We start from the raw sequence: 120,321 nt of genomic DNA on the forward strand, positions 1-120,321 counted from the left end.
ATTTATTTAAGTGCAGACTGTGGGTTCTGATCATTTGCAGCTAAAAAGTTAGGTGTGGTTAACAAGAGACCAGCACCATGGGAATGAGATCTTGCTTTACTAGGACAATTTGGTGTGGTTAGCTGGGGCTGAGAACTCAGGGTGATTCGTAAGAGACTGACATCACCAAGAGGAGGGAGTACTTCCTAAGGAGGAACACACAGAAGCTGTGCTCCAAAGGGGTCGGGGCTGCATCTCAAGTTGTCACCTGGATTTGGCAATGTGTAAGAGTCTCCTATGTGGTACTCATTTTATCAGAAAGGAGGCTGCAGAATTGAGGGGACTATGGAAGCTTGGCACTGTGAGAGACCATGGGAACACCACGGGTGAAGGTGCAGATTCCTTTGCAGTGGCGACTCCAAGCAGGGTATTGGAGATGCCAGGATTGCGGGACATCCACCATTGACAGAGACAGGTATGGAGTGGAAATGGTCTGAGTCTGTGGGACAAACTGTTTGAGCTGTGGGTGGCAGAGCTGAAGAAGTAAGTAGAACTAACAAAGTCCTTTAGAGTCCAGAAGATCACGAGTCAGTCCCAGACACTGGAGACTAGAGACTGAAGGGTTTTGTTTGTTTGTTTTGCTTTGCTTTTAGTTTTTCTTTTCACCGTTGGACTCTGGATTTGCTTGGATCTAATTATGATTTTGGCCTGCTCCTTTCATCTTAGAATTAGAATGAATGGAATTTACTTTGGATTTTATGGAAGCCCATACTAGGTTATGAGACTGGGTATTTTCATAACATTGATCCTTTAAAGTGTTTAAATTTAATTTAAAAATTAATGTATATGCATGGTTTTTCTACAGGTATGCTTATGAATCACTTACGTACCTAGTAGCTATGGAGACAAGAAGAGGGTATCAAACCTCCTAGAGTTGGAGTTAGAGATAGTTGTGAGCTGCCATATGAGTACTGGGAATTGAACTTGGGGTTCCTGGAAAAGCAGCCAATGCCCTTCTCCACTAAGCCATCTGTACCCCATGTTTGAATTTTTGAAAGACTATGAACTTTAAAAGGTTATACTTTGGAATAGATTTTGCAGGTGCACTAGGGGCAGGTAGGGGTGAGACCAGGAGGGATCAGGTTGGGGAAGGAGGGATAAAGGGAGCGAGTACAGGAGAAATAACTGAAATTGCATCTGGGGGTTGTGTGGAAACCTAGTGTGGTGGACATTTCCTGAAACCTATAACGGAGACCCTAGGGAGGACTCCTGGAAGTGAAGGGTAAAGCCTGAACTAGCTGTCTTCCATAACTAGGCTAGGCTTCCTATGGTGGGACTGGGTCACCAACCCAGCCACAGAACTGTCAAGACCCGTCCTGCCTGCAAGATGTGCTGGGGCAATGGTGGCTCATAGTTTATGGGAGTGACCAACCAATGACTGGTCTAACTTGGGGCCCAACATAGCCTGGATGGCCAGGAACCAGGAACTGGATGGCCCAGAGACCTGGGGAATAACCAAACACAGCTGGCCAAAAACAAGTCAATCAATCAATCAATCAATCAATCAATCAAATCAATCAATCATAAAGTCAGTGGAATGATTCTTAATGATATTCTGCTATACTCAAAGATCAGTGCCTAGCCCAATCGCCATCAGATAGGCTTCCTTTGGCTGCTGATAGGAGCAGATGCGAATGAAGACCCACAGCCAAACATTAGGTGGAGCTCAGAGAACCCTGCAAATGAGGGGAGGAAGGATTGTAGGGGTTACAGGGGTTGAGGGCACCAGGAAAACAAAGACAAAGAACCAACTAAGCAGGCCTCATAGGGACTCACAGGCCGAAGTGGTGACCACAGAGCCTGAATGGGTCTGCTCTCGGTTTTCTACATATATGTTCTGTTGTTTAGCTTAGGGTTTTTGTGGGACTCCTGACAGTGGGGGTTGGGGTGTCTTGACTCTGTTGCCTGCTCTTGGAACCCTTTTCCTCCTACTGGGTTGCCTAGTCCGGCAGTGACATATGGGGTTTGTGCCTAGTCTTATTGAATCTTGTCATGCCATGTTCAGTCGCTGTCCCTGGGAGGCCTGCTCTTTTCTGCAGGGAAATGGATAAGCAGTGGATCTAAAGGAGAAGGGGAGTGGGGGTGGGGAGAACTGGCAGGACTGGGGGAGGGGAGACTGAGGTCAGGATGTATTGTATGAGAGAAGAATACATCCAAAGACAAAAGTTAACTTTATTTTATACTGTGATATTAATACAAGATAAGGGGTACACAAAAAGAGAATGGTTCTGTTTAATAGAGCTGTATTTGTATGCTGAGTTGACCAGGGATCAATTTTTCAACTTGAGACAAACTAGGGAGATCTGAGAAGAGGGAACATCAATTGACACAATGCTTCCATCAGGTATACTAATAAGCCACCCTCTGGGGGCATTTTCTCCCTTGATGATTAACGTGCAAACCACCCTCAGACAGGTGGTCCTGGGTTGTATTAAAGAGTAAGCCTCAGCGAGTCGCTAAGAGCAAGCCAGTGAGCAGCCCTTCTCTGTGATCCACTCTAGTTCCTGCCTGGAGCTCCTGCCTTGAATTTTCTTTCCATGACGGACTGTAAGTAGGCAGCTGAGATAATGGCGTTACCTTTCCAAATTGTTTTTTTTTTTTGTCAGTGTTTTTTGTTTTGTTTTGCATCAATAGGAAGAAAACTAGAATAAGGAGTGATTTGAAAAATTCCCTTGCCTTAATAACCCAGCAATTACATGCAGGAGACAAAACAAATATCAACGAACACGGAGGTCTGACAGAGGACAAAAGTGTGTACCATTCTCTTCTATTATTCTGAGGGAGATTTGCCAATTAAAGGAACAAGAGAGGAACAGGGGACAAGACACAGTCTTCGTGACTGTGTTACATGTATGAGAGCTTACCAAGAAAGAAGGGAACCCTGAGCAGCAGAAACTGAGTCCTAAGTGAGCGTCACTGTAAGCAAGGAAACGGAGTTTGTACCTCAGTGAAGAATGAATCACGGGAAGTACTTCGGAAACCTTGGGGTGTTAGTGAAGGATAAAGGTTTTTGGGTTTGCTGTGAATTAAACCCAAGGGTCTGCCTCGCTCAAGCCTTTGTTCAGGACTCTGCCTCTGAGCAGTGTCTCTGGGCTTTAAATGTGTTAGGTTGGCTTACACAGGCCCGACTGTGAACTGATTCTTACCGATCACAACTCTCTCTCCTCTCCTGGTACGAGAGGGTACCCTGCGAGGGAAAAAAAAATGCCTTGCTTTTAGACAGAGAAATGGAAGGCAGAAATCTCTTCTGTATCTGTTGACTCTTAAGAATTCGTAGGAAGCATAGTCGTGTGGCATAGCCTGGTCTGTTTAAGGTAAATAAGCTCCAGTTGCCCACTGACCCCAGAAGGAGAGTCGTATAGAGCATGCGTGGATCCCCACACCCACAGGCTGGAACCACATGTCCAGAGTCCAGCCTGGATCTGTTGAACCACATAAACCCGTGCCCCCGCCCCCCCGTCCCCGCCCCAGGTGCCTGGCTTTGAGCCTAGACATCTTGCTGTTGTTTCTTCTTCAGAATTGCTGTAGCAATGGCTGATTCATCTGTGAGGTGCAGGAAGTGTGTGTCTTGATTTGCACTGGTACTGTGGGAACCAGAGATATATATTCAGAGTCTCAGATTTCGACACTCCAGGAATGCAATTGCGGTCACCTTTACACAGAAGGCTGATTTACCATGGTTTCTCCACATCAGAGGAAAACGCCATCCCAGCAGAGGGTCCTGAAGTGCTGACTGAAACTCGGCCAGATGACCCTTCTGAGTTTGGTTCAGCTCCCTTGAAAGGCTGGTTGTGGGTGAAAGTGCAGTAGAGTTACCATGACTGACCAGAAGAGGAGTTGAGTTTCGTCATGTGGGACAACACATCTGTCACACACTGGTAGAAAGTTATACACTGAGCCAGATGCAGTACTGTAGTAAAGGCTTTGAAAAAGGGCACAAGGACAAAAATGTTCTCTGTCTCCTTTGTGCTCAGGAGTGAATCACAAAGTCTGCTCAGGCCCCAGGAAGTCATTTGACCTTGAGAAGCTTCTAGATCCTCTGAAAGCAACAACACACTCACCCTGTCTCCTTCAGCCCTTAGGGCCTATGGCTGGGTCTGGGCTCCAGATCCCCGGTGCCCACCACCTCCACCATTGGAGGCTTGTGCTTGGGATCAAAGAGCTGGACCAGGAAGTGACCTAGATGCTGGCCCCTGGGTTGTGTGATGGGAAGGATGGGGTGGTCCTCAGATCTGTCAGGCCACTTGAGAGTATCTGAACCCTAGTCATCAACAGAGGTCAAAATATTTTCTCACAGGACACTGGAGTCTCCATGCTGGTCCAAGTCTGTGTGTTGTGGGGTATAACGGAGCCTCCTAATGCCCCAGAGTGTCACCAGGATCCTTGCTTACAGGTGTAACAAAGCAATTTGAGGGAAGGTGGACTTAATTTCATCTTACAGTACGAGAGGACACGGTTCACCAAGGAAGGGGAGGCTGCAGGAGCTTGGGACCGCTGGCCAGATGGCATCTGCAGAGAGAGAGAGACACGGATGTAGGAGTTCAACTCACTTTCTCCTATTTCACTTGATCCAGAATCCCAGCCCATGGGATGGGGTGGCTTGCCTTTAGGGTGGATCTTCTCACCTCAAGGAAGCTAATCTAAAACTCTTTCAGAGATATGCAGAGGGTTTTCTTCTAGGTGAAGAAGATCGTGCCGGCTTGACAGTGTCAACCACACTCAGTGATACCGAAAGCAACAGCTTGGTGGGAGGGAGCATCCAAGCAAGACTGGCATCTCTGACTCTGGGAGGAGTCATGAAGCATTTGGAATGGGTTTCAGAAGTGATACTAGTACTGCCAGGCTTGAAGATAGCTTGAGTCCAAAGAGCTAGATAGAACCCAAGTGGCCTGGATGGGCCCCTGGGTTGTGGGACGGGTAGGATGGGGCAGTGTCCACTGCAGGATGACTCAGCCCTCTTCTGGTGCTGAAATTCTTATAAGGCTTCCCAGAATCTCTTTAGACATCCCCTAAGTTCTACCATGTGCAATTTTTCTTACACCGGTGACTCTTTATATTCATTTGCAAAGACGGCAATCTCAAACCATCACGGGCTGGGTGGCTTGAGCAACAGAGATTTATAGTTCCGTGGAGCTGGGAACTCATCAAGGTGGGGCACACTCCTCCACTTCCTTGATCTGTTTCCCTTGAGGGTGGGAGTCGTGCACCTTGAGTTCTCCTGTGGAGCCATGCAGAGGGTAGCCTCGGGCACGGGCTTCACGTGCCCCCCCCCCCCCCCCACTTTACAAGCACGATGACTCATCATGCACAGATAGGCTTGCGTGTGTCCCATGACAGGGGTGGAGAGCTCTCTCTCTCTCTCTCTCTCTCTCTTCTTTCTTTCTTTCTTTCTTTCTCTCTCTCTCTTTCTCTCTTTCTTTCTCTCTCTCTCTTTCTCTCTCTCTCTTTCTCTCCTCTCTCTTCCTTCCTTTCTCTCTCTGTGTATGTATGTTAGAGAGAGGGAGAGACAGGGAGGGACAGAAAGAGAGAGGGAGGGAGGGAGGGGAGAGAGAGACAGAGAGAGAGAGAGAGATTGATTGTGTTTGATTTCAGAAAAGGGCTGTTAAGCAGAACCAACTGGAGCCTTGAGGGGTGGCCGCACCCAGACCTCAGCATGCACCGACTGGCACCTTTCTCATCTAAGCTCTTCCACAAGACGTTCTGCCTGGCTGAGTGGCTCGGTCACCAGAGGTGATGTGGAATGTGAGCCCAGCTCTGGAAAAATCAATCCGATGCATCTTTGTGGAGTGAAGAGAAAGCATAAAATATGAGTTGTCTTGGCCGAGTCAGCTGGTTTCTTTATGCTGTTTCCTGGGAGAGGAGCTACGTGTGGGGCCTCTATGCCCCAGACCCGCCCCCGAAGCACAACCCTACTTTCTCTGTGACTCTTGGAATCTGTTTGCCACTCTGAGAGATGTCAGGAGGACCGCTTTCAGCTTCCTGAGCTGTGAAGGGGACAGCTAACCCTGGGTAATCACAAGTTCCTAGCTTCTATCTGCAGTTTCCAGAAGGCAAGTCCGGGCCTGTGGAGAGCCTGTCTGCTGGGCTCATGCATGACTGAGTTTCTGGGCCATTCTGACCAACTGGAATACCGTTGCCCTCCTGATCAATGTCCTCCCACTGCGCCCCCACACCCACCTTCTAATCTTTCTGCAGTACTGTGTGCATAGTCCCACCTCTAGGCCCATGGCCTGGTGGTAATTCGATCCCAGGGGACATCTCTTTCCATCTACCTTGTCAAAGTCCTGCCCACCTGCCAAGGCTCAACCCCACCTCTGTAGCAATTTTGCATTTAATGGCCACCCTCATCACTTTATACCGTGAAGCATCTGTTGTGCTGTCGTGGTAGTGGAGTTGAAACTTATTTATATGACGCTCAGATGTATATTGAAATCTCATTTCTCTTATCTACAATCAAGTTTTCCTTCTGAGTGTGCACTCCCTGGATGTCAATAATGGCGGGCAGTTGCATAGGTTGGAACACTATTTTGTTCAATGTAATAAACTAACAGGTTCCTTTGGAAAATCACTCTCAGAATGTGTCCCTATACCTCCATCTCCCATTCCTCTGGAGGCTGGTGTAATGCTGGAGCCTGGTGGCAATGTAATAAAGGGATACTGTCCAGCCACTACAGCAACCTGTCATGGCAGCCCTGACTGTCAGGCAATGCAATAGCTTGCTCGGGCCCGTTCTCATCAGATTCCTCTCATTGATGGTCCTGCTTCCAGCTTCATTGGTGCTTAGAGATTCCTATGGATACAGCTGCTTCTACAGTGCAGATAGCTAACACCTGTATCCCAACACCCCCCTCTCCTTACCCCATGTGCATCTCTCTCCAGGGCACATGCAGATGCCTGGATACGTTCAAACTGTGCAGAAGAACATAGGACATCTCAGAGAAGATACGTATGGTAGTTTGGATGAAAACATGTTCTCCACAGGCTCATATATTTTAAAGACTTAGTCCCCAGCTGGTGATGTTGTTTGGGAGAGTTGTGGAACCTTTCGAAGGCAGTGGCTTACTGGAGGAAGTATGTCACTCATGGTGGGTTTCGAGAGTTTAAGTATGTCACGCAGGGTGGGTTTCGAGAGTTAATAGCCTTGACCTACTTCCAATTTGTTCTCTGTGTATGACTGGAGAGGTGATCTCTCAGCTTCCTGCTCCTGCTACCTGGCACTATGCCCACCCTGCTGTTGTGTCCAAATAGCAATAGCCACAGTGTGGTTCACAGACTCGGGTAATTGAATGCTTGGTCTCCAGTTGGTGGCGCTGTTTGGTGTTGTGGTATAGCATTGCTGAAGGAGGTTATGTCGCTGGGCCAAGCCTTGGGAATTCAAAGCCTCATCTCATTTCCAGCTCACTCTCTCTGGTTCAAGTTTATATTGAAGATGTCTTCTCCCAGCCTCCGTACCTATCACTTACTGTCTTAACTTTCTTCCGTGATGCAGATTCTTATCCCCTGAAACTGTAAGCCAAAATTAACTCTTTCTTCCCTGAGTTGCTCTTGATCATGGTGTTCTTTCACAGAAACAGAAAAGTAACCAATGAAGACAAGACTGGGAAACTGCTCCTACGTCCATGAGCAACGGGACATGGGATATCCTTGCAAGTGTGTGTGACCCACTGGATAGTGCAGCTGTGAGCTGTCAGCAGTCACAGGGAATGGTGCCAGCACATAGGGAATGGGTGTGCTTGCTCTCGACAGAGGTCTGAGGCAGAGCCTAGTGCCTTGTAGAGCTTTTTGTATTTCTTGCCCCAACAGCACGACAGACCTGTACTCAGAGCACTTTCTTGTGGGCTACACACACACACACACACACACACACAGAGAGAGAGACAGAGAGAGAGAGAGAGACAGAGACAGAGAGAGAGACAGAGAGAGAGACAGAGACAGAGACAAACACACAAAATCTCACTTAAGCCTTGTGAGATGCCCAAGAAGTAGATTTTAAAAAAAATTTAAATCCTCATTTCATAGCGCAAGAGTATGAAGCCCAAGGAGGGCTAATCCCAGCATTACTGAGTAAGTTGCAGGACCAGGATTATTAGACCCCGAAGTCTGGCTCGTTTACAAATGGCTGAGATAATTTTTGCTCAAATGAGAACAGTACACATGGGAGAGAGGGGGCAAACTGAAAGGTTAATCTAGAATTCAAGGAAACACTCATTTCAGCCCTGACAGAGTGTGAGGCTGGGCAAACATCACAGATGCAGGCTTCGAATTCTTGGAAGGGAGCTTCCTGCCACCTTCTCTTCCACAGTTGTCAATGGTTAGCAGGACAATCGCTTTCCTGTAGGGTGTTGGTTTGTGTGTTGGGGGTGGGGAGGCTCCTAAGGAGAACACTCTGACCTTAGCACTTTGAATAACGACCACAGTGACAATGAACAAGAAAAGAAGCCACTTCCTGGTAGTCAACTGTAGAAAAATAATTTTATTTACTACTGTAAATAAAGTAGTGCAAAGATAGTTTGAACCCACAGTATTGCGTTACTGATTTATTTACTACTGTAGCAGCATACAGTGCACAGACACTCTGTTCTTTTTTTGTCCTCTTACACACACTCTCTCTCACACACACACACCTATACAGACACAGGCAGGCATAAGGGGTGGTGATGAACCTATGAACTAACAGCTTGTTTTTTGTCTGCGTATTCCATTGCTGCCAGTCTATTCTAATGGTGACTCATGGGGAAGCAGACTACACTTAAACGGTAAAGATTTCCTAGATGTTATTGCATGTGTTATGATGGAAACATAAACGATACCCAATAATGTCATCAAATGATTTGGAAGCACTATGACCTCTAGAAAAATCCACAGGGGGAAAAAATGTAAACCAATGTACAATGTTATCGCCTTCCCTGTGTGTGGAGTGTTTGTCTCAAGGCTCCTTCTAGCTGCTGGATTTGGGACTCAGAGAGCAACCAGCTGGGCTTTTGCGGAGCAGGATGCGGTGGCAAACAGAGGTACTGAAGCATCGTCAGTCAGCCTTGGAGATAAGTTCCTATTCTCTGGTAAAAGGGGATGAAGACAGACTAAAACTTTTAAAAATGACTCTATATGGACGCTCCACATATGGACTGCGGTTCCCAGAACAGTCACCAGGAAGGAAAGTCCAAAGCCTCAGCTCGCCTCCCCCGATTCCCCTGTTTTCCGGGTAACCCTTGAATCTGTTGGATAACTACAGTCTGCTCTGCCTATGTTCTTGTTTAAACATAAACAAAAAGACACCAAGTGCAAAGTTGGCATCCAGTTCACAAGACTTTTAAGGTATTTATCAGTGTAACGCCTGGCACCAGCCTTCCCAAACCAGCTGCTAAAAGGACCGTCTCTCAGCTGGAGAGACCAGGGGCGCACAGTTCACCCACGAGGCTCAGGGCCGTTAGCCATCATGGGTGGGTCGTGGTCGGAGGCATCTGCAGCCGGAGGCACAGCTGGACTTGGGGTGGATGAGGTGGGGTCTGCCGAGACCCAGGCTGGTGCTGGAGAGGAGCCACTGGCTGCGGAGACATAAAAACAGAGTTGAACATTTGAAAGAAGCCCCTGTGGAACACCAAGCCCCACCCAGTAAGCAGGAGGAGGTGCTCCTTGGCTGGTGGCCCAAAGTCTAGGTAAATAGACAACCTTGGACCATTATCTAGGTTCTTTGGACTTTTGTGTTCCCTTCTATAAAATACCAGGTTGGAATAGCTCTGTAAAGATCCCTGATGGTTCTCATGTCCTACAGTTCTAAGCCACTGCGTGTCTTCCAGGATTTCCAGGCAAATGGTTGCTGTGATCACTTTGATAAGTTTTGTGAGCTATGATCCTATTCCCTCCCCCTGACCCATGATGTCAATATAATACAACCATGAGTAGTGTCAAACAGTCAGAGGAGGGCTAGTTTTATTTACATTCTTATCCCATTTGGATTGTGTGTCAAATTCAGCCCAAGTTATTTTATTTAAATAATTGTACAAAACAACTGAAAAAAAATACAATTGCTGTATTTCCACAAAATTGTTAGGTTTTCAATATATCTTTAAAAGAGAGGATAATGGCCCTGATTTTAGAGGATCGTTTATCAAGTTTTTGTCAGCAGCAATTTTCTTTTCTTTTTCACTTGTATTTTATATGTATGAGTGCTTTGCCAGTGTGCACTTTTTTTTTTTTCTTTTTTTGTTCTGCTTGAGTGCCTGGTGCCTACAGGGACCAGTAGAGGGCACTGAATTCCCTGAAACTAGCTACACATGGTTATGAGCAGCCCTGGGGGGTTTTGGGAACTTAACCCAGGTCTTCTGCAAGAGCAGCTAGTGCTCTTAAAAACTAAGGCATCTCTCCACCTCCCACTCCCCCCATGTCAGTAATTTTCAAAGGGTAGTGGTGTTTCCTTCCCAAGGACAGAGCCACTGTCTGGAGACATTTCCACTTGTCACACCTGCCCAGTGGGGATGGGATGATGACATCTACCGAGTGGAAACCAAGGATCATGTTAAGCCTCCAGCAGGACTCATGACAGCCCCACAGCAGTGAGTGACCAGCTCTGAAGGCCACCCATGCTGGAGGTGGCAAAACCTGCTTAATGAATTTAAACTTAGAAGTGCTGCAAGTGACGGTGGGCTCTGGCCTTTAACAGCAGTGTCACTTGGGTGAGGTATCACATGCTCCCACCTCCAAGAGATGGAGAAAATGGGAGGCTCTGTGGCACGGAAGCAGTCCACGGCTTAAGTGAGAGAATGCACTGAGAGCAGTGCTTGGCAGGTGAGGTATGCGGGAAGTGTTACTGGGGAAACGTCCTAAGATTTGTTCATCTCAGGTACATGGCACTGGGGACTGATAAAAGAGCTAAAGCATTTGTTTGCTGGATGCCTGCAGCCCCCTGTTTGAGGCTCCAGGATAACAACAACATGAGCTTCAAAGCCAGGAAAGACTAAGAATTGGCCAGTACTGATGTTTTCTCAGCTGGGTAATCTTGAGCCAGCTTTCAGCTATAAGATGGGGGTAGCAGCATCCAGAGCTGTGTGATGAGTAGTGAACTCAGTGGCCAAAGTCTGTGGAGGTGCAGCTAGTTTACCTGTAAGCGGTGATCTTAATTAAACGCAGTAGTGTTTTAGCCCTACTGACTTTGTAAAGAGTGTGGGGGGGAGGGGGTGTCATTTTTATCTTATGTATCATTTTTTTTGCACTTAATTATTTAGAATGTCTATGTATAAGTGTGTGCATGCACCAGATACACATGTGGAGGTCAGAGGTCAGGCTGGAGGAGCCAGTTCTCTTTCTTCCAACACACGGGTCCAGGGGATCGAATGCACGTTTTCAGGAGTGGCAGCAAGCATCTTTAGCTGCTGAGCCATCTTGATGGCTCGTTGGAGCCACCTTTAAAGGCCAATCTGAAATGTGTGTACCATAGAAAGATGCCATCTTGTGCTGCCAGTCCAACACTTCAACAGCTCTGTCTGTATATGGCCTCCCCCCCCAGGGGGTCACTGTGAGAAATTGGGGCACCAGCTTTCTAGCAGGACTACTCTTTAGAGCTCCTTTCAGCACCTGCCGGAAATGTGGAACCAAAGAGGAGAGGAGAGGCCAGGTGTGCTGGGTTGGTGGAACATTACTAGGGCTATTAAAAGCTCAGAGGCAGGTGACCAAGTGAGGAGGTTCAAAGACCACTGGGCCACAGTCGGGAGGCCCAGCCTGGGTGTGTCTTCTTCACCTGCTGTTATCTACCCCGGGGCTAGATACTGACTTGTGGATAATTCCTTGCACACATCTTAGAATCCCTGGTTCCTCTGTTTTCTCTCCTGGGAATAGAAGGGCTTGGGGCAGCTGGTGTCTGGACCCCCTTTTGCCATGAGATTTGCCTTTCCGGTGACCTCTGTGGAAGTTAATACAACACCAAGGCACGGACTTTCAAGCTTAGGGAATGCCTAAGTCACCATGGTAACAAGATAAATCAGCAACTGGTTTTCTGATTAAAACAAAAAGTGCCAATGTGTAAATGTAGAAAGAATGCCTAATTAGCACTGCCACCACTTAATGCCTCTGGACAGGGACAACAAGGAGTTACCGCTGTTTCCACAGCAAGTTTGTTACTATCTGTGTGAGGGTTCTCTTCCTTCTGCGGGGGCTGCAATCACTGCATGAGCGCCACCCCCCCCACACCGCATGTCCTAATTTTAAAGTGGCCCCTTTGTCTCTGCTCACCTGGAATGCATGCTAATTTTATTATTGGGCTAGAATCAAGGTAACCAGGAATATTGTCGTGCTGCTTAAAAAATTACGGAGTAATTCCAGAGCCAAAGAGAAGTGATTTGTGGGTTACTGGCTGGCTGGGGGATCATTTTCTGTACATTAGTGAGCATAATCAGGAACTGGCACACACAGGACCTGGGGGCCAATGGCAGTCGCTGCTTGTTTTTGTATGGCTCACTTTTAAATGGAAGAATAAATAAATAAAAACAAGAATAAGATTTTGTGATGTGTGTGAAAGCATTTGAAATTCAAATGTGTCCACAGTACAATTTTATTAGAAGCCCAGCCAAGATGGGCGTTTCAGATTTCCAGGGGCAGAGTAGAAAAGTCAAAGCAATTGTTAACTAATTCCTTAGAACAGTGTGTTGCTGGGGTGTAGCTCGGACGGTAGAGCACTTGCCTAACATGCCCGAAGCCCTTGATTCCATCTTTAGCACTAAGCTGGACTAGAGATGTTGGGCTATAAACCCCAGCCTTTGGGAAGGAGAGACAGGAAGATCAGAGGTCAGGCAGGCTCTACTACAGGGGTAGCTTGAGGCGAGCGGGGGACTATATGAGACTTTGCCGACCCCTCTTACATTTGGCTGCCGGCTGCCAGTTGATAAGATGCAGCCTGTAACAAAAACATACGAGAGCGTATACTGAAATGGCAGGCCACTGGTAAGAATGAGGGACACAGAGGTGGCCCTGGACACCTCACACCATGTGTGAGTTAGTCCTCAGCAGTCCAGGACAGGTACGAGAGGGCATCAAAAGCTGGGGAACAGGAGTGGTGGGAAAGACTCCTTGTGCAAAATCTCTGACTTCAAGACTATATCGGCTTGCTCCATGAGCACTCTGCTTTTAGCAGAAAGCTCATTAGCTAGAAACATAGGGGATAGGAACAGAGCAGAGAAAGGTTGAATTAGTCTCACTTAGACAAGTTTACATTCTGTTTAAAAACAAACAAACAAACAAACAAACAAAAAAAAAAAACCTAGGCTAACCCCAGCTTGAAAGGATGAGTCCATGTGGGGCATACCTGGGCGGTGTGAGGACAGACAGACTGGCCTGGGCTAGACTACGGAGTCATCTGTCATCCCTGGGAGCTGGAAGCTCTACAGACCACGTTTTATGTGGTGTATTCTTTAGACATCAAGTTTAGAGTCATGTTGCAGATGGAAGGTGGTTTTTTTTGTTTGTTTGTTTGTTTTGTTTTTTTTTGTTTTTTTTGTTTTGTTTTGTTTTTTGGTCTGAAATGAACGAGACCAGGCAGGATTCAGAGTTCAGACTTAGGGCTTAGGTTAGACTATGCATAATGAAGTATCTTATGGCCTCAAGTCAAAATGTGAAATTCATTACTTCATATATACTCCTTATGTGCATAGATTGAAAGGTAATTTCATGTGATATTTTTAGTGCCCCTGCATTTTGACGGCAACCTGTTACGTGAAGTCAGGTGTGGAATTTTTGTCCTGTGGCTTTGTGCCAGCACTCCAGTTTCTGGGTTTAAGAACTCAGGATTTAGGGGCTTTCTGATTCTGTGTTTTCAAATTTCAATTTTTCAAAAGGAGGACTCTTTCTTTGAAATGACACTTCTGTTTTCTCTTCCTACTGTTTTTTTTTTTCCTCCTCTTCAGGCAGGCAGCCAGGCTCCAGGCTTCTTTTGTTTGAAGGATGTTTGCAGCACACACAGGTGAACATTGGCTCTGGACTTACTTTACTTTGGGATATTTGGGGTTTCAAAATGGCTGCTGCTCCATTAAGGTAATTAGGCTTGGTGTTTTTGGTGTGCAGGGGGAGGCAGTGCTTTTTGAAACACTCTCAAGCAGTGAAATAAAGCTTTTTCTGGAGTCTGGGGCAGGGGCGGGGCGGCTGAACCTGAAACTGGAAAGCATCAAGGAAAATGCTAATGGTTCTGTGGACGAGTGAAGAACCCCGGGGCAGAGTCCCAGAAGCTGTGTAGGCCTGGAGCAATGGGATTTCTGCTCTCAGACCTGTGGCAATCAAGTAACTCCAGGGACATTCTTACTGTGAGAAGCATGAGTCTCCTAAAAGCTGTAGCTGCCACGGGGAAGCAATAAACCAGTTTCCTGAATGGCCGTAAGTAACGTACAGTACTTGTCCCCTGTCTTCTTACTTGTGATGGATTGGGAACACATGTGTTTAAATGCTTCTAAAGTGAAAAAGTCCCACAGCATAGCAAAAGCATGCTAGGTTTTGCTTAACTCTTAACAGAGGCAAATCAGTCTCCTTAAGTATGATCGCCTCCTTGTGGCAGAATTCTCTAATTGCAGGCAAAATGCCCCACAGGACAGGATGGACTCTGACAGCTACCAGCTTATATACACCAAGTCATCTCATTTGGTTCTCTCAGCTGCAGAAAGAAGTAGGCAAAATATTCTTCCATTTTATAGAACAAACAGAGGCCCAAGACAGCTTTTCCTTTGTTCCGCATTGTTCTACAAGTAGCAGCAGGGTCAGAATCTTAGCAGCTTCCTTCCCCACAGCTGGTGGGGCTAACACCAGTCCTGTACCACTGAACACAAGACCATTTCATGTGGCAAAGGCTGTGGCAATTGACTCAACATCAGAGCATCATACAAACTTGGGAGAAAAATGAGGCTGGCTGGAGCTGAACACACAAGAGATACGAACAACTTGCTGATAAACCATTAAAATGTAAAATCAAAAAACATTAAAAACAAACAAACTTCAAACTCCTGAAATGAATAGGAGTCCAAATTTCTAGTGACATTCCTCACCATATGCTGTTTTGGGGAGGCTCCCAGCTTTCAAGCCCGTGCCTTCTTTACTGACTATTAACCAGCACCCAGAGGGAATTAACATGGTTGGTTGTTTCACTCCCTCATCTGCCATAAGTACCAGCCATCCACACCTCCAATTCCTGTGGTGTAATGAGGGAACTGCGGACTCCATCAGCTCCCCAAGGAAATGCCAGCAGCTAAAGTTTTGGCCCCTAGGAAGCCCACTCTTCTATGCCCTGTCACCTGCCCATCACCTCTTCAGTCACCTGCTCTCCTGCGTGGACCAATCTTACTTCAAAACGGCTGGCATGTTTCCACTCTGAACCAGGACCTTTAGACATCAGTGAAAGGAATGAAGAAGATGCTTCAGCTCTCTGCATGAATTCACACAGGGCTGGTGGGGCCGCCGTGGGCAGGCACAGTTTGGAAGCCTGTGAGCCCCTCCTTTTTACTCTTTCTAGTCTTGGTCCAAGCATGTTTTACAGAACGGTAGTGTGGCACGACCCAGAGGCTTGCTGCAAATGTCTAATCTAGGCTCACGCCATCAGAATCCTCATGGGGTCTGATTCTTGCATGCCCAGTAAAGCTAAGACGCAGTAGGCTAGAACTTAGACATAGAAACATTATTTTGTAATAAGTTATGTTATTTTAATTATCCATTATAGTGCTTTTAAGGCAAATATGTGTGTGGGCAGGTTGATTATAAATTTTATTTCAAGATTCTAAAACCAATTAGGAAAGATTCCTACTGTAAAAGGGGTAATTAGCTTGAGATAGTCTATAACATCTTAAAGTATTGAGGTTTTGAAAGCACGTTTTCAGTTTGCATCCTACATCCCTCTTGGCCTCACTTCCTTAGTCAAACAGGGCATTTCACCTCTCTGGCCTCAGTTTCCTCGTCTGTAACATGCTACACAGAGAATTAAGTTCTTCTTAAAGATCTCATCCCAACTAAATCTTCTGTGGCTGTCAAGAGGAAAGGGGGGATACACTGGAAAAGGCAAATGAAAAAGTTTGGACAGTGAGGGAAAGCGAGTGACCCAATGGCCCAAACAGACGGGACAGGGAAATATATGTGATATATGAAGGAGCAGGAGGGACAAGGAGACGAGAATACAGAGGGCTGACAATGAAGCCCTGAAGCCGGTGTCTGATACAGAGGCTCCCACCCGCCCATGAATTTTCATGGCCACCAGCTGGTGTACAACCATCAAGGCAATTTCCAGCAACCTTAACAGAACTGCATTCATAATAGTCACAACAGCTTTTCCACAGAGGAAAAAAATGACAAAGATAATTTGAAATGGAAAACACTGACAAGATGCAAAATAAATGTGTTCTACCTGGCAACAAATTCAGCCTCGAGACAGAGTGTGCCCTAGGGAGATATACGCAGGTGCAGAGGACAAGGCCTCCAGCTCGGCAGGGCTGTGGACCACAGCCCACACCCCCCCCTCCGGGAAAATGAGAGGAAGACTCTGCATTCGCCTGAGAGAGAGAGGCCATCCCGCTCCTCTCACTTTTGATTATCTGTTACACAAATAACAGCTATGGGCACACTCCATTGCCCGCCTGCCCCACCCCTAATTACCCATTTGTAAGTGTTTCTGTTGGTCTTTGTGATCTATTTCCTTTTCTTGTTGCCATTGGTGGAAAATCTGTCACATCCCTCCAAGAGACCTTTGTGGGTTTGAGCCCCTGCTAAGTGTGAGATACTAATGTGAAGGTAGAATTGGGACCCTCCTTTAACCCTAGAAAGACAAATAAAATAGCTAACATTCATTGAGAGGGCTTTGTGTGTCACGTAGGTAAAACAGCTCCCATTTAACCACAGTCACCATTGGGATAAGCATCTTATGTGCATTTTTTTTAATTGTCCCCCTCATTTTACATCCTTTAGAAATTATGTTAGACTGTCTTTTTGATTCACCAGAAACTGGGAGATCAGAAAGGTTGAGTAACTTGTACTAAGTCACACAGCTACTGAGTAGCTAAGTCTGGAGTCTAAGGCCAATCAGAAGTGATGAGAGTACTCACTCCATTTCTGCTAGCTTGAAAACAGAACCTTGTGTAGCAAGCACCAAAGTGGACTCTCCAAGTCCTGGCTAGCTAGACACACTTCTGCATTATGAATATTAGTGTATTCTTTCATACTTTTGACTGCATGACTGGGAATACTTTATACAGTAGCCGGGTTTAAAATGAGGTTTTCAAGCATATATGGGGGGGGGGGGGGAGGAAAGGGAACACTTTAGTTTGTTTTCTTTTAAGCTCAAAAGATAAACCAATTAAACACCACCTTTTTTTTTTTTAAAAGTTTGAGATTTGTAATCGTCTGAGGCTCCCTGATAGTTGGGGACTGTGAGACACTGTAAGGACTCCTTTGTACCACGCACGGACATGCTTAAGAAATGAAGCATGACCAAGATTATGAGAGGGCGTGGCTCTTGATGGGAGAGAAAAAGAAGCCCCTTTCTCCTTCCCCCCTGCTGTGGCTTTAAAGGAAGCTTTACCTGAGATATACTGGAGATAAAGCACCATCCAGGCGATCACCACGGAAAGCAGGAAGGTTCCCAGGAAGTAGATCTGCAGACATTGGGAGCGAGTGTAAGATGACAGTGGGAGAGCAGAACCTTGGGCCAGGCAGGGGCTGGTGGGGGCAGGATACTCACCAGGGCAGAGTGCAGAACGGCACCCCAGAGAAGCCGAAGATGAAGGTAAAGCCAGGCCAAGGAGCAGGGGCTAAGGGACTCCTCATTACTGAGACTCCAGCACCTGCAAACAAAGCCCAGGGTAACTGCGGTGTCCCTGGCTTTGGTGGCACCAGTCATGATCCGTCCCTCATACTCACATGTATTTGCTTTTGCATACTCAAACTCCCTCAAGATGGTGACAGAGCATGAAGCTAAGTAATTCTAAGCACTTTAGGCCCAATTTGGTGGTTGGAGATCCTAGCAGAAACTTCTGGAAAGGTTATACTTCATTCCTAAGAAAGACCCTGAACACAGGATGTACTGAAACACTATTTCTGAGCGTCTATCCAAAGTCCATGTGTAGGAGGGCCCCCTTATTTTCTAGAAAAGCTAATTAGGTGAGTGGGTTGGGGTTTTGTTTTTGTTTTTGTTTTTAATTTGGTCCACTCTTATGGAATGTCTTGGTCAGCACTTGAACTTCAGATCTAGAACATTCTATGACAAACCTGAAACTCAATGGAACGAGAAGAGCACCTGGGCTTAGCTGAAGGTTCTCTAACAGATACAATTCTGGCAATATTTTCTACCATTGGACATCATAAAATCAGGGTGATGCTAGCTTGAATTAAGGTCAAAGTGTCACCCACTTGTCCCCCCCCCCGAAATTGCATCGATTCAGAGTGGCTCAGAGCTCACCTTTCGTAGAGCTCCTGGAGTATGGAGGTGTTACTGGAATGGAGTGAAGGGTCGATTTCCAAGAACTCCAGGATGTGGTGTGGGATGACAGCACCTTCCTCTATCAGTGCGGCGAGGTTGAAAAATCCCTAAAAAACAAAACAAAACAAAACAAAACAAAACAAAACAAAACAAAACAAAACAAATGAGAAAAGCCAAGCTCAGTAACTGCTGGGATATAAAACCCAGTACATGCCCTTCACTACAATGTAAACTTTTACAACTTCTAATTTTTTTCTCACAGCCCCTAGAGCCAGATGGTTTTGTCATGTTCATTGATAGATTGTTCCCCTAAATATATGCATCTGAAAAACTTATTTTCAGGAGAGTGGGGAGATTTTCAAAGAACATTATAGCCCATCTGCTCAAACACCAGGAAAGCGAGCCACCTTTCCCTTTTCTAGATCCCACACAGAACTTGGGAAAGTGAGTCCTTGCATCATCAACGAAGCCATAATGCTGATGAAGACCACGGCTTAAGGACCCTGCCTTTGATAACCATCAGCCAACTGGACACCTGATAAGATTAAACAATATATGAGCACATATTTGAGATGTTCTAAGTATGTACAGAAACCCTCCCATGATTCCTTGTCAGACAAATCTCAGATATGGGAAAATTTTCTACCTCGTTCTTCTATATTTTGTTCCCAACTCTCAGAGCGGGACCTATCCTTTGGACTATGTAGTGCTAATAAAAGAATATCATTCAAGAGCCAGATGGTAAAGATGTGTCTAGAGCATGGGTACTGTTAAACTATCAGAAAGACATAACCCCTTCAACATGAGGGTATGTGGCCAGACCAGGATGCCTCCCAAAAGTAAAATGGCCTTTCCTACTAGAGATCCACAAAGAAAAGCTGGTGTTGTCCTTCAAAGAAAGCCTGGTGACGTTTTAATGGCCTCCCTTTGACATTGTATTTCAATGGCCGCTGGTAATAATTTATAGGCCATACACATGCACTATGTTACACACACTGGGACACACCAGCCCATGCAGTCACAGTGAACGCAATAACAGCTAACTTGTGAGTACCTGCTGTGTGGGAGGCCTGCTGTGTGCTGATTTATAAATATTCACTTAATCTCGTAACGTGAGTCAGCATTGGTCCTCTCACACTTCTTATTTTACAGATTGAGAGACCGAGGCACAGAGAAGTTAAGGGATAGACTTGAGGTCACTCAGCTGGAAAAAAAATGGCAGATCTAAAATTCAAGTGAGAGAGCCCAGGGTCCAGAGACACCACTTAAGTCTTCAGCACACTGCCAAGCAGCCTCTAGAGAGAGTATGGTGTGTCTTTAAGACGCATGCACGCCATTCATCAGAACGCACACCATTCTCCTTGCTTTGAAAGGGACTCTTGAAACTTGAAGTGTTAGAAGAAAAGAAAGAGAGTGGTTATAAGGAAGGACTGTAAGGGCTCTGATCAATGGGAACATAAGATCAAAATAAGTAGCAAATAAGTAGGCTAGACGAGCGAGCGTTTGTGTGCAGCGCAGTGGCTTAAGGTTCATTATCAAGTAGGCAACTTTATAAAGAACTAATTATGACTCAAGTTTTCAAAAGTATCAAAGGGCCAATAGATAAAGAACCAGACAAAGGACAAGAATAAAGAATTCACATAAAGACGAGATGAAGAGTTGTTCACCATCAACAAGTACAGATGAAACGGCCCTCCTTACCAGTAATTATGTAAAAAGCAATTTGAAAAACGAGAGTCAAGCATCAGCCTGCAGTTACTTAGTTAACAGAATTAAACTACCCATGTCACAAGGTTTCTGTCATCGTCCTCTGCTTATCTACTGCTTCCTGAGATAATGACTGGAAAATAAAAACTGGAAATATCCTACTGTGTAGTCAGAAAACCATTGAGACTCCACGACTCAATAACAGGGTCTCTCAGCACATAACTGAAGTATTTAAATGAGGGGGAGAGGTGCAGACCCAAAAGTGCTCATTACAGCCAGAGAGGAGGCACTCCCTAGCTCCACCGGGAGATGCTCAATCCCCAGAAAGCAAGAATAGTGGGTTCCCATCCCGCCCTATCTTTTATCCTCACCACTGACCTCTGTCTGTAACACAGTAGGACTGGAAATATACATGTTGAATCAAAAAATAAGTTGCCAAATGGTAGATTAAGCATTGATCAATGCATGCCAATGAAAGAGACTGGGTGATAAAGCCGTACACAGTGCATCAATCTAGCAATAAGATTACTCTCGAGGTAGCATGCTCTCTAGAGATGATGTAACAGACACGTCTGATGAGCAGGGACTGGAGGGGGACATGAAGTCCTTGTGAAGAGGTGAAAGGTCACAGTTCAGAAAGACGACTCAGTAGGTAAAGGTGCTTGCTACCAATCCTGATGACCTGAGTTTGATCCCAGGACCGACATGGGGAAAGAAGGGAACCATTCCCTTAAAGTTGTCCTCTGACCTCTGCACGCATGCGATGACATGCTTGCCCATCTCCCTATACATATAAACATACATACATACATATATACATACATGTTAAAAAGTAAAAAGCCCTGGCATAGAACTGCAGATATGTTTATTATTTTTAGGGTGTTTTTTTTCCTTGCCTTTTAAGATTAAATTTTACCGCTCTTGAAACATAGTTTTTCTTAAAACAAACAAACAAAAACAAAACTGAAAGTCAAGTTAGCAGGCCTAATTTTAAATGATGGCTGATAGCCAAGGGAGATTGTTTCTTTAGCAAATCTGGGAGAAGTAATATTTGATAGATCATGTTCATTAAGCATACTTGGCATGGGATCAGAGCTTTATAACAAACACCTCATTCAGTACTCACTTCCCGTGGGGGAAGGGTTATGATGACTGCAGTTGGCAGATGCGAGAATGGAGAGCTGAGGGTCTAGTCATGTGAAAGTAACAGAGTGGGAGAGAGGTGAGACTTTTAATCCGGGCTCCCAACTCTACTGATATAATGCCTCTTTGAAAAAAAAAAAAAAAAAAAAAGGCTGCTGTAGAAATAAGCTTCCAACTTTGCTCTGTGACCACAAAACAGCCACCCATACAAGCAGGCGGCAATCATCCCATCCTTCCTTGTAGAAAGGGGCCTGAGATCTTCCCATAATTCCAATTAGGAAGCCAAAGGGGAGGAGAAAAAGAAGTATCATTAAGACACAGTTAGCAATTGTGGTAGACAAGATCTCCTAAAATTCTTGGGCAAATTGAAGATAAGCAAGATGCTTGAATAGTTTTCAGCTCTCTCTCTCTCTCTCTCTCTCTCTCTCTCTCTCTCTGAGATCTCTGAGATAATGATGAATCAGAAATACAAAAATAGTAACTTTACAGTAATCGCCTGTTGTGGGTTCGACGTGAAATGTCCCCCATAGGGTCATGTGCTTGAACACATAGTCCCCAGCTGGTAGAGCTGTTTGGGAAGGTTGTAGAACCTTTAGGGGTTGAAGCCTTACTGGAGGATGTGGGCCAGGGGAACTGGTCCTCATACTCTACAGCCTAGTCTCCCTTCCTGCTCACTCTCTGCCTTTGGAGTATGACAAGCCAGACCCCTATTTCCCCCAACATGCCTGCCTTCCTTCCTTCCTTCCTTCCTTCCTTCCTTCCTTCCTTCCTTCCTTCCTTCCTTCCTTCCTTCCTTCCTTCTTGTCACGCAGAACTGAAAGCCAAAACCCTTCCTCCCTTAAATTGCTTCTGGTTGCGGTACTTTATCACACCAGATACCTAAGATAAGCTTGCCACTAACAAGGCATTCTGACTGCATGCATTCCTGATAGGTTGCTTGTGGATATACAACTTCTGTAGTACCTTCCACCAAGACAAGACCTTCCTATGTAGCCTAGGTTGGTCTGACACTCACAATCCTCCTGCCTCTGCCTCCTGGGTGCACTTACTATGCTTCCATGGTATTCTTACCTCACATATGTAACTTCAATATATTCATAAGAAAACAAAAACAGACTCAAAAGAGAAGGCTGTTCTATAAACTACCTAATCAGGTTTCTTCAGAAATTCAAGGACACTGTGGAAAACAGGTGAAATGCAAATGAAGGCTGGAGTTAGGTAATGTCACTGCCCTCTACTAATATCACCACTCAACAGGCGCTGTGCCTGTAAGAGATAAACATTAGAGAAGCTGGATACATGGTGCTGGGAAGTCTCTGGGTTCTTTGTATAAGATTTCTTTAAGTCTGAAATTTACAAAAGATGGGGTTCCAAAAAGGTCCCAGGGGATCAAGTCCCAGCACTGGAGTCTTGGCTCAGTGTATGTGCAAGTCGCTTCCTCCAGTGGTTATACTTCTAGGGTCTTGTGTTTCTATCCCATGAGTTAGTATTATGGAACATGGTAGAAATACTGTAGGCTTCCGGCAGAGACAGGGCCTTGGCTATTTTGCGTATGATCAGTTATTTGGCCTTGAGCAATTTATTACTTTGACATATGTCTGGGTGAAAAATAGTGTGAAAATTCCAGCCCTGAGGGATTGGTGTGAGACTGGCATAGGGGAACACAGCCAATGCGCTGTCAAAATTCGCCTCATAGAACTGTGGGAGGGGTGTGTGGCAAGGAGGATGGATGACATCCAGTCATGCTCCAGAAGCCACAGAACAAGCTGCTAGGTCCTGGGCCTTGAGAGACAGTCACTTGTGGGTCGCGTGAACGCGTGTAAGAGTCACTGATGCTTACCTGGGAGTCTCCATCCAGGGCTGCTTGGGCGTACATCTGCACAGACAGCTCCAGATCTTGGGACTGGTTTTGATGGCCATAGTAGTAAAGGTCTCCCATTTTCAGATACGCTGCAGAACACAACCATGTATCTATTTGTCAAATGGTTTTATTCCAGGGGTGTCTAATCTGTTTTTCATAGGCTGGGAGAGCATGTATGCTTATTTGGGGTGACATTGTGATATGACATTATCATCTAAGATTTCAGAATCTAGAACCATGCAGTCAAGTTACAAAAAAATTGCAAAAAAAAAAAAACAAAAACCATAATGATAGACTGGTGTGATGGTACACACCTTTGATTCCAGCACTTGGGAGGCAGAAGCAAGAAGATCTATGCGAGTCTGAGGCCAGCCTGGTCTACATAGTGAATTCCAAAATGGCCAAAATTACATAATGAGACACTGTCTCAAATAAACAAACCTACCAGCCCAAAAAGGTCATATAATTAAAAAAAATTGATTCTGACTTTGACTGTACTTTATACTATCTTGGGCCACATGTGGACACCCCTGTTTTAGACCAACATGTTAAATCACTGGCATTTCCTATTATAATGTATCTATACAGGCTTGTAAAACACTGTTTTAGCTTTAACTGTCAACCTCTAATTGTAAAATTGATACAACCTAAAGTTATCCGAAAGGGAAAATCTCAGCTAAGAAATTGCCTAGGCCATATTGGCCTGTGAGCATGTCTGTGAAGAACTGTATTGCTCAATAGTTGGTATGGGTGCTGATGTTGGAAGAGCATAGAGAGAATAGGAAATAGGAGATGATTCTGGGATCAGCATTTAGGAAGCAAATGCCATCCTTGGGGTGCAAGAGGATGGGATCAGAAGATGGCTGTGATACTGCCAGGGCTTCTTAGTCCTCTGTGAGCTGAGACCAGAGATGACAGAGTTGCATGGTAGAAGCTAAAACACTTAAGGGCTACTGCCAAAAGCTAAGGACAAAGAGAAAGAAGGAGGTGAGCCTGGGATTCTCCCCTCCCCCCATGATGCAATCTTCCAATAGTGCCTCTAATTGGTAGACATTCACTAGAATGCCTTGGGCAATGGAGTCTGGGCACAGTAGTTCCTGGAAGCTGCCCTCTACCCAGGGTCCAGGAGCCCCTCTGTGGGTACAAAGATGAAGGACCAGCTCAGGGAATTGCATCGTAACAGCAGATGTCTTGGTTTGGAAGAAGTTGTTGGTTTGCAGGAAGTGCACAGCAGGAGTTTGACAGCAGTTTAGCCATGACCTTAATAGCAGACATTTTTCACTTTCTTCCCTAATTGTTTAGAAATATCACACTCCATATCAAACTGTTAGATGGTCCCTGTTACTAAGACCCCCCCCCCAACACTCCAGTTTAGCACCTGTTTTTCTATACATACCAAATGAAGGAGCATCGATTTGAAAAACAGAGAAATTATAGTATCGCCAAACACAATTAACGCCCAAGTATCTCCCAGCCAGGTCCTAGGAGGGAAAGGGGAGAGAAAGTTAATTCACTAATATTTCGGCCCAGTGACTAATTTTGCCCCTGTAAAACTCAATTCATTATCTCTAACCTCGTAGCTTCTACTGAGAGAAGAATAGAATACATTACTTACTGGCCTCTCCTCGCAGATGTGTGCTAAATTTGTCTGTGACACTTCAATTCCAGTTTCTGCTGCTAAAACATAATACAGCAAAGCTTCGTGCCTAAAAATAGATGCTTAATAATAAATTTCATATAGTGGCTCTTATTAATACTCAAAGAGCTTTATATTCAAACATAAGAGGGCACAAAATAAGCAGTTTTTTAAAACCACAAAATCATGAGGTTCCCCCCCCCCTTTAAATAAATACTGTTGTTAAAAATACTGCCTGCACGGATTTATTTTCTCTTAAAAGCTGAAGGGACAGATAAGGCCGGGAGCTGCTTGATACAACAGCTACCTCTACTGGTTGAAAGGCATGAGGCCATGCCGGCTGGGGACTCTACAGGTCCTAGGTTCCTGAAGCCTTCCTTCGTCGGTTAGGATGAGTGGTATTTAGAAAAATCCCAGAGCTTTACAGCCCTCTATTTCATGAAAGGCTTTCTAGGGCTTAGGGTTCTGAACAAGCTTAATTAAGCTGGGCTTTTGTTGTGCATTACAAGTTTGACAAAAGCAGGGTGGTTTACAAGTGCTGGATAGTAGTCAAAGTACACAAGAAAATAAGCACTGAACACAGCGAATCACTGTCTAGGATTTCTGCATGGAGTTGTGACAAGGCCTGGGGCGGTAGATCCTACACCCTACATCAGTGGTCCTAAATCGAGTGAGAGAGGGAGGCCATGAACTCAATGGCTCTGGAGGATGAGGTAGTCATGGCAACCTAAAGAGCATCAGTAATATGTGTACCACACAGTCCTATACATCTCGCCTGTGGGGTTTATTCTAGAGGGAAAAAAGCAGAGCTATGTACAAGAAGTCCACAGTCAAGGAGTCCATGGGAGGGCTGCTCATGTGAACCACGAGAAAGAAAACAGGAAAGCGACATCTGACAACTAGTGAGTGGTACAGGTACCCCATGTGTAGCTGTTTCCAGATGTCACCATTCAGAATAATGTCACAAGACAGGGACTGGTATATGCCCATAATCCCAGCACATGCAAGGCTGGGGTGTGGGGGGATTCAGAGTTCAAGGTCATTCCTGGATAACTAGTGTATTGAAAACTAGTCTGGGCTATATAAGACCTTGCCTTACAAAACAAACAGAAATGGGGTCTGAGCTTGAAGCTCAATTGGTAGAGTGCTTGATTACCATACACAAAGGACTGGGTTGCAAAAAAACAAAAAAAAAATAACGATAACAAATAAGCATGTGTATGCACACATGCAAATGCACACATAGAAGACAAAACCCTTCTGACCAATGCTAACTTATCTTTCTTCTTACCTATCTCATTTGGTGAGAGTGCATGTAATTTTTATTTTTTCTTTTTAATTACCTGTTTCCTTAATTTATGTATATGACCCAGTTTATAAGTAAAAATGAATCATAAGTGGTTGTTTCCAAAGTTTATTCTCCACTCGGAGCAGTTGGTATTGGTAATGCTTTCAGGAAGTGCATGGGGGGAGGGGGAGAGTTTGGATGAGACAACGCCAGGTGAGCACACTAAAGTCATCTGTGTGACACAGCTATGAGAGCAGATTTGGGTCACCACGTCCTGAGACAAAGAGGTGTTTGGAGGTCAAACTAGGGTGGTTAGAACTTCAATCAGACACACGTGAGCCATGGTCCCTGCAGCTAAACAAGGAGCTAATTCTCAGCCTATAAGAGATCCAAAACAGCAGACCCATTAGCCGTGCTAAGGAGAGGCAAGGTCAGCTAAGCAGTGTCCCCTACAAAGACAAGTAACAAGCTGGCAACTGGACCGTAAATACCACACTATGTTTTGGTATCAGATTCCTCAGAACAGAGCTGACCCTAGAAAGTATGTCAGTGGGGTCAGACAAAGTGTAGCAGAAAGCTACATCCTTCTGTAACAAGGTTCTATTCTTACATACTGTCTGTCTGTCTTCTTTTTAAAATAGGGCTTCATGTATCTGTACCCCAGGCTGGCCTGAACTTGTTCTGTTGCTGAGAGTGACCTTGTCTACTTTTTTCACTTCCTGAGTACTGAAATTACAGGAGTGTACCACCACCACTGGTGCTGGGTCTCAAACCCAGGGCTTTGTGTATGCTAGGCCAATACTCTACCAACTAAGTTACAACCTTAGACCTACAGTCTCATCATCTCAAATTGTATCAGAGATATTTGGCTTGTACTCATGACTTGGTTTTCACCCCAAAGGCACAAAAGCCTGATGAGGTACCACACGTCTTTAGTCCCAGCACGCAGAGGAGGCAGAGGCTGGAGGATCTCTGAATTTGAAGTCTTTCTGGCCTACATGGGGACCTCCAGTACTGCAGAAGGAAGAGGAGGAGGAGGAGGGGGCAGAAGGAGGAGGAAGAAGAGGAGATGAAAGAAGAGAAGGAGGAAGACGAGAAGGAGGAAGAAGAGGAGAAAAGAGGAGGAGGGAGAGGAAGAGAAGAGGAGAAAGAGGAAGAGGAGAAGGAAGAAGAAGAGGAGGAGAAGGAGAAAGAAGAGGAGGAAGAGAAGGAGGAGGACGAGAAGGAAAAGGAGAAGGAGGAGAAGAAGGCAGCAGAAGGGAAGGACACAATATTGATTTTCAACCCAAGGTCAAGATCTGGGCCATGAAGTGATGGAATGTGGCTCACATTAAAAAATAATGCTATGAGCTTCTCTTATACAAGAGAAACTTCAGCTGGCTGTGAGGACTGAGGAGTGAGAGGTGAGCATGAGATTGGCATTCCTCATAAGAACAGTCACTAGGAGAAAGCTTATGACAGTGCCTCATCTCTCAGGCTACCTTGGTGATAGGGGAGAAGGGAGACTTCTGTTGTCCAATTATTATATAAACCAAGAGGAAAGTTTACAGGATTCGGAAGCATTTCCATCAAGGAAGAACTTTAATCCATCAAAATGAGATGTCTAAAAGCATCTATGTCAATATCAGTGCTCAACAGAAATCCACCTCATCTTCCATCTGGCAGAACCAATCACCTGATGCCTGTGTGACTGATGTCATCACATTTCCTACTGAATATTGGGCCTTAGCGGGGATGAGACAGTCCAGGCTAACCTTCTTCACTTACTAAAACATTTGAAGGGCAGAGGAGACAACTCAGTGAGAAAAGGGTTAGCTGTGTGCACATTAGGACCTGAGTTCAGGTCAGGAAAAACCCAGGCATGACAGCATGTGTTGGTAACCCTAGAGCTGGTGAGGACTGGGGTGGGAGAGCTCAGATACAGGTGGATTACAGGGGTTTGCTGGGCAGCCAGCCCAGTTGAAATGATGAGCTCCAAGTTCAGCAGGACTCTGTCAAGAAATAAGAGGGGGTACGATAGAGCAATAGAGAAAGCAACCTCACCTCCACCTCTGGTCTCCACCTAATACACACGCACGTGCATGCACATGCAATGGCGTGCACACACATACACACATGCACTCACGCATGCACACACGCACCCCTCTCAGACACAGACCTTCCTACATGTAACCTCCCAGCACTTAGTTGAAAGATCTCAACCAAAATCAAGTATTATTTACAGATATCTCTACTCTTGCACTCTGGGACAAACATTTGCTCATCCTCGGCAGACTTCAAAGCTTTCCTGTTCTTCCATTGAAGTCCCTCAAGGCTGAGAAGAGCAACTAGAATCCCCATACATTGAAGCACAACTCTTCCAGGGCAGTTGCTATGATGGAAGAGAGCCAATGGGCACAAACAAGAAGGGATTCGCAGACAATGGATTGAAGCACAGTTTTTATCTCCTCGCCTCAGACTGGCATAAAATGTTCTTTGCGTTTTCCCGATGATGCGTCTTCATAACGGCTTATTTGGACACCTGCTGTGAATGGCAAGCTTGAGCATCTCTGAGTGGCTTCTCAAACAATTACACCATTTCCTCTGTGCTCTTTTGTGTAAATGCCTGATGTCGCTCAGACAAGATGAGGGGAAATAATAATAATAATAATAATAATAATAATAAAATAAATAAATAAAAAGAAAACCAAAAAACCAATGCTTAGAGTCTCCGGTGACTCTGCATTCCACAAAGGTGAGTCTCTCTTGTACTCAGTGTGGTGTGCTTCTTTGTCTAGCAACAAGGCAGCTGTATGCTGGCTGACCTCTAGGGTCAAGTTTTTGGGGTACATTGAGGACAAAGGGCAGTCAAATTTGAAGATAAACACACATACACAAATAAAGCGGGCAGAAATGGAACATGACAGCTGGCCCATCCTTGCTAACTCCTTCTAGTGTCCGAGGACCGCCTTGGGCATAACAACGTTGTCTTCCGAGTTATGCCAATGCAGCAAAGCCCCTTTCTCCATCACTGTCTTCCCTTAGACAATCCCACATAAATCTTAGAACAACAGAAAAAGCCACAAGCGCATCAAACTGACACAGGCAATTTGGAAATAACGTCCAGAGGCAGGGGACATTGATGGATGCCTTAGTTCTATTACAGCAAAATAGAAGGTACCTCACAGTGGGGGGGTTGGGGGGGAGCACTGTCTATTTCCTGTTTACCAGTGGGGAGGGCCAGGAAGCTGGGGAGCAGGAAACCTTAGAAGCACTTTGCTCCAAATATATTTTGACAAAGAACTTCCCCACTGTGATGGAGATAGATGATATTTTCTCCTGTCAGACTGAGGTCTCAAATCCAGACTGATTGCATCAGCCCTACTTAGTATCAGTATTAAGACTGGCAAGGATGAGGAAGAGCAGAGACATGGAGATGACAGCAGGACAGCAAAGGGAAACCATTTTGGGAGATAGCTAGCATTGCTGTGTGAGACCAAACAGGTAACAGATACCTCTGCAGAGATGCAGGGACCCCACTGGCAAGTTTAATTGTCAGCAGGTCCTCCAGCCTGGTCATCAAGCCACACGGGGCTTGAAGACAACAAAAAGGAAAGGCAAGCACGCATTAACACGAGAACCTTGGTGTGTGACAGCTGTGGATGTGCTACGGTGTTATCTAGAGGTGGGAATCAAACTGTAGAGACATGCTAGCTTGAAAAGGCAGTTGAAGAATATATAATGATCTTAATAATATAAAGGTCAGAAAGAAGCCCAACTAAACCCACTGCGTGCAAGCATCCATGGATAGAAGAGTCTAAAAGCAAACAAGAGGTGGGTGCATAAGAAGATCCAGCTGCGGGGTACTTCCGGGTCCTGGGGTGATGCTGGTGCTATTCAGTTTGGGAGGGGCCTGCATCACAGGACCAGAGCAGTGCTTCCTGTCTCAGCCTCCTCGCCTTTTCCCCCTTCCTATCCTTTCTTCCCTCCTTCCCAATGTAACCCCCACTGGCCTGGCACGCACAGAGATCTGCCTGCCTCTTCCCATAGTCTGCTGGGATTACTATCACACTCAGCCATCTTTCCCTTCTCTCTCCTGCCTTTCTTTCCTTCCTGGATGAAAAGTTTTACTAAGTTGCCCTTCCTTGAGTTGACTACACAGTGTGGGCTGACCTCGAACCTGGGAACCTTCTGCCTCAGCCTCCTCAATGCTGAGATACAAGGCATGCACCCTACCCTCAGTTCACGCCCATTTCCATAAGGATAGACAGAGTAGACCTTGCTGATCTTCACGGTTAGCTTCAGGACTCATGCCCATGGAACATACTGTTTTGTATGGATCTCTATCAAGTAAACAAGGCAGAACCAGTCAAGGGCTTCAAGCCACATCTTCAGTTCAAAAGCTTGGCTCCCTTAACTTGGATTCTGAACGAGCCCCCTCTCCGTTCTTGTCATCAATTAAATATAAAGCAGATACTTTGTCACTCATATAGTCCTATCAAGCAGAGCGAGCGCCTCAGGCTTGACTACGTCTTAATCAGGAGTGGCTCTTGCTACAAATGGAACGACTTACATTTTCCAATCTTGCTCCTCATTTTTTTTCCCCTTTACTTCTGCTTCTGCAATTTTCTTTGCTAGAAACTCTACTCCGTGCCTGGCTGAGAGGACCTTCTATCCATCCTTCAAGGCTGTGTTCCCCCTAATTCTGTTGTCAAGACTCCCCTAAACCTCCCAAGCCAGGTAGCATATTTTCCTTATCCAAATTTTCAGAGACTTTGCCACCAGCATCGTCCTTCATTCTCCTTAGTTAATTCACTTAGCAGTTTCTGAACACTTCCTAGGTGCTCCCACATGCAGGGCACTAGGACACGGCTGTGACAACTGGCAAGCTAGGAGCAGGCATGCCCCATGAAAAGCAGGGAGGAGCTGGGCAGGATTCTTGGGTAGAAGAAATGGCAAGGGCAGAGGCTTGGAGTCAGACTGAACACCGGCCATTCGAGAAAACAACACTTGGAAGAGGAAGGACGGTGAACAGTCCCCAAGATAACGTTTGTTGTCCTTGTGGCTGGTGGTAAGGTGCCCTATATTTCTGTACTACACTAAACCTTTTTATTTTTTTAAATAATGCTTTTTATTCTTTGAAGGTTTTTTCATACAGTTGGGTTTTATTTAATTTAAAACAATTTAATATTTTTAATTGTATTTATGTGTGTGTCTGTGTAGTGATGTGCACATGAGCATAAGTGACTGCAGAGGCCAGAGCTATGTATGATATTCCCCTGGAGCTGGTTGTGAGATGCCTGATGTGGGTGCCGGGCGGCAAAACTTGGGTCCTCTGGAAGAGTAGTGCGTGCTCTTAAGCACTTAGCCAACCCTCCAGCCCACTAGAGTGAAACTTAACAGAATCAGAAACGCACATAGGGCAGGAGTCTCCTTCTCTTCCCCTGCCACCATAGCGTGCGTAGGGGACCCCACACTATGGCTGAGAGAGAAAACAAACCATGCACATCCCCGTTTATCCAACCCTTCATGGCAATATTTAAAATGTGTGAGCTGAGGTGTTTTGTGGAGTTTAATTCAAAAGCAGGCAAGAAAACAAAGCCATCAACAAGCCCTCTGTATGGAAACACGGGCCTCAGTCATCTGAGGCTGGGTCTGCAGGCCTGACTGTGTTTACCGACATGTCCCTCTTCCAGGAAAACACCACAAAGGAGCACTTTGATAACTGGGTGTCTAGTTCACCCTAAGAGGCTTGTGAGAAGAAGAGCTGGGGTTGAGAAAGAAGTTAAAGTTAGATTTCAGAGAGATTTTGTTTGTTTGTTTTGTAGCTAGGGTTTTGCTATGTAGCCTTGGCTAGCCTGGAACTCCCTATGTAGATCCAGCTGGCCCTTGAACTTGCTGTGATGTTCCTGCCTCCGTTCTCCAGAGTGCTGGGACTAAAGGCCTGCACCACCACTCCCAGCCCCGGGGTTGAGATTCTTATGAGCTAAATTCCACTTGGGAAACAAGATTAAAATATACAAAACAGATGTGGCGAGGCATGTTCACAGTTGGGGACAGTCCTTTCACTTAAAGAAACTTCTTCCTGATCATGAGAGGGGAAGCTATAGATAATGAGCTGTTCCGGGATGACAAAACAAACATTTGTATTTGGTGCTTTTTCAAGAGCCTCATTTCCCAGCATGCTTTGATTTAAGATCCTTGCTCACTGATCTGTTGGTTCAGCTATGGACCAGAAGGGAAAACAGCATCCTTTTGGGCCTATGCTTTTATTTTTAATTAAGGTTCGTATCAGAGTGTGATCTATTCTAGGTCTGGTCTAATGTCTTTGAGGCAGTGGACCGAGGGGATTTCTGATGATTTGCATATCCATTTTCGTTATTATGGAAATACCCAGATCATTTAGGCAATAAGCCAGTCAAGAAAATGTGGCCCGAGGGAGCAAAGATGGAGTGCTAGGCTCCACAGAAGAAAGCAAAGTGGGGAATGAGGCAGGTGGTGCTTGGATGCTGCCCACCGATGTATAAGATCTCCAAACAGTCACGGGGTTGCAAAAGTTTTCGGAGTATCTTATCTCTTCAGGACAGGATGGGCTATTCATGAAAAGCTCAGAAAGGGGGCATCTGCTTGGGAGTGGCATCCAACAATCCTGGGTTCCTAGGTACAGCCAACGATTTGTGAAGGAGAAGGCAGAACCTTGACCTTACACACAGGTCTCCTTTTTCCCTCAACAAGTGGATATGCTACTAGGTTCCGGGTCACTTGGTAGGGGAAAGAGAGGCCTTACGAGGGACTGCCTGTGTAGTGTCTAACTCTACAGCCAAGAAGAACAGGTTTGAAGGAAAGAGAAATTGGAGTATGCGCGTCTCTCAACTTGATGAATGTGGACACTCCCCCCCTAGAGAACTAATTTTTGTGTATAATTAAACATGGAAATGCAATGTTTTCCAATCAACAGCCAATCAGTCTGTGTGACTCGGAATATCATTACTGGGAGGCTGTGATTTCCCTGTAAATTGCTTTTAGGTTTGCATTTTAAGGTTCTTTCTTCTAAGACTATGCTGGCAGGTTGAACGTGAAGGGCCGAGGAGGTTTACTCTGGCGAGGGTCCCCAGCTTACCACAGGCCCTCCAGGTAGGCGTTGAGACCTTTGCGGATGACGTGTCCCAGGTATCCGTTTTTTTCGGCCACATGCTTTGCCCATCTGAAAAAGAAAAGGAAGAAAGGGAAACCATGCGGCTTGCAGCAGCAGATCAGGTAATCACCTTCCCTCGTACGATCTTCATCAATCCCACTTGGGGAATATTTTCTTGTTTGAATTTTTATAAAGCAACAAAGCAGAACCGAATATTAAGGAGGTAAAGAGAATGCATTTTGAGAGCTCTCGTTCAATGTCCTCGTTTATAAATGCTGAGTAGCAGCCTGCTATGGAACCAAAGCCATGTAGCACACATAATAATAACATTCTATTGATATAGAGAGACATCTCCGCCAAGGGTTCTATAACTGCTCCTATTAAAATAAGCTTACTGGACCTATCGGTACAGCCCAGAGGTACAACAGTGACTTACTGTGTGTCAGGCCCTGGGTTCAATCCCTGGTACTACAAAAATAAAAAATAAAAATAAATATATTTATTGAAATATATGGTGCCCTGGTCAAGGTTCCTGTGTTTTTAATCTGCTCCCTAATGTATCCTAGAGGAGTTATTAACAATTAATTACTATGTTGTAATCTGTAGACTTAAACCATTGGAAAAAAATTACAAAATTTTTCCTGGTGTGGTGGTACACACCTTTAATACCAGCACATGGAAGGCAGAAGCAGGAGACTTTTTGTAAGTTTGATGCCAGCTTGGTTTACATAGTGAGCTCCAGGACAATTAGAACTACACAGAGAAGCCCAGCTCAAACCAAACCAAGTCAAACCAAAACCATAAAAATGAGTAGTGTTGAGTTACTAGAAGGGGGAAAATAGAATAAATTATAAAACAAATTAATTAATATAAAATGATAAGAAAAGAGAAAACAAAAGATGGGAAATGAACCACATAAGGTAAACAGGAAATAATAAAATAGCATATTTTAAAGGTTTATTTGGTATGTATGAGTAAGCTCAATATATATATGTATATATGTGTATATATATATATATATATATATATAGATAGATAGATATGCCATTTCTCCAGCTCTAAAGTGGTAGATTTTAAAGCCAAGTATACTTACAATTGCATTAAATATAAATGGGCTAAATATGCCAATTAAAAAGTAAAAAAAAAATTAAAAATTAATAAACCCCTAAAACTGTCAGATGGAATAACTTATATAAAATTCAACTATATGCTGCTTGTAAGAATTATATATTAAAGAAAAAAATGACACAGTAAAGGACAGAGAAAGAATTAAACTAAATGGAGACTAAGGTCATGCCCAGTAACAGAGATAAAAAGAGCATTGTAAAATGATACCAGAGTTTGGGCTGGAGCGATGGCTCAGTGGTTAAGAGCACTGACCTCTTCCAGAGGTCCTGAGTCCAAGTCCCAGCAACCACATGGTAGCTCGTAACCATCTATAATGGGATCTAATGCCCTCTTCTGGTGTGTGTGAGGACAGCTACAGTGTACTCATATACATAAAATAAATAATTCCAAAAAATAATTATATGAGAGCTCACTCAAAAAGCAAAATAAGTCTACGTGATCCAATTACACACATTCAAGATATACAGTACAAAGTTGTCATAACTATAAGGAAACAAGTTAAGTCTACATACAGAGAGAGTTCTAACAATACATTTCTTTCAGCAAATGGCTTAACAAGCAGAACAGGAAAAGCCAGAAGGAATACAGAAGGTCTGAAACAATGTAATCAACAAATTGGATGTATGCTGTATGCAGACTTTGAACTCGACAGGGTTTAAAGACAGTAGAAAGCATCTAACAAAACTGTTCATATGCAGCTCACCACACATGCTTCACAAGGACTGAGGTCGCTAGAATATGCTCTCTGATCATCAAAGACAAAGGACTACTAAGGAAACCTACGCAGAGTGAATGTTCACCCCAAACACCCTACATAACAATGTGAAAAGACTTCAAATTAGCCTAAGGTTTATCACTAAGGCAAGGTCAGGATGGATTTGATCCCAGCCGTCTTTAGGAAAACATCCTTTTAGAAGAGCAAGGCTACAGGTGAGATGTAGCCAAAGGCGTGTTTTCTCTTTCCTATGAAGGGTGAAATATCTTTTAACTCTGTAGGTCACAGCTGGGCTTTCTTTGTTTGCTTTGTTACCTGATATAAATGCAAAGAGCTTGCCTAGCTCTCCAGAACAGGCACCAGCCTTTATCCCATCCACGAACCACAGCTGGCCAGACTCTGAAAAGCATCTTGGGTAAGCTAGACTTTTAAAATGGCCCTCCTTGGTGGCTGGAGAGAAGGGTCAGTAGTTAAGAGCACTTGCTGATCTTGCAAAGGACCCTGGGTCTGTGCCCACACAGGACTCACAGTTGTTTATAACTCAGTTCCAGGGGATCTGATGCCCTCTTCTGACTACTGTGGGCACTGCATTCACACAGTGCACAGATAGATACAGATAAATCACAAACATACACATAAAATATGAATAAGTGAATACTCTTTGAAAATGTGCCCCTCACCTGTCTCCAGGTTACGGCAAGGATTTGTTCCAAGAAAACCCTGGGAAGAAGAGGACTGGGAAAGAGCAGGCCCGGCCCGGGGAGCCAAAGCAAAAAGAGATGGAAGGGAGGAGATGCCCCAGTATGCGACAAAGTCAGTCTCAGGGTAACAACAGTGTTCCCCAAAAAGGCCCTAGGAAGGATAATGCTGACAGATTAATTGATAGGACTCACTGTGTGTCTGGGCTGAGAGGGGATTTAAGTGACACAAGAATTTGATCACGGCTATGGAAAGTGATGAGACTGCAGTGACGAGCAGCAGTGATGAGCACCCACTGCTCTTCCAGGGGACCTGGCTTTGACTCCCAACCTCTGCATCATGGCTTATAACTTTCCATAACTCCTGTTCCAGGGTACTGACCCCGCTTTTCTGGCCTCCTTGGGCACTAGGCATACTATGTGGTATACAGACATGTGCAGGCAAAGCACACATACACATAAAATGAGGTTAAAAATATTTATGGAAAATGATACATACATATATCTATAGAGAACAACAATAATACCTCCTCAATAGGTACTTAGACAAGAAAGAAAAAGCTAGGATAGTGTGGCTTGTGGCTTTGTAACACTAATTCAATAGTATTTTAACCAGGACCAAAAATTCATGGGGAAGATGGCGGCAGACAGAAAGCCTTACTGGATCCTGGAAGGTAGCAAAGAAAGAAAAGTGTATCTCCATTCTCCCAGGAAGCATCCCTAGACAAGGCCTGTGGTGAGAACACAGCAATAAGGGCGCTGCCTAGACGTGGAGGCCAGGAAGGAATAAGTAACTGTCAGACAGTGACTTATTCTATGGACCAGGAACTGAGTGGGGTAAGGGGTAGAGTCAAGGGTTGCTTGTTTTGCCTTGCTGAATTTTTATAATTAAAAATTTAAAATTCTTCCCCTGTCAATTATCTGCTCTTCTTTTACACTCCAATCGCATGTTTTAGTTTTATGGATGCTTCACCTACATGTATGTCCGGGCAACACAGGTGTGAGTGGTGGCTGAGGATGTCAAAAGAGGGCCTAGAGATGGTTATGAGCTGCTGTGTGGGTGTTGGGACTCGAACTCAGGTCCTCTGCAAGGGCAGCAAGGGCTCTTAACCTCTGAGCCCTCTCTCCAGTCCTAGCTGGTTTGCTTATTTTAAATCTATATTTATGTATAACTGATAAGGGTAAAAACTAAATTTTAAAAGGTGCAAAGAGACATAAAGAAATCAGCAGAAAGGGGAGGGAAGTAGGAAGAGGAATGAAGTGAGAGGGGGGAAAGAGGGAAGAAGGGAAGGAAGGAGGGAGGGAGGAGGAAGGGAGAGGGAGGGAGGGAGGGGAAGAGGAAATGAAAGAGATCCCTTTTATTAGACAAGGTGAACAGAGGACATAGGTTCTCGCTGGAAGGCAACATCTGACAGAGTCTTACACAACAGCTTTCTCTGGATCTCTAGGGAAGGTCTCCAGGTTGCCGGTGATATAGTAAAGGGAACACCACAATGTCCCTTCGATGTGTCCACCTTGTGCAGCTTTATGGAAGTATTCACCAGCCAGTGTCTGTAAAGATAGATAAAGAAGAGACACTCTCATGAGTGCAGAGTTCTCCTGGCCACCCTGGCTTCAGCAGACAAGGTCTGGAGGTACCTCAAGGACAACTCTATCACAGTTTTGTGTCTTCTGATGCCTTAAAGCAAACCACGCCAAGAAATAGCTCCAAAAAGACAGCCCATCCCAGAGGCCCAGGATATAAGACGTCTCCAAGCGTGCTATGGCCTCACAGGGTCCTCACAAAAGCACTGTACACTCAATGGAGGGGCGTGACAGGAGTCACACTGGGTGACAACTCAAGTGTTTGCTTTCGTAACCTTGCTTAATACCTTTCTTTACGCTCATGCACAAAAACCACGCTTCTAGTGGCAAGGTGAAAATTAGAACATGACAGGGAATAAATCCATGCTCACAGATGTGTAGGAGGGGTACTAGACATTGGCAATGCATAAAAATATCAGCTTTAGTGCAGCCGGGGAGAGGTGGAGGGAAGAAAGTCAACAAACATTTGGCATGTGTGTGTGTATGTGTGTGCATCTGTGTATGTTCTTGCGTGTGCATCTGTGTGTGTATGTGTGTGCATTCATGTGTGTGTGTGTGTGTGTGAGTGTGTATGTGTGTGAGAGTGTAATGTGTGTGAGGGTGTATATGTGTGTGTGAGAGTATGTATGTATATACAAGAGTGTATGTGTTTGTGAGAGTATGTATGTATGTGTGAGAGTGTGTATGTATGTATGTGAGTGTGTATGTGTATGTGAGTGTGTGTACTGACTCCCACTGATCACCATTATTATTCAGAGGGTGGTGAACTATTGTTTTTTTTAAAAGCATGGAAGGCAGGAAGGGCCTGGGATCGAATCCCAGCTTGCTTTCTGACAATCTGTGGCCTTATTCTCTCCAAACCTCTTTTGTTGTTTGTTTTCAACTGTAACATGTGGCTTCTGAAGACAAACGTGGTGGTATATACTTGTTATCCTAGCCCTTGAGGGGCGGAGGAAGGAGGATCAAGAAGTTTGGTCAAATAAGTTTGAAGTCAGCCTGGTCTAATGAAGAGCTATTTAAAAAACCAAAAACCAAAAGTGGCGTCTGACAGTTCCTAGTGGGAAGTGCAGCAAGAATTCCATGAGGAGTTCTGCAGGGTAGACTGGTGTCTCACAAAGAACACCTCCCAATGTACCCTGATGCTCTTGGCAAATCTAGGGTAGCTATAATATTGTCCATGCCAACATTGGTTACTCCACTCTTAATCTCAATAAATGTTTTCACTGACTCCTTCCCATTCTCATAGCCACAGACCAACTGTGGTGGCTTCAGTATATTTGGCATATGGAGTGGTACTAGTAGGTGGTGTGGCCTTGTTGGAGTGGGTGTGGCCTTGTTGGAGTGTGTGTGGCCTTGTTGGAGTGGGTGTGGCCTTGTCAGAGTAAGTGTAGCCTTGTTGGAGGAAGTGTATCATTGTGAGTCTGGGTTTTAAGACCTTCCTCCTTGCTACCTGGAAACCAGTCTTCTCCTAGCAGCCTTCAGATGAAGATGTAGAACTCTCAGCTCCTCTTGCACCATGCCTACCTAGACTGTGCCATGCTCCAACCTTGATGATATAGGACTAAACTTCTGAACCTGTAAGCCAGCCCTAATTAAATGTTGTCCTTATAAGAGTTTCCTTGGCCATGGTGTCTGTTCACAGCAGTAAAACCCTAACTAAGACACCAGCCCATCAGCAAAAATCCTATTTCCTCCACCAACCTTTGAAATATCTTTGGTAGTCAATCATGTACAGCCCTGGCATCTCACTGTTCCACGCCATGCCTACTCCAGGCGGGGCACTCAGCATACCATCCACAAGTATTCTCAACCAGCCATTGGCCGGATGAAGAGCTTTCTCAGGCTCACTCACCAGATTCCTTCCAGGAACTCCCGGGAAAATGCCATCCAAATACAGGACCCCAAGATTGTAAGACGCATCTGGGTTCCCCATTTCTTCTGCCTTTAACCAGTACTTGGCTGCTTTGGCATAATTTTTCCTGAATTTGTGGTAATACCATCCCAGGCCATTGACAGCCTGATGCAATCCCTAAATTTTAGAAAAAGAGGGAAAGTTATTATTATTATTATGGCTTCTGGAGGCGTTGCTGTGGCAGCATTCTTCCCCAGTCTTCCCCTTTCTCTTTTTCGAGGGGCAGATGGCACTAAGGAAAGCTAGCTGCCAGACAGCATGAGCCTGCCTAAGAGACTTCCCAGGTGGATTCTGCCCGGCTGCTGCTGGGTTTTCTGCCTTCCAGCTCATCAGTGACGCTGGTCCCCAAATCATCGCTCAATGCCTATGGGCTCTTACGTAATACCCCTGCAGATGCCTCTCCGCACCCAGCAGGATCCAGCATGCCCTTCACATTCATGAGAACTGGGTTGCAGCAGGATGTTTGTGTCTGACTCCTGAGCTGGCTTGGGATGGTTTCTAGGTGACCCCGCCTGTCCATCTGTTGATTTTTCTGCCCTAAACACCAAGCTTTGGTGCTCCGAGATGAGTTGGCATCCCCAGCTCTGATGGGACTCGGGGTCTAATAGGGGCTGGAGCAGCAGGGAGGGAAGAGAGGGATGGATTCAAAACTGAGCTGGTAATGTGGGCTCTAAGGAAGGGGCTGCTTAAGTCAGCCTGTGTTCTAGCATCCTTGTTCCTACTGAGTGCATGTGATGGTAGACTGTGAAAGCTTGGTTATCTTACAGGACAAGAATAATCCTGAGAGACGCTCCTGCTTTGCCATAACATGTCTGGTATACACCGAGCTCTTAGTGAGTCCTTGCTGAATGAAAGAGCGAGAGCCACACAGCATTCCAGGGCACAGAGGCTCTGAAAAAATCTGCTTTGTAATCTGAAATAAGGCAGGCTGAAGGGGAATTCACCACTGGGTAAGGGCGGAGGACTAAGAGATGCACATTTCACATCTGCCCCAACAAGCCTCACACAACCCCACCTGAGGATGTCCTGAACACAGTAAATGCAGTGACCATCATTGAACTGCGTATCTATGTCTGTGCACCCCTTGGGTACGCACATAAGAAGCGGGATCACGTGCACTGCTAGTACCTAGATAGAAAAGCCTTCTCTGAATCTCTTACTCCCTGCTGCAACTTTCCGGTCTAAAGGGCAGGATGCTCTGAGCTTCCCCAAGGGAAAAAAAAGTTGGGAGAAAAGTTAGCATGATGGAGTTTCAGAAGCCTTGAGAACAAAGGACTAGCCAGGGACCAAGAAGAGCAAGAGAGTCCCCTGACAAGTGAAGAATCAGTGACTTCTATGAATCTATTCATTTGTGTGTCTACACACAGGTGCAAGCATGCATGCATTTGGACATGAAGTCTGCACACATGTGTGTGCATGTGTGCACCTGCTTGTGTCTTATTCAAGTGCTATTGTGGCCTCCATTCTGCAGGGTTCTATTGAAACCAGCTGACTGAAGTATAAATAGTAACAAAGGCATACTAATCACAGAGCTCTGACCTTGGTGAGAGCAGCCCCTCGAAGCACAAGAAGCAAACGGGAACCGGTCAGAAGAGGGTTAACTTTCCAGGAAATTAGGCTTTGGTTTTCCTAATTCAATAGCCGTTCTCCTCATTCAATTCCAAGGAGCCCCACTGCTTGTTATCAGGGCAGCTCCTGATTATAATTTTAGCCTTCAAACAAAATCAGCCCGGATTCTATTGGTGGCAAGGTACATTGAGCCTTTGAACGGTGCTGTCCTCGTTGTGGCAAGATTATGTGTGTGTTATAACTTAAAAATGACTAGTTGCTGCGCCGGGGGACCCCTCCCCACCCCTCTCCCACCTCAGCTTTGTGGAAGAAAGCTGGCCATTTGCTTGCAAGGCTTTCTGAGAGCGTGGGCGTGAGAGGAGCTGTTTCCTCCTGACAATATGCACGGGTTACCTTGGAAGCAGCTTTCTTCATGAGCTCTAAGGCGAGCCGTCTGTTCTTTTTAACTCCTTGACCCTAAACATTGATAAACAGCAATGATTATGAGAAAAATAAACCCCGAATCCTCACAGGCATCACAGAGACTCCAGCATTCAATAGAAAATACTTACATATAAACCCTGAACCTTTAAAAGGCAAAACAAAACAGAACACCCCCCCACCCCCATACTCTTAATCAGTTCTAGACTCAGCAGTATTTCAAGACACCATTGTTATCATCATCATCATCACCGCCACCACCATCATCACCATCATCTCGCCCACATTTGTGGAACAGCCACGAGCCCCAACTTCTCGCTTCATCAGCCATCGATCACCTCCATTGATTGTGGTGAGAGCTGTGTCCCTGTCACTCATACATGCTGGGGAGGGGGTTGAATCTGTGAGGCAGGTTGGATGGATTTGGTCATCCTGGGTGCTTTCCTCTGGGGTTATCTAATTTGACACCCAGATAAAACATGTTATCTGTGTTGAAACAGTCAAGAGTCATTGGCTCAGGTCCCTGAGGGATGACGCGCAGTGACTTCTGACTCAGTTTGAGAGTGTACTGAAAAAGAGGAAGGACCCTGGGAAATCAGTTGCCTGCACCTGAGGCAAGAGGCAGAAGCTAAGAAGTTTCCTTCTAGCAAATGTGAGACTTCCAGAAGAGGTGACTTGTTCCCTGTATAGAGAAATAGGCTTTGGTGTTCTTGTTGCAAAAAGCACCTAGCTCAGGCGTATAGAGGACTATGTGAGGGAAATGGTGTATCCGTGAGTGGGGACTGAAAGGGTCCCTGAGGTCTGAAGATCTCCGTTGCTCCAGATTTATTCATAATCACGGGTCCCCTCTACTTTCCCAATGTCCCAGCCAACCTCCCTCAGCTTAGATAAGATGAATGGGGTCACGTGATGTGACCATGGGGAGGGCTTTCTTTGCATGAATTGGGCATCTGCTCTGTTTGGTTGGCTCTATAACAACTGGAGGTGGTGATCAACACACAGTGTGATCATGGGCCAGCACCCACATCACCACACCTAAACCTACAGGGGAGCCCCTGACATCCCCATCCACCTCAGACTTCCCAGAATTGTATGGTATGTGAGAATGGGAGGCAGGATTCGAACCCAGGAAAGCAGACTGAGCCTCAGACCACCATACTTCACTTTCTACTATGTATTTTGGTTCTATTCTGAGAAACTAAAATGACCCCTAACTTCCTGCATGGTATGAGAAAGACACAGTGTTTGCTTAGCTCTATAGTTTTCAGGATCTCCAATAGAAGTAGAAATCAAACCAAAGGTTGAATTCTACCCAAGTTTCTACTGGACCCCAACTTACTTATTTAATAAAACCAAACCAAAAGGTAGGATGAAAATATTTTTCACAAGTATGTTTGTGCTGGATAGTTTATGTCAACTTGGCACAAGCTAGAGTTATCTAAGAGGAAGGAACCTCAACTAAGAAAATGTCGATGGCCTGATGGTGGTAGCACTCAGGAGGTCAAGGCAGGTGGATCGCTATGAGTTTGAGGCCAGCCTGGTCTACAGAGCCAATTCTGGGGCAGTCAGGGCTACACAGGGAAACCCTGTCCCGACCCATTCCCCACAAAACAAAACAAAACAACAACAAAAAAGAAAATGCCTCCATAAAATCCAACTATGGGGTATTTTCTTAATTAGTGATCAATAGGGAAGGGCCCAGCCCATTGTGGGCAGTGCCATCCCTGGGCTGGTGGTCCTGGGTTCTATAAGAAAGCAGGCTGAGCAAGTCATGAGGAGCAAGCCAGTAGGCAGCACCCCTCCATGGCTTTTGCATCAGCTCCTGCTTACAGGTTCCTTTCCTGGTTGAGTTCCTGTCCTGACTTCCTTTGATGATGACTAGCAATGTGGAAGTGTAAGTCAAATAAACCCTTCCCTCCCCAACTTGCTTTTAGTCATGGTGTTTCACCACAGCAATAGAAATTTAACTAAGACAATGCCATGACGCCTTTTGATTAGTGAGGAAGAGGAAGGAGAACGCAGAAGGACACTCAGAAGAATTAGGTCAGGAATATGATAACTTTGGACCCATGCATCAGAAACAGTAGAATAATGGAACCTAGGTTCATCTTTCTCAGCTCTTTGTTTTGAAGGAGTTAACCAGGCCCAGGGTAGTTGATTTATACAAAGGCTCACGGAACTGCAGCATATCCCTGAACCCAGATATTCCCATTTCCAGGGTAGAAATATTTCCAGTATCCTTGCTAGCTAATTTAGCATTCTTGTCATCTTAATCACATAACTTCTTGCCCAAAGACTGCACCATATGCTAATCTGAGCAGTACGGAAAGTTCTTAAATGAGACCAATGCCATACACTGGCAGCGTGTGTGCTTGCTGATCAGCCTTTGAATGCAATGACAGAGGACAAACCACGTCAAAGTCAAGGCTTCACCATCAGGAAATGCCAGATGAGATACACATGGCCACCTTGGAGCCATACCTTCACTCTGGCACCATCTTTGCACGTGGGACGCTGGGCACATCTCACCTTTTCACCCAGAATGCCCATGTCCATGGGAGGCCCTTCTATGTGCACTATATTTAAAGAGAGTTCCTTGCCAGAGGTGACACTCTTCCCTGAGATGGTGATAAAGGCTTCCTGCATACTACCCAGAGATAGCTTAGCTACAATTCAACGACACTGGGAAAACACAAAAAGCTTTACAATGTGGGAAACGAGAGCCACAGTCACAGATGCGCACATGTAGAATGTGTCCCACTCTACACTGCCAGATCCTGGTGGGCAGAAACAGTGCCCAGCTCACACTTCTCCTCTGGACTTTGCATGGTGTCCAGTCCCATCCCTGGTGGGCGGGTGTCTCTCCTCAACCCCATTTCTGTCCCCTATCTTCTCCACTGTATGAGCCCTCTGAGGCCAGGGATGTGACTCATGCCTCCATATGTCCCTCCACTGAGCACCAAGCACACAGGCTGGCACGTGGCCAGCACAGAATGGATGTGTATTAGATAAACACGCTGGCATATGGAGAAGATTCAAATAATTTCTGTTGATTTGGTGCCTGGAAAGAGAAGGTCTAGGCCTCAATTTGGAAACCATAACAACCGATGGGCTCTCGGGCTCCAATTAGGATGTAGAGAGAGGATTGAGCTGTAGCAAGATCATGGTTGTCAGTGAGTGACCACAGCTGTGGATCTGGAGCTGGTCCTGGCCAGGAACACAGGTGATTTGCGGTTGTTTGATGACATTCATTTGGAGCATGGTCATAAGTAAAGACCAAGCATTTCCTTACCGAAGCCAGAGCATCTCCCCTTTCCAAGCGCAGGTCTGCAGCTATACCACCCTGAGTGTACCTGCTCTAGTCTGATCTCAGAAGCTAAGTAGGGTAAGGTCTGCTTCATACTTGGATGGGGGTCTTTTCTGAGATTAGTGATTTTATGCATCTGCATTTGGATATGCAGACCACAGATTTTAACGCCAGCCCACCCTGGATCCCTATTCCATTTCCAATATGCACCGGCTGGGTGCTTCTGTTGCTTTATATGCATAAAAGACACTAACATGACATATAGCATCTCCAGGCGATGAGAATTCAATGTTCTAGTTTATGTTACACAGGGTCCTCCATTCATCAGTGGGAACAATGGTTCTCTTGTGAAAGGCACACTCATGTTACAGTTCTCAAAGCCCGCTGGCCGTCTTGTTTCATTCAGTCTGTGATCATGAACACCACCCCAGAATACATAAGGTTCTTCAGAGCTATCCACATGGGTGTAAAGGTGGGACTCTAATAACCATCCTATGTCTCCTAGACTCTCCCCTGACCTTCCTCCAAAGCTTTTTTCAACCTGGTTCTTTATTCTCCATCTTTGGGAATGTTGAGATCTGGCCCAAACACGCTCTGTTGAACCAGTGACAAACGTGCGGCACCGTGGGGCTGGTGGCCACGTACCAAACCATGAAATATGGGTGTCACCTTCAGAATGTCACAGAAGTAGAGAGAAGCCACATGTCAACTGTAAGATTGTCAATTAAAAATGTGCCCAGGGAAGTGCCTCTGACTCGTCCCTTCCAGCGGGTCCCTCTCCATCACAGGTGACAGCCGCTTGTTCTAAGACTTTCTGTTTGCCTGCACGCCCACAGGAAATGTCTCAGGATGTCTATTATGAGAATCGAACAATTTTAGTTCAAATTAAGTGATTCTTACCTTGAATAGCACAATGGCGTAGTCATATATCAGCGCCGGATCCTCCGTCTCCAGGGCCCCCTTCGCGTACCACTCGATAGCGGCCTCAGGGTTCTTGGCCACCCCTTGCTGTCCCCAGAAGAGCATCTGAGCCAATCGTTGCTTAAAGACAATAGCAACTCAGAACAGTGAGTTTCCTGGGTAATGTTTTGCACTTGAGGGAATGGGAGAAGGGGCTGAGTGACCAGCCACAAATGGGATATCTGTATCAACCCTGCACAGGCTCAGGGAATGTCTTAGAAGTGGGGGCAGAAAGAACACCAGGGCCAGAGGATGCAGTGGGGAGAGGTGTAGGATGCTGCCTTCCAGGCATAGCATGACTGTTACACTCCTATGTGTGTATGGGGGCCAGGGGGCGGGAGGGGGAGTGTGCACACACACACACACACACACACACACACACTAACATAGATCTGAAACAACTTCTGGGAGTTAGTTCTCTCTTCTACCAGTGGGTCCCAGAGATCAAGTTCAGATAAGCTGGCCATCAAGCTTGGTGGCAAGTAACCTTATCCAACTGAGCCATATCACCAGACCCCTGTCTGCTTTTAAAAAGGGGTTATTTACCATTTTATGGGTATATGTGTATACCCAAGAAAGTTTGGGGTGCACCACATACATGCAGGAGCCCCTGGTGACCAGAAGAGGGCACCAGGTCCTCTGGAGTTGGAGTTACAGGCAGTTGTGAGCCTCCCGTGTGGGTGCTAGGAACTGAGCCTGGGTTCTCTACGAGAGCAGGAAATGCTCTGAAGGGCTGAGCTGTTGCTCCAGTCCTCTCACTACACCTGCCACTCTGGAATCCACAGCAGGTGTGATTACCTGCATGCGACATCTATTAAGAGATCTGCCATGGAAGGGGGAGAGGTTAAGAGCCAATGAGGGTTAGGAAGATGCTGTCTCCAGCGGTGAGCTTGCTCCTGTAAACAACCCTAGCAGAACTTGCTGGGTTTTCTCCTTCTCCCTCCTCCCCTCCCTTTCTCTCTCCCTCTCCTTTCTTCTCTCAGGGAAGTAGAAGGGAACTTGCTGGGAAGAGAAGAGGGAATAGTGGGAGGAGTAACTGAAATTGGAATACATTATGCATGTGTATGAAAATATCATAATGAAACCCATATCACATAACAATTAATATATGCTAGTTATCGCATATAACACGGCTTAGGTTGAGAATAAAGAATTAAAGTACATGCAGAAGCCCCAGCCACCTGGCTCTAAAGAGGCAAGGACTCCAGGAGACGTGAGCGCAAGCAGAAGATACAGCAGCATCGCTTTAAGCCGCAGAGGATGGGGAGGCTTTGTTACTTTGTAACCTCATCTGAAATGACTGACAAATGCTCCAAGACGGGCTTGCCCGCACCTGTGCTGCTGCGTTGCCACGGGTGGCTTCGTGCTTCAGCCACATAAAGACATCGCCATCTTCTTTGGTTTGGACTTTGAGTATTTCATCATCTTTGAGCCTAATAGTTTCAACATATGCCTAAAAAAGAAAGAGAAGGGAAAGGGGAGGGGAGGGAAAGAGGAGGTAAACACCCAAATGCCAAGAGCATCCACGGACATAATATCTTCAAGCCAGCAATTGTTCAAACAAAACCCAGATGAATAACTTAAATCTTAGGCGTGACTACACCGTCACGGGAATGAATTATCTTTAAACAGATGGACCATGTCCTGCATATCAGCATTGACGTTTGCTCCTATCAAAGTATTTGTTTGGGGAAGTCGGGATTTTTTTTTCCCACTCCCACTTCATTATTCAAGCTTGTTCAAAAGTCTGCCTGGTGTCGTGATTCTCAGAACCAGCTCTCCTTCCGACAGCGCCGAAAAAGAGTAAATTGATATTTTCTATGACCTTAATCTTTACTGAAGCATCATTATCTGACATAGACAAACACGTTTATTTCACAGGCTCAGCCTCAGTTCTGTTATAGACCTCAATTTAGAAATGTACCTTGAGAAAAAAAAATCAAGCATGCTAAATTCTTAAGAATTTGAGATGGGGATGTTCTGTGTGCTCTAAATGATGAACCCAGAGGGAGAGTTCACGGGGGAATTGGAATTTGCACACAGCCCATCAGATAGGTGACTTCTTTGGAGGAAATAAGATCCATCTCATTGTATACATTCTGGCTCCTTCTCCCTCCTCCCCTCCCTGGCTGTGTGTTAGACACCGGCTCCCATTGTTTTGTAGACTGCTCTTATGTACACCACAGAGGGACCCTGGAGCAAGCGATCCATGCTCTGCCACGCCACGGGCAGGTGTGAGATATTGAGAGAGAATTTTTACTTAGAGAATGAGGAATCAGACCTGATTTCCCTTCTGACTGCCTTTGTTCATTGAGAAAATTATTCAATAGCAGATTCTGGTCTGGTCTGTAGCTCTGTTCCTTAGACCGCCTCTCAGCTGCCTCCAGTGCTGGGACTGTGTGGGGCCCAGGGTCCCTGTCGGGATCATTAAAGGACTGGGGGATCATTAAAGGACTGGGACTGAGGAGCCCTGCAAGGCTCGGGGCCCAGTTCAACACGGGAGCAATAATGATGGCCTCGTCCCTTTACTGAAATCAACTATGGTGGCAGGGTGTTCAACACATCTTCATTTAATCCCCTCAATAAAGTTGTGACTCACTTCCCCTTCCCCTTCCCCTCCCCCACACACCCAGTTTACAGACAAAGTCATGAGGAGGCTCCTGAAGTGAAAACATGAACTCTGCTCACATCGTTCTGCCCCGAAAGCCAGGCTAGTGAGGACTCCACAGAGCTCTTCAGTCTCATCTGGGAGACAGTGAGTCTGACCGAGTGATGGTCTCCATATGGCTATGACAGGGTAGGTGAGATCTCAGCTGGCACTCTAAGAACACTTTGGTTTTCTGTGAGGAGCCTGGGTGCACAGAAGCTTGGCCTGCCTTGGTATAAAGAATTCTCTGTTTTGCTTGTTTCTTATTTCCTTCCTATCCCAAGACTTGGAGGCAGTTCTCCCTGAGCGCTTCGTGCTCTTGGATCTCTGAGACTTTAGCTGGCACTAATGACCTACCAGTGACCCTCACGAGTAGTTTGCCAGGCACTACCCTGCTCCTTACCCCAGTGGACACCCACGCTGGGTAAGCTGATAAGACCATCGTGAGCCTCGCTAACATTGTGCACACTCGATGAAGCCCACTGAAGTTAACTAAATTGCCCAGATCATAGCTTTACGCTTAGGAGTCAAATCCAGGCTGGCTCACACATATGCCTGGTCCTTAGTCTCCCTCGAAGGAGCAGTGGCCCTGAAAAGAAGTGTATGGAGGACTGTTTCAATGTTCCCTGCCCTCCCATGCACAGTGGACTCTCTGTGGGCACAGTCAGCTAGGTCTTGGCTAAGTCCACATCTCTGGAGAGGAACCTGAGCAGCCATGCATAGCTGTAAGAAAAGAACAAATTTGCTTCTGGCTCCGTGGCCCTTACACCTCTGTATGTGCTGCAATTGAGCTTCGAAGCAAGAGAAAACTATCAGGACCATGTCCTTTCTTGTTTGACACAGGGGACTTCAGTTCTGACTCACCACTAACTAAATTCGAGCTCTGGGCCAGTTACTTTATTTAGATGGTACTGCTTTTCTGCAACCAGAAAAAGTGGCTTAGTATAGTACCTCCCACCTCCAGAACACTCAAGATGTGACCCATTATTCTGTGCCGTACAAAGAGAAAGATCTAGGCTGAAATCATGTGCTGGGTGGCTGTAGCTGACTAGCTCCTCTGAGCTACCTCTTCAAGAAGATGGAAATAATATACTGACCTTACAGGTTTACAGACCTATAAGTAATCTACGCATATCCATAAACTATATACAGTTTATGCGTATCTATAATCCCACCACTGGTGAGATTATAGATCTAAAGTTCAAGGTCATCCTACATAGTGAGTTTCATGCTAGCCTGGGCTACATGAAAAGGAAAAAAGAAGGAATACAATTTGGAGAGGATGTATAAAGACCAGAGTTTTCTGAGAGCTCATATCCTGTGCTGAGCTCCGTTCAGCACATGGCTGGACTGTTCTGTGCTATAACAACTGTGTGAGAGACAGACAGTCATGGTGCCCACGTAGGAGAGAGAGAAATGGAGGCAAGAGCTGCCCAAGGCATCACCCCTAACTGTGGACAGACTGGGAGTGAGCCAGTCAAATCTGACCAGCCACACTGTGTGCTGCACCCAGGCAGGGAAAGGGTTGCCTCTCCAGATTCTGGGGCACCTAAAGTGGCAGCTTGAACCACATCAGGTGTCTTCTGCGAAAGGAGATGGCCTGCCAAAACACCTACAGTCAGAATGACCTTAAGAGGGGCAGCTCAACGTTGGTCATGCATTCAAATAGCATGCTGAGGCCAGGGGAGGGGTGGGATCCAGAGAAGCAGACACGCACAGTGGGGGTGGGGGTGGGGGTGGGGGTGGGGGTGGGGGTGGGGCAGGTATGCAGAGCCAGGGATGCCATATAGGACTGTTCTGAGAAATGCCAAGGTTTCTGGAACACTCTGTAGCTGCTTTCTTCATAAATTAGTGTCAGCAGAATGAGCAGCCCTAAAGTTCATGTCTTATATCACCGGGTTAAAGCCTGGTGTCAAGTCCCAGGAGGACCAGTGTCTGGAAACTGCCAGCCTCAGATCTCTGGACCAAGCATCAGAGAAAGGCGCCACATTGTCCAGGGGAAGCTTCGCCTCCTTCCCTCTGCCCAGTCTGCAGGCTGCCAAGGATGCTCTTCCTGGTAAAAGGCTCTTGTCTCTAGTTTCAGGAAAGGCCAGAGAGGGGAGGGCCAAGAACGGGGGTGGGGGTGGGAGTGGGGGTGGGGGTGGGAGAGGACGAGGGGGAGGGGAGGGAGAAGAGAGAATGAGGCACGGATAGAAAGAGCAGAAGAGATGGAAGGAAAAAGGAAAGGAAGGTGGTGATGGGGAGTGGGGAAGAGAGAGGAAGAGAGAACAGAACAAGAGGGGACAGGACAGAAAGGGAAAGACAGACCTCAGGATGGGACAGCTGGACAGCCTCAGCAGCTCCACATTCTCTGGAAATGCAGCCTTCTGTGGTCCGCTGCCCAGCCAGCCCCAGAGAGCCAAGGAGTAGCTGGCAAGAGGCAGGGCCAGTGTCCTAGCCAACGCTTACACCTGCTAACCAGTGCCAGTTCTAGCCAGTTGTACTGCTGGCTCCATGTGTGAAAGGGGGTGGTTCTTAGGGGATATCTGACATTTTTGTTTTAAGGTGAGGGTGGGAAGGAAACGTATTGACTGCACCGGTAGAGAGAAGGGAAGCAAGATTCCATAGATGCCCGTAGCTGTGGGCTGCCAAGGTCCTCGCTCTGGATGTTGTCTTTTGAAGGACTCTAAACCCTAACCATACTCTACAGGCATGGCTGAGCCATGACAGAGATGTGACTGGGTGCCATGTGGGAGCTCCAGCAAGGCCACAGAGGATGCTGCGGCTGAGCATATGGTACAGTAAAAACAGTTCCAAAGGAAGTTGTAGGGGAGGAGAGAGAAAGCCAGGCAAGGAGACTGGACATGGCCAGGACTGTGAGAAGTGTGCTGTGGCCAAGGCTGGGTAGCCAAGAGTTAGGATGGGTAGTGGGAGAAAGTGCCAGTAAGAAATGGTTTACATGCTTGTCTCATACATTCCATCCCGACCACACTTCCCCTCCGTCTCCCCCTAACCCCTCCCCTCCCCTCATATCTTCTCCCTTCCTCTCAGAAAAGAGCAGGGTTCCTGGGGGCATCAACCAATTATGGCATAACAAGCATAACAATAATTCCGGGCACATACCATCACACGAAGGCTGGACCAGGAAAAGGGCCCCACAAACAGGTAAAAGAGTTGAAAGCAGCCCCCACCCCCACTGTTCACTTGCCATTGAAGGAATGAGGACCTAAGGGTCTGTCACACGGTAGAGGAACAATGGCTGTCAATATTTAAAAAGAAGTAGTAGAGAGGATTTAAAACAATATCAATGCACAGCAATGATAGGTTTTTGATGATGCTATGCCAATTTCCCCGCTGTCACCATTACATTGTATGTGTTGAACTATTGCACCATGCCCAATAAATACATCCAATTATGTGTCTACCTAAATAAAGAACTGACTCACAAAAAAAAAAAAAAAGAAGAAGAAAGAAAAAAGAAAAAGAAAGAAAAGAAAAGCCTTATATGTTTTGCGGTAGATTGGGTACTATGGGGCCATTTCTAAACCCTAACTACATATTGTAAGCATAAGAGGAGTTTCTAATTATAGATGCATGCACACACACATTCCACATACACATACATGCATACAGTCACGTATGTGTACATGAACACTCATACATTCATGGACACATACCATATACACGTGTATTGTTCACAAATGAACACACACTTGAATATACAAATAAACACACACACACCTCCGTATCCCGTAGAGATTAGTTCCAGGACCCCTACAAGCAATGAATCCGTGGTTCCTGTTTCTTATCTAATGTGATATGGTAATTGTAAACTCTGAGCCTCAGGCGTTCCTTAAATGTACTTGACCACTGTCCCACAGCCCCAACTCCTCTTCCACGTTCTAAATCACTACTAGATTACTTACAATTCTTAATATACTGTAAATAACATATAGATGGCTACTACGCTGTGTTTCTTAGGAAGTAGTGAAAAGAGAAGAAATCAATACCTACTGAGGGCAGACACCTTGTCCTTCTGGAATGCTTTCAATCTCTGCTTGGTTGCAGCTGAGAGTGTGGTCTCTCAGAAAAAAATAAACAGCCACACACACATTACCTTCTGTTTATGTGCAATCATATTCAGGGATACTGGGGGGAACAGGGCATCAACATTTGAATTAGGAGGAACACAATCCTGCCCCTAAGATGGGTCACAGCAGCTCAGGAGAGAGCTGATGAAGGACATGAGGCGGTAGTAGGGGTAGAGATGGGGAAGAGAGAAAGTGGGGTGGCTATTAGATGGGGGTCAAGGCCACCCCCATTTCTTAGTGCAACCATTGATGTCCTTTGTGGAGGTGTTAGCAGTAGAGAAAGGAGATGCACGTGGCAAGGTTCCTTTGTGACTCTAAATGAAGAGTAAAAAAGAGTTAGGTGGAGATGAAGGAGTACTGTCAGTATGCAGAGACAGCTGTGGCCAGGGGTGTGACTGAGGCACCCCATGCCTCCCAGAAGCCTCAGAAAGAAAGGGGGGCAGGGGAAGAGGGAAAGGGAGGGAGAGGGAGAGAGGGAGGGAGAGAGAGGGAAGGGAGGGAAGGAGGAAGAGAGAGAGAGAGAGAGAGAGAGAGAGAGAGAGAGAGAGAGAGAGGATCTAAGAACTGGACTGAAGGAAAAGAACTCATTTGGAGTTCTTTTAAGCCACAGAATAAAAAGAGCCCTTCCAGTTTTACCCGAAGGAAAGTCTCGCTCAGTCACAAGCAGGGAGCAGAGTGAGAATCCTGATAAAGATGAAGCGATGTGCACCACGGAAGCCAAGCCGTAACAAGCACGAAGAAAGGCGTTATTGACAGACCCTTCCCTTGCTAATGAGAGGTCTGGCTTTCGAGAGCTAGCTCCTCGTTTGCTACATTATGCTGGTGAATTAATAGATACCTCAACAAAAGGACATTTAAATGAACGCTTGACACCTGCTTCAATCTTCAAGAAGCCATTAATTATGAATTCTTAAGAAAATGAGCGATGACACAACCCTAAGTGTATAATTCCTACCCACAGTGCCTAATCACACGGCCTTTCAGCTGCGAGACACATCTTTTCTGTTCATCTCCTCCGGTTCTGACCAATTAAACATTTTCGTTCATAATCATAACATTTCACATGCCAAATCTTCCAAAGAAAGGGAGCTTGTCAGCAACGCACTGCTTCCTGCTGCTAATTGATGCCGAATTCGAGTTCTTGAACGTGTGATCTATACGTGCGGGATGTGATGAACATGTTTGGGCTTTGTGAAAAGGTAAAGGCAGCCTTTGCCTTACAACCCAATTGTGTAAAAATGTTTCTTGTAGGGCAATATTTCTTGACAACGAAGATATTAATTAATTGCTGTGAGGCTGAGGTCAAAGTTTGCAAATCACGTATATACACAGAGAGAATAGTCGGCTTAAGTGGGTGTAGGCTTATTTGAAAAAAAGAAAAAGCCAACCTGATGTCATCTAAAGGAGTTAGAATAGCTCTATAGAGACAGATTTTTTTTTATGTCTTCTGTCCTTTTTCCTCCTCTTCCCCCTCCTCCCCCTCCTCCTCTTCCCCCTCCTCCTTCACACTTCTTCATCTCCTCCTCCTTCCCTGATCCTTCTTGGGACAGGGTCTCACAAATCCCAAGCTGGTATTGAATTTGCTATGTATCCAAGAGTGACCTTCAATTCCTGATCCTCCTGTGTCCTCCCTCCTCTGGGGTGCTGATTATACCTGGTTTCATGCGGTGCTGCGGATTGGTCTGTGTTCACACTAGAAAAGCGATCTACCAGCTAAGCTCCATCCTTAGGCCCACTTGTCTCACTCCGTCACATTTAACATTCACTGAAAGGCTCATCTCTCTGAGTGGTTTATTTCACAACAGTAGAGTGGCCACTGTAGTTGTTGTTGTTGTTGTTTTTCTTTTTCCAAGTATCAAACAGCATTTTTACACTGTAGGCTTCTGACTCAATCCCAGGGCAGTTTGGTTCCCAGTTTGTCACTAAGCTTGAGAGTCAATGATTCTGACCTAGCCAGCTCCGTCCCTCAGGCACAGGCAAATGCTGTCATGGTGCTTCATACTGGCTGTGGCTACACGGACCCAGATGCACGTTTATTTCCACATTTCCAGCAGGTGCAAAAAAAAAAAAAAAAAAAAGAAAGAAAGAAAAAAGAAAAAAACAGCAACAACCAAAAAAAAAAAACAAAAAAAAACAAAAAAAAAAACAAAAACAAAAAAAAAAAACAAAAAACAAAAAAAAAACCTCACCATACAGTGAAAGCTTGAAATACTCACCAGCTGGCCCTTTATGGAGATGGGGGGAAACCCTCTTAACCCTCACAGCAAACCAGTTGCATTATCAACGTGAACCATCTCACACACCTCTGTGTCCCTGAAGCCACCCAGCCCACTATCCCCTCTCCTGGACCTAGGTCTGTGCTGTCCGAGTAGGTTTTCCTGCTATTCCTCTGTAGACACCTTCACCGGCAGCCTTTTATTCTCAGTCCGGAAACAAGCCATCAGTGAGTCTAATCTAACGAATTCTGCTTTTTTTTTTTTTTTTTTTTTTTGGCAGATGTGAGCCACTGATGGCTTTGTCTGGTGAGTCAGCACGATTGGGAAGCCTGTAAGTAGGGGCTGCTGCTAGGCTCCCTCATCTATACCCTTAATGTGCTGTGGTGATGTCTTTAAGCCTCAGCCCCTTGGAAACAGTGAGTAGCAGAGTCCATATGAAGGAGCCCTTGCTCAGACACCCAGCACTGGGAACAGAGATGGACATAAGGCTGGCCTCTGTGTGTGGTAGACCATGCTTGTTCATCATGTACAGACAGAGGTGCTGAGAGGTGGGTCAATGCCTCCTCTCAATTTGATTCGTTCCCGCCTGACATCTCCAGACCTCAGCATCTCCTTCCTTCCTTCCTTCCTTCCTTCCTTCCTTCCTTCCTTCCTTCCTTTTTTTCTTTTTCTGGTTTTTCAAGACAGGGTTTCTCTGTGTAGCCCTGGCTGTCCTGAAACTCACTCTGTAGACCAGATTGGTCTTGAACTCAGAAATCTCCCTCCCAAATGCTGGGATTAAAGGCGTGCGCCACCACTGTCCTGCTTGTCCTATGGACAAAATGTTTATGTTTCTGATATGTTTTCCTTTTTTCAAGATCAAAATCTGCCTCAGGAGCCACCTCTCCTTCACGTGCCAGTTTGCTCACTCATGGGCAGCTCACAGACGTAGACTCACGGCCTGCTGTCCCCCTGCTAACCTGCACAGATGCAGGAAATGGGAACGGAAGATAAGGCACTAAAGTTTTCCTCTCCATCAGACCATGTACATCCTCAAAGAGCCAACACATAAACCAGATGCAGGTGCAGACACTATAACCTTGCTCAGAAGGCCCTGATAACCAAGCTGTAAGCACACTCAAATATCTCCATCGTACCTGGTCTCCCTGCAGTGTGTGCTGATCAAGGGGTGTCTTTGTAGCAATGTTGCTGTAGTAGGCATAGGACAGTTCCCAGTCCAGTGGGTAGCTGTCAACACCCTGGTAGTGTTTGTACCCAAGATTCATTGATGACAGTCTCTCACTGCCCTGGCCTCCAACCAGACTGTATAGCATGCCCTGTAAGGAAGAAATTGATAAAGTGTTCACAAGACTGTATAGATAAGGTTATAAAATCCCCTAAAGCCAAAAGGTCGTTGGCCCTGCTCCATCTCTCTAATCCCAGCCATCCTAAACACACACACACACACACACACACACACACACACACACAAAGACAAGCAATCATATGCAGAGATCAGAAATTAAAAGTGTTTGGAGAACATGGTGTTTTCTTGTGATAGTGTTATCTATCAATGTGACTATGCTGGCAGGGGCCCAGCGTCATTTCTCAGGGAGTCTGGTAGGCTGTTTCCAGTGAAATCTTGGAGATGGGTGTCTGAATAAAGCAGGTGGTCCTCCCCAGCCACAGATGGTCCTCCCCAGGCTGGGGGAGCAGCATCCCATTGAGAGCCTGAAAAGACCCAAAGGCAGAGGAAGGAGGGACTCATCCCTTTTGGCTTCCTGCCTGCCTGCCTGCCTGTGCTGGGACTCTCATCTTTTCCTGTCTAAGAGGTAGAATTTCCACTACCAGCTCCCCTGGTCAGCGGGCCCTTCTGGCTTTGACTAGAAACCCACCGGCAGCGGCGGGGGCTCGCCTGGCCTCCTGCTTGCAGATGGCAGAGCAGAGAACTTCTCAGACTTCATAATTGCATGAGCTGATTCCTCAGAATAAATCTCTCCCTAGATATATAAAATCCCATTGGTTCTGTTTTTCTGGAGAACCCTGACTAATACACTTGGGAAAATGTGACTCTGAATGTTAGGCACGTTGCATAATCAATTTGGATTCAAGACCCAAAGTAAAACTGTCTACTGCGGCATCTATTTTGATGGTAGAAGGATAGATGTGGCGACAAGGAGATCCATCGACTTTTATTAGCTAAAAAGTAAACTGAGGTGAGGACCTCGACCTGGGGACCACTGCGTTTATCAATATTATCCTGACTTTGAAGGACAGGATCCCAGCCGGCTCTGCTCAAACTGTCCCTTGGATGGTTGACCAAAACATGAAAGCCATGTGCAGAAATGGAGATGTGTATTTTTTTTTCCTCCCTGAAAACAGGTTATTGTGTAGTTCCACAGCCCAAGGACATTTTTCCCTAGGTGTAGAGATTTTTAGGGGACTCCAAGGAGCTGCAACACATCCAGTGCTAGCAGGGGCATCTCTCAGCACACATAACCCAGGTGACAGGTGCTCCTGGACTCATGAAATACTCCACCTGCAGCTGATCCCGAGGTCCATTTAATCCAGTTTCATAGAAGACGGTGAGGTAGTAGGATGCTTTATGGTATCCACAGCAGCTGGAATCCATCAGAAAGGGGATGGCAGAGCTAATTTGGTGAAGGCCATCAACGCCAGAGAGTCTCTTTACAGCCTTCTCAAATATCCTTGCACCGATTTCTAATACGGAGTCATTTTGGTTCCATGGCACTGTAAATAACACAATTCGAAGCACACAGAATTAATTACCATGGGGCTGATGTGGCTGGAGAAGAAGGAAGGATAGCCAATTAAATACCTTTGTTATTGACAAGGTGGGTCCTGCAGTACCCTGAAATATACCACCCTCTGGGGAAGTAAATTAAACCCTTTGGGGAAAGCTGTGGTGTCAGTCTGTAAAAAGCCTTTCCTCTGGCACTAAATGACAGCCTAGTATCCCGGGGAAAAGGATGTGCCTCACATAGCTGAGAAGATGCCTCAAGAGAGTAATTCACTCAGTGTAATTCACCGCCCAATCAGGGCTGCTGAAACTTCCAGAGAGACTCTTCTTTCTCAGTCTGGGAAGAAGAATGTGTTTTATCCCAGAAATAGTTCCTTGGTACCGCTCCCAAAAATCTGAGCAGGAGCGTTTTATTTTGAGACGCTTTCCTCACCATCTTTCAATTCCAGTTTTGCTTGTGGGTCTCTGGATCTAATGAAAAGAATGAGTCAACTTCTGTGGAAGGCTTACAAGCCGCCAAACACAGGGTCAAGCTTCCTACGCAAATGAGGCCATTGGATCTGCAAGAGCTTAGATGGCTGCTACTATTGTTAGCCTCCTCCTTCCCCACCAGGGATTACGGCCCAAAGAAGCAAAATAAGTTGTGTACAGTTGAAAAGACTGGCAAAGAACCCGGCCAACCTTTGAACCCTGCTAGGCAGATCACACTTAGCCCCTTGGGGACAGGCAAGCTGCTCTGGCCACCAGGCCCCCCAGCATGGATGAGGACTTGTCAGGTCTGCCTTAAGATGCTTGGTGCTTTCTTTTACAAAACCTCCCATAAATCTATATGCTGGTCAACGTCCAAGTCCAGAGACTGAGTGTGCCGGCGCCATGACGTGACTGTTAGAATCTTCTAAAATTTGTCTTTGCCACCCATCTCTTTTATTTATGAATGCAGACAATAAATGCTTCTAGGACAGGCAAGGCACTGTTGTAGGCGCCATGCTACAGAAGACCATACAGGATGGAAAGGTGTTATTCACGGGAAACACGGCACTGGAGTTACATGTAAACAGCATCAGCTTGAATGTTAAGTTAAATGTCAACTTGGACTAAAGTTTTACCTGCCTAGAAACTGGTACTTCCAACATTTTTTATTTTCTTTAGCCTATGAAAAACAAAGTAACTTTTAAAAAAATGTTCTGGGGGCCAATGGATAAATCACATTTATTAGAACACCAGTAATGAATAGCTGAGATTTTGTGTGTGTGTGTGTGTGTGTGTGTGTGTGTGTGTGTGTGTGTGTGGAGAATGAGAGGTATGGATTAAGTTTATTGAAGAGTAATTCTCTTGCAGTGATTCATTTTGAAAACAGGGGTCCGGAGGGCTGGGAAGATGGCTTAGTTGGTAAAGTACTTGTCAAAAAACAGGTACGAATACCTGAGTTTGATCCCTAGCAATCACATAAAAAGCCAGGGGTAGAGAGGCATTGGCTTGTAACTCCAGTATTGGATAGGCAGAGCTAAGAAACGTCCAAGACTTGCTGGCCAGCCAGCCAAGTGGAATTGGTGACCCTCGGGCCAATGAGAGAACAAGGGACATGGCATCTGAGCAGCAATTCTAGAGGTGCCCACTAGTCTCCACACACAGGCATACACATGGCATATCGAGGTGCATAAGTGTGTGTGTAAGCACATACACAGAGAGAGAGAGAGAGAGAGAGAGAGAGAGAGAGAGAGAGAGAGAGAGAGAGAGAGAGAGCACAAAGATCTAGGGCCGGAATCATGAACAGAACAGATACACTCGTTTACAAGCTTCTGGACCCCGGGAGCCTCCGAAAGGCAGGTATGATCCAGACCGGAAGATCCCTGAAAGGCAGACAGATTCTCTGTTCCAGCTGCATCAGCTTAGGCTCTACAGATAGATCCCAAAAGCCCAGAACCACGGCAGCTGAAAAAGCCATCTTATTGCCTGAACAGCAGTGTGCCTTTCCCATATTCTCTATGTTTGCATATTTGCTTGCTTGCTTTACTCTCAAAAGACATAACTGTTTGTTATGTAAGAAACATAACTATTTGTTTTTGTAAGACAAATCAAACAATGCAAATGGTATTAAATAAAACAGGAGTCTCTGCTCCCCCACTCTGTCTTTAGTGAGGATGAAAGCTGGTAAAAAGCTTGGTACCTAGGTGTGGAGACTTCCTTCGTATGCACAATAATGCATGAGGGCATCTATTTACATATACACATTTCCTTTTCCCCAGTGGCATAAGATGCCACTGTAGATTCTGACTTCATTTTTATATGTTTTATGCTTTTATTAAAATTTACTTCTGCATTTGTGTGTGTCTATGTGGAAGGCACATACGTGCTGCACGCACGTGGCAGTCAGAGGACCACTTGCAGGAGTCAGTCCGTTCCTTCCCCTACCTGGATCCTAGAGATCAAACTCAGGTCTTTAGGCTCTGTGATAAGCCACTTTACCCACTAGTCCACCTCACTGGCCCAACTTTCTCTTGTAAATTAATTCTGTATTATTAACATCTCTCTATGGCTGTCACAAGTCAGTAAATGCCAAAGAAGAGTAGGGTGATAGTTCAGTTGGTAATGTGTTCTGTGCAAGCATGAGGTCCTGAATTCAGATCCCCAAAACACACACAAAAGAGCTACACATTGTGATGAATGCCTGCAACTCAGCCTGAGGGCGAGTGAGACAGATGGAATCCTGAAGCTCATTGGCCAGCTAGCATAAGCTACTCCAGACACTTTGGGTTCACTGAGAGTCCTGTCTAAACAAAATAATAATAAAGGTGGGACATGATCGAGGAAAGACACCAACGATGAGCTCAGACCTTCACACACGCTTGCAGCCACGTGTACTCATCCTCCCAATATGAATGAATGAATGAATGAATGGATGAACGAACGAATGAATGAATGAATGAATGGTAGTTATTGGGACACCACTTCCAGGGTTCACACCAGTTCCCTACATTCTTGGTCATCCAAGTGGCATGTAAACACATGGCAGAGTATGTTCCAATCTTCCTGTGCATACTCTATCATACATCTTCCTGTGCATACCCACCTTCCTGCATACTCTTATCAGGTGTGTCCTACCTGCAGCTTGTGGCCACATGTGGCCAAGAGCAGTGTGAGCTCTACCTAACTCAACATCTAAACTTACTTGAAACATTATGAGATATTTGTTTGTGATTATTATTATTATTTTCAACTCAATTGTCTGCTTCTAGAGCATGAATGTTGTGGATGACAATGTCCTGTGACATTGTTAATCAGCTGGTCACGCCCTTGAGCCTAAATCATCTCTAGATTCCTTGTGTCCAGTATATTGGAAATGCTAAGGAAATGGGTGTTACCCTGGATTGTAACGATTGATAACAACACAAATATGTCTGTAATATGTTCATGTTCATTATTGATTATTGTAGGGTTTCTTTTTTTTTCAGTGTTGAGTGTTGACCTGAGACCCTTATACAAACCAAGCATTGGAGACCACAGCTCCACCCCTAGCCTGCTACTCTAAATACCCTTGATCCATGGTCTGTAGTGCACTGAGAGTCCACAGGAACAGAGTCCAACCACACCGCATTTACGGCTGAACCAAGTTCTCTATTTTTAGACTCTTGGGTTGGGTTATTTTGTGTGAATTTGCTACAGCCAACAATGCAGCAATGGGCAGCCCTGGGCACTTCTCTCTGTTTTCCCGATGGATTATGCCTGCATAATAACACCCTTTTCCAGCAGGACTCTGACACTCTTATTTGGTTGGGTTTTCCCTTTGTCTGCTGAGGGAAGCACGCTACTCTACTGGACCATTCCCCTGATAAGAACGTTCTCCATGGATTCAGTGAACTCGATAGTACAGAGATCCTACTGCTACTTAGTTATGTTTTTAGCTTTGAATGTTCTCCCTTTGGATGCCCCTGTGTGCACATTCCTGGCAAAATGGCATCAGAATTATTGGTAACAATTCATCCTGGCCCTCGCCTCCCTGCCAAATACCCAGCTAAGATGATGGGTTTTGCCTGAGCCACAGGGATGCCAGCTTTGACGGCTCAGAGGAGGGGATGGCTGCAAAAGAAATGAAACTCTAAATGAAACACCTGCCCCTCTGACCCTTGGCACAGAACCCCAGAAATCATTATCAGGAGCACCCAGGTAGCTGAGACTGCTGGAAAAGTTGGAACAAACCCTGAATCCTCTAGTCTCGATTCTGGGCCCAAAAAGCTCTGCAGACAGAAAGGGCTTGCTTATTTCTTTCTTATATTAAAATTCTTAACTCCCTCCCAGAAAAATATCACCAATTGGTATTTTCTCTGCCCAAGATTCTAAACAATTTTCTGCACTGGTGAATTTAATAAAAATAATAATGCTAAGGTAAAATTACTCATTTCACACAATGGTTAAAGTTTGGATCGTAACTATTGTCTAAAATCGAAGCCATGGTGTCTTTGGTGGTATTAAAGCCAGTTTAATGAAACTGTTAATTTCATCCATCTGGTTTAGCATATGCATTTTTTTTTCTAGCCGGTCTGTAACTGAAAACATGTCTTGTTTGAGGAGATTAATGGTATAATGAATAAACAAACAAGCAGAATGGGAAATTCCCACTTCTCCATTTCCTTTTTCTTTCCATGCCAGGCGCTAAGGAATAAAAGCTATAGCCGCCATCGCTTAAGCATGGCATGGCTTATTTTACTCTTTCTTCATACCAGACGTTGTGTGCTGATTGTTAGAAGAGGCAAATGGGAGCCTCTGAGAAGATAACCTCCCACTTAAGGCTCATGATGAGCTGGGGCCAGTTTCTGATTGAGAATTCAAGAAGGAGAGAGGCAGCCTTGTTCCTTGTGAGAGAGATGGAGACATCAATAGGAAAGCCATTTTGAGCGCCGGGCTTCTGAGTGGCAACATGCATTCAGAGTAGAAGTTTGAAAGAAGAGAGCAGAATAAAGAGGAACTATCGTGCCACTGTCATGAGGAGCCCTCTTCATCAACTTTACTGACTTAAAAAAAAAAAAAAACCCCACTCAGGGAGTTTCTCATTTGCATTCTGATCTGAGGTCCTGATGGGCTCCGGAGCTTCAAGTGCTAGCGAGCAGGCTGATGGAGTGCTCAAGGACAGCACTGTCCTTTCAGCACCCGGAACACTGGTTCCATCCACGCTGCACCTCTTTCTCCTTCCTTCTAATACAATGGAAACGCTCTGGAAATAGGTGTTACTCTGTGTTGCTTAGGAGCAAATAACAAGAAAAAAAATGTCTGAGCATGTTCATGACAGATGCGATTTCTTCCCTTGTTAATTTTATTTTTGGGTAGTGCTTAAGACTGATCCAAGGGCCCCACATCTACCCCAGAACTCCATTCATCCTCATTTTCTAAATATTTACCTATGATTCAAAAACTCAAGCCTACCTACCTTCCTTCCTTCCTTCCTTCCTTCCTTCCTTCCTTCCTTCCTTCTCCTCCTTCTCTTCCTCTCTTCTCCCTGTCTTCCTCTCCTCCATGAGTCTTTTCAGGATTGTTATTTTTTTTTGGGGGGGGGTGGAAAAACTATAGCCCATTTCTTTGTTTTCTTCTTCATAACCTCTGTATAAATGTATTTTAAAACCTAACAATACACCCTCCCAATTCCCAATAATAAAGGTGATGTCTCTCCCACAGCCAAGCACAGCTCCTAAGAGAAGGGATGCCCTGCCATTCCTGGGTCCCATAACCGAATTTCCATTGTGTCCATCCTCTGTATTTTAGGGTCTTCAAGCAGACAGTGGAATGGTTGGCAAAATCTAAATCAAAGTAGCGTTCTGGTGCAGCCGGCTCCCCCTCGGCAGATTGTATGGAGACACTTCTCTAAATTATGCTCCAAAGCCTGGGGCAAGAGGCCCTGTAGAAACCAGGCAGATGGTGTCAGCCCTGGGAGAGAAGCCCAGGCTTGGACCTGGCCTCATCCCAGGACACCATTTATTGGCTTCCTCTAGACTTCCTCTAGGCACTGGCACCAGCAATATGAGCTTAGCGGTACCCCTGCAGAATGGAGGGAGAGGAGACCACCAGTAGTTCTGGTCTGGGGTAGATATCCCCAGGGGTACACGGCCATCACACCAGCCTCACACATCTCTGACTTTATAACACCTGGTTCTAACCATGGAGCCCTGCCTAATTGGATGTGAGCCTTTGAGGTCTTCTTTACTGTCCCCAGCCCTCAAGCCTATAGCCCAACCCCCAGTACCGTTCCACCTGACACCTTACTGGTCCTGGTACCAAAGCACTCTTCAAAGGGCTTTTGACTTCAAACTACTCCATTTTGACAAGGACGGTGTGACAGGAGAATGCAAGAATGAAATGGACAGAACGACTCTTAAATAATGAAAACCATGTAGGCTAAATTCTACTGTTGCAGCATCAGGAAAAAAAAAAAGCCCAAATGTTAACAGGGCTATCTCCATGCTCCAACAGCTGCCATGTTCCTAGAGAGTTCAATGCTCAGGAGACAGCGTTAAGGCTGGCCTATCCAAATGCCCTGCTGAAATCTCGATCAGAGGATCTTGTATCGGATGCCACCCCAGCACCCTGCACAGTAGAAACTTAGGGACAGAGCAGGGAGAGATTCCCCAGATCGAGCAAGGGAATCAGGATGCAGAGCTCATCTCTGGCATGCTGGAGGAGGGGGATCTTGAGAGTATCTATATGCATTGCAGCTGGGTACCCCAGGAGTGCTGCCATCTTTAATTCAAAGGCTTGCAGACTCTGTGAGGTGAAGAGCAAGCCCTGTTATACATTGAGACTGAAGACACCATTGGGAACAGCTGAGCTTTACAGCATGTTAGCACATCAGCTGTCAACGTTTAGCAAGTCTCCCCCACAGCGCCCCCGGGCACTTGGCCTAGAGCTGTGTGTGGGCTAGTCCCACTCTCGGTGTGGTTGCCCCAGGGCCTAGCACAGCGCCAGGAGGAACTCAGTCTATGGGTTCCAAACCGGCTGTGCATTGTACCTCAAGGACTATTTTACATCTGGGCGCCTGTACACCTCACCGATAGATTATAACCCAAAAGCCCATTGAAGACTGCTTTGGTACCCTGACCAGGATGAAAGCCACATTTCCAAAATTCTTTGGTATGTATAGAATGGAAAAGATTCCAGTCTACTTTCACTAACTTTAGAGAGGGTCCACAGCTCCTGGAACCTGAACAGTATTTTACAATGACAAGATGGTAGCTCCCAAGAGGCAATAGGTTCATGACGAAAAAGGAAGGAGAGAAATACAGAAGGTGGAAGAGGGAACCCAGTGGACTCTGTCAGGCTGGACTGGAACGGTAGCTTTGCCAAAGCAGACCTCAATGTTGGGTCTTCATTGACGCAAGGCCTCTGCCAAAGATTCGAGGTTGGTAAGAACACCGATCCCTGGGCACTGGGAGGCTCTAGGATTCTCAAGACGTTTTGAGGTGAGGATCTTCAAGACAGGAGGGAAAGCTGCTTGTGGTATTGGACACCTGGAATCCCCAGCACTTGGGAAGCTGAGGCAGGAGCGTTCTATGAGTTTTGGGATAACATGGACTACTAAGCCCTGTATCAAAATCAGACAGCAACTGGGAAGATAGCTTAGTTGGCAAAGTGCTTTTCGCAAAACCATGAGGACTTGCATTCGATTCTCAGAACCCAAATTAAAAAGCTAGGCATAGTAGTGCATGCTTCTAATCCTAGAGCTGGGGAATTCCTAATCCTTGGGACTCACTGCCCAGTCAAACAAGCCTACTTGGTGAGCCTCCAGGCTAGAGGGAGGGAGGTTCAGAAGACAAGGTGGATGGCACCTGAGAGTGACCTCTGGCCTCACACACGTGTGTGCACATGTGCACGCATACATCACACATACACATGTGTACACTCTCCATACACATGTGCACACTCTCCATGAACAAGCATAACCACAAGCACACACAATTAATGAAGGCCGAGGGACTGCCCCCATGATTCTAAACCAATAGTCCTCAACCTTCCCAGTGCTGCAACCTTTTAATACAGTCCCTCATGTTGTGGCGACACCCCCCCCCAACCATAAAATCATTTCATTGCTACTTTATAACTGTAATTTTGATCCTGTTATGAATCACACTGTAAATATCTGAAATGCAGGCTACCTCCTATATGACCCCTGTTATATGAAAGGGTTACTCACATGACCCACAGGTTGAGAACTGCTGCTCTAAGCTATGCAGTGGACAGAGACAAGGTAGCTCACCATTGTAATACAGGAAGGCAATAACTGGGCAGTTGTACGTTCAAGGGGGCATGAGAGGATGAGCTAAGAACCTACAGAGATTGACCAAAGGCTTGAGGAGGTGGACTGAGTTGGGACTTGTTCTTTGAATAATATGGGCAGGATCATGTGGAGGAAGAATTGGTCACTAAGCAGCTAGCAATGCTCTCAGAAGCTTTGCTGGCACTGTGGAGAACCCAAAGCACAAACCGAGCACTTGGATGTTCTGTGCTACCCAGCACAAAGCTGTCCCCCGAGGAGATCATAAAGGCATACAGAAGATCCAACAGTCCTAAGTCAAAGCAGTCCATCCGCACAGGCCTGTCAACTCGCACCCGCATGGCTGTTTTCTGCCCATGAAGTCCTTTCCTAGACAAGCATCCCATTCTGGATTCTGATAAAAACCTGACTCTCCACAGTATGTAAAATGCTGCATAAAGCTTATCACCCCGCATGGTTGTAATGGTGGCTAGCGTCAAAATAAGTAGGAAATAAGTGCTGGTTAGGATTGGAGAAATTGAGTACCTTGTGTGCACTCTTAGTAGGGACAGAAAATGGCACGGCCATTGTGAAAACTATAGAGGTTCCTCAAAAGGCTAAGCAGAACTTCCACATGATCCAGGAATCCTACTGCTGGATGCACAGCTCAAAACATTGAGAGCAAACACGGCTAAAGAAAGGCGCTTGCATCCCCACGTTCAAAGCAGCATCCCTCCCAATAGACAAGGAGTCGGAGGGACCCAAGTGTCCATCAGTGCATGAATGGATATGTCAAACATCATTAAGAAGGGAAGGGGATTTTGATGCAGGCTATGCCATGGGTGAGGACATGGGTGTTAAGTGCAATAAAGCAACAACCAAAAGCTGGATGGTTCTACATCTAGGGGCCATTTGAAACAGTGACACTCGCAGTCAGAGAGAGTAGAATGGTGGTTTTCCGGCTCTAGAGCACACAGACGGGAATTTTTTAGAACAAGTGTATAATTTCAGTTTTTCAAGATATGAAGAGTGTTGGTGATCTGATGCATGTGCTCCTAGCAATACTGAGTTGTACGATAAAGAAATAGTCAAAATGGCAGTTCTTATATTAAGCATATTGACACAGCAGCCCTCAGAGAGTTAAGGTATAAACAGCAGCCGACCCCTCTAGGTGGGGACATACAGACTGCTCTATGCTCATCTCATTTGCCGATACAACAGAAGCTTCTCCATCCCTGCAAAGTTTCCTCTTTCCTCTGGACTGCTGGCTTCCACAGGGAAGCAGATGTGTCGTCTGAGATCTCAGTGTGTGTAGGGGGTTGGGGGGGAATCACTCGCAAGTCTGAGATGTGTATGTGCATCCGCCAGGCAGCAGAAGGTTGGCCATATACATGAGGAGATGCTTCCAAGGAAAAGGGAATCAGAAATGCCATTGTCCTGTCTCATCTTCTCTGTCTTAAAAGAGAAAATAGAGAGCTGGAGAGATTGCTCAATGGTTAGGAACTCTGATTGCTCTTCCAGAGGACCTGGGTTTGGTTTCCAGCACCTAGTGGTGGCTCACAGATGTCCACAACTTCAGTTCCAGGGGATCCAATGCCCTCTTCTGATCTCCCTGGGTACCAGGCACGCACGTGATATCCATATTGTAGGCAACACACACACATACACATAATAATAATAATAATAATAATAATAATAATAATAATAATAAACAGGGATACTAATTCCATAAACTAATTTCTCTGAAGACATAAAGGAACCTGTTGTTTATCTTTCCTTTTGGCCCGGCTAACTCTTGTTAAAACACAGCCTTGCTGGGGATGTGACTCAGTGCTGGCATGTTTGCTTAGCACACACAGGCCCTGGGATCAAACGCCAGCGTAAGAAAATAAGAACATCTTGGCTAATCAAAACCTGGGCAGGCAAGATGGCTCAGGGGTAAGGTGATCGGAGTTGGCTCCCTGGAGCCCATGTAAAGGTGGAAGGGAATGTCTCATCTCACGAAGTTGTTTTCTGACCTCCACATGTGCACATGTGTCATGGACAGCCACAAACACACATCATTCACGTGCAGAGAGAAAAACAAATGAACAGCCTTCTCTTATTTTTTGTTCTGTTCTGGCTCACGGAGGGCACTCAGCCAGTACCTGTTTCATGAATAAAGGGATGAACGATTGGAAGTGAGTTAAGAATACACTAGGCAAAAGCCTTATCTTTGGTGCCTATTCCAGTCCTACAGAAAGAGATTCAAGTTTGGAGCATCTGCCACTCGAGTCCATTTCCATAACTTTTCTCAGATATGGGAAATGCCATCATTTGCATGTATTCATGTGTTCTGTATTACTGTAAGTGAAATTCTTGAGGGGGGGTATTTTTTCCTTTTTTGAAAAGAGGTTTGGTTCAAGGCAGGGCTCTGGAAGCTCAACGGGGTGTTGCTAGCATGAGCTTGGTCCTGGGGTGGGGGTGGGATCTCTCCCCTCTTGTGCAAGTGAGAGATTCCACCTGGCTAAACCAGAGTGGAGGGCGATAGTCCCTGTCTGGCCTTACTCTTACAATAACTCGACCTCTTTAAAGGTCAGAGGTCCCATGAGAACAGCCATGATCCCTTCTGAGAGTCGTGCCTGTAGTGTCAGAGACACGCGTGTGCCGCATACATATGTATGTACATGTGTGGAAACCAAAGGTGCTTTGATTTCTCTCGGCCTTAAGTCTGAGACTGTGACCTTTTCCAAACCTGGACCTCACCAATTCAGGAAGACGACATGGCCAGCCAGCTTCCTGGATCCTCCTGGATCCTCTGCCTCTCCAGCACCTGCATTATAGCCATGCATCATCTCATCTGGGTGGTAGGAATTTAAATTCAGGTCCTCCTGCTTGTTCAGCCACTTTTCCAGACCCTGACTCCCATCTCTTGAACCTTCCCTTTCCTCCTATAACGCCACACTAGCGACCAAGCTTCTAACACATGAACTCTTGGTGGACAAGCCACATCCAAACCACAGTGAAGAGAGGTCTAATCTAGTCCACTGGTCAATGCGGCAAGACATGCCAGGACAACAGCACAGAGAGAACACAGACACACTTTCTACAAATGGGTCTTCAGGAACATTCTGGGGCTAGCCAGACATGCAGACTAGCAGAAGGATGGCCTTGCCAGAAGTGGTATTCCAGAAACCAGACACACAGGCATAGCAGCCTTATGGCTATTCTTTGGATAAGGGACCAGAGAAAAGATCCAATAGATATGTAAACTGATTTTCTACCTTCAATTTTCAAAATCAAGCTTTCTGCATTTTTCTCATTTGTTAGGAAGCTGGGTATGAGATATGACACCAGTCTCTCTCTCTCTCTTGGGTTAGCCAGATGATGCTATTATAGACCCACGCAAGAACACCATACCAGCAGAGAAGAATTTGATGATATGTGTACCGGGCTGCTGCAGGTGGCTTCTGGGCCCTTCCAACGAAACCTAGAAAAGCAGATGCCTCTGGGAGAATAGAGCACCAGCTCCAGTAATATACCTTCCTTTCCGCTCCTGAGTCCCCCTGCTCTGAGACAGTTGGGGATAAGCAGGGGTTGTGTGCCCTAAGGAGGCCAAGGCCATGGTTAGGGAGAGGTGCAGAGCTTGGGGGGCATTACTTCCTGGTGATCTCATTTAGCCTGAATTCTGCATTTGACTGGCAAGTCTGGCATAGTAAGTCTGAATGTTGAACATCTGGCTTTGGGGGTGGTGGGACTCAGTTCTGATTTCTACCAGTTCCACAGCCTGGCCTTGGCCCGTGGGACGTGCTAGATCTAGCTTGTCCTGCAAGCTCGTGATTTGAGTTTTTCATTTGATTCTATTTCCAGGCCTCCGTGGAGAATAAAATAGTCCTAGATTCAAACAAAACAAAACCTTGAGCTGTAAAAATAACATGAAAACATTTGTATTGAGAGTATTTTCTTTAAAAAGAACGTATTGGGAAAATGACTGGATTCTCCCCCACAACAGTGAAACTATATTTAACTATGACCAGAAATCACAGACACGAGTTTTGGTAGATGTGGTGGGAAGCTCCGTTTAAACTCCTCAACTTTCTGTATGCACCTTCTCCTTAGATCGTTTTAGGAGTGGGGCAACCCCACCATCTCATAGGGGCTCAGGGAAAACCTGAGCTGTCTCTTCTCAGTCATCGTAGCAGTTGGGGTGAATGGGTTTCCTGGGGACACAGGGATTGGTCAATGTCTAGTGGTGTCTTGGAGGAGAGGAGGGGGCACGGTTAGTATTAATGGATAGAGAGGAACATACAGCAGATGTTTACAGGAGGACCCCAAAACAAAGACCCTTGCAGCCCAAAGGAGTACAGCATTGAAGAGGAGAGATGTTTCTCCAAAGGGCTGCTTTCTGAATGATTTTTCTTCAGTGCTCACTCTAGGCAGGTGCTCCACCACTTAACTACATCCCCACTCCCACCCACAGTGTTTCATATACATGTCAGCTCACTGAACCAGGAAGAAAGGATTGCCCTAGGAGTCTCCCACTACCACACCTCCTCGTCCTCCTCCTCTTCCTCCTCTTCCTCCTCCACTACCATTACCTTCACCCCCACCATCACCATCTCCACTATCACCATCACCACCAACAACACCCCTTCCACTATCACCGTCACCACTATCAACGCCATCACCACCATCACCACCACTATCACCATCACCACCATCACCATCAACACCATTACTACCACCCAACTCCGTTGTGTAGACGAGGAAACCAGGGCTCAGCAAGAACAAGCATGTGCTTAAGATCACACAGTAACTGAGTGTTAAATGAAGTGGAAGCAAATTCACCCAGCCCCAGAGACCAGTGTCACAGAGCATACTCTTCAGATCACCTAGCAGTCATGGGTGCTGCAGGGCCACCTTTGTCATACCCCTTGGCTCTGTCTCCATCACTCTGTCCTACTCAGACCTCCTCCCTTTCTTCCAGGACTTTGTAATCCCCTCCCTGCTCCACACTCTTCTAACATCACCTCCCTGTTCCCAACTGCTGTCATTGTAACATCAGAGACTCCTCTGGTTACACTCTGCCTACAGCCTGAAATCCTCTAACTAAAAGGGAAAGCCACACAGATTACAGCTGGCGACTAAGCTTTGGCTGAGCCCCTAGGTCACCACTGGTTTCCTATCCCTTAGCATATCCTGCTGTCCCTCCTCCCTGCCTCTGCCCTGACTCCAGCGCCCACTCCTGCCTCTCTTATCTGGCAAATACCTCAAGAAGCAGTTACAATGTCTCCTCCTCCCGGAAGCCCTTCTGGGACACCTGAGTCTAGAAGCAGCCACTCCTCTCTCTGTGCCTTCACTTCCATGGCTTTTATTAAAACAACTTACAATTTATCTTTGCTTTTAAGCCCATCACTCAAGAGTGGGGAATCTCCTGCCATCTCACTCAGATAAGTGACTGAGTCTTTCCTTAGTCAATATCAAAGAACAAAAGATCAAATATCTTCCAGGATGGGCAGGGTCAGCGTATAAAGAAAGCCCATGCCTTGGGACAGGGCCAGTCGCCGAAGGTCATTTTCCCAAGCCAGGAACACAATGAGCTTTTTGATCCCTTGACACACGTACCTGTTCCGTGTGCTTCCCCTTGTGACCAGCTCCTGTTTCTAACAGGCATGGCTTCCAAAATCTCCTGGAGGCCCTACAGTGTGTACTTAACTAAGCAAATACAAATTGCATTGGGCCTAAGAGGAAGCCATCAGCATCCAGGAAGGACCTTCAAATCTGAGATGACACTGAAATGTCAAGTCAGGAGGCTCAAGTTCAACTGCCTAAGGGTTAGATGACATCTAACCATCTATGACAGTACATGGTAGGAGGCGAAAACCAGAGAAGAGGGACCTTGGGCAGACAGAAAATGCCTGGCCCTGGCCTTCCCTCTGAGATCGCTTACTATAGGAACAGGTCCAGGGCAGCTGCGTCTTTGATTTTTTTTTCCAAGTAAAGCTAGAAATTTGCATTTTTCTGAAAGTTTTTAGATACCGATAATGAAATTCTTTTCAAATACACAGAAAGGCATTTTGCAAACTAACTCCATTTGGAGGCCAACTCTGGCGGCGGCCTGTCCGTTATGCAGCCCTGGCTTTAGATAAAGCATCGCTTGAGTGATCCCTAAATTTAAGTTTTTGGAAATGTGCACAGATATATTCAGCGCTGTGGACACACAAGGGCAGAATTTAAATCTGAAATTAAACTAGAACACTAGGGTTAAAAATAACATTAAGGCATAAATCACCAAGGGAGAGTGAGTAGACATAAAAACAGGGTGCCTTTCTAGCTAGCTCCAAACCCCAGGCAGAGGCTCAGTTACCGGTCAGCAGGTCCATTTGCAGCAGGCTCTGGAACAAGCTGGGGTGCCTGTCTCTCAGTTCCTTCTCCCAGGGCAAGCCTCTGCACACCTCGGCTCTCCCATACTTGCGCTTGAGGTCCAGGTAGGAGTTATGGAAGTCACCTACACGGAAGCAGAAGACATCACTCCCTCAGGAGCGGCAATGACCTTATCCTTCTAAAAGCTCTCCTTCCTCAGGGGAACTTGGGATGGGAGGGCAGGCTTAATATGCCTGGATTTGGCTTGGGTCTTTCGGGAATTTGAAAACGGCCATTACACCTCTGCCTTGGGGGCAGCATTTGGAAGCAAGTCCAAGAGAAACGCGCCAAGGATGCTGATGGCTGTTGCCTAATTCTACAGAATGAGCAGCTGCCCTCTGACTTGCCCCCAGGAGGCTAATAATCTAGGCCATTTTTTTTTCTGGCTTGTGTTTTGAAGAACAAGGCCCTAGAGCCCCCCAGGAGGTGAGGAGGTTGGAGACTTTAGGATACTCTCCCTGATGCCACCAAACAGGTCGGCATAGAGGGCTGGCCTTTAGGGTCTCACTCCCAGTGCTGTGGGAATGATCCAAATGAGTTTCCTCTTTGGGACATTACTATTCCTGTGCGTCTGCCCCCTCTCCTGGCAGCATCTTTGTCTTTGTACATCTTTGTATGATTCAGTGAGCGTTAAGCGCAGCTGGAGATTAAGAGAGCGTATCCTTTTACATTTTCTGTACCTGCATGTATATGGCGAGGGGACACACGTGTGTGGGCATGCATCTACATGTGCACATGCACAGAGAGGCCAGGGGACAACCTTTGGTATATGTCCTTCCCAGAAACATCCTTTAGCCTTTGAGGTGTGGTTCCTCATCGTCTTGGAGCTAGCCCAGCTAGCTGTCAGTGAGGCTAGCCTGGCTGACCAGCAAGCCTTAGTCTCCATCTCCTCAGAACTGGGATTTCGGGTGAGTGACATCATATCCAGCCTTTTTATACGGGTTCTCGGCATGGAACTCAGGCCCTCATGCTTGCAAATACTTTACCAACTGAGCCATCTCAGTGCAAGATCATCTGCTTTTAAATTCGATTTTTGCTTAGGATGGGGGATCCTGTCTGTTCTACACGGCTCAAGTGGAGATCAAAGGGCAACTTTGAGAAGTCAGTTCTCCTTTTCCATCACACGGATCCCAGGGATTGAACTGAGGCTGTCAGGCTTGGTAGTAGATGCCTTTCCATACCTAGCTACCTCTCCAGCCTGATATGAGATTGACCAGCCACCACTCCCACCACTATGTGACCCTGTCAGACTGGGGCATGACTTAGGTCCATCTATGGGCCCCTCCTTCCCTAGCCTGGAACTGGAAGCTCCCCTAAGGGGGGGAGGAGGCATGAGCTGCACAAGGCAAGATTGAGATACTGAACTAGCTCTTGATGATGACAAATACCCCACAGGAATTTATCTTCCAGAAGGAACATATGTGACTAACTGCCGTGTCACCACATCAAACATGGATATCTAAAGCACAGAAAAATTTACAAGTTTAGGAGACTCTCCCTGATGCCACCAAACAGGTTAGCATATAAGGCTGGCTTTTCTAGGAGAAAAGCTGGGACCCTAGGAGACCAGACGGGACTCAGCTCCGTCCACACCCTGGGTGAGAAAGGAGAGTCTGGGCCACGTGAGCCCTGCGAACGCAGTCTATTTGAGATTTGTTCCTTTGCCAAATTTCCTGGTGCCTCCCTGAGCTGATCTGAGGGTTTGAGAATAAAACAGGGCCCCAGCCAGCAAAGTCACTGTTCAGATATTAATGGTCCAAGACAAAAGCACACTAATGTGTACAATAATTTCTAGTGATTAATTTATATTTTCCAATGCATTTTCTTTTCTTTTAGGCATGCCATCTAGGTAGAAAGAACACCAGGCAAGGTTCCTTTGTATTCTTAAATAAGATCGAGCAGGTATGGCGGGAGCTGACACCAGTTTTCGTTCATGGCGGTTGCTGGTGCTTTGTGGGGTTGGGTGGGGTAAGGATCAAGGCAGAACGCACATGCTGGTCCCCATCTGTCTTTGGAAGCCTTGAGTTACACCTGACCCTGCTGGTATCTGGGCTAAGAGGTTCGTGGGATGTTTCTATTTTAGTTCCCTCGCCCCAAGCAAAGCTAAACATGTCAATGCAAATGCAAAGCTTAAATATGCCCTCCAGAGCTCCGTACTTACATGTCTCTCGCCTCTCACCCCCAACCTGGACTGTTGCAGCATACGAGGATATTATATCCTGGACCTCAGTACACCGCTCATAGTATAGCTTGATTTGTTCAGCCAGTTCCTTCTCAAGGAAGGGATTAAGAACCTGCAGGAGGGTAAGAAATTGCATGAACTTCAATCATCATCAAATGTCCTCTGGCTAGTAGGACTAGGTGTGTTCAGCTGTCTGAGTTCCCTCTATGACATCACTGGCTACCATCCCACCTGGATATGCAAACCAGTGCCCTTTGGATCAATTCGAGGCATGCCAGTCCAGCGTCCTGTGTGCTACCTTCTCATCTGCAAAGCTTCTTCCATGTCAGTGGAGACCTGTCCCCTCCACGTGTAGTCCCTAGAAAACTGCACTCATCTCCATTTCCAAATGTTAATTCTACCCAAGGTGTGCCCGCCACCTGAGGCCGTCCTTCTGTTTCCTTCTGCTTTGCAGCAGCCTCAGTCTGCAGGAGCCAGTGAAGGGCCACTGCTCCAAAGCATAACTCCTGCAGGCTCAACGGTGGCCAGATGCACCCATGCACCTCGGTGAGCCCAAGCTTGTGGAAATTAACTCGTGTCATGTGACCTAGTAAGTGAACTGGGCCAAAGTCCCAAAGAGCAAGCCTCTTGGAACTGGGGGAATTAATCTTAACTCTGTTTTCAAATGCATGTCTGGACCCAAGAGAGGTTCACGAGATGGGCTCACTGGGTCATAACCAGCAGTGGTTTCTTTTGTTTTTTATACCGAAGGATCCAAAACTTCAGAGCACATTAGAGGAGGCGGAGGAGGTATTCTTAGTAAAATTATTTTTATTTTCATATATGAATACATGTATGTATGTGTGTGTGCTGTTCATTCTATTAATCAGAGTATCTTCAAAACATCATTTAAAGCTGGGTCTGTTGACATCCATCTGTAATTACAACTAGTCAGTAGCCTAAGGCAAGAAGATCAAAATTTCAAAGCATGTCTGAACTCCAGAGTGAGTTCAAGGCTAGCCTGGACAACTTTGTGAAAAACCTGTCCGCCCCCCACCCCCCAATTTTTTTAAAAAATGTTTTTAAGAAAGGAAAGAGTCTAAAGCTGAAAGAAAGCTCAAAGGTATTTGAGCCCCAGTACCAAAAAATATTTTTGTTTTGTTTTTGTGAGACAGGGTTTCCTATGTCCCAGGCTGATCCAACTTGACCTTGAGCTCTTGATCGTTTTTGCCCCGAACTGCCGACCACTGGCATTACCGGTGTGCACCACCATTACATGCCAGAGCGGTGGAATGTTTGAAGCTCAGCCTAACCCATCTTTCTTGCTTCTCCTCTCTGCTCCGGTCTGGCATGCAGTAGGCACTCTGAAGCATTTACTGCTCAAGTGGATCTGTGATTTTTCTTTTCCCAGTTATCTCAAAGGGAGGGAGGGAATCGGGCTTCCTACTTGTACTTGTGTCTTTGCCTGAACTCCACGGGGTCAAGGGAATGAGAGGACAACTCTCTCTCAGGCATCTGGTGGGGTCCTCCATCTCCTTAGCAGGGATGAGAAGGCACTGTTCTGAGGCTGTGTGGTAGGAAGCCGAGAGTCCTTTACTGGAATGGCTGCAGTAGTCCTCCGTGGGCATGTTAGGATGTGTGTCCTGGGTACAGTAAATTGCCTTGGGGTCCAAAGCCCTCCTGAATATGGCTCCCTGTGGCTTGCCCATCCCAGCATGAGCTGAGGCAGGGCTTCTGTGAGGATGAGTGAAAGATTGGCTGGCATGGGGCTTTAATTTGCTGGAGTATTGCTTCTTCTGATACTTTAAATAATAGCGTAGAAAAGAAGCTTTACCAAATAACTAAGATTCTCTCCTTTCATTAGCTTAATCACTGGATAGGCAACAGCCTGATAAAAATCTACTCTATAATTAAGCTAGTAGTTATTAAAACAGAGGAAGTAAATGGTTCCCATTTTATGAGTACTAAATGAACCGCACGGTAACAGAAATCTATTATTGGGCTGGCTCAGGGGAAGCCTCAATATTAATTATGTTTGGTGGCTGAGCCCACGCATGGTTCAGTCCGCTTGGGTAAATCTTTTGTTTACACTGTGTTTCCTGCTCCCAGTGGCCCACTGTCACACACACACTCCTGGCAAACTTCTTGATCCCCAAGGCTCACCTGTGCCGGGTGTAGGCTGCGGAGGCGATAGTATTTCACCGGTCCAAAAAACCCTTCGATGCCGGCCACGTACCTGCTCCCTCCAATAATGAAGTAGCCAGCTGTGTCGTTATAATAGAAGTCTTCATGGAAGCTAGAGAGGAGCACAAAAGATTGAGGCAGCCCTGGGGACTGGGACCTGGTTATCTTCAAAGAGACTCTGTCATGGACATCCCCAGACCCCTTGACCTAACTCAAGTTGCCATAGGTTTCTCAGTCTGGTTTGCAGCACTTAAGCCCGCTGCAGGGTCAGGTGGCCCTGGAAGAGATAAATCCTTGCTCCCAACCATCTAAGCCCTGAAGGCTATTGTCCTTTGTAAAATGACAGTTCCCCACTTAGTGAACTGTTAGGATTTGATGTACTCTGGTCCCAGGTAAACACCTAATATCTACTACTGTTTGTGATAGTGTTTAGAATCAGTGGGGTGGAAATACTGGGAAATATTTGTTCTAAAAGGCAAGCAGAAAGCAGACTAAGGAGAAACTTAAATTTTAAGCTGTTTGATAAGGATGAGAAGTTAAATTCATTGAGAAGGAGGTATCTATGGCAAGGCCAAAGGTCATGGAAGAAGCAGGTGATGTGCCTGCCACAAGTCCAGATTGCTGGGAGGGGCTGGAAGCAGCGGAAGGAGACAGGGATGAAACAGGTGCTGTATATAAAGGGCACAAAGGTGCTTCTTGCAGTGTTATTTGTATTCAAGATCGGAAAACCCCAGGTGTCTACTCATGAGGGATGGCCAGCCTCAGGCAAAACTTTATTTACTACGTAAATTATAAAGGGGGCAAACCTGGAGGAAAAAAATGTGCTACTAACTTTAAAAACAAAGATGTGGGGGCTAGGGAGATGGCTCACTTGGTACATACACAAAGCCCTGGGGTTTGCACCCTAGTACCACATAAACTAGGTATATTCTATAATTCCAGCACTCAAGAGGAAGAGGAAGTAAGTGAGAAACTTAAGGTCACCCTCAGCTACTGTGAGTTCAAGGCCAGTGTAAGCCACATGAAACTTTGTCTGTGTGTGTGTGTGTGTGTGTGTGTGAGAGAGAGAGAGAGAGAGGGGGGGGGTGGGGAGGAGGGAGAGAGAAAGAGAGAAGAGTTTCTATCTGTGTAGAGACAGTAAGCAGATATTTTTGTATTTGCACAAACTGTGAAATATATTCAATAAACTAATGAAACGATTTTCCCATAGGGCACGAGGTAGAGGCTGGAGTAAATCGGGAGAGCTGGAGGCAAGGCTTGGCTACATCTTTGTTTTTACTCTTTTCTCTTCCTTAGTGTTGATTTGGAAAACCACGTACACTCATTACCTATTTTGAAACCAAACTAGGACTAGGTGACCGTGTGACCAGAGCATATGTGAGCAGCAGGGTAGGTAAGACTTGAGACAAGTCAAGTGAGAAGCCAGGCAAAGAGGAGAGAGCCATGGGCAGAGAGGGCAGATGGAAATTCAAGAAGAGAGAACAAAATGACAGGCAGGCTGCCAGAAGCCAGGGAGCCGAGGAAGTCAGGAGCCGGGGGGGGGGGGGGGGGGGGGGGGGGGGGGCAGCAAGCTCCTGACAGGTGGCTCAGGGAAGCCAAGGCAGCCCGGGGTTATTCCAGGACAGAGATGAACTGACTGCCTCTGAGCAAGACCCTGTTCCCTAGCAGGTATGGAGGCTGGAGAGCATGGGAATTGGGCTTGTGTGTGTGTGTGTGTGTGTGTGTGCGCGCGCGCGCGCGCGCACGTACCACTGCCACAAGAAATGAATTCACTTAAGCACATGCAACACTTATGGAAGAGAAGGTCTTCCTTTTCTTTTTTATCTTTTCAGAGTCTCAGCCTCAATGGACTAGGGTAGATGACGTGTTCTCTCTCTCTCTCTCTCTCTCTCTCTCTCTCTCTCTCTCTCTCTCTCATTTTCCCTCCCTACCCCTCCCTCTCTCCTTCCTTTTTATCAAGAGAGACCACAAAGTTAGTAACTGTAGTTGCAGAACAGACCCTGTTTTTCAGGACCTTGGAAAGACTGGAATGTTCTAACTCTCCTGAGAGTGCTTGGTGCTGAGTGGACGAGCAGCTTTATTCTGAATCAGTCTGCTTGAGGTCCCAGCTCTCTGCAACTCTATTGGTGCTCACGATAGGCTAGGAGTGCTCCGTAGTAGAGGCTGTCTGGAACCCTCGTCCCTTCCCCCGCCCCTTTTAACATGAAAATAACAGTGTCTATTTATAGTGTTGTTGTGAGGGGTTGACTGGACTACTGGTTGAATGGCCAAACGCTTCAAAATGTTGCAGATTTCAGAGGGCTTGGGATATTCCAGTCTGTGCACAACTGGTTGAACATCCAGAATGAGGGAACTTCGAAATCCCCAATCCTCTGAAATCAGAAATGTCTTGAATATCTAAAACGCTCTAAAATCTGATGTGTCACTCAGACATTGCATTTAGGTTTTAGATTTGTGGATCCTCAACAGTTAATACATAAAGCACTTAGGACAGTGTGGGGCACAGGGTAGATGCCTGCTGGCTACAGGTGTGAATACTCATCTCACTGCAGGACATCAGCTCCCACCATCTGAGGCACACACTTGCTAAGTTGTATTCATTTCTAGATAAAATGCTGCCAGCTCTATGTTCATTGCAATCCCGGCATGGACCTGAATATGTAATCTATTAAAATAGAACTGGGTAAAAGACAGCTCCTTCCATTACAGGCAAGTTAAGCTGGGTCTGTAAGTCCAGCTACTCAGGAAGATGAGTTAGAAGGACCAAAAGTTCAAGACTGTCCTAGACAACATTGTGAGACTCTGTCTCAAAATAAAACAACAAAGGCACAGTGGTAGAGTGTGGGCCTGGCATACAAGACCCTATATATGCAATTTCTAGTAACACACACACTCACACACACACACACACACACACACAAAACCAAAAACCCATACTTGTATGCAAATTCATAACTACTTTGAGTAGATTCAATAAAGGAAAGTTATTTTAGAGGTGGAATTATAATAAATAATTATGAAAGACTGAACAAGTCTATAAGAGCTTGAGGCTCAAATTGTTTTACAAGTAAGTTGGAAGGAAGAAAACAAATTGTGGGTGTTTGCTGCAAAAAAAGATGATAGCAAACTCCAATTTTCAGAGCAGAGGAAGGCCCTGTTTAGAAAGTTTGATGCAAAATTATACAGCAGCTCCCAATCACAGTCTTTATTCACTCAGGGGCTGCAGCCCCAAAACCCCTGCCGACGACAGAAACCTTTTACTGCTCCAAACCCCACCTCTGCTGGCTTCCTGCCCCTGTATCTTCACACCTATGATAAGCTTTAATTAATAAACTCCACACGGTAAAGGACAAAGAAGAGCAATTTGGGCTGCATACTATGATGAGCATATGCAAATGCAGTCTCCCCTCGAAGTCTCTTTCAGCGCTGTGCTCATCCGTTCTGTGTGAGTGAGATGATACTTCGGAGAAGCATCTAACAGCTCCTCCGGGAGTCTCAGTTTCCAGCATCACTACTCTTGTGCTTTGGGAAATGCTTAAGTGGAGAGAGGATACTATGAACACTGGTGTCTTGACAGGATAACTGAAGACCCGGTTATGTAACAGGCAGGTAACGCCCACTGCATGGATGCACAGCCAAGGACAATGCACAGCACAAAAGCCTTCATCCTGCTACTCAGAACAGCATGCACTTTAAAATGTAAACAGTGTTTACTTGTGCAGTTTTCTATTGAATAGTTTTGGGCCTCTGCTGACTGTGTATAAGAAAAAGCATGGAAAGTGAACTCCTAGATAATGGGAACTACTGTGTTTTTTTAGTTAGCATAAGATGCTTAAGATAAAGGCCCTTGTTTTTCCTGGTTCCTTTTCTTCCCCCACCCAATCACAAATTACTTGGTCTCTATGTCACTGCCCAGTAACTTTTGAACTGACATCATTATCAACCATCACCAACACATCTATCTTGGTCTCCATCTGAATCTCGACAGTATGTTTCCACATTTTTCTCCTCTGAAATTCTCAGCGTTTGTACAACATTGTAAGAGAACCCTGTACTGTGCCCAGTTTGATGGTCATCAATTTTCCTGACATGAAGTCTGAGCTAGACTCTGCCAGAGCTCGGACTAGTCTCTTTGGAAAACCTCAGACACTCTGGAAAACTGTCTTTCCTCTTATCTGGACATAAAGGGCCCTGGTTTATTACCAAGAGCACCGGAGCTCAGAAGATTGACCGACATTGTTAGATAGGCCCTTCTCAGAATTAGGAGATAGCCAGACTTGCAGTTTTTTTCTAGAAGAGACTTGAGGACTCTTCACCTCTGGTCATTGTTTTTGTCTGGGGTCAATTCCTCAGGACCTATTCTAAGCTCTGAGTCTCTCAAGCCACTTTATCCATTTCTTTCTAGCATTTCTGATAGCCGGTATCTTTAAATTTATTTGTGAATCTTTTTTCTACTGAACAATTCTTCTTTATTGGATTTTCCTCCCAGTTTCCTGGAAGTAGAGACCACATTCCCTCTTTTTAATCTTCTCCCACCTCTAGAATCAAACCCTGTATTGGGAATGTGAAATATGCCCAATAAGTATGAGATGGACAGACAGATAGATGCATGGACAGATGGATGTAACCAGAAGGTATTCCTGTCACCAAAAGTCACTTATAGGCACTTACTTTGCCAGCACAAGTTGCTAAACACTTAATTTCTGTTCCTGTCATACTGCCCTAACCTTCATAGAATAAAGTCAATACTACATTTACATTTCAAGAGCAGACAAGAGGGCTAGCAGGGTGTCCTTAGAATATTCACAACCCAACCAGGAAGCCTGCAACGTAATGTTGTTTGCTTCCATGACTTGCATCGCTGTAAAAGTAGGGCTCTGGTTTAGATTCCAGACTGGCAATGAAGAATACTCAGGCCTGGGGCTAGTAGAACAAGGTATCACTGTTGGATGCTCTACCTGGGATACTGAATTGGTTCAAACCTCCCAATCAGTCCTGGTCCATGTTCATATTGGTCCTGTCTTTATAGAAGTCTGGTACCCTGCTCATAGATTTATTTTGCGTTCATTTAAAAAAAATTGAATCAAAATGTCTTTTTTTTTTTTATCACTCTTGAGTTGAGTTGCCTCCCTACCCCACCATCACCAGTGAAGGCTCCCAATCCACAGGGCCAGCTTTATCCAAAAGAGGCATTGCAAAGAGGCAGCCACACAGGGACATCACACCAGGACCGAGAGGAATGTCCTGGCCACCTCTCCTAGCACCTGGAGGGTGGCCTTGCTAACACCACAGAGGCTGGGGAACGGAGAAGATGAAGTTCTGTTGCCCCAGCCCCTCTTGGTTTTGGTACTGGGTTCTGGCTAGTATTGAGCTGCTGTCACTCCGATGATGTAGTGGCATATGAGGGATGCCCTCCCTCACTCCCTCACGCTGTGACCTGTCTCCATTCATTTGTGTTGGCCTCCGGGATTTGGGGTTTTGTAGGAAAGGAAGCCATCATGTGAGAAATGAAAAGGTACTTTTGAAATCCATTCACTTGTTAAAATGCCCTGGGGCTGGAGTAGGTGGGGCCTGAGAGTAGGGGAGTACTACTTTTAACTTACATCTTGAGATAACCCTTAATATCTAGGGCTCACTGCACAGAACAGATTTCCAAAGGAGCCTCAGATCCTGCCGGACTTCTCTATCCCTTGATTTAGTCACAGTAGCCACTTCCATAAAGAAAACCTGCCTGTGTTGGATGCTTCCGATTTTGGCACACTTTAAGACTTCCGAGTCACCCCTAGCCTCATTCTCTACGCTTCCATACAGCTACAGACCCACTCTTGACCTCGTGGCAGCTAAGCAATGATACATCTTTAGCCTTTCTAGAAAACCCTATTCCTTTAACACACACACACACACACACACACACACACACACACACACACAGCAAAAACAAAAACAAACAAAAACCAAGAGTTGCTCTAAACTCCTGGAGCCCACTAGAAATCTGTGAGACTTACGGTTAAAGAAGCCTATGGCTTCTCTACCCACCTTGCTCCCTCTCTGTTCTGGTTCCCTCAATAGCCAGTTCCTGAGGGAATCTGATATCCAGCTCTGATGGGGTTTCCCAAATACCTAATGAAGACTGTCTGCTTGACGCTATAAAACCCACTATTATGTGCAGATCTCGGAGCAAATTAGAAATCAACAAAGCACAAGGCAAGGTCTCCAGCTCTCAGCTTCTGCAAATGCTAGGTAGGCTGCTACAGAGGGATGGAAAGCTGCACTGGTATCAATAGCTGCGCACATTTCAAATCTAGATTATGAACATAAATATGAAGACTGTCTCCTTTTATGCTCTACACGACACCAAAGTTTCCAGCCGTTCTCAATGAGCAACATTAATGCTTAGATTTATTTTCTTTGGAATCCTTCGTAGAAGATAATTCTCAAAGAAAATAAATTATGAAGTGCCACGAAGGAAGAATTTATGGTGAGATTTGGAAAAGGGATTGACTATTTTCCCTTGCTTAGTAATATATATATATATATATATATGGATTGATTGCAGGAAGAATGGATGCCTGTTAAAAACTCAAAGCCTAGCTTGGACCCAGAGATTCTTCAGTGGGTTCTGGCACTGGTCACCAAGCCTGACAACTTCAGTTTGTCCCCCGGAGCCTATATGGTGGAAGGGGAGAACCAACTCCTGCAGTTTGACCTCTGACATCCACATGTCTGTAGTGGCTGACCTCTATGCATACACCATAGCATCTGTAGACATGCATGTGCGGTGCACACACACATGAGGAGGTAGGTGGGAAATAAGATGTAAAACCAAGAACAAAATAAGAACAACAACCAAGTCTGACTTGGAAAAGCTGAATGAGGTATGCAGAATACTCTTAGGGTTGAAAGCGACCACAGGGAGACTCCTTAGCCCTACAACAGACTACTTGTGGATGAAAATAACACTTACCTAATGGTCTGATTATGGTAGCTTTTCAAGTCCCATCCAATGCTGGCAGTGACCACTATCTACATCGGAGAGAAATATACAGGTCAGATAAGGCCGCACACCCCACGCTATAAATATATATGATCCTTGGTATAAATTACTCGTGAAATGTGCTTGTCCTTCTCCTGATTAATTTCTACAAAAATAAAATTAACAGTTTACTAGCCCTGTGTATATTTTAAGACTTAATAAATTTAGCTCTCCCCAAATGACTGGATGCTGTGTCTAAAAATATCTACAATGCAATTTCTGCCAGTGGGTTTTTTATGCTTCCAGACTTTAAGCCAGAGGTTGACTGGATGGGTCTGTCTGTGCTTCCAAACTTCTTGTGAAGAAGACAAGGAAGTACACCTGACAGGACAAGCAGGCTTAGAAGTTTTATTGATTTTACCAGAGCCATGGTAGGGGAGAGAAGCCTGATGCTCTATGGTCTTCACTGCCCGTTGATCCTGCCGCCGCCCTTCCCATAAGCAGCAAGAGTCCTCCCCCTCATTTCTGTGAGGACAATGTCTTGCTCATGATGTTCTGTGTTGTCTCAAGTAGGTTCCTCTTAGAGCTAAGACTACTGTGTGAGTCCTTGGGACTAATGGAGACACTTTTTTCAGACACTTCCATGGGAAGTGTTTAGCAAAGGTGTCCTGACCTTTCTAGAGTCTCAAAGACTTAGAGATCACCCTATGCTTAAGGAAGACAAACAAAACCACTAGAAACCAACCCAACCAGTCACAGGGCATGTGAGGAAAGAAAAGAACCCAACCAGTTGTCTCTCTTGGCAATCACTCTAAGTGACTGCTTGATCAGATCAGGGAGTGTGGCAATCCCACCAGAGGTTTAAATCTACAAAGGAGACCAGAGGAGGCAGCGAGAAAGACGAGTCTAGAAGTATCTGAAACCCACTGGCAAAAGAGCTCTCTCTCTCTCTCTCTCTCTCTCTCTCTCACACACACACACACACACACACAGAGAGAACCCTGCTTTTCCCCACCTTGTTGCCCTTCTGTGTTGCCTTTCTGTGGCTTCATCACATCACACATTGCACCATGCAGCTCTTCTCTCTACCTAAGGAACTGTATCCTTTGGTTGTTCAACACTATGATTCTCTACTGCCTTGCAAGCTAAAATCCAAATTGACGTTTCTGCACATTCTAGCTCCAAAGTCATAACTTTTTTTTCTTTTAGTTTTCTATGCTCCTCAAGTTCATACATTGGAAATTTAATTCCTAAACATGTATGCTTATGGTATGTGGAGGTGAAAACTCTAGGATTCATATTATATGAAGCCATGAGGATGAGTCTCTTTGATGGGGTTAACAGCTACCTAAGAAGAAAAGACCCAAAAGATGGCCTAATGGGTAAAGGGAGATGGACCAAGACTGAAGACCTGAGTTGCATTCCACACGGTGGAAGGAGAGACTTGACTCCCATAGGTTGTCTTCTGACCTCCATATCATTACTGTGGCATGAAAATTCCTGCACTTACATATATATATATATATATATATATATATATATATATATCACATATACACACTAAACTAAGTATATGTGTATAGATATAATAAAAATTAAGAAAAAAAGAAAGAGAGTGACCTCAGCCAGAATATTCTCTCCGGCTACCATATATGCTGTAATACAGCAAGAGGGCTCCCACAAGATGCCAGTAAGAGCTTTCAAAACTGTGAGGAACTAACTTTTTGTCTCTGGATAGTCTCTAGCAACAGACCCAGTCAACTTGGCTCATCTGTGAACTTCCCAATCATAGCAGAAATCCCTGTTCCTTTCTTCTCCATTTAAATTCTGCCCAAACATAAAAGCCTTGTACAACACCGCTTCCCTGAGCATCCCAGCATGGAACGCTGTCTTCCTTCTAGAAATCAATATGAATCATTTGGCAATTAAGCTTGCCTTATGACTTCTCTTCACGTGCTTAATGTGACTTCCATAAATAGTCTATAAGTAACTGGAGCCTGTGCCTTCCATACAGCAGGTGCAGCGTCAGATCTGTGTAGCTGCTCTGATGATTTGATGCCTGTCTTGGTGGCGCAGCATGTGCCTCACATACCACGGGCATGGGTAACATGGACCTCAGCTATGTTACTGAAGATTTTCTAAGGAAAAAGTAACATACAAAAATCCCCAGCTAGCATCTCACACAGTCCTCTCAGGGAGGTGGCAAGAGCTGACCTGATTAATTTTTTTTTCCCTTGCTTCAGAACATGGGGACATCAAGCACAAGGGAGGACCACGCGTTATCTAATGCACGAGACAAACAAAACGCCGCCTCCAGTTTTGTTCCAGGAAAATCACAAATCAATAAGAAAAGCTGATGAGAAAATAAAGTAACCAGAAAAAGCTAGCATGCAGGCATCGCATCAATGGAGAAATGGAATCGTCTTCAGTTACAACAACAGATTTCCCACAATCCATAAAAACCTCTGTTAGTGGGGTTTGAGAGAGTTATGAGCAATGTTTTATGTACAGAATAGATAAAGACCCTCCCTCCCCACACAATCATCACTTATACGCGTTGGTTATTACGAGTGTGTTTAGTGCCAAGCGTAAGCAATTGTTTCAACTGCCAAAAGCAGTCAAATCATTTCTAAGCGGAACTAGCCAATAAATTCCCTTAAAAAAAAAGTTGTAGATCTAATAAGGCCATGTAAACATGGCCGATGTGATTTTGACACTTAAGTGTAAGAAGCCTATGTCCTTAGGGGAGAAGGACTGAATAACTCAGATAATTGTGGCTACAGAGCTGGCTATATTATTTACTCATTCACCGCAGAGCGGAAAGAAGCACTTTAAAAGTTAATTAAATGGGATGAGAGTCTTATGATTTAAACTTCCATCTATAAAGTTCGATTTAGCAAGTGTGTAATTGTAAAGGGTGCATCCTTCGCCAAATCCCCTCCCAGGTTTTGTGGCTCTTTGCCTTTGCAACAATGTTTTTTTGTAGCTCAAAAGAGATGTCCCCAGGACTCCAGGCAGAGTAGAAGCAGATACCTGGCCTCCATTGAACGAGATATCCAGTCGGCACCACTCCTTCAATGGGATGGTGAACTTGGTTTTTACAGCCAGGTCTTCTCCTTTGACGAGATGCATTTGAATGTGCAAACTGCCTGCAATGAAAAAAGAGAGGTTCATGGAGTCTGGAGTTGGGGAGGAACACTTGACGCGTACGAAGCGGCAATCCTTTCTCAATAACCTTCCTAAGAAGTTATGAGACTAAACCACATTCCCCCTTTTCCTTTAAACAGAAGCCAAGCCAAGCCAAGCCAGGTGCAGTTTGGTGAACATTTGTAATCCAAGCACCAGAGGCTGAGGCAGGAGGATCGAGAGTTCCAGTCCCAGGCCAGTTTGCCTTACACAGTGAGTTCCCCTCTTCCTGCACAGGGAGACTTTGATAAGGAAAGAAAGAAAGAAAGAAAGAAAGAAAGAAAGAGAGAGAGAAAGAGAGAGAGAGAGAGAGAGAGAGAGAAAGAAAGAAAGAGAGAGAGAGGAGGGAGGGAAGGAGGGAGGGAAGGAGGGAGGGAGGGAGGGAGGAAGGAAGGAAGGAAGGAAGGAAGGAAGGAAGGAAGGAAGGAAGGAAGGAAGGGAAAAGCAAAACAAAACAAAATTAGCAACATCCAAAAATGTGTTTTTACATACATTTCTTTGTAAATATGGTATTTATTCTGAGGCCTTAAGGGGAGAAAAAATTACTTAATTTGAAGCTCACTGTTGATCCCCTATGGTCTTGTCTGCATAAACAACACCCAGTTTCTAGTTCAATTTCTATTTCCAAATGAAAACAAAGATACCTTTGTCTAACAACCTGAATCCCAAATTCATCCGTATCTCTCCAATTTATTTTTTTTCCAACTTTGTACAGTTGTCATAATTCCAGAATCATTTTTAGTAAGATTACTTGACTGAGTCTACCCAAAACAATCAACTCTGTGTGTGTGTGTGTGTGTGTTAATGGAAGAAACGAGCCTCTCTTTCCCCACTCCTGTTTTATTGGATTACACATCTAAGTGGCATAATTACAATACACATACAATCCTCAATGCTGCTTGCAAAATAAAGCGTAGTTTAACCTCCTAGCGCCACGGCACTGACAATATCTTCCTTATCCCGCACAGATGCTTCTGCCAGGGGAAAGAGAATAAGGAAACTACAAGATCATTCCCAGGCTCTGTTGATACTCACCGTCTTCCGTAAGAAACACAGAAGGCGTGCCGTACATCTCATTAGAATCAACAAAGTACAGAATTCCACAGAGGCTGGCCTCGCAATAATGGAGTAAATAAAGCCACAGTGAAATGGTGACCCTAAAGGAGGGAGGCAGAAGGAAAATTCTGCAGATTGATATCATCCGAGAACAGGTAATTACAGTTAACAATGACCAAGTAAATTGCTTTCTTTCTAACGAAGGGGTGGATTTGCCTTAGTGTTCATCAGGGGAGATCAGCTTGCAAAGCCTGAGATTTTGAGACAAAAGAGGTAGTTATAGTAACTGCAGAGATAGGAGTTAAGCTCTTTTGTACAAAACCCGCTGACGCTCTACCTTTCCCGAAATGTTCTGGGGGGACTCGCTGAGATGCTCACATGCCAGCAATCTGAATCCCTCATTGAGGCTGATAAAGCGAGACAGTGAATAAAAATATGGATTTTAATAAGAGGTGATGTGATAAGGAGCTATTCTAATATCTGTGATTAGAAGAGGGGGAGAAAAACCATAATTAGGGCTTTTTGAGCAATTTTGTTTCTTTCAAGGATGAAAGCCCCAACTGTAATGCTCTGCAAATGGCCCCTCACGTGACACGTGGACACAAATGTGCTGTCCTCTCTCTCATGTCCAGGTGCTTCAGTAGTCCAATTCTAGCCAACCTATAGGATACAGTTCATTTAATTATTCCATTTCTGCATGGGGCTATTTCAGTTGGGGGAAGGAAAAAAAAAAAGACACTATGGCAGAGTAGATGGCTCAGATGGTGCTTGCCTTACAGACATGACGACCTGATAACTCAGCAACCCAAGAGTAGTGGTACTTGCTTGTAATCCCAGCTCTGGGGGAGTTGGGGGTGTGAGGGGAAGACAGGAGACTCCCAGGAGGCACACTGGCTAGCCTAGTTGGCAGGATCCAGCCAAGTGAGAAACCCTGCCTCAAAAACAAGTTGGACAATTCAACCTGGACAGCTGACGGTTGACTCCTGGCCTCCAAATGCATGCACACATGCATCTACCTGCACACAAACAAAATGCACATACATGCACATACAAAAGGGAAAAACTGTACATCTGTGACTTAAGGAACGAGGATAAAATATCCAAGTCAGCTAGGACAGTTTTAGCCAAGATACAGTGCTAGAGACCAGTAGTTCAGAGACAAGGAGCAAGGAATCAGAGGGTTTGGTGTATGACATGTGACTCGACATTAAACAAACACATCCTGCTTTTTCCATTCACCCCAGTAGCTAATTTGAAGCCTGGGTTAAGGTGGCAGTGGCCCTCAGTTCTTTGGAGGATTCAGCCAAAGAACTCTTTCAGAATATTCTGGGCTTCGTAAGCTGGCCTTGAAGTCAGTGTCACATTATGCAAACAGATGGTGTCACAGACTTCCCTCCTGACCCACCCAGCTGAGCAAGCTCATGAAGATAAGTTATTACAAGGAAGCTTAGCGAGAACATACGCTCGGCGAGTGACTCAAGATCTTTCTACCGCCAGCAGCACAGGAAGAATTAAATCACTCAGCTAAATCCATCCGATCCGAGGTGAGCTAGGCGCCATTTCCAGCATCTTCAGCTCAGCAGAAGGAAAAATAGATGTGGATTCTGCTGAAGTCAGTGGAGGAGAGCAGAGGCCCCGAGGGTTCTAGCAAACTTGTCCAGTGTTCCAGGACCGAACAGGCCAAGGCCATGAGTACAATCTATGCTGGTTGTGGATGAGTGTGCCTGAAGCCTCAGCAGACCTAAGCTTCAACACCTTGCTGCGTGCTCTCTGGGACCAGCCCAAAAAAGACGAAGGAAAGTAGAAGATTCCTAAGTGCAGAAATAATTTCCACCTAACATTAACATTTCCTGGTTAATGGAACTGGAGGGTTCTCTTTAAGCATTTGTGCACAGAACCCCAGAAGGAATTCTGCCACTAGCCTGCCAGGTGGTCAGATACAAACAGGCCCGCCCCACCAGCCCCCGACCTGCCCACCCTTACATGGGGTAGTCCACGCGCTGGCTTCGAGTGGCCTCTAGCTCTCTGTTCTGGAAATTTTGGAGCTTCTTCACGATGCCTGTGTTTTCTCCGCTGGAAGCATAGGGGAAGCTGAGGAGGGCAACTGCATCTGCAAACATCATAGAAGTCATCTTTGGTTCTCTCCAGAGAGGCACCCCTTCCCAACTCACACCCTCAGTTCCCCCCAAATGGTTAAAGCAACAGCCTAAAATGATGAACGAGCGAGCGAGCGAGCATTCGCAGAACACAGAATCTGAGCCGGGAACCACCACGCTAGGCATAGCAGCAAGACTGTCCTTATTGGTTCTCATCACAATCTTAGAAAGAAAGGTTTTGTTATCAGTCCCATTCTGTGGAGGGGAAGTCCAAGGTTACATTCACAAAGTTCAGAAGCTATAAGGACAGATTTTTTTTTTTTTTTTTTGGTTTAAATTCTGGCATCGATCTATCCATCCACCCATTTTCAAGATGGGCCCCAGGCCTTGCACAAGGTAGGCAAGCCCATTCTGCCGCCCGTTACCATCTCCAGCTGGTGTGTTCTTAACCACATTGCATACAGCCCTTTAACTCGAGGGAAAACATTTTCGACTTGTGTTACAAAGACGTTCTCACTTTGACAGAACTCCTGATGGCACAGTCATTGCTATACATATCACATATACATTATTACCTTGTTGAATCCTCATTATTATGGCCAGGGTATAGACTGGGGAAACAGAGGCAGGGTTTGCCAACATGGTAACTAACATTTGGTGTGTGCCAGGCAGTGTGATAAGCACATTTCAAAGGTCATATCAGTCATCTTTATGACAAATCATCAAGTGGGACATCAGCACTTTCACTTCCACATTTTTTTTTTCACTAACACGGGACTCTAGAGCACTGGCATGTCCTTGACAGATCGTATAGGGAAAATGCAGGCTCTCCAGTTCTTTATCTAACAACTGCTGCTTTAATGAAGGCTAAGTATACATTTCTATTCTCCATATTCACTTGGCCTAGGAATAGCCATGCCTTTCTCTTTCCTAAAATTCTCTTAGATTTAAACATCCATAATTCAATGATAGAAACAGCCTACTCTTCCTGGGTCTCTTGGAGAGAAGACCCAGGTTTCTATAAGAGTCATCAAACACACAGTATCAGTACATATCACAGGCATTCTCAGCCTGGGACACTAATCAGCTCAGCTCATTTCCCAAAGAGAAACAAGAAACTGTCCTAAGTGTAGAAGCACCTTGAGGTTGATATGATCTGAAAATCTCAAAAGCAGTTTTTAGAATCTCCAGCCCTTGTATATATATATTTAATAGGATTAAGCAAGCCAGTTGCTTCAAAGCATCTAAATCATGAAATGAATTTCAGCTCCATTTGGGAACAGAGAGCTTGCTGGTCTGTTTTGAGTGTGGAGGTGGAGGTTGTCAATGGAAATACTGCAAGGAGGTCCTTGGGATATGGATAGTTTATCAAAAATAACTGATTTGAGCTCAACCTTGGCCGGGCTTCTATGTGTTGAGAGAAGCAGAAAAGGCCAGACAGCCACCTTTGTGCCAGGAAGCTGGAACCATATAAGGAAGCAAAACGCCAGGAAAACGAAGCTTCGAGAAAGGTTTGCTCACCCTAGGATCCAAGTGCCCCACAGCCAAGGACTCAACCAAAATGGCTAAAATAACTTTGCAAATGTACAGGGTTTGGGTGCCCGACAAAAATCAAAGGCCCAGATATGTTCTTATCAACTCTAGCTTTAATAGTTCTGATGTGTTTTTCCCTCTGTATCATCTTATGCACCCTTTATAATTAAAGCTAATTAGCAAGACTGACAGTTTAGAATCCATCTGAGACAGGAGAGCGCATAGGCTAGTCCATTAGCTGACAGTGGCTGCTGAGAATGTCAGACAAATGTTCCTTGACTTATGATGGGATTATATCCCAAACAATTTCAATGGCAAAAATTAAATACAAAGAAAGGAACTTAATACCCTAATCTACTGATCATTATTGCTTAGCCTAACTACCTTAAATGTGCTTAAATGTGCACAATAGCCTAAAGTTGAACAAAATAATCTTACACAAAGTTTATTTTACAGTGAAGTGTTGGCTCATATGATTCGCTAACCCTGTACTAAAGGTGGGAAACACAACGGTTGTATAGGTATGAGTTTGCACTGCCAAAAGTTTAAAAATCCCAGGGTTGCAAGGATGGTTCAGTGGTTAAGAATCCTTTCGAGTCCATCAGGAGGACCTGGAATCACATTGAAGTAACCATGCAACATGTCAGCCATGGTCTTGTGCATGCCTATAAATCCCGGTATTGATCATCATTGAAGCTTTTGGCTACCAGCCTGACCCCCAAATTCAAACTCTGGGTTCAGGGAGAGACCTGATCTCAAAGGAATAGGGCAGAAAGCAATAAAGGAGGTTACCCTGTGCTCTTCTTTGGCCTCCATGTACACACACATGTGTACATACACCAGAGAAAGAGAGAGAGAGAAAGAGAGAGACAGAGAGAGACAGACAGAGAGAGAGAGGTTGAAAAATCTAAATTGACCCCTCATAATTCAAGGATCGTTTGTTGTTGATGAATGAAGTCTATTACAGGACTAGACTAAAAAGGAACAGATTCATCTACCATGAAAACATTTACAGGTCAGTTAGGTCCCAAGACACATTTAGTGACATATCCAATGGTCTCTTCATGGCTCATGAAAGTAGGGACCTTCCTTCCTTCCTTCCTTCCTTTCTTCCTTCCTTCCTTCCTTCCTTCCTTCCTTCCTTCCTTCCTTCCTTCCTTCCTTCCTCCCTCCCTCCCTCCCTCCCTCCCTCCCTCCCTTCCTTCCTCCCTCCCTTCCTTCCTTCCTTCCTTCCTCCCTTCCTTCTTTTCCATTCTCAGAGCCAGGAACAGTGACCACTGCTTGATAGGAGTTCCATACATATTGGTAAATAAATGAACACATATAACTATATCCAAGCTATAATTCAATTCTGTTTCTCTTTTTTCCCAACACTTTTTTATAATTCTAGAATGTGCACCATGCCACCTAAGACAAATAATCCTTTCAAATCCTCCCTTCAATTCTATTTCTTTGATTCTTCTTGTATGAGATGAGATTGAAGAATAAGGAAACAACATTTACACACATACATACATACCTACCTACATACATACACACACACACACACACCACTGCTATAAAGGCAATGCATGTTTAAAACTCTTCTGAACTATTTTTTGTTTTGTTTCTTCAAATTTTAGAGGAGCAAGAGGTGCTGGCTCTTCAATGGTGCAAACCCTTTCATTTGCAGAGAAGAAAAATGTCAATGTAATGATAAAAACTGTGTAGCTAATGAGAGGCCCAGCTCTGACTCAAACGGGAACTCCCCACAGCACACCAGTGGGGATGTTACTAACCAGACTACATCTCGCAAGCATTCTGAGAGAACAGTGGCTGGCACACAGCTGCCATGCCTACTGGCTGCTGGAACACTAAAACATATCGATACTGGTTAGTTCATTAATGCTACCTTGAGTTCCCAAGGCCCTACCACCTTCTCTGCCTCACTTCAGTGTAAAGCATGGTTCCGCCTAGCTAGGATGAGTGGAGGGGTCATCCAGCATCACCCAGCTTCAGCACAAAGGCTAGCATCCCACTGTGAGGTAGACGGGACCCCTGCCTCGTCCTGGTTGTTATATTTGTGTGTGTGTGTGTGTGTGTGTGTGTGTGTGTGTGTGTGTGTGTAGATCGTTTTCAGCAGTCTTCCTTTATTCCTTTCTAGTGCTTAGTTTTGCTTTGGAGATGGTTTCTCTGTGTAGCCCTGGCTGTCTTAGAACTCACTCTGTAGACCAGACTGGCCTTAAACTCACAGAGATCTGACTGCCTCTGCCTGGTATTAATGGTGTGCAGCATCATGCCTGGCTCTGCTCTCTCTATCTGGCTCTGGATCGCTCTCTGTCTCTCTCTCTCTCTCTCTCCCTCCCTCCCTCCCTCCCTCCCTCCCTTCCTTCCTTTTGAGCTCACCAATTCAACTAGACTGACTATGCACCGTATTCGAGTGCACACATACACACATACACACTCACTTCCCTGGTGCTGTTACAGGTGCAGTATCACATACTACCCAGCATTTTACATGGGTTCTGGGGAGTAAACCTAGGTCATCATGCCTTACTGACATCCTTTTTCTCAGTCCCTGTCGAATACTTTAGTCTTATCTTTGGGTGGGCAGGGGCTAGAGGAATGTTGCTGTCCATTGTCTAGTCCAGCCAAAGGCCTGGGATCCTAACTCTGTGAAAGAGCGTGTATCCATGCGATAAGTTCTCGGGATGAGCTTTGGCCACATCAGAAAGACACCACTGAGAATGATCCCCCTCATGCACATGGAGAAATTAGGCATCTTCCTGAAAGGAATCTCTGTGGCTAGCAGAACCTAGGGAGAAGGAAAGTACAATTTTCCAGTCCCGAGAAGAAATGCTTTCCAGAGGTCCCTAAAAGGCAGGGGATATTGGGTGCACTGTTCTTTAAAGCCAGGCCTGAAAATAAAATCAGTATGTTCTAGTTGGGATGATTTAAGTCATAAATGCCTTCAAAGAGTGTCTGGGTGATGAAGTGCTCCTTTGGAAGTATGTGGAATACCCATCACTCTCAGGAGTCCAAGCGTATAGGCTCCGGTCCTTGGAACTCATCCTTCCAAACATAGTCACATACACACAAAGATTCCCTTAAGGATGTTCAGAGAAGGACCATTGTTAGAAGCAAAAGAAAGAGAAGCCCTTCATGGGGGCTAGGGGTGTTCATTGTGTAAACTGCTCCCTATATAAGCATGAGTTCAGATCCCCAACCCTTATGCAAAAAAAAAAAAAAAAAAAAAAAAAAAGCTAGACCTAGCATCCTTTACCATAATCCCAGTGCTGGCAGATGAAGACAGAAGGAAGCCAGGATATTGCTAGGCCAGTGTATCTAGCAAACCAACAAGCTCACGAGAGTAATGGAAACCTACCTCTGACCTCTGGCCTCCACATTTGCACACACTGGTATGTGCATACCCACATACATGAGCACAAACACACATAAGATCCCACACACACTTGACCTGCCTCTCATCCAAGAAGACAGGTTAAATAAGTGATGGACCATCAGGCAATGGACTGCTAAGGATCTGTCAGAAAGAATGAGGCCAAGCAGCATGGCCCGATGGAGAAAGCTCTCTGCTGTATCGCTAATTAGTAGGAGGCTGAGTTGCTCCTGAGCTATCATTTGATTGTGGAGACAGGGAGCTAAACTTAAGGCTTCTATGTGCAGAGGATTATTCTGGAAGGAGAAACAAGAAACACTTGTACCGAGTTTGCTTCTGGGAAAAGGACCAGAAGACTGGGGTGGGCGGAACTTCTCCTTCCCGCTAAACCTTTTTTACACGATTTGAATTTTTTTACCAGGTACATGTATTACCTTTGCAGCTAAGGAAGACAAGAACAAAGGCTCTGGATATTTCTATGCAGGCAGAGAGAAGCAGCCAGCTGCATTCCACTGGCCTCTCTACCCCGGGCCTCTGAGGCTGTTCAGCTCAACCCAATCGCTTCAAAGAGACAAAGTCCAGTGGGTGAAGGAAACATGATTCACATCGATAAAAAGTCAACTTTAAAAAAAGGATTCCTTCTAATTTAGAACCTGGGTTAGGGCTGTATTAGCATATCTCAGAGAGGCGGCATAGCAAAGCCAAAAGAATGGAGGTCTGGACTCCAGTTAAATAATCTCCCTGAGCCTCCAGTTTTCCCCTTCATTAAGAAGAGGAAGAGAATAATGCTGTCTTTCCCTTGAGATTGTTACAAGGATTAAATGAGACAATGTGCCTGGAAAAAGTGTTTTGTTCATTGTAAAGGGCAACGCAGATGCGAGCCACTAATTAGTGTTATTACTGGAAACCTCAGACTACTGTGATTAACTGGGGAAAGGGGGACTGAGTCTCTGGGTTTTTTTTTTAAGTCCAAATATATAGCTTATAATTAGAAATGGATTCTCACGTCATTGGCCTGAACAATCCTGATGCATGTCCAGTTTGTTTGAGAGTCATTTTTATTTTTTTCCACAAGGATGATACGTTAAGCCTGGACCCAAGTTCTGACTTAAATTTCAGTTATTTTATTGTAATAGAATGTTGTTATAAGAAACCATACTTTCAAGTGGCAAGATGGCTCAAGGTGCTTGCAGCCAAGAGATTGAACCTTGGCACCCACATGGTGAAGAAGGGAGTCAATCCCCCTTCAGGTTTTCCTCTGACCTCTATATACACACACACAACTTGGCATGTGCATGTGTCCTCCCCAACCCCAAATTAATAAATAACTGTAATTTTAAATATCGTCCATGATGCTCCAAGAGTTTCTCATCAGACACCTGTCGTGAACGGAGGCACAAGGGCAGAACGGTCACTACTGTTAATGTGGTGCTTGGAAATCTTCACAGTGTGGTCCTGAATAACCTCACCCACGCCTGGCATTCTGCCTTCAAATGCAAGTAAGTGCTTCAGACACATAGCAAGCACACTACTGGTCTGCATCTTCATCTCATAGTGGATGCTGGCAGTCAGTTGACATGACCCTTCATGTGTACAGGCTGGGTCTCAGAGCCCTCTTAACTTCCTCCTGCAGGAAGGCAACACACAGCCTGCCTGCCAAATTGCACATAGAGGGATGTGGCTGTGTCATGCAACCCCTTCCCCCATTCAGCGCTATAACTCCCTCTGTCCTTTCTGCCTTTCTGATATCTTGATCTCCATTCTTCTGACTATGAGAGCTTTGCTTAGCCATCAGGTCTCTGTCCAAATGTCACCTCCTCTGTGACAAACCCCACTGAAGCACCTGATAAGCACATAGCAGCTTAAGTCTAAGGTGAATGGCATGAAATAAATAAATAATTAATAGCTAGCTTTACAGCCCTAGGCACCTGTCTAACCCAATGGTTAAATATGATGTTTGGGAGGCAAATGATCCAGCCTTAAATACCAGCTCTGTGGTTAGTAGTTGTGTGACCTGAAACAGATCATTCTACTTCCCCAAGTCTACTTCCCCATCAGCAAGTTTAGAAGGCAGAGTGTTGGGTAGAGAAGCTAGGCTCTTCCCACGATGTCTGGCACATGACTAGGACTTGGAAATAGAGAGTGGCTGTGACTGTGCCATAGCTGTGTTTGTCTCCTACACAACCACCTTAAAGAGAGGGACTAGCTTTCTACCCGTAAGTTCCCAGATTTGGGGAAGAAACTGGTCGGTAGAGGCTCAGTCAATCTTTGAACACAATACACATCCCAAGAGAGACTGTGTACACCAGCTAGAGGTCCAATAGGCAATTTCTGATTGTGGAAATAAACCGCTCATGAACACACATACATTTGTGGATGGGACAAGGGGAGGTAGCAATTTGGACTAACAGTCAAAGTTTAGGGAGGATTTCAGCAGGGACACATGGAAGGAGGGAAGGCCACATGCTGATGGAGCTGGTGACACTTGTTGGGACAGTGTAGGACAATAAGCATCCTAGGTCAGAGGAACTAAATCAGGAAGACCCAAAAGTGGGAGTGTCAGACTCAACCCACTAAGGCAGAGCTGAGCCATGTGTGTTTGCAAGAGAAGTAACTGGGACCCTGCAGCCTCAGTCAGTGTGATAGGCCATTTGGGAAGCTACGGCTCAAGGAGCTTGCATTATAATGTTCTACAGGAAACCAGAAAATATAGGTATTTAATTACAGTGTTCAAAATACAGAGGTGGATGCTCTCAGCCAACTACTGGACTGAGCACAGGGTCCCCAGTGGAGGAACTAGAGAAAGGACTGAAGGAGATGAAGGAGCTTTAGCCCCATAGGAAGAATAACATCAACCAACCAGTACCTCCAGAGCTCCCAGGGACTAAACCACCAACCAAAGAGTACACATGGAGGGACCCCGTGGCTCCAGACACATAAGTATTAGAGGATGACCTTGTTGGACATTAATGGGAGGAGAGGTCCTTAGTCCTGTGAAGGCTCGATGCCCCAGTGTAGGGGAATGCCAGGACAGGTAAGTGGGAGTAGGTGGGTTGGGGGGAGGGGAGAGATGGGATAGGGATGTTTCAGAGGGGAAACCAGGAAAGGGGATAACAATGTAATGTAATGAAATGTAAATAAAGAAAATATCTAATTTTTTTTAAAAAGGAAAGAACTTTCTGAACAACAACAATAACAAAAAATAATTACAGTGTCCAGTAGTTATTGCCTACAGAGGAGACCAAAAAGATAATGCCAGGCAAGGTCACTATCTCAGACCAGATGGTCACAGAAGCAGGCATTTGAGTGCTGGGATGAAGGAGGTAAAGATGCAACCTGAACAGAGATTAGGAGATGAGCATTCTAGGTGGCAACAGTTACCCACATGTCCTCAAATGTCCCCAAGTGGGACTGAATGTGGCCTGTTTAGGTAGAAGCAAGCAGACTCATGTGGCCAGGAGGTGGAGCCAGCAAGAGCTGCATGACAGCATGGTTTGACTCCCAAGTAGCAGAATAGGGAGGTTCAAAGGGGGACAGAGGTGACCAGGCTGCACTGCACAGCCTTCCAGGAGAGAGAGGAGGCAAGGCTGACGCTGGAGAGCCACGAGGCTGAGGTCAAAGTCCAGGAGGGTGGTGACTTAGACAAGGATGCCAGCAGTCCACGTGGCAAGGAGAGATTGAACAGATGGCATAGACAGTTTCAGCTGTAGCCAACAGCACTGGCAGACTCTTTCCTGAGGGTGTGACAAGGAAGAGGTTCTGAGGATGGCCCGGGTTGAATGTTAACTCCAGCCCCACCCCACCCCGTGTTTTCAGTGAGTTCAGGAATGAGTCAGACACACATTGGACTTAAGGGATAAGGCCCATCCCCTCCCCCAAGGAAACAGACAACAATCAGGTGGAGGAGCCACAGGCGTTGCTTGCCCAGCCGCCTATGGCTCCGTGGCGAGAACACAACAGGGACAGGTATGCAGAAGGGCATGTGTAAGAGTCTTGGTTCAAGGTATCTGAAAGATGTTGATTTTGGATCTGGGTCGGGCTTGTTCAGCAGGGATGGATGCAGACTTGCCAGTTGTCCTCCAAAAGTCAAACCAGTGGTCCAGCCTGGGCCTTTCTTGAGATATTCAGTCCTATCCTGGAACACAAGCTAAGCTGGTGGTAGAGAGGACTTCAACCATTCTCCTGGAAAATCTAGGCACAGGGAGAGTTTGTGCCTTTTCATAAACAACAAAAAAGATGAAGCTGGATCGGGGCACAGAGGCAGGACCATATAGGATATGAGATGCTTGGCTCAGAGAGCATTTTCCAAGCCCTATCTCAATGGGGATGCATTTTACAGAGGGGTCCAGACCTGCAGGTGCCCCTGAAGCTCATCTGGGCTCTCCTGATCTCTCAGCTAGCTGTTGCCAGGAAGCAAAGGAAGTAAAAAGGGCTCTGTTAAGAACCAGGCTTCCCTCTAGCCCCGTTAGCCCACAGCCCCATCCAGAACAAAAGTCAGAGCACGTCTTACAGCCTGCCACACTCGGCTCAGGTGACTTCTCTTTTAAGGAGAGAGGGAAAATGGGCTCATTTTGATAAACAAATCATAGTTGCAGGTGCAGGGCTGGTTTGAGAGTGCCAAAGACTCCCACCTCCATTTTCAGTGATTTTTTAACTCCTAAGAAAGGTTTTCCTGTGTGCAATGATTTGATTAGGTTGGTTCTCACGCCAAAAGTAATGTTCTCAAGAAGGCGGGTAGAAAATTCCCACTGTGCCATTCCTGGCCCTTGCAAACAGGGCAAGGAACAGCAGAAGGAAGAGAAGGCACCCCACCCCCATTTGCAAGGCACCCTGAGAACGTCATTTTAAGACACCCCGTTTGCAATTTGGTCATTTTTCAATGAGAAAGACATACATTTTCGGAACATGAAATGGAATCATGAAGCCTGGTGAAGTCAGAGGCAAAGCAAAACTGTGGCTGTTTGAGCCCTGCCCTGCTCCCTTCTGTTTGACAAATTGGGGGTTCCCTGTGGAAGGCGCTCAGATAGGAGTTAGCATGGGCTCTGCCTGGAGGAGGGTGGCTCACCCATTTATGCATAGTTCCTGTATTCCAGACATCTAATTACCCAGCTCTTCCCACAATCCGTGTGTGTGTGTGTGTATGTGTGTGTGCATGCACTCACACACACACACACCAAGCAAATGCAGATACTATGAAACCTGATTCTAGTCTACAGATAACAGTATTCAGTGGTGTTGGTTCCCTAGTTTTAATACTGTGGTGTGATTACAGAATGCAGTACCAGTGGGAAAAGCTGGACTATGGCACAAAGGACTTCCTCTACCATTTCTCTCATTTCTAGTGGCTCTACAATTAGAGTCAAATAAAGAGCTTTCAAGATGCTGTTTAATGTATGCAGCAAGAACTATGGACCTATATGGCCACACACACACACAGCCACTTTGGAACTTACTAAGAAGTCACCACAACCACTGTTTCCCCAGAAATCATATCCCAAAGGTGAGAAAAAGCATGTCACTAGAGACAGAGCATGGATGGGGTCATGTCCTTAAATCACCTCCCATACCAGCTCTGAAAAAGACCAAGTCTGAGGAACCGACTGGAAAGGCCCATTGTCATGGGCTGTGGAATTCCTGCACCTGCCAAGCCAGCCTGGGAGTTGGGCCAGAGTCTAAACAAGATCAAAGTCCTATCCACAGTCCCACCCCCTAGACCAGAGATTGAAATTTTGGGGTGCATCAGAATCCATGTCAGATGCTGAGCCCACTCCATCTCCAGTCCTAGGTAGCTGAGGAACATTGTGTTGATAGCACAAACACTAGATACTGCGGTTGCAAGTGCTCATGGGTGGAAATCATACTAGACCTGGGTGGGGTCTGGGGACAGACCCTGCTCACTCCCCATGCCAAGTGAAGAGAACTGACAGGTGCTCAGGCCCCCAGAGCCAGTGCCTCTCCTCCCACGGGAGAACTTGGAACCCACTTCATAAGTCTCCAGCTCTGATGTGTAGAGAGGCTGTGGAATGACCCAGGAGCCTCTGTATGGATCCTGTGTAGGCTATCACCACACAGCATTTAGGATAATATGCAGAATTTAGGCTCCCCCATCAGTGTGGCAGCTTGGTGCTGAGGGCTGGTGATGGACAAAGCAACTGCAGCTCGTTCAGTACCCATCACTCTGTTCTGAGAGAAGGCTCCGTTAGCCTATATTATAGATTAAGGAAACAGAGGCTAGGCAAGCTCTGGCTACACACACAGAAGTAATGGCGCAGGTCCGCCCCGGCCACAAGTTACTACCCTGAGGCACAACGTCCCTTTCTGGCACAAAGATGGCTCTGGCGTCTCTCTCATCTAGAAGAAAGATGAAACGTTCTTCTTCTAAATAACAGAAGCCGTGGGGCTTGCTGGGGAGCCAGTTCCCCTTTCAGTGTCTTTATTGTTTCTAAGCAGCTCTCAAGCTCTCCAAGGTTCCCACCACGGCCCCCTTGATTCCTTTCTGTCTTTTATCTTTCTCACTATTCTCCCTTAATCTTCCTCTTTTCTTTCATTTTTTTTTATTTCGCTCCTTTTTGTTTCCAAGTCTAAAGTGACAGACACAATAGACCTCTCCGTTCACCTCGTCTTACTGATGCTAACTTAGAATTTGCTCCTGGGCCCGGCACAATAGCTCAGTGGGTAAAGGTGCTTGCTGCAAAGTCTAATGACCTGAGTTCTAGCCCTCAGACTGACACGAATGAAAGAGAGAAATGACTCAGGCAAATTGTGCTCTGATGTCCATGGGACACACACACACACATACACACACACACACACACACACACACACACAATTTATAAAAGGAATTTGCCCCTGCTGTTGTGCGATGACACCGGCAATCTCAAAACACAAGAATGTGCTGTGCCACGAGGCACGTGACCTACCACTTTCCAGAGGACACTGTGGGATCCTATTGGCCCAGAGGCTCCAGAGATAGTCCATGTTCCACTCCAGGCACACCTGATGATCTTTGAAAGGCCGTTCAAAAGGCGGGACCGTCTGCAGCAGGGTGTAATTCTTCGCTACTGCGTGCAGCAAATTCTCCTCCCCTCGGACGTTCAAGCCCCCGCCGCTGTGCCAGTGAGTAATCCAGGCTCGGAGAATCACCGTGGACACCGAGATGGGGTGTCTGATCAAATAGTCATCCCTGTACACCATGATGCTCGGGAACTTCACGTGCACTGTCTGCGTCCTGCTGGTGTGAAGATGCTTCTCATTCCTCCACCTCTTCTTGTACACGGGGATGCTGCTTCTGAACTCGGAGGAGACAACCGCCTCCAAATGGACAACACAAGGCTGAGAGCATAAATACTCCACGGAGACTTCAGAGACATTGCGCACGCTCCCTTCAAAGGCAGTAAAATAAATAAAGTCTGCATACGTTGTGCTCTGTTCTGTCCTGGGCAGCACTGATGTCGTCAGGGAAGTCTGCCTGCCCAACGATGGCACAAAATTCTGGAAAGGAGTGAAAGGGTAATACAGAATGCTTTTAAAAACATCATCTTATTAACACATGCGTACATTGCTATTTTCTTGGCATTAAAAACCACAGATCTATGTAAAAGCAATAAATGCCGACTGTAAGAGATGTCAAAAGCACGACCATTAGACTGGGAAAAAAACGACACACATACACACAAATGAAGACTGGGCCATGCTGAACTCTCTCTCTAGGCTCAGGAACATCTGCTGATCAAAATGTGGCTTTCAAAGCTGTGTGCCAATCATTCCCGAGCTGGCTTCCGAAGGATGAGGCTGGTCCCTGGCAAAAAGTAATAGGGAAAGGAACCTGTCTTAAAATGAAAGCGGCAAGCCAGCTTCAGACATGTACAAACTACTTCAAATGGTGTCCAGACGCTGCCAATCAAAGGGCTGGAGAGAAGTTGAAAGAGCATCACTGGGGAACAGAAAAAGAAGGCCAGCCTGGCATATTTATCTCCTGTAAGTGTGGAGCCAGGGCAAGCCTGCAAGCTTGCAAGCTCGATGGCCCAGCAGGCGGTCTCTGCTGCTCCACACAGGCAAGCTTGGACCACAGCTGCCGGGTCCTGTTCTTTCACCATGCGTTGTGTGACTGGTGCCAAGGAAGACGTTAGCAGTGTGTCCAGTCGGTTGATTCTTCAACTCCTCTCACTGTGTGCACTCCTGAGGAGCTTGGTTACAGAATCTCAGCGCTGCTGTTAGCCCGAAGGAATGAACTATGACGAGCTGGGCCCTTCTTGACATGACTTTGTGATTCAGGTGTCCAGAGCAAACAAGGTCACTGTGACCACTTCACACCCATTTTAATGGCTATGGTCAAAAGAAAAGAAACAGAAGGGAGGGGGGAAGACCTAGAAGGCAAGCATGGCTGGGCGTGCAGAGAAATTCGCATCCCTGTGCATTGAAGGTAGCAGGATAAAATGATACATCCTTTACGGTAAAGACTAGAGCCACTTCTGGTTTTTTGTTTTTTGTTTTTTTTAATTAAAAATGTAAGAACCATGTGGTCTGACCCCATGAGTCTTCTTCCAGACATACCCCAAAAGGTTGAAAGCAAGAACTTGAGGAAAAAGTTATATGCTGATACTCATAGCCCCACTAAAAGCAGCTCTCGCGTTCATCAACGATGAAAAAAACCGTGGTCTATATACACTACCATGCAATGGGATTTTGCTATCTAGTAAAGTGGATGGACCTTAAAGATATGCTAAATGAAATAAGTCAAGCACAAAACAGGAAGTACTGTATGAGGCACTTACAGGAAATGGTAGAGGAGTCAGAGTGGTGGAGACAAAATAGAGGAGGGATTGCCAAGGTGTGGGGTGGGGGTGGGAGGGCAGTGCGGGATGCGTGGCTGATGTTAGGAGTTCACTGGGTGCCTAGAACAGTAGCAGCTGTATAGGATGTGAGTTTACAAACTACTGAACCCCACCCTTCCAAAGAGTCAGCTTTGTAAATGAATACTGTATATCACAGTCTTAAGGGAGAGGTCGCTTCATCGGCCAGCTTTGTTTGTGAATTTCTCTAATGCCACCTCTCAGGAGGCAGATACAGGAAGATCCTGCCAAGATCAAGACCTGCTTGTTCTACACAATGAGCTCCAAACCGGACAGGGGAACAGAGTGAGACCTGGTCTTCATAGTGGGGAAGAGGGGCGGCAAGATTGCTCACTGGGTAGAGGCACTTTCTGCCAAGCCTGATGACTGGAGTTCAATCCCAGAACCCACATGCACACACACACACACACATGCACACGCACACATGCATGCACACACACACATGCACACACACACTCACACACACACGCACACGCACACGCACACACACACATGCATGCACACACACACACACACACATCACACACAAAACAACAAAAAAATTATCTTAAAAAAAATTAAAGCTACTCTGGTCTTACAAAGAAAGGAGGCTTTTTTTTTCCCCTTTTTTGTTATTCCATTGTAGTTTAGAGCCATGCAGGAGCAAAGGTAGAAGAGAACTGAAGTCTTGAATCAAGGAAACAAACCAAACACATCCAGTGTGCCAATCAAATGGTATTCAAGCCCAGTCCAGATCACCAACACAAGCACAAGGGAGTGGAGGTCTAGATCAGGCTTAGGGGAGAAATGGGATTCCATTTGGCTTTGTAGGGCGAAAGAAGTTCTCCAGGAAACAATGCAAGGAAGTGGCAGAAACAGCAAAATCGGGGCAAACAGCAAAGAACCCAACCGTTCAGGAGAGAGCTGCACGGCTCAGCCAGAGACCAGAACAACAACGGCAGAGATGCAAGCAGAGACGATGATAAAGAAAGAGAGCATTTGACTCTGGGGAACAGCGAGTGCCAGGCCAGAACAGGAACACGCCCCTCTGCATGGCGGTTTCCGTGAAAGGGGTGGAGATTTCTCTTGGACTCAATGCACAAGGGTTAGGGTAACTGTCCAGCAGAAATATGAGCTACTCATAACTCAGTGATGAGGCCAGCCCTACTCACGGGAACAGAAGAGCAAATTGAAGCCACACAGAGATGGCATTTTTAACCTTCTGTACTCTCAAGAGCAAGGTTAGATTTCAGGTTCTGCTGGCGCAGTGTGGGGTTGCTTGCTGCTGGTCACTTCTGCAAGGCAATTAGGCAACACCTACCCAAAGAGTAAATTCAGTCACCCTCCGGCCCAATAATCCCACTTGTAGGATCTTATCCTACAAATATATGTAGTCTGTGGGAAAGGGAGAAAGCACGGGCTTTTCATGTCAGCACTGTCTGTCACAGTGGGAGATAAAATGTGTACATAGCCACAGCTTAAGTAAATGAAGCACTTATAGTCTTAGAGTACTCTACAGCCATGAAAAGACTTTATATACAGATGATGGGACCATCTCCGAAAGCTGTTTTGGGTTTGTAACTTTTGTTGTTCTTGCCATTTTTAAGTTGGCTCATAAATGCCATACTGGGTTGCAAAGCACACACACACACATGAATGCACGCATACTTTAAAATCAAAATCACTTGAATACACCTAGGATCAGCTGTTGCCATGGGACACTGAACAATGAAGTGGCCAGAAGACAGAGTAGGGGTAGATATGTGGGGGTTATATCACTATATTTTGCATTCTAGAGCACGTGTATATTCAGAGTGGAGAGCAACCATCATAAGAGAGGCAAGTGTCAGTTTCCACAAATGGCAGATAGGGAATGGAAGGGCTGGCTGTTCCTTTACATGCCTCATGGGCAACCTGGGAGCCAAAATCCATAAGGAGTGAGAACAGCTCCAACTGTCCACCCCTCTGGAAGAGGATTAATTTTTTCTGCTCTCATTCATACCACTAAATTACAGGGAGAAAACACACATTAAGACTCTCTTATATCTTGCCAAGCGGTGGTGGTGCACGCCTTTAATCCCAGCACTTGGAAGGCAGAGGCAGGCGGATTTCTAAGTTCGAGGCCAGCCTGGTCTACAAAGTGAGTTCCAGGACAGCCAGAGCTATATAAAAAAAACCCTGTCTCGAAAAACCAAAACCCAAAAAACCCAAAACAAAACAACAACAACAAAAATAATCTTATAGTTGAAAGTGGAGCAGGAGCCATCCATAACATAGCTCCTCTTCAATCATCTGCACCTGTCACATTTCCCCATTGGTGGGCTAGCAGGGCTGATCAGGAGCCAGGCTCTTTTCTATACCTTCACACACCCACACAATGCCCACCCCAAAGCATATGATGGCAGGACGGATTCATGACTGCCTGGGAACTCTGGGCTGCATCTTCCTTTTGCACAAATAGATGAACTCAGTGTTGGTCCATAGGAAGAATGCATTCATTCAACACTCAGACAGAATGTCCCCAAAGCCAGCAGTCTCTAGTGCCTATGGACCGGAACCAGAGCAGCAGACAGTTAGCCAGAGCATCTTATGCTAGGGTGATGCTTTCCCATAGAAATCCATGCAAGGAACCTTTCGCTTCTTGAGGCCAGACAAAGCCCAGAGTCCAAAGCCTACCTTGGTACAGGGCACACCACAACCTGTTCTCTTCTGAAGAATGACTCTGGATCACGTTCTTTCCATACCTTCTGAAAAACTCACCCAGGCCCAGTTTTCTTGCTTTTATTACGATTATTTTTACCTCTAGCCCATTTTCAATGCTAAAAGGAGGGAGCTCTCTTTTGAACAGAAATGCAGGGGGAAAGCCATTTGATTCCCCTGCGAAGTGTGGTTCCTAATAAGCCTGTTCATTATTTTACATCTGATTGCTTGAAAATGCGCCCGTCACACTTTTCTGCATTAATAAGGGCAGCGTGCCACAGTTTGCCCGGCGCGTTACACTCGTCACATCGTGGCTGACGGAGGTGGAGTCACACCTCACCCCGCAACCTCTCCAGGGCCTTCCTTCCAAATTCTGTTTCAAAGAAAATGTCTGGGTACTCGTATGAAGATTGTTGTATTTTCATCTGGCTCTAAGCCCTGAGAGTCAGCAGAACCAAATGGAAAGAATGCAGATTCAACACACATGTTCTCCTGTGTGATGGTCAGGAGGCAGAACACACACTTGTGACATGCTAGAAGTGTAAAATAGACCCTGGATTTCAAAGCCTTGCTATTTAACAAAAGGTTACAAAGTGTCTTATTAATGGCTTTTGCATTGATTGCATGTCAAAATGATAATATTTGGATACATCAAATTAAATAAGATGTACTAAAATGAATCATACCTGTTCTTGTTTACTTTTTCAATGTGGCAGCTACTGAATACAGAATGACAGATGTGACTTGAACTGTCTATGGATCCTGCTATTCTAGATTTGAGGTCATTGAACTTGTTCTTTTTTGGGGTGGGGTGGCTAAATGGTGAAAAAGCAGTCGTCCCTCAGTCTCTGAAAGGCATTGGTTTCCAGACCACAACCAATCCCAACATCTGTGGATGCTCAGGTGTCTTATACATACAGCACAGGGTAACTGTGTAGAACAGGTCCTCCTATGTATGTAACAGAAGCATATGTGTGTACATGCATGAAGATGTGACGGCCAGAGGAAGACGTTTGCTCTTGTTCCACAAGCACCATCCACCTTAGTTTTCTTTGTTTGTTTATGTCTTTTGTTTAGAAGGTGTGGCTGTTTTGTTGTTTTGAGACAGGGTCATTCACTGGTTTGAAACGTGTCAAATAAGCTCAGCTAACCAGCCAAGCAGTCAGTCCCAGGGATCCCCCTGCCTCCACTTCCCCGGCACTGGAGATAAAAATAAACACCACACATTCACCTGGTTTTATTCGATCATTTGTTTTTTTGAAGTAAGGTCTAACTATGTCACTCTGGCTAGCTTCAAACGAGTTATGTAGACCAGGCTGGTCTTGAACTCACAGAGTTCTACCTTCCTCTGCTTCCTGCATGCTGGGATTAAAGGTGTGTGCTACTATATCTGATCAATGCTCAGCTGGTTTTGGGGGGCTTTTTTGTTTTTTTAATGTGTGTTCTGGGGGTCAAACTCAGGTCTTTGTGTTTATAAGGCAAACATTTTACTGGCGAAGTCATCTTCTCTACCCTCTTCCTGTATATTATAAACGATCATGCAAATGTTTTGTGTATAGTTGTTATATTATGCTGTTTCAGAAAAAAACAATGAGGAAGCACTATACATGTCCAGTATAGATGCAATAATTTGTTCAATATTTTTGATCCTTGATTGATTGAACTTATGTTCACAAACAGGCACATTGGCTGGACTGGCCTGTAGTTTGCCAACCACTGTTCAACAACATACAGCTTTTTTCTAGGTGGAGTTCTGAGAGACAGGGTGTTAGAAGCTAAGCCCTGTCTGGAGCTGCAATGGGAGAGATGGGATGAAAGACTCAGGAACAATGGCCTGATGAGGCTTGGCTGTGTGTTTCTCTAAGGCTCCCAAGTGGTAGCTGTTGACATCCCGCTATTGCTTCTCTTGGTAAAGACTCAAGTCAGATGAGAACCTGACGCTAGGCTGGGTAGTGAGCTAGCTGATTTAAGAAGTGGGAGAAGTACTGTGGTAGTTGGAGTGTGAATGGGACTTCAGGAAGAGGGCAGCATTTCTGTAATATGATAGGGACACGCTGGTCCTAAAATCACCCCATGTGTCGTGTGCAGGGCATTGGCCAAAGGCCTTTGAGCAGCCCTTAGGATCCCTAGTCTTTGGGACACCTACACAATGAAGCAAGCTGGCTTCTCCCAGGCTGGAGCAGGCCCAGCTGCTACACCGTGAGCTGTGGCTACCTCTGCTATGTACAAAACCAACACCGATTAGTAACACATCACACTCTAAATATTGATTAAGCCAAAGCTGATTTCCTGGCTCAAGCCATGTGTGTGGTTGTCAGCTGTTTCCTGCCAGGAAAATAAGGCAATTAGCTTGAAGAGTTCCAGCTTCAGGCGAGACACGTGTCCAAGCTTCATAGGTATTTTCTTTTGCCAGGTTGCATTAACATAAACTAAAAGACCTCCCCACACTTTCCTAGGTCTAGAAACTCTGAGGCCAGAGCCTATATCCATGTCACATCTTCAGATTCTGAAAGAATTCACATGGGGAATTAGTATGTTCCTTGAAAAAAAAGCAGTAGATAGGAGGACCTGCCAGGTGTTTAAGTGGTCAATCTCCTGCCTCACAGGCCTCGAAGGTACCTAGAAACCAAAACAGCTGATCCGAACTTGAAAATGCACTGTCCTTCCTTACTGTCCCAACTTCTCCCACAAAGGCTGACCAGCAGCCTACTCTCCACTAAGCCTCCTTGTCCCCCTCTTATCATCAGCATTGCCAGCCCGAAAAACAAACCTTGAGCTAAGACTGAGAGGTTCCTGAAGGTGGCACCAACTGGATCAGTTTGGGGTGGACTTCTCCAGCTCGTTCCCCACTCCTGATCTTCCAGACAACCAACCTATGTCCTGGAATTTTTCCATGCCTCCAGAAAAATTTAAAACCTATTTTCTTATTTTTTAAAAAAAATTCCCATTCATAACCCCCACTCTCACCCCCATGGATTCTGGCTCAGCCGACAAGTTCATTCTTGTTACCATGATGATGCTAGTGCCAGATCTCCGAACTTGTATTCTTGGCTTGTGAGAAAACGGGGCGGGGGGGCACTACCACGAACAAAACCAAACAAACAAACCTCAAATGCACCGCAGCTCTAAGCTAGGCATTCAGGGTGGGAAGAGGAACTTCTGGTCCCTTCATATCATGCTGTTTAAGTGACCATATCAATGTTCCACTCCATAAACCAAAGAATCGCTCTGTTCACTCGGGGCCAGGAAAAGACTCCAGAGCCCTCAGATAACTGGTTCCGGCAGAAGGGAGCCCCAATCAAAGTCAAATCTAAGAATGTCATGCACAGTCACAAAACATAAACTGGTTTTGCCTTTGTAATTATGTACTGTAATATTTTTAGAAAATGGAATAGATCGGTTAATGTGTGTTCATAATAGAAGAACCAAAGTTAGAAACCTTAACTCATTGATTCAACCTAAGCATCAAGGACCGATGAGCCCAGATGAGCCCAGATGAGCCCATATATCTTCTGGATTAAAAAAAAACCAACACAGAACTATCCATATGGCCTAAACTTCTTTTAGGATGAGTGCATTTGATTCCTTTAAACAAATCAATAAGGAGTGACTGTGTTCGAATAGCCCTGTTCCACAGAGCTGGGAAACTGGCTTTCTTCTCTACATGGTCCACTAGGTATTGAAGGAATGAACAGGGGTTGGAGAATCTAAAATCATTCACTCTCACCACAGGAAGTTCATTTACACTTACCAGTGTGTGGGAGCAGGTCAGACACGCAAATAATAACTGTGTCTGTTTTTCTCGCTCCTGCCGGCCACTCCATCCATCACCTAACAAGACTTTGGCTCCAGAACACTCTGTCTCCAAACTGGCTGCATCAAACTTTCCACGGTCAGAAAAGCAATTGTATTGGCTTAAAAGTCCTATTTTGTCCAATTTCTGCTGAGTAAATAAGCAAAACTTGCTTGATGTCCACAAAGCATGCAATTATGCAGACCAGGCTATGATGTCAACATGGCCTTCACCATCAAGATATGTCTGGGGAGATATTTCCCATCAAGCACAGCCCTCCCCTTCCCAGACAGAGCGGACCAGAGGTGCACCATCCCATCAACGATCAATATTTCTCCTTGTGCCACAGACCCTCAATACTAGTTAGCATGACTTTCATTCTAACTCAGACCCCACAAGGACGGATAAGGCTGGTTTGGTTTTATTTCATTGGGGGCTCACTTTCCTGTCTCTACTCTTTGTCTTGAGGTGAGGAGACCTGGAGACATTAACATCCCAATGCCAGCCCACTGGGAAGGACCAATACACTCTGGTCAATCTGTCCCACATTTTGCGGGGAAGAGATGGTATGTCACACAGAGACACATGGGCCTGGGTGTACACTCCAGGATGAGTAAGCCATTCTCTGTGTGAAGATAGAAGGCAGGAGCTGCCAAGGCACAACCCTGTCAGCAATTCCTCACCCTCTTCCCTCAGATCCTCCCTCTGAGGGACAGGACAAGCCAATAGAAAGAGTAACTAAATTCACTTTGGACTATTTATGGTTTGCTCCAGCCTATCCATCATCTCAGAGAATTGCTTGGGTCCTTTATTTCTTCTCTACCACATTTCCTATTGCTCCTGCACTCTTGGCAGGCAGCGAAAGCAGGAGGCAAAAGGCAGGGGCCACAGAGTGGGAGAGTCAGCGTGACGATTGGGACGAACAGGGATGCCACTGGCAAATAGGACATTTGGAGATTACCTCTGAATTCCAAATATTCACAATCACAGTTCCACGAGCTGAGTAACTGAGGGTCCTTAAGATTTTTTTTTAAACTTTTTACATTCTGTGCTGTGTATTATGAAAGGATAATGAATAATCCTGGGTGGTAATGGATGGGATGTGCGCACTTACAGGGCTTCCGGTACGAGACTCTATCACAGCCGCTGTCTGCTAACGATCTCGCTCTACATCTAAGTTGCTAATGCCCTCTTATTTCTTTGTCCCTAGTTGTCTAACACGCTCAAATGTCCACTCTGAATACTTCAGCTCTACAGCTGACATCCATATTGCCTAGAGTGAGATTTATTTTCTCACTTAAGGGGGGAAAAATTACCCATTGGAGACTAGAGTTCAGTTGGCAGATTTGCCTTCTGGAAGCTCCGATGTCAAGGGCAGGACGAGGGGCTGTTCCCGTCAGGCAAGAGGAGAAAGGGGAACACAGCAGGAGGATCTGTGGGGCAGGCTGAGTCCTGTGTGAGGAGACTTCCCAGCAGCAGTGACTTAAGAGAAAGCAGGCCCTCCCTCACCCACTCTCCGAGGCTCTCTTCGTCTTGACCTTTGGTGACCTCAGGATTTTCTGGCAGTCACTGGAACCAGGAATCATCTTTTCAGCAATCTGCCTGGCATGGCTTCCCGGCCTATCTTTCAGGTCTCATCACAATTATTCGTGCTCTGACAGTGTCCTAGCTCCAGGCACAGGACTCCTGTGGGCTGGCACTGAAGGTTACTTTGTCCCAGCCGACGAAGAAGGGAGGTGCCCTTCCTCAGAACCCTGGCTCCAGGGGACAGACTCCCCCAAGAAGGGCATGCTCAGAAAGCTATTTGTATCCCAGTCTTGGCCAGCAGGCCGACATAAAATAGGAATGGGCTACCAAGTCATGAGTGAGTCCGAATTGTGGCACCCACTGCTCGGTCGCCATCGGCTTGGGACACAATGCAGCTCAAATGCTGCCCCTGAGTTTTTTCCTCGCCCTTACCAATGGTAAATAGGTTCTGGGTTTACTTTTCTTTCCCTTCACTCTTCCTCTTGAACATCCTGCTTCTATTCTGTGGCCCATCCCTTCTGCTCTGTGCATCTTAGGTTACTTTAGACATGACCTCACATCTTGGACAGTTGCACAGCAGCTGGTAATAGCTGGAGCCCTGCTAATGCACTATACATTTATGCGACAGGGAAATGGTCTATCAGAAGCGAACTCCAGAACACACTCGAGCTCTCAGGCTGTCTGTGTGGCCTGCAGCAGCTTGCTTAACCTCTCTGAGACTACTCTCTCCTCTGAGTGGAGATCATAACAGCTGCTATCACACATGGGGTATTACTAAGATTAATGTTGGGCAGTGGCCACATGTGACTTAGCACAATGGAAGCTGTTCTTATGGCTTTCAAGTTCTGAAATGGCTTTCACCATGAGCTTCTGTCTAGACGTTCTGCTCCACCTGCCTGCCTCTATCTCCCTCCCAGCCAGTCAGTTCCGCCAGGAGGCATTCCTTGATCAAGGAGAACCCACACAGTAACACATCACATCTTCATTGTTTCCCGGTCTCACACATACACAGTCACTCACACAACACACACACACATACACACACACACACACACATTCTCTCTCCCTCCCTCTCTCTCTCATTCAGTGTGTGTGTGTGTGTGTGTGAGAGAGAGAGAGAGAGAGAGAGAGAGAGAGAGAGAGATAGACTTTTACATTTTACATTTTCCCCAGTTCACACCCCAAGCCTAGAAGCCCCACCCTCCACAAGTATCTCAGGTATAGTGTACCAGAGGAGCACACGGCTGGCCATTCAGAACAAACTGTGGAGGCCGCCTCTGGAATCCAGCTTTAGCTTAGATGGGCAAACCTCTCTCAGTCAGTGATGCGCGGCTCTCTTGCTCATTCAAGTGTCTGATATCCTGCTATCAGACGCTGCTTCTTCCCCCACCCCAGAAGGAAGCACTCAAGCAGGGACCCTGATAGGTGCCTCTGTGATCTTCTTATATCCACCCCTCACCCAGCTACCTAGATGTCTGTCCATGTTGTTCTCTCCACATCACGGGTCCAGCACCTCACTTTCCTCAGTCGCTCCTGTTGAAACTTGGATCCTTTCTCCTCTTGGCTCTGTCCCTATAAACCCCCATTGGAGAGCATGGAGCTTCTGTCTCTGCCACGTCAGCCTTTACGTCTTTACACTTGTTACTCTGATTTTGTCGGCTGTCAAGAAGTGCCCCTCCCCCAACCAGGCCTTGAGAGTCTCACGTGGAACTTTCCAGATCATCTTAATGGAACTATTTCATGGACTGCTCAACTCCATAAATTCTGGCTGTGCACTAACCAGCAGTGCTCTGTATGCAGGATCATCTGTTTAAACAAAACCCCCCGTCATCTGACATGGCAGCTTTATTTATGAGTCTGTGTACTGTAACCCCGTGGCATAAATATTAAATAATAACATCCCTTGGGCAAAAAAAAAAAAAATCATACCCATTACGTTACCTGGCATCTTCTTATGAAAATATAAAGTAAACCCAACCACACACACACACACACACACACACACACACACACACACACACACACACGGTATTAGTTAATCCTAAGGAACAAGTATATAAGAAAGGATTGTTCAACAGGTAGAGAGAGGGGCACAATTAATATTTGCATTTTTACACTGCCTTGCTTCAAGAAATGAAAGAGTCAAGAAGTAAAGAGTGTTGAAAACAACAGCAAACTTGCATAGGTGACAAGTTTCTTCAAACCTAAATTTCAAGCCCTGTCAGCACCTCCTTAGCAGGTGAGCTTAGAAGACGACCAGAATCCAAACACCGTCAGTGCACATGAACGGGGTTCTGGACAATGACATTGCTCGTTTTTTAAGCATTCTGTGAATTTCCTATTACATCAGTTTCATGATTCAGCATTTTCCTTTTCATTTATTTACAGTAATATTCGGCGAGATAACCTAAGCTTTCCGCAGGATCCTGGAACATAAGGTAGGCTGGGCAGCAAGGGTGTAGCCTTCTGTAAATTTACTATTGCTCAGAACTCAGGAACAAATGGGAGAGAGCAAGTCAGCCAAAGAACTGGGAAATAGCTCCTCACCTTACTCTGAGGGTCTCATTTTCTCTGGTATTTAAAATAGGTGACTGCCATCTAGTTTGTAAGTCTAACAGAAGGCAAGAAGTGTGCAAATTGCAAACTGTGCATAAGCCAAACGCAGCTCTGAAACGACAGCGTTCAAGACGCAACTAAAGTCACCACTCTGGCGGTAAGCGTGGTACAAAGAAGTAGATTTCATTCTGGCACCCGCAACTTGGCTGGAGTGACCAAGGAGTTGAGAAAGAGCCTCTGGAAATGCGATGTGCGGTGGCACAGAACCGTCTGGACGGAAAGAACCCGATGCAAACTCAAAGGAGGGTCGGGGTGGGGGGTGGGGGCAGGAAAAAGGAGAAGTTGGGCACACGGAGCAAAGGAGCTTCAAGAAGGTGAATGAAAAGCCTAGGACAGGTGGGGACAGGGCTGGGGAGCCACGATCCAAGGGGCGGGAAGCAAATGCAGGGTAGGGAGGGTCCAACGTCGCTGGGGACAAGAAGGGTACTCTAGGGGAACCTAGCCCTGGTCTCCAGCAAGGCGATGAGGAAGAGGAATGACTCCAGCGAGAGTAGCCCGCAAGTCCGGTCCACGCACCCGGGTACTCATCCCAAGGGCTGGGAGCGCCCGGGACGCAGTGGCAAGGAAAAGAGACAAACTCGCGGCGACGTCCCCACCTCCTGCGGTTGGGGTCCCAGGCCACCCCCACCCCGTCCCCAGGGCCCGCGCAGAAGGAAGGACCCTAATAGGGTCCGGCGCTCACCAGGTAGCAGAGAAAGAGCAATGCGCTGGTAGGGCGGCCGCCGAGGCCCGGGGAGACACCGCGGCTCGGGGGGACCATGGCTGCGGCCGGGGGACCGAAAGCGGGCGGCGGGGGCTGCTGCTGCTGCTGCTGCTGTCGCCGCCGTGGCCACCAAAGCCCCGCGCCGCGCCACTGCATGGCGAGGCCGCCCGGATCCCGGCCGGAACAGGTCACCTGGTGCAGGGACCGGCCCCCGCCCGAGGCGCCACCTTCCCTCCCGCCCCCGGCCGGCGGCCCGCCGCGCGCGGGGCCACCTGCCGCTGCCACCGGACCCGCCGCCGCCACCGCCGCCACCGCCGCTCCCGCCGCCGCCCCCGCAGCCCCAACCGAGCGCCGGCTCCTCCCCGCTCGCAGTCCCGTCCCCTCCCTCCCTCGGCCTCCCTGCCCAGCCCGCCTCCCTGGTCGTTCCCTCCGAACCCACGACGTCCACCCCTCCTGGCCGTAGGCGCCCACACAGGTGGGGACCTCGTGGTCCCGCCCCCCACCCCGGCCGCTGTTCGCCCCCGGGTCCGCGGGGCTCTCGGTCGCCCCCCCCATCCCTTTCTCTTGCTTCCTCCTCCGCCCCTTCCGCGCCCTTGCAGTCCGCGATCCCCCCCCCCCACCCCTTCTACTACCCACTTTCTCCGTTTCCTCCACGTCCTTTCTCCCCAACTCCCTCCCTTCTCCATCTCTCTCTCCCGCATCTCTAGCGGGTGCCCACCCTGCTGCTTGCCTCTCATTCCCACTTCGCGCCCCAGCACTAGACAGTGAGGTTTGTTTGGTGGCTTGGGGGTGGAGGGGTAGTGGTGGCCCGGGCGCCATTCCGGCAGGGCGGGGGCCGAGAGTGCTTTCTTGGAGTTGAGCCACGCAGCCGCTTGGCTTCTAATCCTTAGGGATGGATTTTGACCCCTGCTAACCTCCACCTGTCACCTGCAGGGCTTGGGGCTGCTTTCCTGCTTGCAGGTTTAGAGCCCAGGCTGTGCCCCACCCTGCCGCCTGATTGGCGACTCGTTCTGGATGTTTCCCCAGGGTTTTGTGCGGTGTGGCCGCTGCTGCCTCCGCGCTCTTTGTTTTAATTGTCTGGAGTATTGGCGCCCAGAGCGGGTTTGTATTTGATTTGCATCCCTGAGCTCTGGCTTCCACTTGGACGAGGAGAAAATGAATTAATTAGGCCAGTACAATCGTACCCAAGCCCCAAATGAAAGGAGGTGAGGCCCTTGAAGTGCGCAAACAGCTTTTTTTTTTTTTTGAAAATCAGGACACATCCTAGGTTTTGGGGAGGCAAGGTGAGACTGGATGTTAGTAGACCTGGGTTCTGGAGCCACTGGCAGGTGACATGAGACTCGTGGACAGGGCAAGCAACTCGGGCTTGCCCTGTAGTTCCAGGAAGTGCTTGGCTGTCCTGCTGCTGAGAAGACTGCTTGTGAGCCAAGGGCTGGTGTCCTGAGATAGTTAACCCATGTTGAAAAGTTTGTCCCTTTGGCACTGATGTGGATGTGTGTGGATGGGAACTATTAATAGATTGGAAGCCAAGGAACACAACCCTTTCCCTGAGGAGTTGTCACTACTGTGGTCCAAGTAATGCCAGGCGCGGTGGGGGGTGGGAGGTGGGGCGGGGAGGATCGAGGAAAAGCTCAGAGTCAGTTTCTGGACCTGGCTACAGTGGGGCTATCAGCAAAGAGCTGGGACTTTCTTGCTCATTTTTGGTTTCTTAGGTTGCCTATGAGTTCTGGGCCAATCACAGCTAGAAGGCTCTCAGACCTTAGTTTAGTCTGAGGCATCTGGAGAACAAGCACATAGATGGCAGAGTGCCCCTGAATTCTGTCTCAGTCGGTCCTGGATGGTGTCTACCAGAGAAGCCCCCTGGTGAGTGAGTTTCCAAGGTGACAGTACAGAAGCAGGGAGGTCTCACTTTCCAAGCCATGGGCTTACAGGAAGGATGCTGCCTGTCTGGCCAGCTGCAAACACAATAAAGCACTTGGGAAGTTTGACAGATGTTGCCAGGATGCCTGTCCCACTTCCACAGAAACAAAGCACTTAAAATTCTCCTCTGTGATGCAGGGAACTATTTATTCCATTTAGTGTCCAAGGGAACAAAAGATGGGGTGGCTTTGTCCCAGATCCCATCTGTATTTTTTTTTCCATCAAAAGAAAAAATATTCCACAGATTTTTTTTTCCTCCTGATTTTCTTTTTTCTTGTTTTCTTTTTTTCCTTTTTTGAGACAGGGTCATGATTCTATATACCCAAACTGGCCTGAAGCATGAGATCTTCCAGCATCAGCCTCCTAAATGCTGGGATTGCAGGCAAGGACCACCACATTAGGTTGTTAATATGTGTGTGGGAAAATGTGGGCTTATTTAAGAAAAGGGTGTCAGAGGCAAGACAGAATTTGTGGGTGTCCACCTGTCTTCCTGGGCCTTTCTCCAGAGTGTTTTCCTTTCTTGTGGGCCCAGATTACTTCTTTTCTCAGGGAACTGAACGGTCTCCCCTGTGACTTGCAGACGAAGATACCGTTTTCAAAGCTTTGTCAGCTTTCTGCAGCTGCATTTTCTCATGTGTAGTCCATGCAGAGGTGTTCCACTGGATCTGGGCCATACTTAATGCATCCTGTATCCAGATGTGTATTTGCTTGTCTTCTGTAGCACTGGGTACTATCCCACTCTTTAGGAATTCAGAAGTGGGCAGGAATATCCATTTTCATCTGGAGCAATGGGGGCACACTTCAGAAAACTGACCTAGACACTGTTTGGTCCTCTAAAATGACCACTGAGTAACTTTGTTGCCCAGGGAATAAGAATGGGCTTGCCTGATGACTCCTATGTTGGAAAAGGGCAGAGAAAAGTCAGGAATTCTTCATATAGAGACTTTTGGTCTAGAAGACATTTACTGCCCAAGCCTCTGCTCTAGCAGACTGCTTGAAGGGTATGGCTTTATTTCAGAAGAAAGCCTCTTATTTGGAAACAAATCTGTTTTCCCCACTGCCTTGTGGAAGGACTTGAAACTCCATCATCACAATTCATTGGTTTGAATTAAGCTTTTATACTCCACTAAAATCCAAAGGCCCCCAGGAGGAGGCTGTTTGAATCTGGCCTCCCTTGTGCCTACCTTAGTGTAAGATAGTTTATCATCTACCCATTAAGGAGACAGGAAGAGAAAAGCAAACCCATACCCAACCCTGACCAAAACCAAGGCAATCAAAGGAGTTTGGGTGACCCAGTAGGAGAAGAAGCCAAGGATCTAGAGCCAGGGGAAATAGGGAGACACCTTCTGTTTAAATAGCCCTGTTCATCTCTGCAAGAACCATCCTTCAACCAGTTATTCTCAAACCCTGAGGTGGTTGAAGATCAGCAAAATCATAGCACATGGAATTGGCTAACGAGAAACTTGATGAGCAAAAAAAACATTCAGAAAAAAAGAATCTAAAACGTATTCTGTCAATAGCATTTAACCAAAAAGACAAGGCTTTTTTTTTTTCAATTAAAGAATGAGGGAGGTAGAGAGGAGAGGCAGTGAACGCCTGTCAAGCCAGCACTTGGGAAACTGAGGCAAGAGGAGCAAGAACAAAGGGCCAGTCTAGAAAACATACAGGATATTGGCTCAGCAGCTTAGCAGGCTAAGGTACATGCCACCAAACCCGATGGCCTGGGTACTATCCACGGCATCTACAAACTCCCAGGGTGGGGAGCAGGCTCAGGGCTGAACATGGCTGTGCAAGTATGAGATCTGGAATCCTAGGACTCACAGAAAGCCAGATGTGTTGGCTCCTGCTTGAGACCTCACCACTGGGCAATAGAGACAGGGCCATCCTCGGAGTTTGCTGGCCATCCAGTCTAGTCAAAACAGGGAGCTCCAGGTTCATTGATACACTGCCCATGTCTCAAAAGAAATAAGAGGGAGAAATGACAAAAGATGCCCTGTGTTGACGTCTGCTCTCCACATCTGCACAAGTGAGTGAGCACACATCACACATACACATTACAAATAGATGATAGATAGATAGATAGATAGATAGATAGATAGATAGATAGATAGATAACCATTTAGATATGTAAATTACTTGTGAAGAACTCACAACTTATCTTTGTCTCCTGTTAAGGGTCAGTAGAAACTCACCTCTGACCTAGTATGGCCCATATGGGCACTAGGAAACTATGCCCCAGGCAAAGAGCATACCCAGAATAAAGGGATCTAGTCCCACAGAGGCATATGACCCCTTGACACATGAGATGGAAAGGCACTCTGGACTGTGGCCTATCAGTTCTCTGATTCCCTCCTATATAAATTTCCAGGGCCCAGGGGAAGGCTACTGGCTCTAGGAAGCCTTCTGTTCTAATTAGGGTTACTGTGTTATGAAACACCATGACAGAGTAATTTGAGGAGGAGAGGGTTAATTTGACTTACCCTTCCATGGGATAAGGGTAACCTGTTCATCATCACAGGGAGTCAGGACAGGAACTCAAATTGGCAGAACCCTGGAGTCAGGAGCTGATGCAGAGGCCAAGGAGGAGTGCTGCCTACTTGCTTGCTCCTACTTGCTTGCTCCTCATAGCTTGCTCAGCCTGCTTTCTTATAGACCACAATAGCCCAGGGATGGTCCCACCCCAGATGAGCTGTGCCCTAAGAAAATGCCCTATAGACCTACCTATAGCTGGATCTTATGAAGGTGTTTTTCTCAGTTGAGGCTGCCTCATCTCCAAGGACTCAAGTTTGTGTCAAGTTGACACACAACTAAGCCAGCGCCCCTTCTCTCGCCCTCTCCAAAGCACAGAGTCAGTTCTCTAGTAGTCATCGGCCACTTCTGCCTCAGATCCTTCTTGCTTATATAAAACAGAATGTCTTGGAAAGCAGGGCATGTTTCCCGAGTGCTGCTGTATGTCTGCCACACGCCTCATGAGCAGCCCATTCGCTGAATCCTTCCCATGCTCCCTTGCTCTTCCTCCGTTCTCCTTCCCTCCCTGCCTCCTTGCCTCTCCCACCCATGTTATCTCTCGATCTGTTATCTCCCTTCTCTTTTCTGCAATGCCAGTTATTCAAAGAGTGGAGGTGAACTCCAACATTTGCCTTTTCCACCCAAATAGAAGAGAAGAAAGCAAAACCAGAAGAGAAGAAAGCAAAACCAGAAGGGAACTTTGCCGTCAGTCAGGCTGCCCTCCCAGGAGGGAAACCATGGCTTTTCCTCTTGACCGTAGATGGATGACCTCTGGGACTCAGCTGTATCCTGAAAGCAAGTGTCTTTTCATGTTTGGTGTTTCCATTCTCTGGTAATCCCTAGAGTATCTCACCCATTCTTGGTTTTGGATCCTCCCACTTCTTGCCACTCCCCCGTTGACCCTTCCTTAAACCACCCCGCCAGATTCCATCCTCAACTCCTCACGAACCTTGTGCCATGCCAGGCAGCACTTCCTGGGGCCACAGAGCCTGGCTCTGAGAAGCCAGAGAGGCAGGACTGGAGGGCTGGAATCTTGGAGTTTTGGGGGGGCGGTGTTGAAGGTCTCAGAATCACTCTGGCTGGAGCCCCGGTATGCTCCGGAATGAGCTCTATTTCTGGGCCTGTCAAATGAAATGTCGTTGCTCCTAGTTATTTTTGGCTCTTTGCCCTTCTGCATAGGTGCGTGTTCAGCTCAATTCTTGCCTCACCCTGAGCTGGGGAAACAGGCAGCTTCCCTTTGCCAAGCCTTTCCTGGGTCAGGAGTACCTGCGCCACCAACAGCAGCTCTGGACAGACAGCAGTTTTCTGCCCTGCACATGGGTTGGTGGGCTAA

The 120,321-nt window shown here is 46.1% G+C and overlaps 1 protein-coding gene across 2 annotated transcripts; it reads right to left on the reverse strand.

The window, feature by feature from the left end:
- Positions 1-8,492: 8,492 nt before the first annotated feature.
- On the reverse strand, positions 8,493-114,862 carry Sel1l3 (sel-1 suppressor of lin-12-like 3 (C. elegans)). Of its 2 annotated transcripts, XM_011240730.1 has the most exons (25): positions 114,540-114,628; positions 102,061-102,188; positions 101,311-101,881; positions 89,366-89,492; positions 87,362-87,483; positions 86,174-86,289; positions 83,132-83,190; positions 76,147-76,279; positions 73,984-74,116; positions 71,767-71,907; positions 56,963-57,174; positions 55,581-55,760; positions 46,845-46,964; positions 45,452-45,592; positions 41,218-41,280; positions 39,196-39,372; positions 37,183-37,310; positions 33,204-33,287; positions 24,796-24,886; positions 24,577-24,661; positions 23,160-23,269; positions 18,449-18,576; positions 17,732-17,834; positions 17,573-17,645; positions 8,493-9,584 (listed from the first exon to the last, which is right to left on the reverse strand). In XM_011240730.1, the coding sequence occupies exons 3-25, from the start codon at positions 101,582-101,584 to the stop codon at positions 9,445-9,447; spliced, it is 2,940 nt and encodes a 979-aa protein (XP_011239032.1). In that variant the 5' UTR covers positions 101,585-101,881; positions 102,061-102,188; positions 114,540-114,628; the 3' UTR covers positions 8,493-9,444. The 2 variants fall into 2 exon arrangements, with proteins under 2 accessions (XP_011239032.1, NP_766298.2); NM_172710.3 differs by lacking the exon at positions 102,061-102,188 and having other exon boundaries at positions 114,540-114,862.
- Positions 114,863-120,321: the final 5,459 nt, after the last annotated feature.

This window comes from Mus musculus, chromosome 5 (genome assembly GCF_000001635.26).
Source record: "Mus musculus strain C57BL/6J chromosome 5, GRCm38.p6 C57BL/6J".
NCBI classification, from domain to species: domain Eukaryota; kingdom Metazoa; phylum Chordata; class Mammalia; order Rodentia; family Muridae; genus Mus; species Mus musculus.

Bases quoted from the DNA above. Each gene is read 5' to 3' on its own strand.
- Sel1l3 (NM_172710.3), bottom strand. From the start codon at position 114,716: ATGCAGTGGCGCGGCGCGGGGCTTTGGTGGCCACGGCGGCGACAGCAG. The intron at 57,175-71,766 runs GTAACTGAGCCT...TGTTATTTACAG, and splicing joins GCAAATGGACCTGCTGACCG to TGCCATGGAACCAAAATGAC. The intron at 45,593-46,844 runs GTGCGGGCAAGC...ATTGTCTTTAAG, and splicing joins GTGGCAACGCAGCAGCACAG to CAACGATTGGCTCAGATGCT.